Here is a 144179-nt window from a genome sequence, read left to right as displayed (position 1 = left end):
ATAGTGCAGAGTTATCTCAAAGAAAGGGGCCACGGTGTTTCTGTATCTCTATTATGTTGGTGCGGCTTCGGAACTTTTAAATATCTTGATATATCTCGAGATCTACGCATCTGATCAAAAAATATCATAGAACATAAAAAGTAGGAAACTTAATTCTCTACAAAAAAGGTCTCTCAACATTTTGCCATGGCTCGCTTCGTTTCCGAGATACTTGCCGATTTATCTCAAGGGAAGGGGCCTGACGGACATATTTCGAGATATTTCTTCTTCTTGTTGTTCTTTTTCTGCACAGCTAAGCTGGAAGTGGCATTTGCAGCTCGCAATTGTGCAGAGTTATCTCAAAGAGAGGGGCCACGGTGTTTCTGTATCTCTATTATGTTGGTGCGGCTTCGGAACTTTTAAATATCTTGATATATCTCGAGAACTACGAATCTGATCAGAAAATATCATAGAAGATAAAAAGTAGGAAACTTAATTCTCTACAAAAAAGGTCTCTTAACATTTTGCCATAGCTCGCTTCGTTTCCGAGATATTTGCAGATTTATCTCAAGGGAAGGGGCCTAACGGACATATTTCGTGATATTTCTTCTTCTTGTTGTTCTTCTTCTGCACAGCTAAGCTGGAAGTGGCATTTGCAGCTCGCATTAGTGCAGAGTTATCTCAAAGAAAGGGGCCACGGTGTTTCTGTATCTCTATTATGTTGGTGCGGCGTCGGAACTTTTAAATATCTTGATATATCTCGAGAACTACGCATCTGATCCAAAAATATCATAGACCATAAATAGTAGGAAACTTAATTCTCTACAAAAAAGGTCTCTCAACATTTTGCCATAGCTCGCTTCGTTTCCGAGATATTTGCAGATTTATCTCAAGGGAAGGGGCCTAACGGACATATTTCCAGATACTTCTTCTTCTTGTTGTTCTTCTTCTGCACAGCTAAGCTGGAAGTGGCATTTGCGGCTCGCACTAGTGCAGAGTTATCTCAAAGAAAGGGGCCACGGTGTTTCTGTATCTCTATTATGTTGGTGCAGCTTCAGAACTTTTAAATATCTTGATATATCTCGAGAACTACGCATCTGATCAAAAAATATCATGGAATATAAAAAGTAGAAAACTTAATTCTCTACAGAAAAGGTCTCTTAACATTTTGCCATAGCTCGCTTCGTTTCCGAGATATTTGCAGATTTATCTCGAGGGAAGGGGCCTGACGGACATATTTCGAGATATTTCTTCTTCTTGTTGTTCTTCTTCTGCACAGCTAAGCTGGACGTGGCATTTACAGCTCGCAATAGTGCAGAGTTATCTCAAAGAAAGGGGCCACGGTGTTTCTGTATCTCTATTATGTTGGAGCGGCTTCGGAACTTTTAAATATCTTGATATATCTCGGGAGCTACGCATCCGATCAAAAAATATCATAGAACATAAAAAGTAGGAAACTTAATTCTGTACAAAAAAGGTCTCTGCACATTTTGCCATAGCTCGCTTCGTTTCCGAGATATTTGCAGATTTATCTCGAGGGAAGGGGCCTGACGGACATATTTCGAGATATTTCTTCTTCTTGTTGTTCTTCTTCTGCACAGCTAAGCTGGACGTGGCATTTACAGCTCGCAATAGTGCAGAGTTATCTCAAAGAAAGGGGCCACGGTGTTTCTGTATCTCTATTATGTTGGTGCGGCTTTGGAACTTTTAAATATCTTGATATATCTCGAGAACTACGCATCTGATCAAAAAATATCATAGAACATAAAAAGTAGGAAACTTAATTCTCTACAAATAAGGTCTCTTAACATTTTGCCATAGCTCGCTTCGTTTCCGAGATATATGCAGATTTATCTCAAGGGAAGGGGCCTGACGGACATATTTCGAGATATTTCTTCTTCTTGTTGTTCTTCTTCTGCACAGCTAAACTGGAAGTGGCATTTCCAGCTCGCAATAGTGCAGAGTTATCTGAAAGAAAGGGGCCACGGTGTTTCTGTATCTCTATTATGTTGGTGCGGCTTCGGAACTTTTAAATATCTTGATATATCTCGAAAACTACGCTTCTGATCAAAAAATTTCATAGAACATAAATTGTAGGAAACATAATTCTCTACAAAAAAGGTCTCTTAACATTTTGCCATAGCTCGCTTCGCTTCCGAGATATATGCAGATTTATCTCAAGGGAAGGGGCCTGACGGACATATTTCGAGATGTTTCTTCTTCTTGTTGTTCTTCTTCTGCACAGCTAAGCTGGAAGTGGCATTTGCAGCTCGCAATAGTGCAGAGCTTTCTCAAAGAAAGGGGCCACGGTGTTTCTGTATCTCTATTATGTTGGTGCGGCTTCGGAACTTTTAAATATCTTGATATATCTCGAGAACTACGCATCTGATCAAATAATATCATAGAACATAAAAAGTAGGAAACTTAATTCTCCACAAATAAGGTCTCTTAACATTTTGCCATAGCTCGCTTCGTTTCCGAGATATTTGCAGATTTATCTCAAGGGAAGGGGCCTGACGGACATATTTCGAGATATTTCTTCTTCTTGTTGGTCTTCTTCTGCACAGCTAAGCTGGAAGTGGCATTGGCAGCTCGCAATAGTGCAGAGTTATCTCAAAGAAAGGAGCCACGGTGTTTCTGTATCTCTATTATGTTGGTGCGGCTTCGGAACTTTTAAATATCTTGATATATCTCGAGAGCTACGCATCCGATCAAAAAATATCATAGAACATAAAAAGTAGGAAACTTAATTCTCTACAAAAAAGGTCTCTTAACATTTTGCCATAGCTCGCTTCGTTTCCGAGATATTTGCAGATTTATCTCGAGGGAAGGGGCCTGACGGACATATTTCGAGATATTTCTTCTTCTTGTTGTTCTTCTTCTGCACAGCTAAGCTGGACGTGGCATTTACAGCTCGCAATAGTGCAGAGTTATCTCAAAGAAAGGGGCCACGGTGTTTCTGTATCTCTATTATGTTGGTGCGGCTTCGGAACTTTTAAATATCTTGATATATCTCGAGAGCTACGCATCCGATCAAAAAATATCATAGAACATAAAAAGTAGGAAACTTAATTCTCTACAAAAAAGGTCTCTGCACATTTTGCCATAGCTCGCTTCGTTTCCGAGATATTTGCAGATTTATCTCGAGGGAAGGGGCCTGACGGACATATTTCGAGATATTTCTTCTTCTTGTTGTTCTTCTTCTGCACAGCTAAGCTGGAGGTGGCATTTACAGCTCGCAATAGTGCAGAGTTATCTCAAAGAAAGGGGCCACGGTGTTTCTGTATCTCTATTATGTTGGTGCGGCTTTGGAACTTTTAAATATCTTGATATATCTCGAGAACTACGCATCTGATCAAAAAATATCATAGAACATAAAAAGTAGCAAACTTAATTCTCTACAAATAAGGTCTCTTAACATTTTGCCATAGCTCGCTTCGTTTCCGAGATATATGCAGATTTATCTCAAGGGAAGGGGCCTGACGGACATATTTCGAGATATTTCTTCTTCTTGTTGTTCTTCTTCTGCACAGCTAAACTGGAAGTGGCATTTCCAGCTCGCAATAGTGCAGAGTTATCTGAAAGAAAGGGGCCACGGTGTTTCTGCATCTCTATTATGTTGGTGCGGCTTCGGAACTTTTAAATATCTTGATATATCTCGAAAACTACGCTTCTGATCAAAAAATATCATAGAACATAAATTGTAGGAAACATAATTCTCTACAAAAAAGGTCTCTTAACATTTTGCCATAGCTCGCTTCGCTTCCGAGATATATGCAGATTTATCTCAAGGGAAGGGGCCTGACGGACATATTTCGAGATATTTCTTCTTCTTGTTGTTCTTCTTCTGCACAGCTAAGCTGGAAGTGGCATTTGCAGCTCGCAATAGTGCAGAGCTTTCTCAAAGAAAGGGGCCACGGTGTTTCTGTATCTCTATTATGTTGGTGCGGCTTCGGAACTTTTAAATATCTTGATATATCTCGAGAACTACGCATCTGATCAAATAATATCATAGAACATAAAAAGTAGGAAACTTAATTCTCCACAAATAAGGTCTCTTAACATTTTGCCATAGCTCGCTTCGTTTCCGAGATATTTGCAGATTTATCTCAAGGGAAGGGGCCTGACGGACATATTTCGAGATATTTCTTCTTCTTGTTGGTCTTCTTCTGCACAGCTAAGCTGGAAGTGGCATTGGCAGCTCGCAATAGTGCAGAGTTATCTCAAAGAAAGGGGCCACGGTGTTTCTGTATCTCTATTATGTTGGTGCGGCTTCGGAACTTTTAAATATCTTGATATATCTCGAGAGCTACGCATCCGATCAAAAAATATCATAGAACATAAAAAGTAGGAAACTTAATTCTCTACAAAAAAGGTCTCTTAACATTTTGCCATAGCTCGCTTCGTTTCCGAGATATTTGCAGATTTATCTCGAGGGAAGGGGCCTGACGGACATATTTCGAGATATTTCTTCTTCTTGTTGTTCTTCTTCTGCACAGCTAAGCTGGACGTGGCATTTACAGCTCGCAATAGTGCAGAGTTATCTCAAAGAAAGGGGCCACGGTGTTTCTGTATCTCTATTATGTTGGTGCGGCTTCGGAACTTTTAAATATCTTGATATATCTCGAGAGCTACGCATCCGATCAAAAAATATCATAGAACATAAAAAGTAGGAAACTTAATTCTCTACAAAAAAGGTCTCTGCACATTTTGCCATAGCTCGCTTCGTTTCCGAGATATTTGCAGATTTATCTCGAGGGAAGGGGCCTGACGGACATATTTCGAGATATTTCTTCTTCTTGTTGTTCTTCTTCTGCACAGCTAAGCTGGACGTGGCATTTACAGCTCGCAATAGTGCAGAGTTATCTCAAAGAAAGGGGCCACGGTGTTTCTGTATCTCTATTATGTTGGTGCGGCTTTGGAACTTTTAAATATCTTGATATATCTCGAGAACTACGCATCTGATCAAAAAATATCATAGAACCTAAAAAGTAGGAAACTTAATTCTCTACAAATAAGGTCTCTTAACATTTTGCCATAGCTCGCTTCGTTTCCGAGATATATGCAGATTTATCTCAAGGGAAGGGGCCTGACGGACATATTTCGAGATATTTCTTCTTCTTGTTGTTCTTCTTCTGCACAGCTAAACTGGAAGTGGCATTTCCAGCTCGCAATAGTGCAGAGTTATCTGAAAGAAAGGGGCCACGGTGTTTCTGTATCTCTATTATGTTGGTGCGGCTTCGGAACTTTTAAATATCTTGATATATCTCGAAAACTACGCTTCTGATCAAAAAATATCATAGAACATAAAAAGTAGGAAACTTAATTCTCTACAAAAAAAGTCTCTTAACATTTTGCCATAGCTCTCTTCGTTTCCGAGATATTTGCAGATATATCTCAAGGGAAGGGGCCTGACGGACATATTTCGAGATATTTCTTCTTCTTGTTGTTCTTCTGCACAGCTAAGCTGGAAGTGGCATTTGCAGCTCGCAATAGTGCATAGTTATCTGAAAGAAAGGGGCCACGGTGTTTCTGTATCTCTATTATGTTGGTGCGGCTTCGGAACTTTTAAATATCTCGATGTATCTCGAAAACTACGCTTCTGATCAAAAAATATCATAGAACATAAATTGTAGGAAACATAATTCTCTACAAAAAAGGTCTCTTAACATTTTGCCATAGCTCGCTTCGTTTCCAAGATACTTGCAGATTTATCTCAAGGGAAGGGGCCTGACGGACATATTTCGAGATATTTCTTCTTCTTGTTGTTCTTCTTCTGCACAGCTAAGCTGGAAGTGGCATTTGCGGCTCGCACTAGTGCAGAGTTATCTCAAAGAAAGGGGCCACGGTGTTTCTGTATCCCTATTATGTTGGTGCGGCTTCGGAACTTTTAAATATCTCGATATATCTCGAAAACTACGCTTCTGATCAAAAAATATCATAGAACATAAATTGTAGGAAACATAATTCTCTATAAAAAACGTGTCTTAACATTTTGTCATAGCTCGCTTCGTTTCCGAGATATTTGCAGATTCAGCTCAAAGGAACTGGCCTGACGGACATATTTCGAGATACTTCTTCTTCTTGTTGTTCTTCCTCTGCACAGCTAAGCTGGAAGTGGCATTTGCAGCTCGCAATAGTGCAGAGTTATCTCAAAGAAAGGGGCCACGGTGTTTCTGTATCTCTATTATGTTGGTGCGGCTTCGGAACTTTTAAATATCTTGATATATCTCGAGAACTACGCATCTGATCAAAAAATATCATAGAACATAAAAAGTAGGAAACTTAATTCTCTACAAAAAAGGTCTCTTAACATTTTGCCATAGCTCGCTTCGTTTCCGAGATATTTGCAGATTTATCTCAAGGGAAGGGGCCTGACGGACATATTTCGAGATATTTCTTCTTCTTGTTGTTCTTCTTCTGCACAGCTAAGCTGGAAGTGGCATTTGCGGCTCGCACTAGTGCAGAGTTATCTCAAAGAAAGGGGCCACGGTGTTTCTGTATCTCTATTATGTTGGTGCGGCTTCGGAACTTTTAAATATCTCGATATATCTCGAAAACTACGCTTCTGATCAAAAAATATCATAGAACATAAATTGTAGGAAACGGAATTCTCTACAAATAAAGTCGCTTAACATTTTGCCATAGCTCGCTTCGTTTCCGAGATATTTGCAGATTTATCTCAAGGGAAGGGGCCTGACGGACATATTTCGAGATATTTCTTCTTCTTGTTGTTCTTCTTCTGCACAGCTAAGCTGGAAGTGGCATTTGCAGCTCGCAATAGTGCAGAGTTATCTCAAAGAAAGGGGCCACGGTGTTTCTGTATCCCTATTATGTTGGTGCGGCTTCGGAACTTTTAAATATCTCGATATATCTCGAAAACTACGCTTCTGATCAAAAAATATCATAGAACATAAATTGTAGGAAACATAATTCTCTATAAAAAACGTCTCTTAACATTTTGCCATAGCTCGCTTCGTTTCCGAGATATTTGCAGATTCAGCTCAAAGGAACTGGCCTAACGGACATATTTCGAGATATTTCTTCTTCTTGTTGTTCTTCTTCTGCACAGCTAAGCTGGAAGTGGCATTTCCAGCTCGCAATAGTGCAGAGTTATCTCAAAGAAAGGGGCCACGGTGTTTCTGTATCTCTATTATGTTGGTGCGGCTTCGGAACTTTTAAATATCTTGATATATCTCGAGAACTACGCATCAGATCAAAAAATATCATAGAACATAAAAAGTAGGAAACTTAATTCGCTACAAAAAAAGTCTCTTAAGATTTTGCCATAGCTCTCTTCGTTTCCGAGATATTTGCAGATATATCTCAAGGGAAGGGGCCTGACGGACATATTTCGAGATATTTCTTCTTCTTGTTGTTCTTCTTCTGCACAGCTAAGCTGGAAGTGGCATTTGCGGCTCGCACTAGTGCAGAGTTATCTCAAAGAAAGGGGCCACGGTGTTTCTGTATCTCTATTATGTTGGTGCGGCTTCGGAACTTTTAAATATCTCGATATATCTCGAAAACTACGCTTCTGATCAAAAAATATCATAGAACATAAATTGTAGGAAACATAATTCTCTACAAAAAAGGTCTCTTAACATTTTGCCATAGCTCGCTTCGTTTCCGAGATATTTGCAGATTCAACTCAAAGGAACTGGCCTGACGGACATATTTCGAGATATTTCTTCTTCTTGTTGTTCTTCCTCTGCACAGCTAAGCTGGAAGTGGCATTTGCAGCTCGCAATAGTGCAGAGTTATCTCGAAGAAAGGGGCCACGGTGTTTCTGTATCTCTATTATGTTGGTGCGGCTTCGGAACTTTAAAATATCTTTATATATCTCGAGAACTACGCATCTGATTAAAAAATATCATAGAACGTAAAAAGTAGGAAACTTAATTCTCTACAAATAAAGTCGCTTAACATTTTGCCATAGCTCGCTTCGTTTCCGAGATATTTGCAGATTTATCTCAAGGGAAGGGGCCTGACGGACATATTTCGAGATATTTCTTCTTCTTGTTGTTCTTCTTCTGCACAGCTAAGCTGGAAGTGGCATTTGCAGCTCGCAATAGTGCAGAGTTATCTCAAAGAAAGGGGCCACGGTGTTTCTGTATCTCTATTATGTTGGTGCGGCTTCGGAACTTTTAAATATCTTGATATATCTCGAGAACTACGCATCTGATCAAAAAATATCATAGAACATAAAAAGTAGGAAACTTAATTCTCTACAAAAAAGGTCTCTTAACATTTTGCCATAGCTCTCTTCGTTTCCGAGATATTTGCAGATATATCTCAAGGGAAGGGGCCTGACGGACATATTTCGAGATATTTCTTCTTCTTGTTGTTCTTCTTCTGCACAGCTAAGCTGTAAGTGGCATTTGCGGCTCGCACTAGTGCACAGTTATCTCAAAGAAAGGGGCCACGGTGTTTCTGTATCTCTATTATGTTGGTGCGTCTTCGGAACTTTTAAATATCTCGATATATCTCGAAAACTACGCTTCTGATCAAAAAATATCATAGAACATAAATTGTAGGAAACATAATTCTCTACAAAAAACGTCTCTTAACATTTTGCCATAGCTCGCTTCGTTTCCGAGATATTTGCAGATATATCTCAAGAGAAGGGGCCTGACGGACATATTTCGAGATATTTCTTCTTCTTGTTGTTCTTCTTCTGCACAGCTAAGCTGGAAGTGGCATTTGCGGCTCGCACTAGTGCAGAGTTATCTCAAAGAAAGGGGCCACGGTGTTTCTGTATCTCTATTATGTTGGTGCTGCTTCGGAACTTTTAAATATCTCGATGTATCTCGAAAACTACGCTTCTGATCAAAAAATATCATAGAACATAAATTGTAGGAAACATAATTCTCTACAAAAAAGGTCTCTTAACATTTTGCCATAGCTCGCTTCGTTTCCGAGATATTTGCTGATATATCTCAAGGGAAGGGGCCTGACGGACATATTTCGAGATATTTCTTCTTCTTGTTGTTCTTCTTCTGCACAGCTAAGCTGGAAGTGGCATTTCCAGCTCGCAATAGTGCAGAGTTATCTGAAAGAAAGGGGCCACGGTGTTTCTGTATCCCTATTATGTTGGTGCGGCTTCGGAATTTTTAAATATCTCGATATATCTCGAAAACTACGCTTCCGATCAAAAAATATCATAGAACATAAATTGTAGGAAACATAATTCTCTATAAAAAACGTCTCTTAACATTTTGCCATAGCTCGCTTCGTTTCCGAGATATTTGCAGATTCACCTCAAAGGAACTGGCCTAACGGACATATTTCGAGATATTTCTTCTTCTTGTTGTTCTTCTTCTGCACAGCTAAACTGGAAGTGGCATTTCCAGCTCGCAATAGTGCAGAGTTATCTCAAAGAGAGGGGCCACGGTGTTTCTGTATCTCTATTATGTTGGTGCGGCTTCGGAACTTTTAAATATCTTGATATATCTCGAGAACTACGCATCTGATCAAAAAATATCATAGAAGATAAAAAGTAGGAAACTTAATTCTCTACACAAAAGGTCTCTTCACATTTTGCCATAGCTCGCCTCGTTTCCGAGATATGTGCAGATTTATCTCAAGGGAAGGGGCCTGACGGACATATTTCGAGATATTTCTTCTTCTTGTTGTTCTTCTTCTGCACAGCTAAGCTGGAAGTGGCATTTGCGGCTCGCACTAGTGCAGAGTTATCTCAAAGAAAGGGGCCACGGTGTTTCTGTATCTCTATTATGTTGGTGCGGCTTCGGAACTTTTAAATATCTCGATATATCTCGAAAACTACGCTTCTGATCAAAAAATATCATAGAACATAAATTGTAGGAAACATAATTCTCCACAAAAAAGGTCTCTTAACATTTTGCCATAGCTCGCTTCGTTTCCGAGATATTTGCAGATTTATCTCAAGGGAAGGGGCCTGACGGACATATTTCGAGATATTTCTTCTTCTTGTTGTTCTTCTTCTGCACAGCTAAGCTGGAAGTGGCATTTGCGGCTCGCACTAGTGCAGAGTTATCTCAAAGAAAGGGGCCACGGTGTTTCTTTATCTCTATTATGTTGGTGCGGCTTCGGAACTTTTAAATATCTCGATATATCTCGAAAACTACGCTTCTGATCAAAAAATATCATAGAACATAAATTGTAGGAAACATAATTCTCTACAAAAAAGGTCTCTTAACATTTTGCCATAGCTCGCTTCGTTTCCGAGATATTTGCAGATTCAACTCAAAGGAACTGGCCTGACGGACATATTTCGAGATATTTCTTCTTCTTGTTGTTCTTCCTCTGCACAGCTAAGCTGGAAGTGGCATTTGCAGCTCGCAATAGTGCAGAGTTATCTCAAAGAGAGGGGCCACGGTGTTTCTGTATCTCTATTATGTTGGTGCGGCTTCGGAACTTTTAAATATCTTGATATATCTCGAGAACTACGCATCTGATCAAAAAATATCATAGAAGATAAAAAGTAGGAAACTTAATTCTCTACACAAAAGGTCTCTTCACATTTTGCCATAGCTCGCCTCGTTTCCGAGATATGTGCAGATTTATCTCAAGGGAAGGGGCCTGACGGACATATTTCGAGATATTTCTTCTTCTTGTTGTTCTTCTTCTGCACAGCTAAGCTGGAAGTGGCATTTGCGGCTCGCACTAGTGCAGAGTTATCTCAAAGAAAGGGGCCACGGTGTTTCTGTATCTCTATTATGTTGGTGCGGCTTCGGAACTTTTAAATATCTCGATATATCTCGAAAACTACGCTTCTGATCAAAAAATATCATAGAACATAAATTGTAGGAAACATAATTCTCCACAAAAAAGGTCTCTTAACATTTTGCCATAGCTCGCTTCGTTTCCGAGATATTTGCAGATTCAACTCAAAGGAACTGGCCTGACGGACATATTTCGAGATATTTCTTCTTCTTGTTGTTCTTCCTCTGCACAGCTAAGCTGGAAGTGGCATTTGCAGCTCGCAATAGTGCAGAGTTATCTCAAAGAAAGGGGCCACGGTGTTTCTGTATCTCTATTATGTTGGTGCGGCTTCGGAACTTTTAAATATCTTGATATATCTCGAGAACTACGCATCTGATCAAAAAATATCATAGAACATAAAAAGTAGGAAACTTAATTCTCTACAAAAATGGTCTCTTAACATTTTGCCATAGCTCGCTTCGTTTCCGAGATATTTGCAGATTCATCTCAAGGGAAGGGGTCTGACGGACATATTTCGAGATATTTCTTCTTCTTGTTGTTCTTCTTCTGCACAGCTAAGCTCGAAGTGGCATTTGCAGCTCGCAATAGTGCAGAGTTATCTCAAAGAAAGAGGCCACGGTGTTTCTGTACCTCTATTATGTTGGTGCAGCTTCGGAACTTTTAAATATCTTGATATATCTCGAGAACTACGCATCTGATCAAAAACTATCATAGAAGATAAAAAGTAGGAAACTTAATTCTCTACACAAAAGGTCTCTTGACATTTTGCCATAGCTCGCTTCGTTTCCGAGATATGTGCAGATTTATCTCAAGGGAAGGGGCCTGACGGACATATTTCGAGATATTTCTTCTTCTTGTTGTTCTTCTTCTGCACAGCTAAGCTGGAGGTGGCATTTGCGGCTCGCACTAGTGCAGAGTTATCTCAAAGAAAGGGGCCACGGTGTTTCTGTATCTCTATTATGTTGGTGCGGCTTCGGAACTTTTAAATATCTCGATATATCTCGAAAACTACGCTTCTGATCAAAAAATATCATAGAACATAAATTGTAGGAAACATAATTCTCTACAAAAAAGGTCTCTTAACATTTTGCCATAGCTCGCTTCGTTTCCGAGATATTTGCAGATTCAACTCAAAGGAACTGGCCTGACGGACATATTTCGAGATATTTCTTCTTCTTGTTGTTCTTCCTCTGCACAGCTAAGCTGGAAGTGGCATTTGCAGCTCGCAATAGTGCAGAGTTATCTCGAAGAAAGGGGCCACGGTGTTTCTGTATCTCTATTATGTTGGTGCGGCTTCGGAACTTTTAAATATCTTGATATATCTCGAGAACTACGCATCTGATCAAAAAATATCATAGAACATAAAAAGTAGGAAACTTAATTCTCTACAAAAAAGGTCTCTTAACATTTTGCCATAGCTCGCTTCGTTTCCGAGATATTTGCAGATATATCTCAAGGGAAGGGGCCTGACGGACATATTTCGAGATATTTCTTCTTCTTGTTGTTCTTCTTCTGCACAGCTAAGCTGGAAGTGGCATTTGCGGCTCGCACTAGTGCACAGTTATCTCAAAGAAAGGGGCCACGGTGTTTCTGTATCTCTATTATGTTGGTGCGACTTCGGAACTTTTAAATATCTCGATATATCTCGAAAACTACGCTTCTGATCAAAAAATATCATAGAACATAAATTGTAGGAAACTTAATTCTCTACAAAAAAGGTCTCTTAACATTTTGCCATAGCTCTCTTCGTTTCCGAGATATTTGCAGATTTATCTCAAGGGAAGGGGCCTGACGGACATATTTCGAGATATTTCTTCTTCTTGTTGTTCTTCTTCTGCACAGCTAAGCTGGAAGTGGCATTTGCAGCTCGCAATAGTGCAGAGTTATCTCAAAGAGAGGGGCCACGGTGTTTCTGTATCTCTATTATGTTGGTGCGGCTTCGGAACTCTTAAATATCTTGATATATCTCGAGAACTACGCATCTGATCAAAAAATATCATAGAACATAAAAAGTAGGAAACTTAATTCTCTACAAAAGAGGTCTCTTAACATTTTGCCATAGCTCGCTTCGTTTCCGAGATATTTGCAGATTTATCTCACGGGAAGGGGCCTAACGGACATATTTCGAGATATTTCTTCTTCTTGTTGTTCTTCTTCTGCACAGCTAAACTGGAAGTGGCATTTCCAGCTCGCAATAGTGCAGAGTTATCTCAAAGAAAGGGGCCACGGTGTTTCTGTATCCCTATTATGTTGGTGCGGCTTCGGAACTTTTAAATATCTCGATATATCTCGAAAACTACGCTTCTGATCAAAAAATATCATAGAACATAAATTGTAGGAAACATAATTCTCTATAAAAAACGTCTCTTAACATTTTGCCATAGCTCGTTTGGTTTCCGAGATATTTGCAGATTCAGCTCAAAGGAACTGGCCTAACGGACATATTTCGAGATATTTCTTCTTCTTGTTGTTCTTCTTCTGCACAGCTAAACTGGAAGTGGCATTTCCAGCTCGCAATAGTGCAGAGTTATCTCAAAGAGAGGGGCCACGGTGTTTCTGTATCTCTATTATGTTGGTGCGGCTTCGGAACTTTTAAATATCTTGATATATCTCGAGAACTACGCATCTGATCAAAAAATATCATAGAAGATAAAAAGTAGGAAACTTAATCCTCTACACAAAAGGTCTCTTCACATTTTGCCATAGCTCGCTTCGTTTCCGAGATATGTGCAGATTTATCTCAAGGGAAGGGGCCTGACGGACATATTTCGAGATATTTCTTCTTCTTGTTGTTCTTCTTCTGCACAGCTAAGCTGGAAGTGGCATTTGCGGCTCGCACTAGTGCAGAGTTATCTCAAAGAAAGGGGCCACGGTGTTTCTGTATCTCTATTATGTTGGTGCGGCTTCGGAACTTTTAAATATCTCGATATATCTCGAAAACTACGCTTCTGATCAAAAAATATCATAGAACATAAATTGTAGGAAACATAATTCTCTACAAAAAAGGTCTCTTAACATTTTGCCATAGCTCGCTTCGTTTCCGAGATATTTGCAGATTCAACTCAAAGGAACTGGCCTGACGGACATATTTCGAGATATTTCTTCTTCTTGTTGTTCTTCCTCTGCACAGCTAAGCTGGAAGTGGCATTTGCAGCTCGCAATAGTGCAGAGTTATCTCGAAGAAAGGGGCCACGGTGTTTCTGTATCTCTATTATGTTGGTGCGGCTTCGGAACTTTAAAATATCTTTATATATCTCGAGAACTACGCATCTGATTAAAAAATATCATAGAACGTAAAAAGTAGGAAACTTAATTCTCTACAAATAAAGTCGCTTAACATTTTGCCATAGCTCGCTTCGTTTCCGAGATATTTGCAGATTTATCTCAAGGGAAGGGGCCTGACGGACATATTTCGAGATATTTCTTCTTCTTGTTGTTCTTCTTCTGCACAGCTAAGCTGGAAGTGGCATTTGCAGCTCGCAATAGTGCAGAGTTATCTCAAAGAAAGGGGCCACGGTGTTTCTGTATCTCTATTATGTTGGTGCGGCTTCGGAACTTTTAAATATCTTGATATATCTCGAGAACTACGCATCTGATCAAAAAATATCATAGAACATAAAAAGTAGGAAACTTAATTCTCTACAAAAAAGGTCTCTTAACATTTTGCCATAGCTCGCTTCGTTTCCGAGATATTTGCAGATATATCTCAAGGGAAGGGGCCTGACGGACATATTTCGAGATATTTCTTCTTCTTGTTGTTCTTCTTCTGCACAGCTAAGCTGGAAGTGGCATTTGCGGCTCGCACTAGTGCACAGTTATCTCAAAGAAAGGGGCCACGGTGTTTCTGTATCTCTATTATGTTGGTGCGACTTCGGAACTTTTAAATATCTCGATATATCTCGAAAACTACGCTTCTGATCAAAAAATATCATAGAACATAAATTGTAGGAAACTTAATTCTCTACAAAAAAGGTCTCTTAACATTTTGCCATTGCTCTCTTCGTTTCCGAGATATTTGCAGATTTATCTCAAGGGAAGGGGCCTGACGGACATATTTCGAGATATTTCTTCTTCTTGTTGTTCTTCTTCTGCACAGCTAAGCTGGAAGTGGCATTTGCAGCTCGCAATAGTGCAGAGTTATCTCAAAGAAAGGGGCCACGGTGTTTCTGTATCTCTATTATGTTGGTGCGGCTTCGGAACTCTTAAATATCTTGATATATCTCGAGAACTACGCATCTGATCAAAAAATATCATAGAACATAAAAAGTAGGAAACTTAATTCTCTACAAAAGAGGTCTCTTAACATTTTGCCATAGCTCGCTTCGTTTCCGAGATATTTGCAGATTTATCTCACGGGAAGGGGCCTAACGGACATATTTCGAGATATTTCTTCTTCTTCTTGTTCTTCTTCTGCACAGCTCAACTGGAAGTGGCATTTCCAGCTCGCAATAGTGCAGAGTTATCTCAAAGAAAGGGGCCACGGTGTTTCTGTATCCCTATTATGTTGGTGCGGCTTCGGAACTTTTAAATATCTCGATATATCTCGAAAACTACGCTTCTGATCAAAAAATATCATAGAACATAAATTGTAGGAAACATAATTCTCTATAAAAAACGTCTCTTAACATTTTGCCATAGCTCGCTTCGTTTCCGAGATATTTGCAGATTCAACTCAAAGGAACTGGCCTGACGGACATATTTCGAGATATTTCTTCTTCTTGTTGTTCTTCCTCTGCACAGCTAAGCTGGAAGTGGCATTTGCAGCTCGCAATAGTGCAGAGTTATCTCGAAGAAAGGGGCCACGGTGTTTCTGTATCTCTATTATGTTGGTGCGGCTTCGGAACTTTAAAATATCTTTATATATCTCGAGAACTACGCATCTGATTAACAAATATCATAGAACGTAAAAAGTAGGAAACTTAATTCTCTACAAATAAAGTCGCTTAACATTTTGCCATAGCTCGCTTCGTTTCCGAGATATTTGCAGATTTATCTCAAGGGAAGGGGCCTGACGGACATATTTCGAGATATTTCTTCTTCTTGTTGTTCTTCTTCTGCACAGCTAAGCTGGAAGTGGCATTTGCAGCTCGCAATAGTGCAGAGTTATCTCAAAGAAAGGGGCCACGGTGTTTCTGTATCTCTATTATGTTGGTGCGGCTTCGGAACTTTTAAATATCTTGATATATCTCGAGAACTACGCATCTGATCAAAAAATATCATAGAACATAAATTGTAGGAAACATAATTCTCTACAAAAAAGGTCTCTTAACATTTTGCCATAGCTCGCTTCGTTTCCGAGATATTTGCAGATTCAACTCAAAGGAACTGGCCTGACGGACATATTTCGAGATATTTCTTCTTCTTGTTGTTCTTCCTCTGCACAGCTAAGCTGGAAGTGGCATTTGCAGCTCGCAATAGTGCAGAGTTATCTCGAAGAAAGGGGCCACGGTGTTTCTGTATCTCTATTATGTTGGTGCGGCTTCGGAACTTTAAAATATCTTTATATATCTCGAGAACTACGCATCTGATTAAAAAATATCATAGAACGTAAAAAGTAGGAAACTTAATTCTCTACAAATAAAGTCGCTTAACATTTTGCCATAGCTCGCTTCGTTTCCGAGATATTTGCAGATTTATCTCAAGGGAAGGGGCCTGACGGACATATTTCGAGATATTTCTTCTTCTTGTTGTTCTTCTTCTGCACAGCTAAGCTGGAAGTGGCATTTGCGGCTCGCACTAGTGCACAGTTATCTCAAAGAAAGGGGCCACGGTGTTTCTGTATCTCTATTATGTTGGTGCGACTTCGGAACTTTTAAATATCTCGATATATCTCGAAAACTACGCTTCTGATCAAAAAATATCATAGAACATAAATTGTAGGAAACTTAATTCTCTACAAAAAAGGTCTCTTAACATTTTGCCATAGCTCTCTTCGTTTCCGAGATATTTGCAGATTTATCTCAAGGGAAGGGGCCTGACGGACATATTTCGAGATATTTCTTCTTCTTGTTGTTCTTCTTCTGCACAGCTAAGCTGGAAGTGGCATTTGCAGCTCGCAATAGTGCAGAGTTATCTCAAAGAAAGGGGCCACGGTGTTTCTGTATCTCTATTATGTTGGTGCGGCTTCGGAACTCTTAAATATCTTGATATATCTCGAGAACTACGCATCTGATCAAAAAATATCATAGAACATAAAAAGTAGGAAACTTAATTCTCTATAAAAGAGGTCTCTTAACATTTTGCCATAGCTCGCTTCGTTTCCGAGATATTTGCAGATTTATCTCACGGGAAGGGGCCTAACGGACATATTTCGAGATATTTCTTCTTCTTGTTGTTCTTCTTCTGCACAGCTAAACTGGAAGTGGCATTTCCAGCTCGCAATAGTGCAGAGTTATCTCAAAGAAAGGGGCCACGGTGTTTCTGTATCCCTATTATGTTGGTGCGGCTTCGGAACTTTTAAATATCTCGATATATCTCGAAAACTACGCTTCTGATCAAAAAATATCATAGAACATAAATTGTAGGAAACATAATTCTCTACAAAAAACGTCTCTTAACATTTTGCCATAGCTCGCTTCGTTTCCGAGATATTTGCAGATTCAGCTCAAAGGAACTGGCCTGACGGACATATTTCGAGATATTTCTTCTTCTTGTTGTTCTTCCTCTGCACAGCTAAGCTGGAAGTGGCATTTGCAGCTCGCAATAGTGCAGAGTTATCTCAAAGAAAGGGGCCACGGTGTTTCTGTATCTCTATTATGTTGGTGCGGCTTCGGAACTTTTAAATATCTTGATATATCTCGAGAACTACGCATCTGATCAAAAAATATCATAGAACATAAAAAGTAGGAAACTTAATTCTCTACAAAAAAGGTCTCTTAACATTTTGCCATACCTCGCTTCGTTTCCGAGATATTTGCATATTTATCTCAAGGGAAGGGGCCTGACGGACATATTTCGAGATATTTCTTCTTCTTGTTGTTCTTCTTCTGCACAGCTAAGCTGGAAGTGGCATTTGCGGCTCGCACTAGTGCAGAGTTATCTCAAAGAAAGGGGCCACGGTGTTTCTGTATCTCTATTATGTTGGTGCGGCTTCGGAACTTTTAAATATCTCGATATATCTCGAAAACTACGCTTCTGATCAAAAAATATCATAGAACCTAAATTGTAGGAAACATAATTCTCTACAAAAAAGGTCTCTTAACATTTTGCCATAGCTCGCTTCGTTTCCGAGATATTTGCAGAGATATCTCAAGGGAAGGGGCCTGACGGACATATTTCGAGATATTTCTTCTTCTTGTTGTTCTTCTTCTGCACAGCTAAGCTGGAAGTGGCATTTGCAGCTCGCAATAGTGCAGAGTTATCTCAAAGAAAGGGGCCACGGTGTTTCTGTATCTCTATTATGTTGGTGCGGCTTCGGAACTTTCAAATATCTTGATATATCTCGAGAACTACGCATCTGATCAAAAAATATCATAGAAGATAAAAAGTAGGAAACTTAATTCTCTACAAAAAAGGTCTCTTAACATTTTGCCATAGCTCGCTTCGTTTCCGAGATATTTGCAGATTTATCTCAAGGGAAGGGGCCTGACGGACATATTTCGAGATATTTCTTATTCTTGTTGTTCTTCTTCTGCACAGCTAAGCTGGAAGTGGCATTTGCAGCTCGCAATAGTGCAGAGTTATCTCAAAGAAAGGGGCCACGCTGTTTCTGTATCTCTATTATGTTGGTGCGGCTTCGGAACTTTTAAATATCTCGATATATCTCGAAAACTACGCTTCTGATCAAAAAATATCATAGAACATAAAAAGTAGGAAACTTAATTCTCTACAAAAAAGGTCTCTTAACATTTTGCCATAGCTCTCTTCGTTTCCGAGATATTTGCAGATTTATCTCAAGGGAAGGGGCCTGACGGACATATTTCGAGATATTTCTTCTTCTTGTTGTTCTTCTTCTGCACAGCTAAGCTGGAAGTGGCATTTGCGGCTCGCACTAGTGCAGAGTTATCTCAAAGAAAGGGGCCACGGTGTTTCTGTATCCCTATTATGTTGGTGCGCCTTCGGAACTTTTAAATATCTCGATGTATCTCGAAAACTACGCTTCTGATCAAAAAATATCATAGAACGTAAATTGTAGGAAACATAATTCTCTACAAAAAAGGTCTCTTAACATTTTGCCATAGCTCGCTTCGTTTCCGAGATATTTGCAGATATATCTCAAGGGAAGGGGCCTGACGGACATATTTCGAGATATTTCTTCTTCTTGTTGTTCTTCTTCTGCACAGCTAAGCTGGAAGTGGCATTTACAGCTCGCAATAGTGCAGAGTTATCTCAAAGAAAGGGGCCACGGTGTTTCTGTATCTCTATTATGTTGGTGCGGCTTCGGAACTTTTAAATATCTTGATATATCTCGAGAACTACGCATCTGATCAAAAAATATCATAGAACATAAAAAGTAGGAAACTTAATTCTCTACAAAAAAGGTCTCTCAACATTTTGCCATAGCTCGCTTCGTTTCCGAGATATTTGCAGATTTATCTCAAGGGAAGGGGCCTGACGGACATATTTCGAGATATTTCTTCTTCTTGTTGTTCTTCTTCTGCACAGCTAAGCTGGAAGTGGCATTTGCGGCTCGCACTAGTGCAGAGTTATCTCAAAGAAAGGGGCCACGGTGTTTCTGTATCCCTATTATGTTGGTGCGGCTTCGGAACTTTTAAATATCTCGATATATCTCGAAAACTACGCTTCTGATCAAAAAATATCATAGAACATAAATTGTAGGAAACATAATTCTCTATAAAAATCGTCTCTTAACATTTTGTCATAGCTCGCTTCGTTTCCGAGATATTTGCAGATTCAGCTCAAAGGAACTGGCCTGACGGACATATTTCGAGATATTTCTTCTTCTTGTTGTTCTTCCTCTGCACAGCTAAGCTGGGAGTGGCATTTGCAGCTCGCAATAGTGCAGAGTTATCTCAAAGAAAGGGGCCACGGTGTTTCTGTATCTCTATTATGTTGGTGCGGCTTCGGAACTTTTAAATATCTTGATATATCTCGAGAACTACGCATCTGATCAAAAAATATCATAGAACATAAAAAGTAGGAAACTTAATTCTCTACAAAAAAGGTCTCTGAACATTTTGCCATAGCTCGCTTCGTTTCCGAGATATTTGCAGATTTATCTCAAGGGAAGGGGCCTGACGGAGATATTTCGAGATATTTCTTCTTCTTGTTGTTCTTCTTCTGCACAGCTAAGCTGGAAGTGGCATTTGCAGCTCGCAATAGTGCAGAGTTATCTCAAAGAAAGGGGCCACGGTGTTTCTGTATCTCTATTATGTTGGTGCGGCTTCGGAACTTTTAAATATCTTGATATATCTCGAGAACTACGCATCTGATCAAAAAATATCATAGAACATAAAAAGTAAGGAACTTAATTCTCTACAAAAAAGGTCTCTTAACATTTTGCCATAGCTCGCTTCGTTTCCGAGATATTTGCAGATTTATCTCAAGGGAAGGGGCCTGACGGACATATTTCGAGATATTTCTTCTTCTTGTTGTTCTTCTTCTGCACAGCTAAGCTGGAAGTGGCATTTGCGGCTCGCACTAGTGCAGAGTTATCTCAAAGAAAGGGGCCACGGTGTTTCTGTATCTCTATTATGTTGGTGCGGCTTCGGAACTTTTAAATATCTCGATGTATCTCGAAAACTACGCTTCTGATCAAAAAATATCATAGAACATAAATTGTAGGAAACATAATTCTCTACAAAAAAGGTCTCTTAACATTTTGCCATAGCTCGCTTCGTTTCCGAGATATTTGCAGATATATCTCAAGGGAAGGGGCCTGACGGACATATTTCGAGATATTTCTTCTTCTTGTTGTTCTTCTTCTGCACAGCTAAGCTGGAAGTGGCATTTACAGCTCGCAATAGTGCAGAGTTATCTCAAAGAAAGGGGCCACGGTGTTTCTGTATCTCTATTATGTTGGTGCGGCTTCGGAACTTTTAAATATCTTGATATATCTCGAGAACTACGCATCTGATCAAAAAATATCATAGAACATAAAAAGTAGGAAACATAATTCTCTACAAAAATGGTCTCTTAACATTTTGCCATAGCTCGCTTCGTTTCCGAGATATTTGCAGATATATCTCAAGGGAAGGGGCCTGACGGACATATTTCGGGATATTTCTTCTTCTTGTTGTTCTTCTTCTGCACAGCTAAGCTGGAAGTGGCATTTGCAGCTCGGAATAGTGCAGAGTTATCTCAAAGAAAGGGGCCACGGTGTTTCTGTATCTCTATTATGTTGGTGCGGCTTCGGAACTTTTAAATATCTTGATATATCTCGAGAACTACGCATCTGATCAAAAAATATCATAGACCATAAAAAGTAATAAACTTAATTCTCTACAAAAAAGGTCTCTTAACATTTTGCCATAGCTCGCTTCGTTTCCGAGATATTTGCAGATTTATCTCAAGGGAAGGGGCCTGACGGACATATTTCGAGATACTTCTTCTTCTTGTTGTTCTTCTTCTGCACAGCTGAGCTGGAAGTGGCATTTGCAGGTCGCAATAGTGCAGAGTTATCTCAAAGAAAGGGGCCACGGTGTTTCTGTATCTCTATTATGTTGGTGCGGCTTCGGAACTTTTAAATATATCGATATATCTCGAAAACTACGCTTCTGATCAAAAAATATCATAGAACGTAAATTGTAGGAAACATTATTCTCTACAAAAAAGGTCTCTTAACATTTTGCCATAGCTCGCTTCGTTTCCGAGATATTTGCAGATTTATCTCAAGGGAAGGGTCCTGATGGACATATTTCGAGATATTTCTCCTTCTTGTTGTTCTTCTTCTGCACAGCTAAGCTGGAAGTGGCATTTGCAGCTCGCAATAGTGCAGAGTTATCGCAAAGAAAGGGGACACGGTGTTTCTGTATCTCTATTATGTTGCTGCGGCTTCGGAACTTTTAAATATCTTGATATATCTCGAGAACTACGCATCTGATCAAAAAATATCATAGAAGATAAAAAGTAGGAAACTTAGTTCTCTACAAGAAAGGTCTCTTAACATTTTGCCATAGCTCGCTTGGTTTCCGAGATATTTGCAGATTTATCTCAAGGGATGGGGCCTGACGGACATATTTCGAGATATTTCTTCTTCTTGTTGTTCTTCTTCTGCACAGCTAAGCTGGAAGTGGCATTTGCAGCTCGCAATAGTGCAGAGTTATCTCAAAGAAAGAGGCCACGGTGTTTCTGTATCTCTATTATGTTGGTGCGGCTTCGGAACTTTTAAATATCTTTATATATCTCGAGAACTACGCATCTGATCAAAAAATATCATAGAACATAAAAAGTAGGAAACTTAATTCTCTACAAAAAAGGTCTCTTAACATTTTGCCATAGCTCGCTTCGTTTCCGAGATATTTGCAGATTTATCTCAAGGGAAGGGGCCTGACGGACATATTTCGAGATATTTCTTCTTCTTGTTGTTCTTCTTCTGCATAGCTAAGCTGGAAGTGGCATTTGCGGCTCGCACTAGTGCAGAGTTATCTCAAAGAAAGGGGCCACGGTGTTTCTGTATCTCTATTATGTTGGTGCGGCTTCGGAACTTTTAAATATCTTGATATATCTCGAGAACTACGCATCTGATCAAAAAATATCATAGAACATAAAAAGTAGGAAACTTAATTCTCTACAAAAAAGGTCTCTTAACATTTTGCCATAGCTCGCTTCGTTTCCGAGATATTTGCAGATTTATCTCAAGGGAAGGGGCCTAACGGACATATTTCGAGATATTTCTTCTTCTTGTTGTTCTTCTTCTGCACAGCTAAACTGGAAGTGGCATTTCCAGCTCGCAATAGTGCAGAGTTATCTCAAAGAGAGGGGCCACGGTGTTTCTGTATCTCTATTATGTTGGTGCGGCTTCGGAACTTTTAAATATCTTGATATATCTCGAGAACTACGCATCTGATCAAAAAATATCATAGAACATAAAAAGTAGGAAACTTAATTCTCTACAAGAAAGGTCTCTTAACATTTTGCCATAGCTCGCTTCGTTTCCGAGATATTTGCAGATTTATCTCAAGTGAAGGGGCCTGACGGACATATTTCGAGATATTTCTTCTTCTTGTTGTCCTTCTTCTGCACAGCTAAGCTGGAAGTGGCATTTGCGGCTCGCACTAGTGCAGAGTTATCTCAAAGAAAGGGGCCACGTTGTTTCTGTATCTCTATTATGTTGGTGCGGCTTCGGAACTTTTAAATATCTCGATATATCTCGAAAACTACGCTTCTGATCAAAAGACATCATAGAACATAAATTGTAGGAAACATAATTCTCTACAAAAAACGTCTCTTAACATTTTGCCATAGCTCGCTTCGTTTCCGAGATATTTGCAGATTTATCTCAAGGGAAGGGGCTTGACGGACATATTTCGATATTTCTTCTTCTCGTTGTTCTTCTTCTGCACAGCTAAGCTGGGAGTGGCGTTTGCAGCTCGCAATAGTGCAGAGTTATCTCAAAGAAAGGGGCCACGGTGTTTCTGTATCTCTATTATGTTGGTGCGGCTTCGGAACTTTTAAATATCTTGATATATCTCGAGAACTACGCGTCTGATCAAAAAATATCATACAACATAAAAAGTAGGAAACATAATTCTCTACAAAAAAGGTCTCTTAACATTTTGCCATAGCTCGCTTCGTTTCCGAGATATTTGCAGATTTATCTCAAGGGAAGGGGCCTGACGGACATATTTCGAGATATTTCTTCTTCTTGTTGTTCCTCTTCTGCACAGCTAAGCTGGAAGTGGCATTTGCAGCTCGCAATAGTGCAGAGTTATCTCAAAGAAAGGGGCCACGGTGTTTCTGTATCTCTATTATGTTGGTGCGGCTTCGGAACTTTTAAATATCTTGATATATCTCGAGAACTACGCATCTGATCAAAAAATATCATAGAACATAAAAAGCAGGAAACTTAATTCTCTACAAAAAAGGTCTCTTAACATTTTGCCATAGCTCGCTTCGTTTCCGAGATATTTGCAGATTTATCTCAAGGGAAGGGGCCTGACGGACATATTTCGAGATATTTCTTCTTCTTGTTGTTCTTCTTCTGCACAGCTAAGCTGGAAGTGGCATTTGCAGCGCGCAATAGTGCAGAGTTATCTCAAAGAAAGGGGCCACGGTGTTTCTGTATCTCTATTATGTTGGTGCGGCTTCGGAACTTTTAAATATCTTGATATATCTCGAGAACTACGCATCTGATCAAAAAATATCATAGAACATGAAAAGTAGGAAACTTAATTCTCTACAAAAAAGGTATCTTAACATTTTGCCATAGCTCTCTTCGTTTCCGAGATATTTGCAGATTTATCTCGAGGGAAGGGTTCTGACGGACATATTTCGAGATATTTCTTCTTCTTGTTGTTCTTCTTCTGCACAGCTAAGCTGGAAGTGGCATTTGCAGCTCGCAATAGTGCAGAGTTATCTCAAAGAAAGGGGCCACGGTGTTTCTGTATCTCTATTATGTTGGTGCGGCTTCGGAACTTTTAAATATCTTGATATATCTCGAGAACTACGCATCTGATCAAAAAATATCATAGAACATGAAAAGTAGGAAACTTAATTCTCTACAAAAAAGGTCTCTTAACATTTTGCCATAGCTCTCTTCGTTTCCGAGATATTTGCAGATTTATCTCAAGGGAAGGGGCCTGACGGACATATTTCGAGATACTTCTTCTTCTCGTTGTTCTTCTTCTGCACAGCTAAGCTGTAAGTGGCATTTGCGGCTCGCGCTAGTGCAGAGTTATCTCAAAGAAAGGGGCCACGGTGTTTCTGTATCTCTATTATGTTGGTGCGGCTTCGGAACTTTTAAATATCTTGATATATCTCGAGAACTACGCATCTGATCAAAAAATATCATAGAACATAAAAAGTAGGAAACTTAATTCTCTACAAAAAAGGTCTCTTAACATTTTGCCATAGCTCGCTTCGTTTCCGAGATATTTGCAGATTTATCTCAAGGGAAGGGGCCTCACGGACATATTTCGAGATATTTCTTCTTCTTGTTGTTCTTCTTCTGCACAGCTAAGCTGGAAGTGGCATTTGCAGCTCGCAATAGTGCAGAGATATCTCAAAGAAAGGGGCCACGGTGTTTCTGTATCTCTATTATGTTGGTGCGGCTTCGGAACTTTTAAATATCTTGATATATCTCGAGAACTACGCGTCTGATCAAAAAATATCATAGAACATAAAAAGTAGGAAACATAATTCTGTACAAAAAAGGTCTCCTAACATTTTGCCATAGCTCGCTTCGTTTCCGAGATATTTGCAGATTTATCTCAAGGGAAGGGGCCTGACGGACATATTTCGAGATATTTCTTCTTCTTGTTGTTCTTCTTCTGCACAGCTAAGCTGGAAGTGGCATTTGCGGCTCGCACTAGTGCAGAGTTATCTCAAAGAAAGGGGCCACGGTGTTTCTGTATCTCTATTATGTTGGTGCGGCTTCGGAACTTTTAAATATCTTGATATATCTCGAGAACTACGCATCTGATCAAAAAATATCATAGAACATGAAAAGTAGGAAACTTAATTCTCTACAAAAAAGGTCTCTTAACATTTTGCCATAGCTCTCTTCGTTTCCGAGATATTTGCAGATTTATCTCGAGGGAAGGGTTCTGACGGACATATTTCGAGATATTTCTTCTTCTTGTTGTTCTTCTTCTGCACAGCTAAGCTGGAAGTGGCATTTGCAGCTCGCAATAGTGCAGAGTTATCTCAAAGAAAGGGGCCACGGTGTTTCTGTATCTCTATTATGTTGGTGCGGCTTCGGAACTTTTAAATATCTTGATATATCTCGAGAACTACGCATCTGATCAAAAAATATCATAGAACATGAAAAGTAGGAAACTTAATTCTCTACAAAAAAGGTCTCTTAACATTTTGCCATAGCTCTCTTCATTTCCGAGATATTTGCAGATTTATCTCAAGGGAAGGGGCCTGACGGACATATTTCGAGATACTTCTTCTTCTCGTTGTTCTTCTTCTGCACAGCTAAGCTGTAAGTGGCATTTGCGGCTCGCGCTAGTGCAGAGTTATCTCAAAGAAAGGGGCCACGGTGTTTCTGTATCTCTATTATGTTGGTGCGGCTTCGGAACTTTTAAATATCTTGATATATCTCGAGAACTACGCATCTGATCAAAAAATATCATAGAACATAAAAAGTAGGAAACTTAATTCTCTACAAAAAAGGTCTCTTAACATTTTGCCATAGCTCGCTTCGTTTCCGAGATATTTGCAGATTTATCTCAAGGGAAGGGGCCTCACGGACATATTTCGAGATATTTCTTCTTCTTGTTGTTCTTCTTCTGCACAGCTAAGCTGGAAGTGGCATTTGCAGCTCGCAATAGTGCAGAGATATCTCAAAGAAAGGGGCCACGGTGTTTCTGTATCTCTATTATGTTGGTGCGGCTTCGGAACTTTTAAATATCTTGATATATCTCGAGAACTACGCGTCTGATCAAAAAATATCATAGAACATAAAAAGTAGGAAACATAATTCTGTACAAAAAAGGTCTCCTAACATTTTGCCATAGCTCGCTTCGTTTCCGAGATATTTGCAGATTTATCTCAAGGGAAGGGGCCTGACGGACATATTTCGAGATATTTCTTCTTCTTGTTGTTCTTCTTCTGCACAGCTAAGCTGGAAGTGGCATTTGCGGCTCGCACTAGTGCAGAGTTATCTCAAAGAAAGGGGCCACGGTGTTTCTGTATCTCTATTATGTTGGTGCGGCTTCAGAACCTTTAAATATCTCGATATATCTCGAAAACTACGCTTCTGATCAAAAAATATCATAGAACATAAATTGTAGGAAACATAATTCTCTACAAAAAAGGTCTCTTAACATTTTGCCATAGCTCGCTTCGTTTCCGAGATATTTGCAGATATATCTCAAGGGCAGAGGCCTGACGGACATATTTCGAGATATTTCTTCTTCTTGTTGTTCTTCTTCTGCACAGCTAAGCTGGAAGTGGCATTTACAGCTCGCAATAGTGCAGCGTTATCTCAAAGAAAGGGGCCACGGTGTTTCTGTATCTCTATTATGTTGGTGCGGCTTCGGAACTTTTAAATATCTTGATATATCTCGAGAACTACGCATCTGATCAAAAAATATCATAGAACATAAAAAGTAGGAAACTTAATTCTCTACAAAAAAGGTCTCTTAATATTTTGCCATAGCTCGCTTCGTTTCCGAGATATTTGCAGATTTATCTCAAGGGAAGGGGCCTAACGGACATATTTCGAGATATTTCTTCTTCTTGTTGTTCTTCTTCTGCACAGCTAAACTGGAAGTGGCATTTCCAGCTCGCAATAGTGCAGAGTTATCTCAAAGAAAGGAGCCACGGTGTTTCTGTATCTCTATTATGTTGGTGCGGCTTCGGAACTTTTAAATATCTTGATATATCTCGAGAACTACACATCTGATCAAAAAATATCATAGAACATAAAATGTAGGAAACTTAATTCTCTACAAAAAAGGTCTCTTAACATTTTGCCATAGCTCGCTTCGTTTCCGAGATATTTGCAGATTTATCTCAAGGGAAGGGGCCTGACGGACATATTTCGAGATATTTCTTCTTCTCGTTGTTCTTCTTCTGCACAGCTAAGCTGTAAGTGGCATTTGCGGCTCGCGCTAGTGCAGAGTTATCTCAAAGAAAGGGGCCACGGTGTTTCTGTATCTCTATTATGTTGGTGCGGCTTCGGAACTTTTAAATATCTCGATATATCTCGAAAACTACGCTTCTGATCAAAAAATATCATAGAACATAAATTGTAGGAAACATAATTCTCTACAAAAAAGGTCTCTCAACATTTTGCCATAGCTCGCTTCGTTTCCGAGATATTTGCAGATATATCTCAAGGGCAGGGGCCTGACGGACATATTTCGAGATATTTCTTCTTCTTGTTGTTCTTCTTCTGCACAGCTAAACTGGAAGTGGCATTTCCAGCTCGCAATAGTGCAGAGTTATCTCAAAGAAAGGAGCCACGGTGTTTCTGTATCTCTATTATGTTGGTGCGGCTTCGGAACTTTTAAATATCTTGATATATCTCGAGAACTACGCATCTGATCAAAAAATATCATAGAACATAAATTGTAGGAAACATAATTCTCTACAAAAAAGGTCTCTTAACATTTTGCCATAGCTCGCTTCGCTTCCGAGATATTTGCAGATATATCTCAAGGGCAGGGGCCTGACGGACATATTTCGAGATATTTCTTCTTCTTGTTGTTCTTCTTCTGCACAGCTAAGCTGGAAGTGGCATTTACAGCTCGCAATAGTGCAGAGTTATCTCAAAGAAAGGGGCCACGGTGTTTCTGTATCTCTATTATGTTGGTGCGGCTTCGGAACTTTTAAATATCTTGATATATCTCGAGAACTACGCATCTGATCAAAAAATATCATAGAACATAAAAAGTAGGAAACTTAATTCTCTACAAAAAAGGTCTCTTAACATTTTGCCATAGCTCTCTTCGTTTCCGAGATATTTGCAGATTTATCTCAAGGGAAGGGGCCTGACGGACATATTTCGAGATACTTCTTCTTCTTGTTGTTCTTCTTCTGCACAGCTAAGCTGGAAGTGGCATTTGCAGCTCGCAATAGTGCAGAGTTATCTCAAAGAAAGGGGCCACGGTGTTTCTGTATCTCTGTTATGTTGGTGCGGCTTCGGAACTTTTAAATATATTAATATATCTCGAGAACTACGCATCTGATCAAAAAATATCATAGAACATAAAATGTAGGAAACTTAATTCTCTACAAAAAAGGTCTCTTAACATTTTGCCATAGCTCGCTTCGTTTCCGAGATATTTGCAGATTTATCTCAAGGGAAGGGGCATAACGGACATATTTCGAGATATTTCTTCTTCTTGTTGTTCTTCTTCTGCACAGCTAAGCTGGAAGCGGCATTTGCGGCTCGCACTAGTGCAGAGTTATCTCAAAAAAAGGAGCCACGGTGTTTCTGTATCTCTATTATGTTGGTGCGGCTTCGGAACTTTTAAATATCTTGATATATCTCGAGAACTACACATCTGATCAAAAAATATCATAGAACATAAAATGTAGGAAACTTAATTCTCTACAAAAAAGGTCTCTTAACATTTTGCCATAGCTCGCTTCGTTTCCGAGATATTTGCAGATTTATCTCAAGGGAAGGGGCCTGACGGACATATTTCGAGATATTTCTTCTTCTCGTTGTTCTTCTTCTGCACAGCTAAGCTGTAAGTGGCATTTGCGGCTCGCGCTAGTGCAGAGTTATCTCAAAGAAAGGGGCCACGGTGTTTCTGTATCTCTATTATGTTGGTGCGGCTTCGGAACTTTTAAATATCTCGATATATCTCGAAAACTACGCTTCTGATCAAAAAATATCATAGAACATAAATTGTAGGAAACATAATTCTCTACAAAAAAGGTCTCTCAACATTTTGCCATAGCTCGCTTCGTTTCCGAGATATTTGCAGATATATCTCAAGGGCAGGGGCCTGACGGACATATTTCGAGATATTTCTTCTTCTTGTTGTTCTTCTTCTGCACAGCTAAACTGGAAGTGGCATTTCCAGCTCGCAATAGTGCAGAGTTATCTCAAAGAAAGGAGCCACGGTGTTTCTGTATCTCTATTATGTTGGTGCGGCTTCGGAACTTTTAAATATCTTGATATATCTCGAGAACTACGCATCTGATCAAAAAATATCATAGAACATAAAAAGTAGGAAACTTAATTCTCTACAAAAAAGGTCTCTTAATATTTTGCCATAGCTCGCTTCGTTTCCGAGATATTTGCAGATTTATCTCAAGGGAAGGGGCCTAACGGACATATTTCGAGATATTTCTTCTTCTTGTTGTTCTTCTTCTGCACAGCTAAACTGGAAGTGGCATTTCCAGCTCGCAATAGTGCAGAGTTATCTCAAAGAAAGGAGCCACGGTGTTTCTGTATGTCTATTATGTTGGTGCGGCTTCGGAACTTTTAAATATCTTGATATATCTCGAGAACTACACATCTGATCAAAAAATATCATAGAACATAAAATGTAGGAAACTTAATTCTCTACAAAAAAGGTCTCTTAACATTTTGCCATAGCTCGCTTCGTTTCCGAGATATTTGCAGATTTATCTCAAGGGAAGGGGCCTGACGGACATATTTCGAGATATTTCTTCTTCTCGTTGTTCTTCTTCTGCACAGCTAAGCTGTAAGTGGCATTTGCGGCTCGCGCTAGTGCAGAGTTATCTCAAAGAAAGGGGCCACGGTGTTTCTGTATCTCTATTATGTTGGTGCGGCTTCGGAACTTTTAAATATCTCGATATATCTCGAAAACTACGCTTCTGATCAAAAAATATCATAGAACATAAATTGTAGGAAACATAATTCTCTACAAAAAAGGTCTCTCAACATTTTGCCATAGCTCGCTTCGTTTCCGAGATATTTGCAGATATATCTCAAGGGCAGGGGCCTGACGGACATATTTCGAGATATTTCTTCTTCTTGTTGTTCTTCTTCTGCACAGCTAAACTGGTAGTGGCATTTCCAGCTCGCAATAGTGCAGAGTTATCTCAAAGAAAGGAGCCACGGTGTTTCTGTATCTCTATTATGTTGGTGCGGCTTCGGAACTTTTAAGTATCTTGATATATCTCGAGAACTACGCATCTGATCAAAAAATATCATAGAACATAAAATGTAGGAAACTTAATTCTCTACAAAAAAGGTCTCGTAACATTTTGCCATAGCTCTCTTCGTTTCCGAGATATTTGCAGATTTATCTCAAGGGAAGGGGCCTGACGGACATATTTCGAGATACTTCTTCTTCTTGTTGTTCTTCTTCTGCACAGCTAAGCTGGAAGTGGCATTTGCAGCTCGCACTAGTGCAGAGTTATCTCAAAGAAAGGGGCCACGGTGTTTCTGTATCTCTATTATGTTGGTGCGGCTTCGGAACTTTTAAATATCTTAATATATCTCGAGAACTACGCATCTGATCAAAAAATATCATAGAACATAAAAAGTAGGAAACTTAATTCTCTACAAAAAAGGTCTCTTAACATTTTGCCATAGCTCTCTTCGTTTCCGAGATATTTGCAGATTTATCTCAAGGGAAGGGGCCTGACGGACATATTTCGAGATACTTCTTCTTCTTGTTGTTCTTCTTCTGCACAGCTAAACTGGAAGTGGCATTTCCAGCTCGCAATAGTGCAGAGTTATCTCAAAGAAAGGAGCCACGGTGTTTCTGTATCTCTATTATGTTGGTGCGGCTTCGGAACTTTTAAATATCTTGATATATCTCGAGAACTACACATCTGATCAAAAAATATCATAGAACATAAAATGTAGGAAACTTAATTCTCTACAAAAAAGGTCTCTTAACATTTTGCCATAGCTCGCTTCGTTTCCGAGATATTTGCAGATTTATCTCAAGGGAAGGGGCCTGACGGACATATTTCGAGATATTTCTTCTTCTCGTTGTTCTTCTTCTGCACAGCTAAGCTGTAAGTGGCATTTGCGGCTCGCGCTAGTGCAGAGTTATCTCAAAGAAAGGGGCCACGGTGTTTCTGTATCTCTATTATGTTGGTGCGGCTTCGGAACTTTTAAATATCTCGATATATCTCGAAAACTACGCTTCTGATCAAAAAATATCATAGAACATAAATTGTAGGAAACATAATTCTCTACAAAAAAGGTCTCTCAACAATTTGCCATAGCTCGCTTCGTTTCCGAGATATTTGCAGATATATCTCAAGGGCAGGGGCCTGACGGACATATTTCGAGATATTTCTTCTTCTTGTTGTTCTTCTTCTGCACAGCTAAACTGGAAGTGGCATTTCCAGCTCGCAATAGTGCAGAGTTATCTCAAAGAAAGGAGCCACGGTGTTTCTGTATCTCTATTATGTTGGTGCGGCTTCGGAACTTTTAAATATCTTGATATATCTCGAGAACTACGCATCTGATCAAAAAATATCATAGAACATAAAATGTAGGAAACTTAATTCTCTACAAAAAAGGTCTCTTAACATTTTGCCATAGCTCGCTTCGTTTCCGAGATATTTGCAGATTTATCTCAAGGGAAGGGGCCTGACGGACATATTTCGAGATATTTCTTCTTCTCGTTGTTCTTCTTCTGCACAGCTAAGCTGTAAGTGGCATTTGCGGCTCGCACTAGTGCAGAGTTATCTCAAAGAAAGGGGCCACGGTGTTTCTGTATCTCTATTATGTTGGTGCGGCTTCGGAACCTTTAAATATCTCGATATATCTCGAAAACTACGCTTCTGATCAAAAAATATCATAGAACATAAATTGTAGGAAACATAATTCTCTACAAAAAAGGTCTCTTAACATTTTGCCATAGCTCGCTTCGCTTCCGAGATATTTGCAGATATATCTCAAGGGCAGGGGCCTGACGGACATATTTCGAGATATTTCTTCTTCTTGTTGTTCTTCTTCTGCACAGCTAAGCTGGAAGTGGCATTTACAGCTCGCAATAGTGCAGAGTTATCTCAAAGAAAGGGGCCACGGTGTTTCTGTATCTCTATTATGTTGGTGCGGCTTCGGAACTTTTAAATATCTTGATATATCTCGAGAACTACGCATCTGATCAAAAAATATCATAGAACATAAAAAGTAGGAAACTTAATTCTCTACAAAAAAGGTCTCTTAACATTTTGCCATAGCTCTCTTCGTTTCCGAGATATTTGCAGATTTATCTCAAGGGAAGGGGCCTGACGGACATATTTCGAGATACTTCTTCTTCTTGTTGTTCTTCTTCTGCACAGCTAAGCTGGAAGTGGCATTTGCAGCTCGCAATAGTGCAGAGTTATCTCAAAGAAAGGGGCCACGGTGTTTCTGTATCTCTATTATGTTGGTGGGGCTTCGGAACTTTTAAATATCTTGATATATCTCGAGAACTACGCATCTGATCAAAAAATATCATAGAACATAAAAAGTAGGACACTTAATTCTCTACAAAAAAGGTCGCTTAACATTTTGCCATAGCTCGCTTCGTTTCCGAGATATTTGCAGATTCAGCTCAAAGGAACGGGCCTGACGGACATATTTCGAGATACTTCTTCTTCTTGTTGTTCTTCCTCTGCACAGCTAAGCTGGAAGTGGCATTTGCAGGTCGCAATAGTGCAGAGTTATCTCAAAGAAAGGGGCCACGGTGTTTCTGTATCTCTATTATGTTGGTGCGGCTTCGGAACTTTTAAATATCTTGATATATCTCGAGAACTACGCATCTGATCAAAAAATATCATAGAACATAAAAAGTAGGACACTTAATTCTCTACAAAAAAGGTCGCTTAACATTTTGCCATAGCTCGCTTCGTTTCCGAGATATTTGCATATTTATCTCAAGGGAAGGGGCCTGACGGACATATTTCGAGATATTTCTTGTTCTTGTTGTTCTTCTTCTGCACAGCTAAGCTGGAAGTGGCATTTGCGGCTCGCACTAGTGCAGAGTTATCTCAAAGAAAGGGGCCACGGTGTTTCTGTATCTCTATTATGTTGGTGCGGCTTCGGAACTTTTAAATATCTCGATATATCTCGAAAACTACGCTTCTGATCAAAAAATATCATAGAACATAAATTGTAGGAAACATAATTCTCTACAAAAAAGGTCTCTCAACATTTTGCCATAGCTCGCTTCGTTTCCGAGATATTTGCAGATATATCTCAAGGGCAGGGGCCTGACGGACATATTTCGAGATATTTCTTCTTCTTGTTGTTCTTCTTCTGCACAGCTAAACTGGTAGTGGCATTTCCAGCTCGCAATAGTGCAGAGTTATCTCAAAGAAAGGAGCCACGGTGTTTCTGTATCTCTATTATGTTGGTGCGGCTTCGGAACTTTTAAGTATCTTGATATATCTCGAGAACTACGCATCTGATCAAAAAATATCATAGAACATAAAATGTAGGAAACTTAATTCTCTACAAAAAAGGTCTCGTAACATTTTGCCATAGCTCTCTTCGTTTCCGAGATATTTGCAGATTTATCTCAAGGGAAGGGGCCTGACGGACATATTTCGAGATACTTCTTCTTCTTGTTGTTCTTCTTCTGCACAGCTAAGCTGGAAGTGGCATTTGCAGCTCGCACTAGTGCAGAGTTATCTCAAAGAAAGGGGCCACGGTGTTTCTGTATCTCTATTATGTTGGTGCGGCTTCGGAACTTTTAAATATCTTAATATATCTCGAGAACTACGCATCTGATCAAAAAATATCATAGAACATAAAAAGTAGGAAACTTAATTCTCTACAAAAAAGGTCTCTTAACATTTTGCCATAGCTCTCTTCGTTTCCGAGATATTTGCAGATTTATCTCAAGGGAAGGGGCCTGACGGACATATTTCGAGATACTTCTTCTTCTTGTTGTTCTTCTTCTGCACAGCTAAACTGGAAGTGGCATTTCCAGCTCGCAATAGTGCAGAGTTATCTCAAAGAAAGGAGCCACGGTGTTTCTGTATCTCTATTATGTTGGTGCGGCTTCGGAACTTTTAAATATCTTGATATATCTCGAGAACTACACATCTGATCAAAAAATATCATAGAACATAAAATGTAGGAAACTTAATTCTCTACAAAAAAGGTCTCTTAACATTTTGCCATAGCTCGCTTCGTTTCCGAGATATTTGCAGATTTATCTCAAGGGAAGGGGCCTGACGGACATATTTCGAGATATTTCTTCTTCTCGTTGTTCTTCTTCTGCACAGCTAAGCTGTAAGTGGCATTTGCGGCTCGCGCTAGTGCAGAGTTATCTCAAAGAAAGGGGCCACGGTGTTTCTGTATCTCTATTATGTTGGTGCGGCTTCGGAACTTTTAAATATCTCGATATATCTCGAAAACTACGCTTCTGATCAAAAAATATCATAGAACATAAATTGTAGGAAACATAATTCTCTACAAAAAAGGTCTCTCAACAATTTGCCATAGCTCGCTTCGTTTCCGAGATATTTGCAGATATATCTCAAGGGCAGGGGCCTGACGGACATATTTCGAGATATTTCTTCTTCTTGTTGTTCTTCTTCTGCACAGCTAAACTGGAAGTGGCATTTCCAGCTCGCAATAGTGCAGAGTTATCTCAAAGAAAGGAGCCACGGTGTTTCTGTATCTCTATTATGTTGGTGCGGCTTCGGAACTTTTAAATATCTTGATATATCTCGAGAACTACGCATCTGATCAAAAAATATCATAGAACATAAAATGTAGGAAACTTAATTCTCTACAAAAAAGGTCTCTTAACATTTTGCCATAGCTCGCTTCGTTTCCGAGATATTTGCAGATTTATCTCAAGGGAAGGGGCCTGACGGACATATTTCGAGATATTTCTTCTTCTCGTTGTTCTTCTTCTGCACAGCTAAGCTGTAAGTGGCATTTGCGGCTCGCACTAGTGCAGAGTTATCTCAAAGAAAGGGGCCACGGTGTTTCTGTATCTCTATTATGTTGGTGCGGCTTCGGAACCTTTAAATATCTCGATATATCTCGAAAACTACGCTTCTGATCAAAAAATATCATAGAACATAAATTGTAGGAAACATAATTCTCTACAAAAAAGGTCTCTTAACATTTTGCCATAGCTCGCTTCGCTTCCGAGATATTTGCAGATATATCTCAAGGGCAGGGGCCTGACGGACATATTTCGAGATATTTCTTCTTCTTGTTGTTCTTCTTCTGCACAGCTAAGCTGGAAGTGGCATTTACAGCTCGCAATAGTGCAGAGTTATCTCAAAGAAAGGGGCCACGGTGTTTCTGTATCTCTATTATGTTGGTGCGGCTTCGGAACTTTTAAATATCTTGATATATCTCGAGAACTACGCATCTGATCAAAAAATATCATAGAACATAAAAAGTAGGAAACTTAATTCTCTACAAAAAAGGTCTCTTAACATTTTGCCATAGCTCTCTTCGTTTCCGAGATATTTGCAGATTTATCTCAAGGGAAGGGGCCTGACGGACATATTTCGAGATACTTCTTCTTCTTGTTGTTCTTCTTCTGCACAGCTAAGCTGGAAGTGGCATTTGCAGCTCGCAATAGTGCAGAGTTATCTCAAAGAAAGGGGCCACGGTGTTTCTGTATCTCTGTTATGTTGGTGCGGCTTCGGAACTTTTAAATATCTTAATATATCTCGAGAACTACGCATCTGATCAAAAAATATCATAGAACATAAAATGTAGGAAACTTAATTCTCTACAAAAAAGGTCTCTTAACATTTTGCCATAGCTCGCTTCGTTTCCGAGATATTTGCAGATTTATCTCAAGGGAAGGGGCCTAACGGACATATTTCGAGATATTTCTTCTTCTTGTTGTTCTTCTTCTGCACAGCTAAGCTGGAAGCGGCATTTGCAGCTCGCAATAGTGCAGAGTTATCTCAAAGAAAGGGGCCACGGTGTTTCTGTATCTCTATTATGTTGGTGGGGCTTCGGAACTTTTAAATATCTTGATATATCTCGAGAACTACGCATCTGATCAAAAAATATCATAGAACATAAAAAGTAGGACACTTAATTCTCTACAAAAAAGGTCGCTTAACATTTTGCCATAGCTCGCTTCGTTTCCGAGATATTTGCAGATTCAGCTCAAAGGAACGGGCCTGACGGACATATTTCGAGATACTTCTTCTTCTTGTTGTTCTTCCTCTGCACAGCTAAGCTGGAAGTGGCATTTGCAGGTCGCAATAGTGCAGAGTTATCTCAAAGAAAGGGGCCACGGTGTTTCTGTATCTCTATTATGTTGGTGCGGCTTCGGAACTTTTAAATATCTTGATATATCTCGAGAACTACGCATCTGATCAAAAAATATCATAGAACATAAAAAGTAGGACACTTAATTCTCTACAAAAAAGGTCGCTTAACATTTTGCCATAGCTCGCTTCGTTTCCGAGATATTTGCATATTTATCTCAAGGGAAGGGGCCTGACGGACATATTTCGAGATATTTCTTGTTCTTGTTGTTCTTCTTCTGCACAGCTAAGCTGGAAGTGGCATTTGCGGCTCGCACTAGTGCAGAGTTATCTCAAAGAAAGGGGCCACGGTGTTTCTGTATCTCTATTATGTTGGTGCGGCTTCGGAACTTTTAAATATCTCGATATATCTCGAAAACTACGCTTCTGATCAAAAAATATCATAGAACATAAATTGTAGGAAACATAATTCTCTACAAAAAAGGTCTCTCAACATTTTGCCATAGCTCGCTTCGTTTCCGAGATATTTGCAGATATATCTCAAGGGCAGGGGCCTGACGGACATATTTCGAGATATTTCTTCTTCTTGTTGTTCTTCTTCTGCACAGCTAAGCTGGAAGTGGCATTTGCAGCTCGCAATAGTGCAGAGTTATCTCAAAGCAAGGGGCCACGGTGTTTCTGTATCTCTGTTATGTTGGTGCGGCTTCGGAACTTTTAAATATCTTAATATATCTCGAGAACTACGCATCTGATCAAAAAATATCATAGAACATAAAATGTAGGAAACTTAATTCTCTACAAAAAAGGTCTCTTAACATTTTGCCATAGCTCGCTTCGTTTCCGAGATATTTGCAGATTTATCTCAAGGGAAGGGGCCTAACGGACATATTTCGAGATATTTCTTCTTCCTGTTGTTCTTCTTCTGCACAGCTAAGCTGGAAGCGGCATTTGCGGCTCGCACTAGTGCAGAGTTATCTCAAAGAAAGGGGCCACGGTGTTTCTGTATCTCTGTTATGTTGGTGCGGTTTCGGAACTTTTAAATATCTTGATATATCTCGAGAACTACGCATCTGATCAAAAAATATCATAGAACATAAATTGTAGGAAACATAATTCTCTACAAAAAAGGTCTCTTAACATTTTGCCATAGCTCGCTTCGCTTCCGAGATATTTGCAGATATATCTCAAGGGCAGGGGCCTGACGGACATATTTCGAGATATTTCTTCTTCTTGTTGTTCTTCTTCTGCACAGCTAAGCTGGAAGTGGCATTTACAGCTCGCAATAGTGCAGAGTTATCTCAAAGAAAGGGGCCACGGTGTTTCTGTATCTCTATTATGTTGGTGCGGCTTCGGAACTTTTAAATATCTTGATATATCTCGAGAACTACGCATCTGATCAAAAAATATCATAGAACATAAAAAGTAGGAAACTTAATTCTCTACAAAAAAGGTCTCTTAACATTTTGCCATAGCTCTCTTCGTTTCCGAGATATTTGCAGATTTATCTCAAGGGAAGGGGCCTGACGGACATATTTCGAGATACTTCTTCTTCTTGTTGTTCTTCTTCTGCACAGCTAAGCTGGAAGTGGCATTTGCAGCTCGCAATAGTGCAGAGTTATCTCAAAGAAAGGGGCCACGGTGTTTCTGTATCTCTGTTATGTTGGTGCGGCTTCGGAACTTTTAAATATCTTAATATATCTCGAGAACTACGCATCTGATCAAAAAATATCATAGAACATAAAATGTAGGAAACTTAATTCTCTACAAAAAAGGTCTCTTAACATTTTGCCATAGCTCGCTTCGTTTCCGAGATATTTGCAGATTTATCTCAAGGGAAGGGGCCTAACGGACATATTTCGAGATATTTCTTCTTCTTGTTGTTCTTCTTCTGCACAGCTAAGCTGGAAGCGGCATTTGCAGCTCGCAATAGTGCAGAGTTATCTCAAAGAAAGGGGCCACGGTGTTTCTGTATCTCTATTATGTTGGTGGGGCTTCGGAACTTTTAAATATCTTGATATATCTCGAGAACTACGCATCTGATCAAAAAATATCATAGAACATAAAAAGTAGGACACTTAATTCTCTACAAAAAAGGTCGCTTAACATTTTGCCATAGCTCGCTTCGTTTCCGAGATATTTGCAGATTCAGCTCAAAGGAACGGGCCTGACGGACATATTTCGAGATACTTCTTCTTCTTGTTGTTCTTCCTCTGCACAGCTAAGCTGGAAGTGGCATTTGCAGGTCGCAATAGTGCAGAGTTATCTCAAAGAAAGGGGCCACGGTGTTTCTGTATCTCTATTATGTTGGTGCGGCTTCGGAACTTTTAAATATCTTGATATATCTCGAGAACTACGCATCTGATCAAAAAATATCATAGAACATAAAAAGTAGGACACTTAATTCTCTACAAAAAAGGTCGCTTAACATTTTGCCATAGCTCGCTTCGTTTCCGAGATATTTGCATATTTATCTCAAGGGAAGGGGCCTGACGGACATATTTCGAGATATTTCTTGTTCTTGTTGTTCTTCTTCTGCACAGCTAAGCTGGAAGTGGCATTTGCGGCTCGCACTAGTGCAGAGTTATCTCAAAGAAAGGGGCCACGGTGTTTCTGTATCTCTATTATGTTGGTGCGGCTTCGGAACTTTTAAATATCTCGATATATCTCGAAAACTACGCTTCTGATCAAAAAATATCATAGAACATAAATTGTAGGAAACATAATTCTCTACAAAAAAGGTCTCTTAACATTTTGCCATAGCTCGCTTCGTTTCCGAGATATTTGCAGATATATCTCAAGGGCAGGGGCCTGACGGACATATTTCGAGATATTTCTTCTTCTTGTTGTTCTTCTTCTGCACAGCTAAGCTGGAGGTGGCATTTACAGCTCGCAATAGTGCAGAGTTATCTCAAAGAAAGGGGCAACGGTGTTTCTGTATCTCTATTATGTTGGTGCGGCTTCGGAACTTTTAAATATCTTGATATATCTCGAGAACTAGGCCTCTGATCCAAAAATATCATAGAACATGAAAAGTAGGAAACTTAATTCTCTACAAAAAAGGTCTCTTAACATTTTGCCATAGCTCGCTTCGTTTCCGAGATATTTGCAGATTTATTTCAAGGGAAGGGGCCTGACGGACATATTTCGAGATATTTCTTCTTCTTGTTGTTCTTCTTCTGCACAGCTAAGCTGGAAGTGGCATTTGCAGCTCGCAATAGTGCAGAGTTATCCCAAAGAAAGGGGCCACGGTGTTTCTGTATCTCTATTATGTTGGCGCGGCTTCGGAACTTTTAAATATCTCGATATATCTCGAAAACTACGCTTCTGATCAAAAAATATCATAGAACATAAATTGTAGGAAACATAATTCTCTACAAAAAAGGTCTCTTAACATTTTGCCATAGCTCGCTTCGTTTCCGAGATATTTGCAGATTTATCTCAAGGGAAGGGGCCTAACGGACATATTTCGAGATATTTCTTCTTCTTGTTGTTCTTCTTCTGCACAGCTAAACTGGAAGTGGCATTTCCAGCTCGCCATAGTGCAGAGTTATCTCAAAGAGAGGGGCCACGGTGTTTCTGTATCTCTATTATGTTGGTGCGGCTTCGGAACTTTTAAATATCTTGATATATCTCGAGAACTACGCATCTGATCAAAAAATATCATAGAACATAAAAAGTAGGAAACTTAATTCTCTACAAAAAAGGTCTCTTAACATTTTGCCATAGCTCGCTTCGTTTCCGAGATATTTGCAGATATATCTCAAGTGAAGGGGCTTGACGGACATATTTCGAGATATTTCTTCTTCTTGTTGTCCGTCTTCTGCACAGCTAAGCTGGAAGTGGCATTTGCGGCTCGCACTAGTGCAGAGTTATCTCAAAGAAAGGGGCCACGTTGTTTCTGTATGTCTATTATGTTGGTGCGGCTTCGGAACTTTTAAATATCTCGATATATCTCGAGAACTACGCATCTGATAAAAAAATATCATAGAACATAAAATGTAGGAAACTTAATTCTCTACAAAAAAGGTCTCTTAACATTTTGCCATAGCTCGCTTCGTTTCCGAGATATTTGCAGATTTATCTCAAGGGAAGGGGCCTGACGGACATATTTCGAGATATTTCTTCTTCTCGTTGTTCTTCTTCTGCACAGCTAAGCTGTAAGTGGCATTTGCGGCTCGCACTAGTGCAGAGTTATCTCAAAGAAAGGGGCCACGGTGTTTCTGTATCTCTATTATGTTGGTGCGGCTTCGGAACCTTTAAATATCTCGATATATCTCGAAAACTACGCATCTGATCAAAAAATATCATAGAACATAAAAAGTAGGAAACTTAATTCTCTACAAAAAAGGTCTCTTAACATTTTGCCATAGCTCGCTTGGTTTCTGAGATATTTGCAGATTTATCTCAAGGGAAGGGGCCTGACGGACATATTTCGAGATATTTCTTCTTCTTGTTGTTCTTCTTCTGCATAGCTAAGCTGGAAGTGGCATTTGCGGCTCGCACTAGTGCAGAGTTATCTCAAAGAAAGGGGCCACGGTGTTTCTGTATCCCTATTATGTTGGTGCGGCTTCGGAACTTTTAAATATCTTGATATATCTCGAGAACTACGCATCTGATCAAAAAATATCATAGAACATAAATTGTAGGAAACATAATTCTCTACAAAAAAGGTCTCTTAACATTTTGCCATAGCTCGCTTCGTGTCCGAGATATTTGCAGATTCATCTCAAGGGAAGGGGTCTGACGGACATATTTCGAGATATTTCTTCTTCTTGTTGTTCTTCTTCTGCACAGCTAAGCTCGAAGCGGCATTTGCAGCTCGCAATAGTGCAGAGTTATCTCAAAGAAAGAGGCCACGGTGTTTCTGTACCTCTATTATGTTGGTGCAGCTTCGGAACTTTTAAATATCTTGATATATCTCGAGAACTACGCATCTGATCAAAAAATATCATCGAACATAAAAAGTAGGAAACTTAATTCTCTACAAAAAAGGTCTCTTAACATTTTGCCATAGCTCGCTTCGTTTCCGAGATATTTGCAGATTTATCTCAAGGGAAGTGGCCTGACGGACATATTTCGAGATATTTCTTCTTCTTGTTGTTCTTCTTTTGCACAGCTAAGCTGGAAGTGGCATTTCCAGCTCGCAATAGTGCAGAGTTATCTCAAAGAAAGGGGCCACGGTGTTTCTGTATCCCTATTATGTTGGTGCGGCTTCGGAACTTTTAAATATCTCGATATATCTCGAAAACTACGCTTCTGATCAAAAAATATCATAGAACGTAAATTGTAGGAAACATTATTCTCTACAAAAAAGGTCTCTTAACATTTTGCCATAGCTCGCTTCGTTTCCGAGATATTTGCAGATTTATCTCAAGGGAAGGGGCCTGACGGACATATTTCGAGATATTTCTTCTTCTTTTTGTTCTTCTTCTGCACAGCTAAGCTGGAAGTGGCATTTGCAGCTCGCACTAGTGCAGAGTTATCTCAAAGAAAGGGGCCACGGTGTTTCTGTATCTCTATTATGTTGGTGCGGCTTCGGAACTTTTAAATATCTCGATATATCTCGAAAACTACGCTTCTGATCAAAAAATATCTTAGAACATAAATTGTAGGAAACATAATTCTCTACAAAAAACGTCTCTTAACATTTTGCCATAGATCGCTTCGTTTCCGAGATATTTGCAGATTCAGCTCAAAGGAACTGGCCTGACGGACATATTTCGAGATATTTCTTCTTCTTGTTGTTCTTCCTCTGCACAGCTAAGCTGGAAGTGGCATTTGCAGCTCGCAATAGTGCAGAGTTATCTCAAAGAAAGGGGCCACGGTGTTTCTGTATCTCTATTATGTTGGTGCGGCTTCGGAACTTTTAAATATCTTGATATATCTCGAGAACTACGCATCTGATCAAAAAATATCATAGAACATAAAAAGTAGGAAACTTAATTCTCTACAAAAAAGGTCTCTTAACATTTTGCCATAGCTCGCTTCGTTTCCGAGACATTTGCAGATTTATCTCAAGGGAAGGGGCCTGACGGACATATTTCGAGATATTTCTTCTTCTTGTTGTTCTTCCTCTGCACAGCTAAGCTGGAAGTGGCATTTGCAGCTCGCAATAGTGCAGAGTTATCTCAAAGAAAGGGGCCACGGTGTTTCTGTATCTCTATTATGTTGGTGCGGCTTCGGAACTTTTAAATATCTTGATATATCTCGAGAACTACGCATCTGATCAAAAAATATCATCGAACATAAAAAGTAGGAAACTTAATTCTCTACAAGAAAGGTCTCTTAACATTTTGCCATAGCTCGCTTCGTTTCCGAGATATTTGCAGATTTATCTCAAGGGAAGTGGCCTGACGGACATATTTCGAGATATTTCTTCTTCTTGTTGTTCTTCTTCTGCACAGCGAAGCTGGAAGTGGCATTTCCAGCTCGCAATAGTGCAGAGTTATCTCAGTGAAAGGGGCCACGGTGTTTCTGTATCTCTATTATGTTGGTGCGGCTTCGGAACTTTTAAATATCTTGATATATCTCGAGAACTAGGCCTCTGATCCAAAAATATCATAGAACATGAAAAGTAGGAAACTTAATTCTCTACAAAAAAGGTCTCTTAACATTTTGCCATAGCTCGCTTCGTTTCCGAGATATTTGCAGATTTATTTCAAGGGAAGGGGCCTGACGGACATATTTCGAGATATTTCTTCTTCTTGTTGTTCTTCTTCTGCACAGCTAAGCTGGAAGTGGCATTTGCAGCTCGCAATAGTGCAGAGTTATCCCAAAGAAAGGGGCCACGGTGTTTCTGTATCTCTATTATGTTGGCGCGGCTTCGGAACTTTTAAATATCTCGATATATCTCGAAAACTACGCTTCTGATCAAAAAATATCATAGAACATAAATTGTAGGAAACATAATTCTCTACAAAAAAGGTCTCTTAACATTTTGCCATAGCTCGCTTCGTTTCCGAGATATTTGCAGATTTATCTCAAGGGAAGGGGCCTAACGGACATATTTCGAGATATTTCTTCTTCTTGTTGTTCTTCTTCTGCACAGCTAAACTGGAAGTGGCATTTCCAGCTCGCCATAGTGCAGAGTTATCTCAAAGAGAGGGGCCACGGTGTTTCTGTATCTCTATTATGTTGGTGCGGCTTCGGAACTTTTAAATATCTTGATATATCTCGAGAACTACGCATCTGATCAAAAAATATCATAGAACATAAAAAGTAGGAAACTTAATTCTCTACAAAAAAGGTCTCTTAACATTTTGCCATAGCTCGCTTCGTTTCCGAGATATTTGCAGATATATCTCAAGTGAAGGGGCTTGACGGACATATTTCGAGATATTTCTTCTTCTTGTTGTCCGTCTTCTGCACAGCTAAGCTGGAAGTGGCATTTGCGGCTCGCACTAGTGCAGAGTTATCTCAAAGAAAGGGGCCACGTTGTTTCTGTATGTCTATTATGTTGGTGCGGCTTCGGAACTTTTAAATATCTCGATATATCTCGAGAACTACGCATCTGATAAAAAAATATCATAGAACATAAAATGTAGGAAACTTAATTCTCTACAAAAAAGGTCTCTTAACATTTTGCCATAGCTCGCTTCGTTTCCGAGATATTTGCAGATTTATCTCAAGGGAAGGGGCCTGACGGACATATTTCGAGATATTTCTTCTTCTCGTTGTTCTTCTTCTGCACAGCTAAGCTGTAAGTGGCATTTGCGGCTCGCACTAGTGCAGAGTTATCTCAAAGAAAGGGGCCACGGTGTTTCTGTATCTCTATTATGTTGGTGCGGCTTCGGAACCTTTAAATATCTCGATATATCTCGAAAACTACGCATCTGATCAAAAAATATCATAGAACATAAAAAGTAGGAAACTTAATTCTCTACAAAAAAGGTCTCTTAACATTTTGCCATAGCTCGCTTGGTTTCTGAGATATTTGCAGATTTATCTCAAGGGAAGGGGCCTGACGGACATATTTCGAGATATTTCTTCTTCTTGTTGTTCTTCTTCTGCATAGCTAAGCTGGAAGTGGCATTTGCGGCTCGCACTAGTGCAGAGTTATCTCAAAGAAAGGGGCCACGGTGTTTCTGTATCCCTATTATGTTGGTGCGGCTTCGGAACTTTTAAATATCTTGATATATCTCGAGAACTACGCATCTGATCAAAAAATATCATAGAACATAAATTGTAGGAAACATAATTCTCTACAAAAAAGGTCTCTTAACATTTTGCCATAGCTCGCTTCGTGTCCGAGATATTTGCAGATTCATCTCAAGGGAAGGGGTCTGACGGACATATTTCGAGATATTTCTTCTTCTTGTTGTTCTTCTTCTGCACAGCTAAGCTCGAAGCGGCATTTGCAGCTCGCAATAGTGCAGAGTTATCTCAAAGAAAGGGGCCACGGTGTTTCTGTATCTCTATTATGTTGGTGCGGCTTCGGAACTTTTAAATATCTTGATATATCTCGAGAACTACGCATCTGATCAAAAAATATCATAGAACATAAAAAGTAGGAAACTTAATTCTCTACAAAAAAGGTCTCTTAACATTTTGCCATAGCTCGCTTCGTTTCCGAGACATTTGCAGATTTATCTCAAGGGAAGGGGCCTGACGGACATATTTCGAGATATTTCTTCTTCTTGTTGTTCTTCCTCTGCACAGCTAAGCTGGAAGTGGCATTTGCAGCTCGCAATAGTGCAGAGTTATCTCAAAGAAAGGGGCCACGGTGTTTCTGTATCTCTATTATGTTGGTGCGGCTTCGGAACTTTTAAATATCTTGATATATCTCGAGAACTACGCATCTGATCAAAAAATATCGTAGAACGTAAATTGTAGGAAACATTATTCTCTACAAAAAAGGTCTCTTAACATTTTGCCATAGCTCGCTTCGTTTCCGAGATATTTGCAGATTCATCTCAAGGGAAGGGGTCTGACGGACATATTTCGAGATATTTCTTCTTCTTGTTGTTCTTCTTCTGCACAGCTAAGCTCGAAGCGGCATTTGCAGCTCGCAATAGTGCAGAGTCATCTCAAAGAAAGAGGCCACGGTGTTTCTGTACCTCTATTATGTTGGTGCAGCTTCGGAACTTTTAAATATCTTGATATATCTCGAGAACTACGCATCTGATCAAAAAATATCATCGAACATAAAAAGTAGGAAACTTAATTCTCTACAAGAAAGGTCTCTTAACATTTTGCCATAGCTCGCTTCGTTTCCGAGATATTTGCAGATTTATCTCAAGGGAAGTGGCCTGACGGACATATTTCGAGATATTTCTTCTTCTTGTTGTTCTTCTTCTGCACAGCGAAGCTGGAAGTGGCATTTCCAGCTCGCAATAGTGCAGAGTTATCTCAGTGAAAGGGGCCACGGTGTTTCTGTATCTCTATTATGTTGGTGCAGCTTCGGAACTTTTAAATATCTTGATATATCTCGAGAACTACGCATCTGATCAAAAAATATCATCGAACATAAAAAGTAGGAAACTTAATTCTCTACAAGAAAGGTCTCTTAACATTTTGCCATAGCTCGCTTCGTTTCCGAGATATTTGCAGATTTATCTCAAGGGAAGTGGCCTGACGGACATATTTCGAGATATTTCTTCTTCTTGTTGTTCTTCTTCTGCACAGCGAAGCTGGAAGTGGCATTTCCAGCTCGCAATAGTGCAGAGTTATCTCAGTGAAAGGGGCCACGGTGTTTCTGTATCTCTATTATGTTGGTGCGGCTTCGGAAATTTTAAATATCTTGATATATCTCGAGAACTACGCATCTGATCAAAAAATATCATAGAACATAAAAAGTAGGAAACTTAATTCTCTACAAAAAAGGTCTCTTAACATTTTGCCATAGCTCGCTTCGTTTCCGAGATATTTGCATATTTATCTCAAGGGAAGGGGCCTGACGGACATATTTCGAGATATTTCTTCTTCTTGTTGTTCTTCTTCTGCACAGCTAAGCTGGAAGTGGCATTTGCGGCTCGCACTAGTGCAGAGTTATCTCAAAGAAAGGGGCCACGGTGTTTCTGTATCCCTATTATGTTGGTGCGGCTTCGGAACTTTTAAATATCTCGATATATCTCGAAAACTACGCTTCTGATCAAAAAATATCATAGAACATAAATTGTAGGAAACATAATTCTCTACAAAAAAGGTCTCTTAACATTTTGCCATAGCTCGCTTCGTTTCCGAGACATTTGCAGATTTATCTCAAGGGAAGGGGCCTGACGGACATATTTCGAGATATTTCTTCTTCTTGTTGTTCTTCCTCTGCACAGCTAAGCTGGAAGTGGCATTTGCAGCTCGCAATAGTGCAGAGTTATCTCAAAGAAAGGGGCCACGGTGTTTCTGTATCTCTATTATGTTGGTGCGGCTTCGGAACTTTTAAATATCTTGATATATCTCGAGAACTACGCATCTGATCAAAAAATATCATAGAACGTGAATTGTAGGAAACATTATTCTCTACAAAAAAGGTCTCTTAACATTTTGCCATAGCTCGCTTCGTTTCCGAGATATTTGCAGATTCATCTCAAGGGAAGGGGTCTGACGGACATATTTCGAGATATTTCTTCTTCTTGTTGTTCTTCTTCTGCACAGCTAAGCTCAAAGCGGCATTTGCAGGTCGCAATAGTGCAGAGTTATCTCAAAGAAAGGGGCCACGGTGTTTCTGTATCTCTATTATCTTGGTGCGCCTTCGGAACTTTTAAATATCTCGATATATCTCGAAAACTACGCTTCTGATCAAAAAATATCATAGAACGTAAATTGTAGGAAACATTATTCTCTACAAAAAAGGTCTCTTAACATTTTGCCATAGCTCGCTTCGTTTCCGAGATATTTGCAGATTCATCTCAAGGGAAGGGGTCTGACGGACATATTTCGAGATATTTCTTCTTCTTGTTGTTCTTCTTCTGCACAGCTAAGCTCGAAGCGGCATTTGCAGCTCGCAATAGTGCAGAGTTATCTCAAAGAAAGAGGCCACGGTGTTTCTGTACCTCTATTATGTTGGTGCAGCTTCGGAACTTTTAAATATCTTGATATATCTCGAGAACTACGCATCTGATCAAAAAATATCATCGAACATAAAAAGTAGGAAACTTAATTCTCTACAAAAAAGGTCTCTTAACATTTTGCCATAGCTCGCTTCGTTTCCGAGATATTTGCAGATTTATCTCAAGGGAAGTGGCCTGACGGACATATTTCGAGATATTTCTTCTTCTTGTTGTTCTTCTTCTGCACAGCTAAGCTGCAAGTGGCATTTCCAGCTCGCAATAGTGCAGAGTTATCTCAAAGAAAGGGGCCACGGTGTTTCTGTATCTCTATTATGTTGGTGCGGCTTCGGAACTTTTAAATATCTTGATATATCTCGAGAACTACGCATCGGATCAAAAAATATCATAGAACGTAAATTGTAGGAAACATTATTCTCTACAAAAAAGGTCTCTTAACATTTTGCCATAGCTCGCTTCGTTTCCGAGATATTTGCAGATTTATCTCAAGGGAAGTGGCCTGACGGACATATTTCGAGATATTTCTTCTTCTTGTTGTTCTTCTTCTGCACAGCTAAGCTGGAAGTGGCATTTCCAGCTCGCAATAGTGCAGAGTTATCTCAAAGAAAGGGGCCACGGTGTTTCTGTATCTCTAATATGTTGGTGCGGCTTCGGAACTTTTAAATATCTTGATATATCTCGAGAACTACGCATCTGATCAAAAAATATCATAGAACATAAAAAGTAGGAAACTTAATTCTCTACAAAAAAGGTCTCTTAACATTTTGCCATAGCTCGCTTCGTTTCCGAGATATTTGCAGATTTATCTCAAGGGAAGGGGCCTGACGGACATATTTCGAGATATTTCTTCTTCTTGTTGTTCTTCTTCTGCACAGCTAAGCTGGAAGTGGCATTTGCAGCTCGCACTAGTGCAGAGTTATCTCAAAGAAAGGGGCCACGGTGTTTCTGTATCTCTATTATGTTGGTGCGGCTTCGGAACTTTGAAATATCTCGATATATCTCGAAAACTACGCTTCTGATCAAAAAATATCATAGAACATAAATTGTAGGAAACATAATTCTCTACAAAAAACGTCTCTTAACATTTTGCCATAGATCGCTTCGTTTCCGAGATATTTGCAGATTCAGCTCAAAGGAACTGGCCTGACGGACATATTTCGAGATATTTCTTCTTCTTGTTGTTCTTCCTCTGCACAGCTAAGCTGGAAGTGGCATTTGCAGCTCGCAATAGTGCAGAGTTATCTCAAAGAAAGGGGCCACGGTGTTTCTGTATCTCTATTATGTTGGTGCGGCTTCGGAACTTTTAAATATCTTGATATATCTCGAGAACTACGCATCTGATCAAAAAATATCATAGAACATAAAAAGTAGGAAACTTAATTCTCTACAAAAAAGGTCTCTTAACATTTTGCCATAGCTCGCTTCGTTTCCGAGACATTTGCAGATTTATCTCAAGGGAAGGGGCCTGACGGACATATTTCGAGATATTTCTTCTTCTTGTTGTTCTTCGTCTGCACAGCTAAGCTGGAAGTGGCATTTGCAGCTCGCAATAGTGCAGAGTTATCTCAAAGAAAGGGGCCACGGTGTTTCTGTATCTCTATTATGTTGGTGCGGCTTCGGAACTTTTAAATATCTTGATATATCTCGAGAACTACGCATCTGATCAAAAAATATCATAGAACGTAAATTGTAGGAAACATTATTCTCTACAAAAAAGGTCTCTTAACATTTTGCCATAGCTCGCTTCGTTTCCGAGATATTTGCAGATTCATCTCAAGGGAAGGGGTCTGACGGACATATTTCGAGATATTTCTTCTTCTTGTTGTTCTTCTTCTGCACAGCTAAGCTCGAAGCGGCATTTGCAGCTCGCAATAGTGCAGAGTTATCTCAAAGAAAGAGGCCACGGTGTTTCTGTACCTCTATTATGTTGGTGCAGCTTCGGAACTTTTAAATATCTTGATATATCTCGAGAACTACGCATCTGATCAAAAAATATCATCGAACATAAAAAGTAGGAAACTTAATTCTCTACAAAAAAGGTCTCTTAACATTTTGCCATAGCTCGCTTCGTTTCCGAGATATTTGCAGATTTATCTCAAGGGAAGTGGCCTGACGGACATATTTCGAGATATTTCTTCTTCTTGTTGTTCTTCTTCTGCACAGCTAAGCTGGAAGTGGCATTTCCAGCTCGCAATAGTGCAGAGTTATCTCAAAGAAAGGGGCCACGGTGTTTCTGTATCTCTATTATGTTGGTGCGGCTTCGGAACTTTTAAATATCTTGATATATCTCGAGAACTACGCATCTGATCAAAAAATATCATAGAACATAAAAAGTAGGAAACTTAATTCTCTACAAAAAAGGTCTCTTAACATTTTGCCATAGCTCGCTTCGTTTCCGAGATATTTGCAGATTTATCTCAAGGGAAGGGGCCTGACGGACATATTTCGAGATATTTCTTCTTCTTGTTGTTCTTCTTCTGCACAGCTAAGCTGGAAGTGGCATTTGCAGCTCGCACTAGTGCAGAGTTATCTCAAAGAAAGGGGCCACGGTGTTTCTGTATCTCTATTATGTTGGTGCGGCTTCGGAACTTTGAAATATCTCGATATATCTCGAAAACTACGCTTCTGATCAAAAAATATCATAGAACATAAATTGTAGGAAACATAATTCTCTACAAAAAACGTCTCTTAACATTTTGCCATAGATCGCTTCGTTTCCGAGATATTTGCAGATTCAGCTCAAAGGAACTGGCCTGACGGACATATTTCGAGATATTTCTTCTTCTTGTTGTTCTTCCTCTGCACAGCTAAGCTGGAAGTGGCATTTGCAGCTCGCAATAGTGCAGAGTTATCTCAAAGAAAGGGGCCACGGTGTTTCTCTATCTCTATTATGTTGGTGCGGCTTCGGAACTTTTAAATATCTTGATATATCTCGAGAACTACGCATCTGATCAAAAAATATCATAGAACATAAAAAGTAGGAAACTTAATTCTCTACAAAAAAGGTCTCTTAACATTTTGCCATAGCTCGCTTCGTTTCCGAGACATTTGCAGATTTATCTCAAGGGAAGGGGCCTGACGGACATATTTCGAGATATTTCTTCTTCTTGTTGTTCTTCCTCTGCACAGCTAAGCTGGAAGTGGCATTTGCAGCTCGCAATAGTGCAGAGTTATCTCAAAGAAAGGGGCCACGGTGTTTCTGTATCTCTATTATGTTGGTGCGGCTTCGGAACTTTTAAATATCTTGATATATCTCGAGAACTACGCATCTGATCAAAAAATATCATAGAACGTAAATTGTAGGAAACATTATTCTCTACAAAAAAGGTCTCTTAACATTTTGCCATAGCTCGCTTCGTTTCCGAGATATTTGCAGATTCATCTCAAGGGAAGGGGTCTGACGGACATATTTCGAGATATTTCTTCTTCTTGTTGTTCTTCTTCTGCACAGCTAAGCTCGAAGCGGCATTTGCAGCTCGCAATAGTGCAGAGTTATCTCAAAGAAAGAGGCCACGGTGTTTCTGTACCTCTATTATGTTGGTGCAGCTTCGGAACTTTTAAATATCTTGATATATCTCGAGAACTACGCATCTGATCAAAAAATATCATCGAACATAAAAAGTAGGAAACTTAATTCTCTACAAAAAAGGTCTCTTAACATTTTGCCATTGCTCGCTTCGTTTCCGAGATATTTGCAGATTTATCTCAAGGGAAGTGGCCTGACGGACATATTTCGAGATATTTCTTCTTCTTGTTGTTCTTCTTCTGCACAGCTAAGCTGGAAGTGGCATTTCCAGCTCGCAATAGTGCAGAGTTATCTCAAAGAAAGGGGCCACGGTGTTTCTGTATCTCTATTATGTTGGTGCGGCTTCGGAACTTTTAAATATCTTGATATATCTCGAGAACTACGCATCTGATCAAAAAATATCATAGAACATAAAAAGTAGGAAACTTAATTCTCTACAAAAAAGGTCTCTTAACATTTTGCCATAGCTCGCTTCGTTTCCGAGACATTTGCAGATTTATCTCAAGGGAAGGGGCCTGACGGACATATTTCGAGATATTTCTTCTTCTTGTTGTTCTTCCTCTGCACAGCTAAGCTGGAAGTGGCATTTGCAGCTCGCAATAGTGCAGAGTTATCTCAAAGAAAGGGGCCACGGTGTTTCTGTATCTCTATTATGTTGGTGCGGCTTCGGAACTTTTAAATATCTTGATATATCTCGAGAACTACGCATCTGATCAAAAAATATCATAGAACGTAAATTGTAGGAAACATTATTCTCTACAAAAAAGGTCTCTTAACATTTTGCCATAGCTCGCTTCGTTTCCGAGATATTTGCAGATTCATCTCAAGGGAAGGGGTCTGACGGACATATTTCGAGATATTTCTTCTTCTTGTTGTTCTTCTTCTGCACAGCTAAGCTCGAAGCGGCATTTGCAGCTCGCAATAGTGCAGAGTTATCTCAAAGAAAGAGGCCACGGTGTTTCTGTACCTCTATTATGTTGGTGCAGCTTCGGAACTTTTAAATATCTTGATATATCTCGAGAACTACGCATCTGATCAAAAAATATCATCGAACATAAAAAGTAGGAAACTTAATTCTCTACAAAAAAGGTCTCTTAACATTTTGCCATTGCTCGCTTCGTTTCCGAGATATTTGCAGATTTATCTCAAGGGAAGTGGCCTGACGGACATATTTCGAGATATTTCTTCTTCTTGTTGTTCTTCTTCTGCACAGCTAAGCTGGAAGTGGCATTTCCAGCTCGCAATAGTGCAGAGTTATCTCAAAGAAAGGGGCCACGGTGTTTCTGTATCTCTATTATGTTGGTGCGGCTTCGGAACTTTTAAATATCTTGATATATCTCGAGAACTACGCATCTGATCAAAAAATATCATAGAACATAAAAAGTAGGAAACTTAATTCTCTACAAAAAAGGTCTCTTAACATTTTGCCATAGCTCGCTTCGTTTCCGAGATATTTGCAGATTTATCTCAAGGGAAGGGGCCTGACGGACATATTTCGAGATATTTCTTCTTCTTGTTGTTCTTCTTCTGCACAGCTAAGCTGGAAGTGGCATTTGCAGCTCGCACTAGTGCAGAGTTATCTCAAAGAAAGGGGCCACGGTGTTTCCGTATCTCTATTATGTTGGTGCGGCTTCGGAACTTTGAAATATCTCGATATATCTCGAAAACTACGCTTCTGATCAAAAAATATCATAGAACATAAATTGTAGGAAACATAATTCTCTACAAAAAACGTCTCTTAACATTTTGCCATAGATCGCTTCGTTTCCGAGATATTTGCAGATTCAGCTCAAAGGAACTGGCCTGACGGACATATTTCGAGATATTTCTTCTTCTTGTTGTTCTTCCTCTGCACAGCTAAGCTGGAAGTGGCATTTGCAGCTCGCAATAGTGCAGAGTTATCTCAAAGAAAGGGGCCACGGTGTTTCTGTATCTCTATTATGTTGGTGCGGCTTCGGAACTTTTAAATATCTTGATATATCTCGAGAACTACGCATCTGATCAAAAAATATCATAGAACATAAAAAGTAGGAAACTTAATTCTCTACAAAAAAGGTCTCTTAACATTTTGCCATAGCTCGCTTCGTTTCCGAGACATTTGCAGATTTATCTCAAGGGAAGGGGCCTGACGGACATATTTCGAGATATTTCTTCTTCTTGTTGATCTTCCTCTCCACAGCTAAGCTGGAAGTGGCATTTGCAGCTCGCAATAGTGCAGAGTTATCTCAAAGAAAGGGGCCACGGTGTTTCTGTATCTCTATTATGTTGGTGCGGCTTCGGAACTTTTAAATATCTTGATATATCTCGAGAACTACGCATCTGATCAAAAAATATCATACAACGTAAATTGTAGGAAACATTATTCTCTACAAAAAAGGTCTCTTAACATTTTGCCATAGCTCGCTTCGTTTCCGAGATATTTGCAGATTCATCTCAAGGGAAGGGGCCTGACGGACATATTTCGAGATATTTCTTCTTCTTGTTGTTCTTCTTCTGCACAGCTAAGCTGGAAGTGGCATTTGCAGCTCGCACTAGTGCAGAGTTATCTCAAAGAAAGGGGCCACGGTGTTTCTGTATCTCTATTATGTTGGTGCGGCTTCGGAACTTTGAAATATCTCGATATATCTCGAAAACTACGCTTCTGATCAAAAAATATCATAGAACATAAATTGTAGGAAACATAATTCTCTACAAAAAACGTCTCTTAACATTTTGCCATAGATCGCTTCGTTTCCGAGATATTTTCAGATTCAGCTCAAAGGAACTGGCCTGACGGACATATTTCGAGATATTTCTTCTTCTTGTTGTTCTTCCTCTGCACAGCTAAGCTGGAAGTGGCATTTGCAGCTCGCAATAGTGCAGAGTTATCTCAAAGAAAGGGGCCACGGTGTTTCTCTATCTCTATTATGTTGGTGCGGCTTCGGAACTTTTAAATATCTTGATATATCTCGAGAACTACGCATCTGATCAAAAAATATCATAGAACATAAAAAGTAGGAAACTTAATTCTCTACAAAAAAGGTCTCTTAACATTTTGCCATAGCTCGCTTCGTTTCCGAGACATTTGCAGATTTATCTCAAGGGAAGGGGCCTGACGGACATATTTCGAGATATTTCTTCTTCTTGTTGTTCTTCCTCTGCACAGCTAAGCTGGAAGTGGCATTTGCAGCTCGCAATAGTGCAGAGTTATCTCAAAGAAAGGGGCCACGGTGTTTCTGTATCTCTATTATGTTGGTGCGGCTTCGGAACTTTTAAATATCTTGATATATCTCGAGAACTACGCATCTGATCAAAAAATATCATAGAACGTAAATTGTAGGAAACATTATTCTCTACAAAAAAGGTCTCTTAACATTTTGCCATAGCTCGCTTCGTTTCCGAGATATTTGCAGATTCATCTCAAGGGAAGGGGTCTGACGGACATATTTCGAGATATTTCTTCTTCTTGTTGTTCTTCTTCTGCACAGCTAAGCTCGAAGCGGCATTTGCAGCTCGCAATAGTGCAGAGTTATCTCAAAGAAAGAGGCCACGGTGTTTCTGTACCTCTATTATGTTGGTGCAGCTTCGGAACTTTTAAATATCTTGATATATCTCGAGAACTACGCATCTGATCAAAAAATATCATCGAACATAAAAAGTAGGAAACTTAATTCTCTACAAAAAAGGTCTCTTAACATTTTGCCATAGCTCGCTTCGTTTCCGAGATATTTGCAGATTTATCTCAAGGGAAGTGGCCTGACGGACATATTTCGAGATATTTCTTCTTCTTGTTGTTCTTCTTCTGCACAGCTAAGCTGGAAGTGGCATTTCCAGCTCGCAATAGTGCAGAGTTATCTCAAAGAAAGGGGCCACGGTGTTTCTGTATCTCTATTATGTTGGTGCGGCTTCGGAACTTTTAAATATCTTGATATATCTCGAGAACTACGCATCTGATCAAAAAATATCATAGAACGTAAATTGTAGGAAACATTATTCTCTACAAAAAAGGTCTCTTAACATTTTGCCATAGCTCGCTTCGTTTCCGAGATATTTGCAGATTTATCTCAAGGGAAGGGGCCTGACGGACATATTTCGAGATATTTCTTCTTCTTGTTGTTCTTCTTCTGCACAGCTAAGCTGGAAGTGGCATTTGCAGCTCGCACTAGTGCAGAGTTATCTCAAAGAAAGGGGCCACGGTGTTTCTGTATCTCTATTATGTTGGTGCGGCTTCGGAACTTTGAAATATCTCGATATATCTCGAAAACTACGCTTCTGATCAAAAAATATCATAGAACATAAATTGTAGGAAACATAATTCTCTACAAAAAACGTCTCTTAACATTTTGCCATAGATCGCTTCGTTTCCGAGATATTTGCAGATTCAGCTCAAAGGAACTGGCCTGACGGACATATTTCGAGATATTTCTTCTTCTTGTTGTTCTTCCTCTGCACAGCTAAGCTGGAAGTGGCATTTGCAGCTCGCAATAGTGCAGAGTTATCTCAAAGAAAGGGGCCACGGTGTTTCTCTATCTCTATTATGTTGGTGCGGCTTCGGAACTTTTAAATATCTTGATATATCTCGAGAACTACGCATCTGATCAAAAAATATCATAGAACATAAAAAGTAGGAAACTTAATTCTCTACAAAAAAGGTCTCTTAACATTTTGCCATAGCTCGCTTCGTTTCCGAGACATTTGCAGATTTATCTCAAGGGAAGGGGCCTGACGGACATATTTCGAGATATTTCTTCTTCTTGTTGTTCTTCCTCTGCACAGCTAAGCTGGAAGTGGCATTTGCAGCTCGCAATAGTGCAGAGTTATCTCAAAGAAAGGGGCCACGGTGTTTCTGTATCTCTATTATGTTGGTGCGGCTTCGGAACTTTTAAATATCTTGATATATCTCGAGAACTACGCATCTGATCAAAAAATATCATAGAACGTAAATTGTAGGAAACATTATTCTCTACAAAAAAGGTCTCTTAACATTTTGCCATAGCTCGCTTCGTTTCCGAGATATTTGCAGATTCATCTCAAGGGAAGGGGTCTGACGGACATATTTCGAGATATTTCTTCTTCTTGTTGTTCTTCTTCTGCACAGCTAAGCTCGAAGCGGCATTTGCAGCTCGCAATAGTGCAGAGTTATCTCAAAGAAAGAGGCCACGGTGTTTCTGTACCTCTATTATGTTGGTGCAGCTTCGGAACTTTTAAATATCTTGATATATCTCGAGAACTACGCATCTGATCAAAAAATATCATCGAACATAAAAAGTAGGAAACTTAATTCTCTACAAAAAAGGTCTCTTAACATTTTGCCATAGCTCGCTTCGTTTCCGAGATATTTGCAGATTTATCTCAAGGGAAGTGGCCTGACGGACATATTTCGAGATATTTCTTCTTCTTGTTGTTCTTCTTCTGCACAGCTAAGCTGGAAGTGGCATTTCCAGCTCGCAATAGTGCAGAGTTATCTCAAAGAAAGGGGCCACGGTGTTTCTGTATCTCTATTATGTTGGTGCGGCTTCGGAACTTTTAAATATCTTGATATATCTCGAGAACTACGCATCTGATCAAAAAATATCATAGAACATAAAAAGTAGGAAACTTAATTCTCTACAAAAAAGGTCTCTTAATATTTTGCCATAGCTCGCTTCGTTTCCGAGATATTTGCAGATTTATCTCAAGGGAAGGGGCCTGACGGACATATTTCGAGATATTTCTTCTTCTTGTTGTTCTTCTTCTGCACAGCTAAGCTGGAAGTGGCATTTGCAGCTCGCACTAGTGCAGAGTTATCTCAAAGAAAGGGGCCACGGTGTTTCTGTATCTCTATTATGTTGGTGCGGCTTCGGAACTTTTAAATATCTTGATATATCTCGAGAACTACGCATCTGATCAAAAAATATCATACAACGTAAATTGTAGGAAACATTATTCTCTACAAAAAAGGTCTCTTAACATTTTGCCATAGCTCGCTTCGTTTCCGAGATATTTGCAGATTCATCTCAAGGGAAGGGGTCTGACGGACATATTTCGAGATATTTCTTCTTCTTGTTGTTCTTCTTCAGCACAGCTAAGCTCGAAGCGGCATTTGCAGCTCGCAATAGTGCAGAGTTATCTCAAAGAAAGAGGCCACGGTGTTTCTGTACCTCTATTATGTTGGTGCAGCTTCGGAACTTTTAAATATCTTGATATATCTCGAGAACTACGCATCTGATCAAAAAATATCATCGAACATAAAAAGTAGGAAACTTAATTCTCTACAAAAAAGGTTTCTTAACATTTTGCCATAGCTCGCTTCGTTTCCGAGATATTTGCAGATTTATCTCAAGGGAAGTGGCCTGACGGACATATTTCGAGATATTTCTTCTTCTTGTTGTTCTTCTTCTGCACAGCTAAGCTGGAAGTGGCATTTCCAGCTCGCAATAGTGCAGAGTTATCTCAATGAAAGGGGCCACGGTGTTTCTGTATCTCTATTATGTTGGTGCGGCTTCGGAACTTTTAAATATCTTGATATATCTCGAGAACTACGCATCTGATCAAAAAATATCATAGAACATAAAAAGTAGGAAACTTAATTCTCTACAAAAAAGGTCTCTTAACATTTTGCCATAGCTCGCTTCGTTTCCGAGATATTTGCAGATTTATCTCAAGGGAAGGGGCCTGACGGACATATTTCGAGATATTTCTTCTTCTCGTTGTTCTTCTTCTGCACAGCTAAGCTGGAAGTGGCATTTGCAGCTCGCACTAGTGCAGAGTTATCTCAAAGAAAGGGGCCACGGTGTTTCTGTATCTCTATTATGTTGGTGCGGCTTCGGAACTTTTAAATATCTCGATATATCTCGAAAACTACGCTTCTGATCAAAAAATATCATAGAACATAAATTGTAGGAAACATAATTCTCTACAAAAAACGTCTCTTAACATTTTGCCATAGATCGCTTCGTTTCCGAGATATTTGCAGATTCAGCTCAAAGGAACTGGCCTGACGGACATATTTCGAGATATTTCTTCTTCTTGTTGTTCTTCCTCTGCACAGCTAAGCTGGAAGTGGCATTTGCAGCTCGCAATAGTGCAGAGTTATCTCAAAGAAAGGGGCCACGGTGTTTCTGTATCTCTATTATGTTGGTGCGGCTTCGGAACTTTTAAATATCTTGATATATCTCGAGAACTACGCATCTGATCAAAAAATATCATAGAACGTAAATTGTAGGAAACATTATTCTCTACAAAAAAGGTCTCTTAACATTTTGCCATAGCTCGCTTCGTTTCCGAGATATTTGCAGATTTATCTCAAGGGAAGGGGCCTGACGGACATATTTCGAGATATTTCTTCTTCTTGTTGTTCTTCTTCTGCACAGCTAAGCTGGAAGTGGCATTTGCAGCTCGCACTAGTGCAGAGTTATCTCAAAGAAAGGGGCCACGGTGTTTCTGTATCTCTATTATGTTGGTGCGGCTTCGGAACTTTGAAATATCTCGATATATCTCGAAAACTACGCTTCTGATCAAAAAATATCATAGAACATAAATTGTAGGAAACATAATTCTCTACAAAAAACGTCTCTTAACATTTTGCCATAGATCGCTTCGTTTCCGAGATATTTGCAGATTCAGCTCAAAGGAACTGGCCTGACGGACATATTTCGAGATATTTCTTCTTCTTGTTGTTCTTCCTCTGCACAGCTAAGCTGGAAGTGGCATTTGCAGCTCGCAATAGTGCAGAGTTATCTCAAAGAAAGGGGCCACGGTGTTTCTCTATCTCTATTATGTTGGTGCGGCTTCGGAACTTTTAAATATCTTGATATATCTCGAGAACTACGCATCTGATCAAAAAATATCATAGAACATAAAAAGTAGGAAACTTAATTCTCTACAAAAAAGGTCTCTTAACATTTTGCCATAGCTCGCTTCGTTTCCGAGACATTTGCAGATTTATCTCAAGGGAAGGGGCCTGACGGACATATTTCGAGATATTTCTTCTTCTTGTTGTTCTTCCTCTGCACAGCTAAGCTGGAAGTGGCATTTGCAGCTCGCAATAGTGCAGAGTTATCTCAAAGAAAGGGGCCACGGTGTTTCTGTATCTCTATTATGTTGGTGCGGCTTCGGAACTTTTAAATATCTTGATATATCTCGAGAACTACGCATCTGATCAAAAAATATCATAGAACGTAAATTGTAGGAAACATTATTCTCTACAAAAAAGGTCTCTTAACATTTTGCCATAGCTCGCTTCGTTTCCGAGATATTTGCAGATTCATCTCAAGGGAAGGGGTCTGACGGACATATTTCGAGATATTTCTTCTTCTTGTTGTTCTTCTTCTGCACAGCTAAGCTCGAAGCGGCATTTGCAGCTCGCAATAGTGCAGAGTTATCTCAAAGAAAGAGGCCACGGTGTTTCTGTACCTCTATTATGTTGGTGCAGCTTCGGAACTTTTAAATATCTTGATATATCTCGAGAACTACGCATCTGATCAAAAAATATCATCGAACATAAAAAGTAGGAAACTTAATTCTCTACAAAAAAGGTCTCTTAACATTTTGCCATAGCTCGCTTCGTTTCCGAGATATTTGCAGATTTATCTCAAGGGAAGTGGCCTGACGGACATATTTCGAGATATTTCTTCTTCTTGTTGTTCTTCTTCTGCACAGCTAAGCTGGAAGTGGCATTTCCAGCTCGCAATAGTGCAGAGTTATCTCAAAGAAAGGGGCCACGGTGTTTCTGTATCTCTATTATGTTGGTGCGGCTTCGGAACTTTTAAATATCTTGATATATCTCGAGAACTACGCATCTGATCAAAAAATATCATAGAACGTAAATTGTAGGAAACATTATTCTCTACAAAAAAGGTCTCTTAACATTTTGCCATAGCTCGCTTCGTTTCCGAGATATTTGCAGATTTATCTCAAGGGAAGGGGCCTGACGGACATATTTCGAGATATTTCTTCTTCTTGTTGTTCTTCTTCTGCACAGCTAAGCTGGAAGTGGCATTTGCAGCTCGCACTAGTGCAGAGTTATCTCAAAGAAAGGGGCCACGGTGTTTCTGTATCTCTATTATGTTGGTGCGGCTTCGGAACTTTGAAATATCTCGATATATCTCGAAAACTACGCTTCTGATCAAAAAATATCATAGAACATAAATTGTAGGAAACATAATTCTCTACAAAAAAGGTCTCTTAACATTTTGCCATAGCTCGCTTCGTTTCCGAGACATTTGCAGATTTATCTCAAGGGAAGGGGCCTGACGGACATATTTCGAGATATTTCTTCTTCTTGTTGTTCTTCCTCTGCACAGCTAAGCTGGAAGTGGCATTTGCAGCTCGCAATAGTGCAGAGTTATCTCAAAGAAAGGGGCCACGGTGTTTCTGTATCTCTATTATGTTGGTGCGGCTTCGGAACTTTTAAATATCTTGATATATCTCGAGAACTACGCATCTGATCAAAAAATATCATAGAACGTAAATTGTAGGAAACATTATTCTCTACAAAAAAGGTCTCTTAACATTTTGCCATAGCTCGCTTCGTTTCCGAGATATTTGCAGATTCATCTCAAGGGAAGGGGTCTGACGGACATATTTCGAGATATTTCTTCTTCTTGTTGTTCTTCTTCTGCACAGCTAAGCTCGAAGCGGCATTTGCAGCTCGCAATAGTGCAGAGTTATCTCAAAGAAAGAGGCCACGGTGTTTCTGTACCTCTATTATGTTGGTGCAGCTTCGGAACTTTTAAATATCTTGATATATCTCGAGAACTACGCATCTGATCAAAAAATATCATCGAACATAAAAAGTAGGAAACTTAATTCTCTACAAAAAAGGTCTCTTAACATTTTGCCATAGCTCGCTTCGTTTCCGAGATATTTGCAGATTTATCTCAAGGGAAGTGGCCTGACGGACATATTTCGAGATATTTCTTCTTCTTGTTGTTCTTCTTCTGCACAGCTAAGCTGGAAGTGGCATTTCCAGCTCGCAATAGTGCAGAGTTATCTCAAAGAAAGGGGCCACGGTGTTTCTGTATCTCTATTATGTTGGTGCGGCTTCGGAACTTTTAAATATCTTGATATATCTCGAGAACTACGCATCTGATCAAAAAATATCATAGAACATAAAAAGTAGGAAACTTAATTCTCTACAAAAAAGGTCTCTTAACATTTTGCCATAGCTCGCTTCGTTTCCGAGATATTTGCAGATTTATCTCAAGGGAAGGGGCCTGACGGACATATTTCGAGATATTTCTTCTTCTTGTTGTTCTTCTTCTGCACAGCTAAGCTGGAAGTGGCATTTGCAGCTCGCACTAGTGCAGAGTTATCTCAAAGAAAGGGGCCACGGTGTTTCTGTATCTCTATTATGTTGGTGCGGCTTCGGAACTTTGAAATATCTCGATATATCTCGAAAACTACGCTTCTGATCAAAAAATATCATCGAACATAAATTGTAGGAAACATAATTCTCTACAAAAAACGTCTCTTAACATTTTGCCATAGATCGCTTCGTTTCCGAGATATTTGCAGATTCAGCTCAAAGGAACTGGCCTGACGGACATATTTCGAGATATTTCTTCTTCTTGTTGTTCTTCCTCTGCACAGCTAAGCTGGAAGTGGCATTTGCAGCTCGCAATAGTGCAGAGTTATCTCAAAGAAAGGGGCCACGGTGTTTCTGTATCTCTATTATGTTGGTGCGGCTTCGGAACTTTTAAATATCTTGATATATCTCGAGAACTACGCATCTGATCAAAAAATATCATAGAACATAAAAAGTAGGAAACTTAATTCTCTACAAAAAAGGTCTCTTAACATTTTGCCATAGCTCGCTTCGTTTCCGAGACATTTGCAGATTTATCTCAAGGGAAGGGGCCTGACGGACATATTTCGAGATATTTCTTCTTCTTGTTGTTCTTCCTCTCCACAGCTAAGCTGGAAGTGGCATTTGCAGCTCGCAATAGTGCAGAGTTATCTCAAAGAAAGGGGCCACGGTGTTTCTGTATCTCTATTATGTTGGTGCGGCTTCGGAACTTTTAAATATCTTGATATATCTCGAGAACTACGCATCTGATCAAAAAATATCATACAACGTAAATTGTAGGAAACATTATTCTCTACAAAAAAGGTCTCTTAACATTTTGCCATAGCTCGCTTCGTTTCCGAGATATTTGCAGATTCATCTCAAGGGAAGGGGTCTGACGGACATATTTCGAGATATTTCTTCTTCTTGTTGTTCTTCTTCTGCACAGCTAAGCTCGAAGCGGCATTTGCAGCTCGCAATAGTGCAGAGTTATCTCAAAGAAAGAGGCCACGGTGTTTCTGTACCTCTATTATGTTGGTGCAGCTTCGGAACTTTTAAATATCTTGATATATCTCGAGAACTACGCATCTGATCAAAAAATATCATCGAACATAAAAAGTAGGAAACTTAATTCTCTACAAAAAAGGTTTCTTAACATTTTGCCATAGCTCGCTTCGTTTCCGAGATATTTGCAGATTTATCTCAAGGGAAGTGGCCTGACGGACATATTTCGAGATATTTCTTCTTCTTGTTGTTCTTCTTCTGCATAGCTAAGCTGGAAGTGGCATTTCCAGCTCGCAATAGTGCAGAGTTATCTCAATGAAAGGGGCCACGGTGTTTCTGTATCTCTATTATGTTGGTGCGGCTTCGGAACTTTTAAATATCTTGATATATCTCGAGAACTACGCATCTGATCAAAAAATATCATAGAACATAAAAAGTAGGAAACTTAATTCTCTACAAAAAAGGTCTCTTAACATTTTGCCATAGCTCGCTTCGTTTCCGAGATATTTGCAGATTTATCTCAAGGGAAGGGGCCTGACGGACATATTTCGAGATATTTCTTCTTCTTGTTGTTCTTCTTCTGCACAGCTAAGCTGGAAGTGGCATTTGCAGCTCGCACTAGTGCAGAGTTATCTCAAAGAAAGGGGCCACGGTGTTTCTGTATCTCTATTATGTTGGTGCGGCTTCAGAACTTTTAAATATCTCGATATATCTCGAAAACTACGCTTCTGATCAAAAAATATCATAGAACATAAATTGTAGGAAACATAATTCTCTACAAAAAACGTCTCTTAACATTTTGCCATAGATCGCTTCGTTTCCGAGATATTTGCAGATTCAGCTCAAAGGAACTGGCCTGACGGACATATTTCGAGATATTTCTTCTTCTTGTTGTTCTTCCTCTGCACAGCTAAGCTGGAAGTGGCATTTGCAGCTCGCAATAGTGCAGAGTTATCTCAAAGAAAGGGGCCACGGTGTTTCTGTATCTCTATTATGTTGGTGCGGCTTCGGAACTTTTAAATATCTTGATATATCTCGAGAACTACGCATCTGATCAAAAAATATCATACAACGTAAATTGTAGGAAACATTATTCTCTACAAAAAAGGTCTCTTAACATTTTGCCATAGCTCGCTTCGTTTCCGAGATATTTGCAGATTTATCTCAAGGGAAGTGGCCTGACGGACATATTTCGAGATATTTCTTCTTCTTGTTGTTCTTCTTCTGCACAGCTAAGCTGGAAGTGGCATTTCCAGCTCGCAATAGTGCAGAGTTATCTCAAAGAAAGGGGCCACGGTGTTTCTGTATCTCTATTATGTTGGTGCGGCTTCGGAACTTTTAAATATCTTGATATATCTCGAGAACTACGCATCTGATCAAAAAATATCATAGAACATAAAAAGTAGGAAACTTAATTCTCTACAAAACAGGTCTCTTAACATTTTGCCATTGCTCGCTTCGTTTCCGAGACATTTGCAGATTTATCTCAAGGGAAGGGGCCTGACGGACATATTTCGAGATATTTCTTCTTCTTGTTGTTCTTCCTCTGCACAGCTAAGCTGGAAGTGGCATTTGCAGCTCGCAATAGTGCAGAGTTATCTCAAAGAAAGGGGCCACGGTGTTTCTGTATCTCTATTATGTTGGTGCGGCTTCGGAACTTTTAAATATCTCGATATATCTCGAAAACTACGCTTCTGATCAAAAAATATCATACAACATAAATTGTAGGAGACATAATTCTCTACAAAAAAGGTCTCTTAACATTTTGCCATAGCTCGCTTCGTTTCCGAGATATTTGCAGATTCAGCTCAAAGGAACTGGCCTGACGGACATATTTCGAGATATTTCTTCTTCTTGTTGTTCTTCCTCTGCACAGCTAAGCTGGAAGTGGCATTTGCAGCTCGCATTAGTGCAGAGTTATCTCAAAGAAAGGGGCCACGGTCTTTCTGTATCTCTGTTATGTTGGTGCGGCTTCGGAACTTTTAAATATCTCGATATATCTCGAGAACTACGCATCTGATCAAAAAATACCATAGAACGTGAAAAGTAGGAAACTTAATTCTCTACAAAAAAGGTCTCTTAACATTTTGCCATAGCTCTCTTCGTTTCCGAGATATTTGCAGATTTATCTCAAGGGAAGGGGCCTGACGGACATATTTCGAGATATTTCTTCTTCTTGTTGTTCTTCTTCTGCACAGCTAAGCTGGAAGTGGCATTTGCGGCTCGCACTGGTGCACAGTTATCTCAAAGAAAGGGGCCACGGTGTTTCTGTATCTCTATTATGTTGGTGCGTCTTCGGAACTTTTAAATATCGCGATATATCTCGAAAACTACGCTTCTGATCAAAAAATATCATAGAACATAAATTGTAGGAAACATAATTCTCTACAAAAAACATCTCTTAACATTTTGCCATAGCTCGCTTCGTTTCCGAGATATTTGCAGATTCAGCTCAAAGGAACTGGCCTGACGGACATATTTCGAGATATTTCTTCTTCTTGTTGTTCTTCCTCTGCACAGCTAAGCTGGAAGTGGCATTTGCAGCTCGCATTAGTGCAGAGTTATCTCAAAGAAAGGGGCCACGGTGTTTCTGTATCTCTATTATGTTGGTGCGGCTTCGGAACTTTTAAATATCTCGATATATCTCGAAAACTACGCTTCTGATCAAAAAATATCATAGAACATAAATTGTAGGAAACATAATTCTCTACAAAAAAGGTCTCTTAACATTTTGCCATAGCTCGCTTCGTTTCCGAGATATTTGCAGATTTATCTCAAGGGAAGGGGCCTGACGGACATATTTCGAGATATTTCTTCTTCTTGTTGTACTTCTTCTGCACAGCTAAGCTGGAAGTGGCATTTGCAGCTCGCATTAGTGCAGAGTTATCTCAAAGAAAGGGGCCACGGTGTTTCTGTATCTCTATTATGTTGGTGCGGCTTCGGAACTTTTAAATATCTTGATATATCTCGAGAACTACGCATCTGATCAAAAAATATCATAGAACATAAAAAGTAGGAAACTTAATTCTCTACAAAAAAGGTCTCTTAACATTTTGCCATAGCTCGCTTCGTTTCCGAGATATTTGCAGATTTATCTCAAGGGAAGGGGCCTGACGGACATATTTCGAGATATTTCTTCTTCTTGTTGTTCTTCTTCTGCACAGCTAAGCTGGAAGTGGCATTTGCAGCTCGCAATAGTGCAGAGTTATCTTAAAGAAAGGGGCCACGGTGTTTCTGTATCTCTATTATGCTGGTGCGGCTTCGGAACTTTTAAATATCTTGATATATCTCGAGAACTACGCATCTGATTAAAAAATGTCATAGAACATAAAAAGTAGGAAACTTAATTCTCTACAAAAAAGGTCTCTTAACATTTTGCCATAGCTCGCTTCGTTTCCGAGATATTTGCATATTTATCTCAAGGGAAGGGGCCTGACGGACATATTTCGAGATATTTCTTCTTCTTGTTGTTCTTCTTCTGCACAGCTAAGCTGGAAGTGGCATTTGCGGCTCGCACTAGTGCAGAGTTATCTCAAAGAAAGGGGCCACGGTGTTTCTGTATCTCTATTATGTTGGTGCGGCTTCGGAACTTTTAAATATCTCGATATATCTCGAAAACTACGCTTCTGATCAAAAAATATCATAGAACATAAAAAGTAGGAAACTTAATTCTCTACAAAAAAGGTCTCTTAACATTTTGCCATAGCTCGCTTTGTTTCCGAGATATTTGCAGATTTATCTCAAGGGAAGGGGCCTAACGGACATATTTCGAGATATTTCTTCTTCTTGTTGTTCTTCTTCTGCACAGCTAAACTGGAAGTGGCATTTCCAGCTCGCAATAGTGCAGAGTTATCTCAAAGAAAGGGGCCACGGTGTTTCTGTATCTCTATTATGTTGGTGCGGTTTCGGAACTTTTAAATATCTTGATATATCTCGAGAACTACGCATCTGATCAAAAAATATCATAGAACATAAAAAGTAGGAAACTTAATTCTCTACAAAAAAGGTCTCTTAACATTTTGCCATAGCTCGCTTCGTTTCCGAGATATTTGCAGATTTATCTCAAGGGAAGGGGCCTGACGGACGTATTTCGAGATATTTCTTCTTCTTGTTGTTCTTCTTCTGCACAGCTGAGCTGGAAGTGGCATTTGCAGCTCGCAATAGTGCAGAGTTATCTCAAAGAAAGGGGCCACGGTGTTTCTGTATCTCTATTATGTTGGTGCGGCTTCGGAACTTTTAAATATCTCGATATATCTCGAAAACTACGCTTCTGATCAAAAAATATCATAGAACGTAAATTGTAGGAAACATTATTCTCTACAAAAAAGGTCTCTTAACATTTTGCCATAGCTCGCTTCGTTTCCGAGATATTTGCAGATTCATCTCAAGGGAAGGGGTCTGACGGACATATTTCGAGATATTTCTTCTTCTTGTTGTTCTTCTTCTGCACAGCTAAGCTCGAAGCGGCATTTGCAGCTCGCAATAGTGCAGAGTTATCTCAAAGAAAGAGGCCACGGTGTTTCTGTACATCTATTATGTTGGTGCAGCTTCGGAACTTTTAAATATCTTGATATATCTCGAGAACTACGCATCTGATCAAAAAATATCACACTACATAAAAAGTAGGAAACTTAATTCTCTACAAGAAAGGTCTCTAAACATTTTGCCATAGCTCGCTTCGTTTCCGAGATATTTGCAGATTTATCTCAAGGGAAGGGGCCTGACGGACATATTTCGAGATATTTCTTCTTCTTGTTGTTCTTCTTCTGCACAGCTAAGCTGGAAGTGGCATTTGCAGCTCGCAATAGTGCAGAGTTATCTCAAAGAGAGGGGCCACGGTGTTTCTGTATCTCTATTATGTTGGTGCGGCTTCGGAACTTTTAAATATCTTGATATATCTCGAGAACTACGCATCTGATAAAAAAATATCATAGTAGATAAAAAGTAGGAAACTTAATTCTCTACAAAAAAGGTCTCTTAACATTTCGCCATAGCTCGCTTCGTTTCCGAGATATTTGCAGATATATCTCAAGGGAAGGGGCCTGACGGACATATTTCGAGATATTTCTTCTTCTTGTTGTTCTTCTTCTGCACAGCTAAGCTGGAAGTGGCATTTGCGGCTCGCACTAGTGCACAGTTATCTCAAAGAAAGGGGCCACGGTGTTTCTGTATCTCTATTATGTTGGTGCGTCTTCGGAACTATTAAATATCTCGATGTATCTCGAAAACTACGCTTCTGATCAAAAAATATCATAGAACATAAATTGTAGGAAACATAATTCTCTACAAAAAACGTCTCTTAACATTTTGCCATAGCTCGCTTCGTTTCCGAGATATTTGCAGATTCAGCTCAAAGGAACTGGCCTGACGGACATATTTCGAGATATTTCTTCTTCTTGTTGTTCTTCCTCTGCACAGCTAAGCTGGAAGTGGCATTTGCAGCTCGCAATAGTGCAGAGTTATCTCAAAGAAAGGGGCCACGGTGTTTCTGTATCTCTATTATGTTGGTGCGGCTTCGGAACTTTTAAATATCTTGATATATCTCGAGAACTACGCATCTGATCAAAAAATATCATAGAACATAAAAAGTAGGAAACTTAATTCTCTACAAAAAAGGTCTCTTAACATTTTGCCATAGCTCGCTTCGTTTCAGAGATATTTGCAGATTTATCTCAAGGGAAGGGGCCTGACGGACATATTTCGAGATATTTCTTCTTCTTGTTGTTCTTCTTCTGCACAGCTAAGCTGGAAGTAGCATTTGCAGCTCGCACTAGTGCAGAGTTATCTCAAAGAAAGGGGCCACGGTGTTTCTGTATCTCTATTATGTTGGTGCGGCTTCGGAACTTTTAAATATCTCGATATATCTCGAAAACTACGCTTCTGATCAAAAAATATCATAGAACATAAATTGTAGGAAACATAATTCTCTACAAAAAAGGTCTCTTAACATTTTGCGATAGCTCGCTTCGTTTCCGAGATATTTGCAGATTTATCTCAAGGGAAGGGGCCTGACGGACATATTTCGAGATATTTCTTCTTCTTGTTGTTCTTCTTCTGCACAGCTAAGCTGGAAGTGGCATTTGCGGCTCGCACTAGTGCAGAGTTATCTCAAAGAAAGGGGCCACGGTGTTTCTGTATCTCTATTATGTTGGTGCGGCTTCGGAACTTTTAAATATCTCGATATATCTCGAAAACTACGCTTCTGATCAAAAAATATCATAGAACATAAATTGTAGGAAACATAATTCTCTACAAAAAAGGTCTCTTAACATTTTGCCATAGCTCGCTTCGTTTCCGAGATATTTGCAGATATATCTCAAGGGAAGGGGCCTGACGGACATATTTCGAGATATTTCTTCTTCTTGTTGTTCTTCTTCTGCACAGCTAAGCTGGAAGTGGCATTTACAGCTCGCAATAGTGCAGAGTTATCTCAAAGAAAGGGGCCACGGTGTTTCTGTATCTCTATTATGTTGGTGCGGCTTCGGAACTTTTAAATATGTTGATATATCTCGAGAACTACGCATCTGGTCAAAAAATACCATAGAACATGAAAAGTAGGAAACTTAATTCTCTACAAAAAAGGTCTCTTAACATTTTGCCATAGCTCTCTTCGTTTCCGAGATATTTGCAGATTTATCTCAAGGGAAGGGGCCTGACGGACATATTTCGAGATATTTCTTCTTCTTGTTGTTCTTCTTCTGCACAGCTAAGCTGGAAGTGGCATTTGCAGCTCGCAATAGTGCAGAGTTATCTCAAAGAAAGGGGCCACGGTGTTTCTGTATCTCTATTATGTTGATGCGGCTTCGGAACTTTTAAATATCTTGATATATCTCGAGAACTACGCGTCTGATCAAAAAATATCATAGAACATAAAAAGTAGGAAACATAATTCTCTACAAAAACGGTCTCTTAACATTTTGCCATAGCTCGCTTCGTTTCCGAGATATTTGCAGATTCAGCTCAAAGGAACTGGCCTGACGGACATATTTCGAGATATTTCTTCTTCTTGTTGTTCTTCCTCTGCACAGCTAAGCTGGAAGTGGCATTTGCAGCTCGCATTAGTGCAGAGTTATCTCAAAGAAAGGGGCCACGGTGTTTCTGTATCTCTATTATGTTGGTGCGGTTTCGGAACTTTTAAATATCTTGATATATCTCGAGAACTACGCATCTGATCAAAAAATATCATAGAACATAAAAAGTAGGAAACTTAATTCTCTACAAAAAAGGTCTCTTAACATTTTGCCATAGCTCGCTTCGTTTCCGAGATATTTGCAGATTTATCTCAAGGGAAGGGGCCTGACGGACGTATTTCGAGATATTTCTTCTTCTTGTTGTTCTTCTTCTGCACAGCTGAGCTGGAAGTGGCATTTGCAGGTCGCAATAGTGCAGAGTTATCTCAAAGAAAGGGGCCACGGTGTTTCTGTATCTCTATTATGTTGGTGCGGCTTCGGAACTTTTAAATATCTTGATATATCTCGAGAACTACGCATCTGATAAAAAAATATCATAGTAGATAAAAAGTAGGAAACTTAATTCTCTACAAAAAAGGTCTCTTAACATTTCGCCATAGCTCGCTTCGTTTCCGAGATATTTGCAGATATATCTCAAGGGAAGGGGCCTGACGGACATATTTCGAGATATTTCTTCTTCTTGTTGTTCTTCTTCTGCACAGCTAAGCTGGAAGTGGCATTTGCGGCTCGCACTAGTGCACAGTTATCTCAAAGAAAGGGGCCACGGTGTTTCTGTATCTCTATTATGTTGGTGCGTCTTCGGAACTATTAAATATCTCGATGTATCTCGAAAACTACGCTTCTGATCAAAAAATATCATAGAACATAAATTGTAGGAAACATAATTCTCTACAAAAAACGTCTCTTAACATTTTGCCATAGCTCGCTTCGTTTCCGAGATATTTGCAGATTCAGCTCAAAGGAACTGGCCTGACGGACATATTTCGAGATATTTCTTCTTCTTGTTGTTCTTCCTCTGCACAGCTAAGCTGGAAGTGGCATTTGCAGCTCGCAATAGTGCAGAGTTATCTCAAAGAAAGGGGCCACGGTGTTTCTGTATCTCTATTATGTTGGTGCGGCTTCGGAACTTTTAAATATCTTGATATATCTCGAGAACTACGCATCTGATCAAAAAATATCATAGAACATAAAAAGTAGGAAACTTAATTCTCTACGAAAAAGGTCTCTTAACATTTTGCTATAGCTCGCTTCGTTTCAGATATATTTGCAGATTTATCTCAAGGGAAGGGGCCTGACGGACATATTTCGAGATATTTCTTCTTCTTGTTGTTCTTCTTCTGCACAGCTAAGCTGGAAGTGGCATTTGCAGCTCGCACTAGTGCAGAGTTATCTCAAAGAAAGGGGCCACGGTGTTTCTGTATCTCTATTATGTTGGTGCGGCTTCGGAACTTTTAAATATCTCGATATATCTCGAAAACTACGCTTCTGATCTAAAAATATCATAGAACATAAATTGTAGGAAACATAATTCTCTACAAAAAAGGTCTCTTAACATTTTGCGATAGCTCGCTTCGTTTCCGAGATATTTGCAGATTTATCTCAAGGGAAGGGGCCTGACGGACATATTTCGAGATATTTCTTCTTCTTGTTGTTCTTCTTCTGCACAGCTAAGCTGGAAGTGGCATTTGCGGCTCGCACTAGTGCAGAGTTATCTCAAAGAAAGGGGCCACGGTGTGTCTGTATCTCTATTATGTTGGTGCGGCTTCGGAACTTTTAAATATCTCAATATATCTCGAAAACTACGCTTCTGATCAAAAAATATCATAGAACATAAAAAGTAGGAAACTTAATTCTCTACAAAAAAGGTCTCTTAACATTTTGCCATAGCTCGCTTCGTTTCCGAGATATTTGCAGATTTATCTCAAGGGAAGGGGCCTGACGGACGTATTTCGAGATATTTCTTCTTCTTGTTGTTCTTCTTCTGCACAGCTGAGCTTGAAGTGGCATTTGCAGGTCGCAATAGTGCAGAGTTATCTCAAAGAAAGGGGCCACGGTGTTTCTGTATCTCTATTATGTTGGTGCGGCTTCGGAACTTTTAAATATCTCGATATATCTCGAAAACTACGCTTCTGATCAAAAAATATCATAGAACGTAAATTATAGGAAACATTATTCTCTACAAAAAAGGTCTCTTAACATTTTGCCATAGCTCGCTTCGTTTCCGAGATATTTGCAGATTTATCTCAAGGGAAGGGGCCTGACGGACATATTTCGAGATATTTCTTCTTCTTGTTGTTCTTCTTCTGCACAGCTAAGCTGGAAGTGGCATTTGCGGCTCGCACTAGTGCACAGTTATCTCAAAGAAAGGGGCCACGGTGTTTCTGTATCTCTATTATGTTGGTGCGTCTTCGGAACTATTAAATATCTCGATGTATCTCGAAAACTACGCTTCTGATCAAAAAATATCATAGAACATAAATTGTAGGAAACATAATTCTCTACAAAAAACGTCTCTTAACATTTTGCCATAGCTCGCTTCGTTTCCGAGATATTTGCAGATTCAGCTCAAAGGAACTGGCCTGACGGACATATTTCGAGATATTTCTTCTTCTTGTTGTTCTTCCTCTGCACAGCTAAGCTGGAAGTGGCATTTGCAGCTCGCAATAGTGCAGAGTTATCTCAAAGAAAGGGGCCACGGTGTTTCTGTATCTCTATTATGTTGGTGCGGCTTCGGAACTTTTAAATATCTTGATATATCTCGAGAACTACGCATCTGATCAAAAAATATCATAGAACATAAAAAGTAGGAAGCTTAATTCTCTACAAAAAAGGTCTCTTAACATTTTGCCATAGCTCGCTTCGTTTCCGAGATATTTGCAGATTTATCTCAAGGGAAGGGGCCTGACGGACATATTTCGAGATATTTCTTCTTCTTGTTGTTCTTCTTCTGCACAGCTAAGCTGGAAGTGGCATTTGCAGCTCGCACTAGTGCAGAGTTATCTCAAAGAAAGGGGCCACGGTGTTTCTGTATCTCTATTATGTTGGTGCGGCTTCGGAACTTTTAAATATCTCGATATATCTCGAAAACTACGCTTCTGATCAAAAAATATCATAGAACATAAATTGTAGGAAACATAATTCTCTACAAAAAAGGTGTCTTAACATTTTGCGATAGCTCGCTTCGTTTCCGAGATATTTGCAGATTTATCTCAAGGGAAGGGGCCTGACGGACATATTTCGAGATATTTCTTCTTCTTGTTGTTCTTCTTCTGCACAGCTAAGCTGGAAGAGGCATTTGCGGCTCGCACTAGTGCACAGTTATCTCAAAGAAAGGGGCCACGGTGTTTCTGTATCCCTATTATGTTGGTGCGGCTTCGGAACTTTTAAATATCTTGATATATCTCGAGAACTACGCATCTGGTCAAAAAATACCATAGAACATGAAAAGTAGGAAACTTAATTCTCTACAAAAAAGGTCTCTTAACATTTTGCCATAGCTCTCTTCGTTTCCGAGATATTTGCAGATTTATATCAAGGGAAGGGGCCTGACGGACATATTTCGAGATATTTCTTCTTCTTGTTGTTCTTCTTCTGCACAGCTAAGCTGGAAGTGGCATTTGCAGCTCGCAATAGTGCAGAGTTATCTCAAAGAAAGGGGCCACGGTGTTTCTGTATCTCTATTATGTTGGTGCGGCTTCGGAACTTTTAAATATCTTGATATATCTCGAGAACTACGCGTCTGATCAAAAAATATCATAGAACATAAAAAGTAGGAAACATAATTGTCTACAAAAACGGTGTCTTAACATTTTGCCATAGCTCGCTTCGTTTCCGAGATATTTGCAGATATATCTCAAGGGAAGGGGCCTGACGGACATATTTCGAGATATTTCTTCTTCTTGTTGTTCTTCTTCTGCACAGCTAAGCTGGAAGTGGCATTTGCGGCTCGCACTGGTGCACAGTTATCTCAAAGAAAGGGGCCACGGTGTTTCTGTATCTCTATTATGTTGGTGCGTCTTCGGAACTTTTAAATATCTCGATATATCTCGAAAACTACGCTTCTGATCAAAAAATATCATAGAACATAAATTGTAGGAAACATAATTCTCTACAAAAAACATCTCTTAACATTTTGCCATAGCTCGCTTCGTTTCCGAGATATTTGCAGATTCAGCTCAAAGGAACTGGCCTGACGGACATATTTCGAGATATTTCTTCTTCTTGTTGTTCTTCCTCTGCACAGCTAAGCTGGAAGTGGCATTTGCAGCTCGCATTAGTGCAGAGTTATCTCAAAGAAAGGGGCCACGGTGTTTCTGTATCTCTATTATGTTGGTGCGGCTTCGGAACTTTTAAATATCTTGATATATCTCGAGAACTACGCATCTCATCAAAAAATATCATAGAACATAAAAAGTAGGAAACTTAATTCTCTACAAAAAAGGTCTCTTAACATTTTGCCATAGCTCGCTTCGTTTCCGAGATATTTGCAGATTCAGCTCAAAGGAACTGGCCTGACGGACATATTTCGAGATATTTCTTCTTCTTGTTGTTCTTCCTCTGCACAGCTAAGCTGGAAGTGGCATTTGCAGCTCGCAATAGTGCAGAGTTATCTTAAAGAAAGGGGCCACGGTGTTTCTGTATCTCTATTATGCTGGTGCGGCTTCGGAACTTTTAAATATCTTGATATATCTCGAGAACTACGCATCTGATTAAAAAATGTCATAGAACATAAAAAGTAGGAAACTTAATTCTCTACAAAAAAGGTCTCTTAACATTTTGCCATAGCTCGCTTCGTTTCCGAGATATTTGCATATTTATCTCAAGGGAAGGGGCCTGACGGACATATTTCGAGATATTTCTTCTTCTTGTTGTTCTTCTTCTGCACAGCTAAGCTGGAAGTGGCATTTGCGGCTCGCACTAGTGCAGAGTTATCTCAAAGAAAGGGGCCACGGTGTTTCTGTATCTCTATTATGTTGGTGCGGCTTCGGAACTTTTAAATATCTCGATATATCTCGAAAACTACGCTTCTGATCAAAAAATATCATAGAACATAAAAAGTAGGAAACTTAATTCTCTACAAAAAAGGTCTCTTAACATTTTGCCATAGCTCGCTTTGTTTCCGAGATATTTGCAGATTTATCTCAAGGGAAGGGGCCTAACGGACATATTTCGAGATATTTCTTCTTCTTGTTGTTCTTCTTCTGCACAGCTAAACTGGAAGTGGCATTTCCAGCTCGCAATAGTGCAGAGTTATCTCAAAGAAAGGGGCCACGGTGTTTCTGTATCTCTATTATGTTGGTGCGGTTTCGGAACTTTTAAATATCTTGATATATCTCGAGAACTACGCATCTGATCAAAAAATATCATAGAACATAAAAAGTAGGAAACTTAATTCTCTACAAGAAAGGTCTCTAAACATTTTGCCATAGCTCGCTTCGTTTCCGAGATATTTGCAGATTTATCTCAAGGGAAGGGGCCTGACGGACATATTTCGAGATATTTCTTCTTCTTGTTGTTCTTCTTCTGCACAGCTAAGCTGGAAGTGGCATTTGCAGCTCGCAATAGTGCAGAGTTATCTCAAAGAGAGGGGCCACGGTGTTTCTGTATCTCTATTATGTTGGTGCGGCTTCGGAACTTTTAAATATCTTGATATATCTCGAGAACTACGCATCTGATAAAAAAATATCATAGTAGACAAAAAGTAGGAAACTTAATTCTCTACAAAAAAGGTCTCTTAACATTTCGCCATAGCTCGCTTCGTTTCCGAGATATTTGCAGATATATCTCAAGGGAAGGGGCCTGACGGACATATTTCGAGATATTTCTTCTTCTTGTTGTTCTTCTTCTGCACAGCTAAGCTGGAAGTGGCATTTGCGGCTCGCACTAGTGCACAGTTATCTCAAAGAAAGGGGCCACGGTGTTTCTGTATCTCTATTATGTTGGTGCGTCTTCGGAACTATTAAATATCTCGATGTATCTCGAAAACTACGCTTCTGATCAAAAAATATCATAGAACATAAATTGTAGGAAACATAATTCTCTACAAAAAACGTCTCTTAACATTTTGCCATAGCTCGCTTCGTTTCCGAGATATTTGCAGATTCAGCTCAAAGGAACTGGCCTGACGGACATATTTCGAGATATTTCTTCTTCTTGTTGTTCTTCCTCTGCACAGCTAAGCTGGAAGTGGCATTTGCAGCTCGCAATAGTGCAGAGTTATCTCAAAGAAAGGGGCCACGGTGTTTCTGTATCTCTATTATGTTGGTGCGGCTTCGGAACTTTTAAATATCTTGATATATCTCGAGAACTACGCATCTGATCAAAAAATATCATAGAACATAAAAAGTAGGAAACTTAATTCTCTACAAAAAAGGTCTCTTAACATTTTGCCATAGCTCGCTTCGTTTCAGAGATATTTGCAGATTTATCTCAAGGGAAGGGGCCTGACGGACATATTTCGAGATATTTCTTCTTCTTGTTGTTCTTCTTCTGCACAGCTAAGCTGGAAGTAGCATTTGCAGCTCGCACTAGTGCAGAGTTATCTCAAAGAAAGGGGCCACGGTGTTTCTGTATCTCTATTATGTTGGTGCGGCTTCGGAACTTTTAAATATCTCGATATATCTCGAAAACTACGCTTCTGATCAAAAAATATCATAGAACATAAATTGTAGGAAACATAATTCTCTACAAAAAAGGTCTCTTAACATTTTGCGATAGCTCGCTTCGTTTCCGAGATATTTGCAGATTTATCTCAAGGGAAGGGGCCTGACGGACATATTTCGAGATATTTCTTCTTCTTGTTGTTCTTCTTCTGCACAGCTAAGCTGGAAGTGGCATTTGCGGCTCGCACTAGTGCAGAGTTATCTCAAAGAAAGGGGCCACGGTGTTTCTGTATCTCTATTATGTTGGTGCGGCTTCGGAACTTTTAAATATCTCGATATATCTCGAAAACTACGCTTCTGATCAAAAAATATCATAGAACATAAATTGTAGGAAACATAATTCTCTACAAAAAAGGTCTCTTAACATTTTGCCATAGCTCGCTTCGTTTCCGAGATATTTGCAGATATATCTCAAGGGAAGGGGCCTGACGGACATATTTCGAGATATTTCTTCTTCTTGTTGTTCTTCTTCTGCACAGCTAAGCTGGAAGTGGCATTTACAGCTCGCAATAGTGCAGAGTTATCTCAAAGAAAGGGGCCACGGTGTTTCTGTATCTCTATTATGTTGGTGCGGCTTCGGAACTTTTAAATATCTTGATATATCTCGAGAACTACGCATCTGGTCAAAAAATACCATAGAACATGAAAAGTAGGAAACTTAATTCTCTACAAAAAAGGTCTCTTAACATTTTGCCATAGCTCTCTTCGTTTCCGAGATATTTGCAGATTTATCTCAAGGGAAGGGGCCTGACGGACATATTTCGAGATATTTCTTCTTCTTGTTGTTCTTCTTCTGCACAGCTAAGCTGGAAGTGGCATTTGCAGCTCGCAATAGTGCAGAGTTATCTCAAAGAAAGGGGCCACGGTGTTTCTGTATCTCTATTATGTTGATGCGGCTTCGGAACTTTTAAATATCTTGATATATCTCGAGAACTACGCGTCTGATCAAAAAATATTATAGAACATAAAAAGTAGGAAACATAATTCTCTACAAAAACGGTCTCTTAACATTTTGCCATAGCTCGCTTCGTTTCCGAGATATTTGCAGATATATCTCAAGGGAAGGGGCCTGACGGACATATTTCGAGATATTTCTTCTTCTTGTTGTTCTTCTTCTGCACAGCTAAGCTGGAAGTGGCATTTGCGGCTCGCACTGGTGCACAGTTATCTCAAAGAAAGGGGCCACGGTGTTTCTGTATCTCTATTATGTTGGTGCGTCTTCGGAACTTTTAAATATCTCGATATATCTCGAAAACTACGCTTCTGATCAAAAAATATCATAGAACATAAATTGTAGGAAACATAATTCTCTACAAAAAAGGTCTCTTAACATTTTGCCATAGCTCGCTTCGTTTCCGAGATATTTGCAGATTCAGCTCAAAGGAACTGGCCTGACGGACATATTTCGAGATATTTCTTCTTCTTGTTGTTCTTCCTCTGCACAGCTAAGCTGGAAGTGGCATTTGCAGCTCGCATTAGTGCAGAGTTATCTCAAAGAAAGGGGCCACGGTGTTTCTGTATCTCTATTATGTTGGTGCGGTTTCGGAACTTTTAAATATCTTGATATATCTCGAGAACTACGCATCTGATCAAAAAATATCATAGAACATAAAAAGTAGGAAACTTAATTCTCTACAAAAAAGGTCTCTTAACATTTTGCCATAGCTCGCTTCGTTTCCGAGATATTTGCAGATTTATCTCAAGGGAAGGGGCCTGACGGACGTATTTCGAGATATTTCTTCTTCTTGTTGTTCTTCTTCTGCACAGCTGAGCTGGAAGTGGCATTTGCAGGTCGCAATAGTGCAGAGTTATCTCAAAGAAAGGGGCCACGGTGTTTCTGTATCTCTATTATGTTGGTGCGGCTTCGGAACTTTTAAATATCTTGATATATCTCGAGAACTACGCATCTGATAAAAAAATATCATAGTAGATAAAAAGTAGGAAACTTAATTCTCTACAAAAAAGGTCTCTTAACATTTCGCCATAGCTCGCTTCGTTTCCGAGATATTTGCAGATATATCTCAAGGGAAGGGGCCTGACGGACATATTTCGACATATTTCTTCTTCTTGTTGTTCTTCTTCTGCACAGCTAAGCTGGAAGTGGCATTTGCGGCTCGCACTAGTGCACAGTTATCTCAAAGAAAGGGGCCACGGTGTTTCTGTATCTCTATTATGTTGGTGCGTCTTCGGAACTATTAAATATCTCGATGTATCTCGAAAACTACGCTTCTGATCAAAAAATATCATAGAACATAAATTGTAGGAAACATAATTCTCTACAAAAAACGTCTCTTAACATTTTGCCATAGCTCGCTTCGTTTCCGAGATATTTGCAGATTCAGCTCAAAGGAACTGGCCTGACGGACATATTTCGAGATATTTCTTCTTGTTGTTGTTCTTCCTCTGCACAGCTAAGCTGGAAGTGGCATTTGCAGCTCGCAATAGTGCAGAGTTATCTCAAAGAAAGGGGCCACGGTGTTTCTGTATCTCTATTATGTTGGTGCGGCTTCGGAACTTTTAAATATCTTGATATATCTCGAGAACTACGCATCTGATCAAAAAATATCATAGAACATAAAAAGTAGGAAACTTAATTCTCTACAAAAAAGGTCTCTTAACATTTTGCTATAGCTCGCTTCGTTTCAGATATATTTGCAGATTTATCTCAAGGGAAGGGGCCTGACGGACATATTTCGAGATATTTCTTCTTCTTGTTGTTCTTCTTCTGCACAGCTAAGCTGGAAGTGGCATTTGCAGCTCGCACTAGTGCAGAGTTATCTCAAAGAAAGGGGCCACGGTGTTTCTGTATCTCTATTATGTTGGTGCGGCTTCGGAACTTTTAAATATCTCGATATATCTCGAAAACTACGCTTCTGATCAAAAAATATCATAGAACATAAATTGTAGGAAACATAATTCTCTACAAAAAAGGTCTCTTAACATTTTGCGATAGCTCGCTTCGTTTCCGAGATATTTGCAGATTTATCTCAAGGGAAGGGGCCTGACGGACATATTTCGAGATATTTCTTCTTCTTGTTGTTCTTCTTCTGCACAGCTAAGCTGGAAGTGGCATTTGCGGCTCGCACTAGTGCAGAGTTATCTCAAAGAAAGGGGCCACGGTGTGTCTGTATCTCTATTATGTTGGTGCGGCTTCGGAACTTTTAAATATCTCAATATATCTCGAAAACTACGCTTCTGATCAAAAAATATCATAGAACATAAAAAGTAGGAAACTTAATTCTCTACAAAAAAGGTCTCTTAACATTTTGCCATAGCTCGCTTCGTTTCCGAGATATTTGCAGATTTATCTCAAGGGAAGGGGCCTAACGGACATATTTCGAGATATTTCTTCTTCTTGTTGTTCTTCTTCTGCACAGCTAAACTGGAAGTGGCATTTCCAGCTCGCAATAGTGCAGAGTTATCTCAAAGAAAGGGGCCACGGTGTTTCTGTATCTCTATTATGTTGGTGCGGTTTCGGAACTTTTAAATATCTTGATATATCTCGGGAACTACGCATCTGATCAAAAAATATCATAGAACATAAAAAGTAGGAAACTTAATTCTCTACAAAAAAGGTCTCTTAACATTTTGCCATAGCTCGCTTCGTTTCCGAGATATTTGCAGATTTATCTCAAGGGAAGGGGCCTGACGGACGTATTTCGAGATATTTCTTCTTCTTGTTGTTCTTCTTCTGCACAGCTGAGCTTGAAGTGGCATTTGCAGGTCGCAATAGTGCAGAGTTATCTCAAAGAAAGGGGCCACGGTGTTTCTGTATCTCTATTATGTTGGTGCGGCTTCGGAACTTTTAAATATCTCGATATATCTCGAAAACTACGCTTCTGATCAAAAAATATCATAGAACGTAAATTGTAGGAAACATTATTCTCTACAAAAAAGGTCTCTTAACATTTTGCCATAGCTCGCTTCGTTTCCGAGATATTTGCAGATTTATCTCAAGGGAAGGGGCCTGACGGACATATTTCGAGATATTTCTTCTTCTTGTTGTTCTTCTTCTGCACAGCTAAGCTGGAAGTGGCATTTGCGGCTCGCACTAGTGCACAGTTATCTCAAAGAAAGGGGCCACGGTGTTTCTGTATCTCTATTATGTTGGTGCGTCTTCGGAACTATTAAATATCTCGATGTATCTCGAAAACTACGCTTCTGATCAAAAAATATCATAGAACATAAATTGTAGGAAACATAATTCTCTACAAAAAACGTCTCTTAACATTTTGCCATAGCTCGCTTCGTTTCCGAGATATTTGCAGATTCAGCTCAAAGGAACTGGCCTGACGGACATATTTCGAGATATTTCTTCTTCTTGTTGTTCTTCCTCTGCACAGCTAAGCTGGAAGTGGCATTTGCAGCTCGCAATAGTGCAGAGTTATCTCAAAGAAAGGGGCCACGGTGTTTCTGTATCTCTATTATGTTGGTGCGGCTTCGGAACTTTTAAATATCTTGATATATCTCGAGAACTACGCATCTGATCAAAAAATATCATAGAACATAAAAAGTAGGAAACTTAATTCTCTACAAAAAAGGTCTCTTAACATTTTGCCATAGCTCGCTTCGTTTCCGAGATATTTGCAGATTTATCTCAAGGGAAGGGGCCTGACGGACATATTTCGAGATATTTCTTCTTCTTGTTGTTCTTCTTCTGCACAGCTAAGCTGGAAGTGGCATTTGCAGCTCGCACTAGTGCAGAGTTATCTCAAAGAAAGGGGCCACGGTGTTTCTGTATCTCTATTATGTTGGTGCGGCTTCGGAACTTTTAAATATCTCGATATATCTCGAAAACTACGCTTCTGATCAAAAAATATCATAGAACATAAATTGTAGGAAACATAATTCTCTACAAAAAAGGTCTCTTAACATTTTGCGATAGCTCGCTTCGTTTCCGAGATATTTGCAGATTTATCTCAAGGGAAGGGGCCTGACGGACATATTTCGAGATATTTCTTCTTCTTGTTGTTCTTCTTCTGCACAGCTAAGCTGGAAGTGGCATTTGCGGCTCGCACTAGTGCACAGTTATCTCAAAGAAAGGGGCCACGGTGTTTCTGTATCCCTATTATGTTGGTGCGGCTTCGGAACTTTTAAATATCTTGATATATCTCGAGAACTACGCATCTGGTCAAAAAATACCATAGAACATGAAAAGTAGGAAACTTAATTCTCTACAAAAAAGGTCTCTTAACATTTTGCCATAGCTCTCTTCGTTTCCGAGATATTTGCAGATTTATATCAAGGGAAGGGGCCTGACGGACATATTTCGAGATATTTCTTCTTCTTGTTGTTCTTCTTCTGCACAGCTAAGCTGGAAGTGGCATTTGCAGCTCGCAATAGTGCAGAGTTATCTCAAAGAAAGGGGCCACGGTGTTTCTGTATCTCTATTATGTTGGTGCGGCTTCGGAACTTTTAAATATCTTGATATATCTCGAGAACTACGCGTCTGATCAAAAAATATCATAGAACATAAAAAGTAGGAAACATAATTCTCTACAAAAACGGTGTCTTAACATTTTGCCATAGCTCGCTTCGTTTCCGAGATATTTGCAGATATATCTCAAGGGAAGGGGCCTGACGGACATATTTCGAGATATTTCTTCTTCTTGTTGTTCTTCTTCTGCACAGCTAAGCTGGAAGTGGCATTTGCGGCTCGCACTGGTGCACAGTTATCTCAAAGAAAGGGGCCACGGTGTTTCTGTATCTCTATTATGTTGGTGCGTCTTCGGAACTTTTAAATATCTCGATATATCTCGAAAACTACGCTTCTGATCAAAAAATATCATAGAACATAAATTGTAGGAAACATAATTCTCTACAAAAAACATCTCTTAACATTTTGCCATAGCTCGCTTCGTTTCCGAGATATTTGCAGATTCAGCTCAAAGGAACTGGCCTGACGGACATATTTCGAGATATTTCTTCTTCTTGTTGTTCTTCCTCTGCACAGCTAAGCTGGAAGTGGCATTTGCAGCTCGCATTAGTGCAGAGTTATCTCAAAGAAAGGGGCCACGGTGTTTCTGTATCTCTATTATGTTGGTGCGGCTTCGGAACTTTTAAATATCTTGATATATCTCGAGAACTACGCATCTCATCAAAAAATATCATAGAACATAAAAAGTAGGAAACTTAATTCTCTACAAAAAAGGTCTCTTAACATTTTGCCATAGCTCGCTTCGTTTCCGAGATATTTGCATATTTATCTCAAGGGAAGGGGCCTGACGGACATATTTCGAGATATTTCTTCTTCTTGTTGTTCTTCTTCTGCACAGCTAAGCTGGAAGTGGCATTTGCGGCTCGCACTAGTGCAGAGTTATCTCAAAGAAAGGGGCCACGGTGTTTCTGTATCTCTATTATGTTGGTGCGGCTTCGGAACTTTTAAATATCTTGATATATCTCGAGAACTACGCATCTGATCAAAAAATATCATAGAACATAAAAAGTAGGAAACTTAATTCTCTACAAAAAAGGTCTCTTAACATTTTGCCATAGCTCGCTTCGTTTCCGAGATATTTGCAGATTCATCTCAAGAGAAGGGGTCTGACGGACATATTTCGAGATATTTCTTCTTCTTGTTGTTCTTCTTCTGCACAGCTAAGCTCGAAGTGGCATTTGCAGCTCGCAATAGTGCAGAGTTATCGCAAAGAAAGAGGCGACGGTGTTTCTGTACCTCTATTATGTTGGTGCAGCTTCGGAACTTTTAAATATCTTGATATATCTCGAGAACTACGCATCTGATCAAAAAATATCATCGAACATAAAAAGTAGGAAACTTAATTCTCTACAAAAAAGGTCTCTTAACATTTTGCCATAGCTCGCTTCGTTTCCGAGATATTTGCAGATTCATCTCAAGGGAAGGGGTCTGACGGACATATTTCGAGATATTTCTTCTTCTTGTTGTTCTTCTTCTGCACAGCTAAACTGGAAGTGGCATTTCCAGCTCGCAATAGTGCAGAGTTATCCCAAAGAAAGGGGCCACGATGTTTCTGTATCTCTATTATGTTGGTGCGGCTTCGGAACTTTTAAATATCTCGATATATCTCGAGAACTACCCATCTGATCAAAAAATATCATGGAACATAAAAAGTAGGAAACATAATTCTCTACAAAAACGGTCTCTTAACATTTTGCCATAGCTCGCTTCGTTTCCGAGATATTTGCAGATTTATCTCAAGGGAAGGGGCCTGACGGACATATTTCGAGATATTTCTTCTTCTTGTTGTTCTTCTTCTGCGCAGCTAAGCTGGAAGTGGCATTTGCAGCTCGCAATAGTGCAGAGATATCTCAAAGAAAGGGGCCACGGTGTTTCTGTATCTCTATTATGTTGGTGCGGCTTCGGAACTTTTAAATATCTCGATATATCTCGAAAACTACGCTTCTGATCAAAAAATATCATAGAACATAAAAAGTAGGAAACTTAATTCTCAACAAAAAAGGTCTCTTAACATTTTGCCATAGCTCGCTTCGTTTCCGAGATATTTGCAGATTTATCTCAAGGGAAGGGGCCTGACGGACATATTTCGAGATATTTCTTCTTCTTGTTGTTCTTCTTCTGCACAGCTAAGCTGGAAGTGGCATTTGCGGCTCGCACTAGTGCAGAGTTATCTCAAAGAAAGGGGCCACGGTGTTTCTGTATCCCTATTATGTTGGTGCGGCTTCGGAACTTTTAAATATCTCGATATATCTCGAAAACTACGCTTCTGATCAAAAAATATCATATAACATAAATTGTAGGAAACATAATTCTCTATAAAAAACGTCTCTTAACATTTTGCCATAGCTCGCTTCGTTTCCGAGATATTTGCAGATTCAGCTCAAAGGAACTGGCCTGACGGACATATTTCGAGATATTTCTTCTTCTTGTTGTTCTTCCTCTGCACAGCTAAGCTGGAAGTGGCATTTGCAGCTCGCAATAGTGCAGAGTTATCTCAAAGAAAGGGGCCACGGTGTTTCTGTATCTCTATTATGTTGGTGCGGGTTCGGAACTTTTAAATATCTTGATATATCTCGAGAACTACGCATCTGATCAAAAAATATCATAGAACATAAAAAGTAGGAAACTTAATTCTCTACAAAAAAGGTCTCTTAACATTTTGCCATAACTCGCTTCGTTTCCGAGATATTTGCAGATTTATCTCAAGGGAAGGGGCCTGACGGACATATTTCGAGATATTTCTTCTTCTTGTTGTTCTTCTTCTGCACAGCTAAGCTGGAAGTGGCATTTGCGGCTCGCACTAGTGCAGAGTTATCTCAAAGAAAGGGGCCACGGTGTTTCTGTATCTCTATTATGTTGGTGCGGCTTCGGAACTTTTAAATATCTCGATACATCTCGAAAACTACGCTTCTGATCAAAAAATATCATAGAACCTAAATTGTAGGAAACATAATTCTCTACAAAAAAGGTCTCTTAACATTTTGCCATAGCTCGCTTCGTTTCCGAGATATTTGCAGATATATCTCAAGGGAAGGGGCCTGACGGACATATTTCGAGATATTTCTTCTTCTTGTTATTCTTCTTCTGCACAGCTAAGCTGGAAGTGGCATTTACAGCTCGCAACAGTGCAGAGTTATCTCAAAGAAAGGGGCCACGGTGTTTCTGTATCTCTATTATGTTGGTGCGGCTTCGGAACTTTTAAATATCTCGATATATCTCGAAAACTACGCTTCTGATCAAAAAATATCATAGAACATAAATTGTAGGAAACATAATTCTCTACAAAAAAGGTCTCTTAAGATTTTGCCATAGCTCGCTTCGTTTCCGAGATATTTGCAGATATATCTCAAGGGAAGGGGCCTGACGGACATATTTCGAGATATTTCTTCTTCTTGTTGTTCTTCTTCTGCACAGCTAAGCTGGAAGTGGCATTTGCAGCTCGCCATAGTGCAGAGTTATCTCAAAGAGAGGGCCCACGGGGTTTCTGTATCTCTATTATGTTGGTGCGGCTTCGGAACTTTTAAATATCTCGATATATCTCGAAAACTACGCTTCTGATCAAAAAATATCATAGAACATAAATTGTAGGAAACATAATTCTCTACAAAAAAGGTCTCTTAACATTTTGCCATAGCTCGCTTCGTTTCCGAGATATTTGCAGATTTATCTCAAGGGAAGGGGCCTAACGGACATATTTCGAGATATTTCTTCTTCTTGTTGTTCTTCTTCTGCACAGCTAAACTGGAAGTGGCATTTCCAGCTCGCAATAGTGCAGAGTTATCTCAAAGAGAGGGGCCACGGTGTTTCTGTATCTCTATTATGTTGGTGCGGCTTCGGAACTTTTAAATATCTTGATATATCTCGAGAGCTACGCGTCTGATCAAAAAATATCATAGAACATAAAAAGTAGGAAACATAATTCTCTACAAAAAAGGTCTCTTAACATTTTGCCATAGCTCGCTTCGTTTCCGAGATATTTGCAGATTTATCTCAAGGGAAGTGGCCTGACGGACATATTTCGAGATATTTCTTCTTCTTGTTGTTCTTCTTCTGCACAGCTAAGCTGGAAGTGGCATTTGCGGCTCGCACTAGTGCACAGTTATCTCAAAGAAAGGGGCCACGGTGTTTCTGTATCTCTATTATGTTGGTGCGTCTTCGGAACTATTAAATATCTCGATGTATCTCGAAAACTACGCTTCTGATCAAAAAATATCATAGAACATAAATTGTAGGAAACATAATTCTCTATAAAAAACGTCTCTTAACATTTTGCCATAGCTCGCTTCGTTTCCGAGATATTTGCAGATTCAGCTCAAAGGAACTGGCCTGACGGACATATTTCGAGATATTTCTTCTTCTTGTTGTTCTTCCTCTGCACAGCTAAGCTGGAAGTGGCATTTGCAGCTCGCAATAGTGCAGAGTTATCTCAAAGAAAGGGGCCACGGTGTTTCTGTATCTCTATTATGTTGGTGCGGCTTCGGAACTTTTAAATATCTTGATATATCTCGAGAACTACGCATCTGATCAAAAAATATCATAGAACATAAAAAGTAGGAAACTTAATTCTCTACAAAAAAGGTCTCTTAACATTTTGCCATAGCTCGCTTCGTTTCCGAGATATTTGCAGATTTATCTCAAGGGAAGGGGCCTGACGGACATATTTCGAGATATTTCTTCTTCTTGTTGTTCTTCTTCTGCACAGCTAAGCTGGAAGTGGCATTTGCAGCTCGCACTAGTGCAGAGTTATCTCAAAGAAAGGGGCCACGGTGTTTCTGTATCTCTATTATGTTAGTGCGGCTTCGGAACTTTTAAATATCTCGATATATCTCGAAAACTACGCTTCTGATCAAAAAATATCATAGAACATAAATTGTAGGAAACATAATTCTCTACAAAAAAGGTCTCTTAACATTTTGCGATAGCTCGCTTCGTTTCCGAGATATTTGCAGATTTATCTCAAGGGAAGGGGCCTGACGGACATATTTCGAGATATTTCTTCTTCTTGTTGTTCTTCTTCTGCACAGCTAAGCTGGAAGTGGCATTTGCGGCTCGCACTAGTGCACAGTTATCTCAAAGAAAGGGGCCACGGTGTTTCTGTATCTCTATTATGTTGGTGCGGCTTCGGAACTTTTAAATATCTTGATATATCTCGAGAACTACGCATCTCATCAAAAAATATCATAGAACATAAAAAGTAGGAAACTTAATTCTCTACAAAAAAGGTCTCTTAACATTTTGCCATAGCTCGCTTCGTTTCCGAGATATTTGCAGATTCATCTCAAGGGAAGGGGTCTGACGGACATATTTCGAGATATTTCTTCTTCTTGTTGTTCTTCTTCTGCACAGCTAATCTGGAAGTGGCATTTCCAGCTCGCAATAGTGCAGAGTTATCCCAAAGAAAGGGGCCACGATGTTTCTGTATCTCTATTATGTTGGTGCGGCTTCGGAACTTTTAAATATCTCGATATATCTCGAGAACTACCCATCTGATCAAAAAATATCATGGAACATAAAAAGTAGGAAACATAATTCTCTACAAAAACGGTCTCTTAACATTTTGCCATAGCTCGCTTCGTTTCCGAGATATTTGCAGATTTATCTCAAGGGAAGGGGCCTGACGGACATATTTCGAGATATTTCTTCTTCTTGTTGTTCTTCTTCTGCGCAGCTAAGCTGGAAGTGGCATTTGCAGCTCGCAATAGTGCAGAGATATCTCAAAGAAAGGGGCCACGGTGTTTCTGTATCTCTATTATGTTGGTGCGGCTTCGGAACTTTTAAATATCTCGATATATCTCGAAAACTACGCTTCTGATCAAAAAATATCATAGAACATAAAAAGTAGGAAACTTAATTCTCTACAAAAAAGATCTCTTAACATTTTGCCATAGCTCGCTTCGTTTCCGAGATATTTGCAGATTTATCTCAAGGGAAGGGGCCTGACGGACATATTTCGAGATATTTCTTCTTCTTGTTGTTCTTCTTCTGCACAGCTAAGCTGGAAGTGGCATTTGCGGCTCGCACTAGTGCAGAGTTATCTCAAAGAAAGGGGCCACGGTGTTTCTGTATCCCTATTATGTTGGTGCGGCTTCGGAACTTTTAAATATCTCGATATATCTCGAGAACTACGCTTCTGATCAAAAAATATCATAGAACATAAAAAGTAGGAAACTTAATTCTCTACAAAAAAGGTCTCTTAACGTTTTGCCATAGCTCGCTTCGTTTCCGAGATATTTGCAGATTTATCTCAAGGGAAGGGGCCTGACGGACGTATTTCGAGATATTTCTTCTTCTTGTTGTTCTTCTTCTGCACAGCTGAGCTGGAAGTGGCATTTGCAGGTCGCAATAGTGCAGAGTTATCTCAAAGAAAGGGGCCACGGTGTTTCTGTATCTCTATTATGTTGGTGCGGCTTCGGAACTTTTAAATATCTCGATATATCTCGAAAACGACGCTTCTGATCAAAAAATATCATAGAACGTAAATTGTAGGAAACATTATTCTCTACAAAAAAGGTCTCTTAACATTTTGCCATAGCTCGCTTCGTTTCCGAGATATTTGCAGATTTATCTCAAGGGAAGGGGCCTGACGGACATATTTCGAGATATTTCTTCTTCTTGTTGTTCTTCTTCTGCACAGCTAAGCTGGAAGTGGCATTTGCGGCTCGCACTAGTGCACAGTTATCTCAAAGAAAGGGGCCACGGTGTTTCTGTATCTCTATTATGTTGGTGCGTCTTCGGAACTATTAAATATCTCGATGTATCTCGAAAACTACGCTTCTGATCAAAAAATATCATAGAACATAAATTGTAGGAAACATAATTCTCTATAAAAAACGTCTCTTAACATTTTGCCATAGCTCGCTTCGTTTCCGAGATATTTGCAGATTCAGCTCAAAGGAACTGGCCTGACGGACATATTTCGAGATATTTCTTCTTCTTGTTGTTCTTCCTCTGCACAGCTAAGCTGGAAGTGGCATTTGCAGCTCGCAATAGTGCAGAGTTATCTCAAAGAAAGGGGCCACGGTGTTTCTGTATCTCTATTATGTTGGTGCGGCTTCGGAACTTTTAAATATCTTGATATATCTCGAGAACTACGCATCTGATCAAAAAATATCATAGAACATAAAAAGTAGGAAACTTAATTCTCTACAAAAAAGGTCTCTTAACATTTTGCCATAGCTCGCTTCGTTTCCGAGATATTTGCAGATTTATCTCAAGGGAAGGGGCCTGACGGACATATTTCGAGATATTTCTTCTTCTTGTTGTTCTTCTTCTGCACAGCTAAGCTGGAAGTGGCATTTGCAGCTCGCACTAGTGCAGAGTTATCTCAAAGAAAGGGGCCACGGTGTTTCTGTATCTCTATTATGTTAGTGCGGCTTCGGAACTTTTAAATATCTCGATATATCTCGAAAACTACGCTTCTGATCAAAAAATATCATAGAACATAAATTGTAGGAAACATAATTCTCTACAAAAAAGGTCTCTTAACATTTTGCGATAGCTCGCTTCGTTTCCGAGATATTTGCAGATTTATCTCAAGGGAAGGGGCCTGACGGACATATTTCGAGATATTTCTTCTTCTTGTTGTTCTTCTTCTGCACAGCTAAGCTGGAAGTGGCATTTGCGGCTCGCACTAGTGCACAGTTATCTCAAAGAAAGGGGCCACGGTGTTTCTGTATCTCTATTATGTTGGTGCGGCTTCGGAACTTTTAAATATCTTGATATATCTCGAGAACTACGCATCTCATCAAAAAATATCATAGAACATAAAAAGTAGGAAACTTAATTCTCTACAAAAAAGGTCTCTTAACATTTTGCCATAGCTCGCTTCGTTTCCGAGATATTTGCAGATTCATCTCAAGGGAAGGGGTCTGACGGACATATTTCGAGATATTTCTTCTTCTTGTTGTTCTTCTTCTGCACAGCTAATCTGGAAGTGGCATTTCCAGCTCGCAATAGTGCAGAGTTATCCCAAAGAAAGGGGCCACGATGTTTCTGTATCTCTATTATGTTGGTGCGGCTTCGGAACTTTTAAATATCTCGATATATCTCGAGAACTACCCATCTGATCAAAAAATATCATGGAACATAAAAAGTAGGAAACATAATTCTCTACAAAAACGGTCTCTTAACATTTTGCCATAGCTCGCTTCGTTTCCGAGATATTTGCAGATTTATCTCAAGGGAAGGGGCCTGACGGACATATTTCGAGATATTTCTTCTTCTTGTTGTTCTTCTTCTGCGCAGCTAAGCTGGAAGTGGCATTTGCAGCTCGCAATAGTGCAGAGATATCTCAAAGAAAGGGGCCACGGTGTTTCTGTATCTCTATTATGTTGGTGCGGCTTCGGAACTTTTAAATATCTCGATATATCTCGAAAACTACGCTTCTGATCAAAAAATATCATAGAACATAAAAAGTAGGAAACTTAATTCTCTACAAAAAAGATCTCTTAACATTTTGCCATAGCTCGCTTCGTTTCCGAGATATTTGCAGATTTATCTCAAGGGAAGGGGCCTGACGGACATATTTCGAGATATTTCTTCTTCTTGTTGTTCTTCTTCTGCACAGCTAAGCTGGAAGTGGCATTTGCGGCTCGCACTAGTGCAGAGTTATCTCAAAGAAAGGGGCCACGGTGTTTCTGTATCCCTATTATGTTGGTGCGGCTTCGGAACTTTTAAATATCTCGATATATCTCGAGAACTACGCTTCTGATCAAAAAATATCATAGAACATAAAAAGTAGGAAACTTAATTCTCTACAAAAAAGGTCTCTTAACGTTTTGCCATAGCTCGCTTCGTTTCCGAGATATTTGCAGATTCATCTCAAGGGAAGGGGTCTGACGGACATATTTCGAGATATTTCTTCTTCTTGTTGTTCTTCTTCTGCACAGCTAAGCTCGAAGTGGCATTTGCAGCTCGCAATAGTGCAGAGTTATCTCAAAGAAAGAGGCCACGGTGATTCTGTACCTCTATTATGTTGGTGCAGCTTCGGAACTTTTAAATATCTTGATATATCTCGAAAACTACGCTTCTGATCAAAAAATATCATAGAACATAAATTGTAGGAAACATAATTCTCTACAAAAAAGGTCTCTTAACATTTTGCCATAGCTCGCTTCGTTTCCGAGATATTTGCAGATTTATCTCAAGGGAAGGGGCCTGACGGACATATTTCGAGATATTTCTTCTTCTTGTTGTTCTTCTTCTGCACAGCTAAGCTGGAAGTGGCATTTGCGGCTGGCACTAGTGCAGAGTTATCTCAAAGAAAGGGGCCACGGTGTTTCTGTATCTCTATTATGTTGGTGCGGCTTCGGAACTTTTAAATATCTCGATATATCTCGAAAACTACGCTTCTGATCAAAAAATATCATAGAACATAAAAAGTAGGAAACTTAATTATCTACAAAAAAGGTCTCTTAACATTTTGCCATAGCTCGCTTCGTTTCCGAGATATTTGCAGATTTATCTCAAGGGAAGGGGCCTGACGGACATATTTCGAGATATTTCTTCTTCTTGTTGTTCTTCTTCTGCACAGCTAAGCTGGAAGTGGCATTTGCGGCTCGCACTAGTGCAGAGTTATCTCAAAGAAAGGGGCCACGGTGTTTCTGTATCCCTATTATGTTGGTGCGGCTTCGGAACTTTTAAATATCTCGATATATCTCGAAAACTACGCTTCTGATCAAAAAATATCATATAACATAAATTGTAGGAAACATAATTCTCTATAAAAAACGTCTCTTAACATTTTGCCATAGCTCGCTTCGTTTCCGAGATATTTGCAGATTCAGCTCAAAGGAACTGGCCTGACGGACATATTTCGAGATATTTCTTCTTCTTGTTGTTCTTCCTCTGTACAGCTAAGCTGGAAGTGGCATTTGCAGCTCGCAATAGTGCAGAATTATCTCAAAGAAAGGGGCCACGGTGTTTCTGTATCTCTATTATGTTGGTGCGTCTTCGGAACTTTTAAATATCTCGATATATCTCGAAAACTACGCTTCTGATCAAAAAATATCATAGAACATAAATTATAGGAAACATAATTCTCTACAAAAAACGTCTCTTAACATTTTGCCATAGCTCGCTTCGTTTCCGAGATATTTGCAGATTCAGCTCAAAGGAACTGGCCTGACGGACATATTTCGAGATATTTCTTCTTCTTGTTGTTCTTCCTCTGCACAGCTAAGCTGGAAGTGGCATTTGCAGCTCGCAATAGTGCAGAGTTATCTCAAAGAAAGGGGCCACGGTGTTTCTGTATCTCTATTATGTTGGTGCGGGTTCGGAACTTTTAAATATCTTGATATATCTCGAGAACTACGCATCTGATCAAAAAATATCATAGAACATAAAAAGTAGGAAACTTAATTCTCTACAAAAAAGGTCTCTTAACATTTTGCCATAACTCGCTTCGTTTCCGAGATATTTGCAGATTTATCTCAAGGGAAGGGGCCTGACGGACATATTTCGAGATATTTCTTCTTCTTGTTGTTCTTCTTCTGCACAGCTAAGCTGGAAGTGGCATTTGCGGCTCGCACTAGTGCAGAGTTATCTCAAAGAAAGGGGCCACGGTGTTTCTGTATCTCTATTATGTTGGTGCGGCTTCGGAACTTTTAAATATCTCGATACATCTCGCAAACTACGCTTCTGATCAAAAAATATCATAGAACCTAAATTGTAGGAAACATAATTCTCTACAAAAAAGGTCTCTTAACATTTTGCCATAGCTCGCTTCGTTTCCGAGATATTTGCAGATATATCTCAAGGGAAGGGGCCTGACGGACATATTTCGAGATATTTCTTCTTCTTGTTATTCTTCTTCTGCACAGCTAAGCTGGAAGTGGCATTTACAGCTCGCAACAGTGCAGAGTTATCTCAAAGAAAGGGGCCACGGTGTTTCTGTATCTCTATTATGTTGGTGCGGCTTCGGAACTTTTAAATATCTCGATATATCTCGAAAACTACGCTTCTGATCAAAAAATATCATAGAACATAAATTGTAGGAAACATAATTCTCTACAAAAAAGGTCTCTTAAGATTTTGCCATAGCTCGCTTCGTTTCCGAGATATTTGCAGATATATCTCAAGGGAAGGGGCCTGACGGACATATTTCGAGATATTTCTTCTTCTTGTTGTTCTTCTTCTGCACAGCTAAGCTGGAAGTGGCATTTGCAGCTCGCCATAGTGCAGAGTTATCTCAAAGAGACGGCCCACGGTGTTTCTGTATCTCTATTATGTTGGTGCGGCTTCGGAACTTTTAAATATCTCGATATATCTCGAAAACTACGCTTCTGATCAAAAAATATCATAGAACATAAATTGTAGGAAACATAATTCTCTACAAAAAAGGTCTCTTAACATTTTGCCATAGCTCGCTTCGTTTCCGAGATATTTGCAGATTTATCTCAAGGGAAGGGGCCTAACGGACATATTTCGAGATATTTCTTCTTCTTGTTGTTCTTCTTCTGCACAGCTAAACTGGAAGTGGCATTTCCAGCTCGCAATAGTGCAGAGTTATCTCAAAGAGAGGGGCCACGGTGTTTCTGTATCTCTATTATGTTGGTGCGGCTTCGGAACTTTTAAATATCGTGATATATCTCGAGAGCTACGCGTCTGATCAAAAAATATCATAGAACATAAAAAGTAGGAAACATAATTCTCTACAAAAAAGGTCTCTTAACATTTTGCCATAGCTCGCTTCGTTTCCGAGATATTTGCAGATTTATCTCAAGGGAAGTGGCCTGACGGACATATTTCGAGATATTTCTTCTTCTTGTTGTTCTTCTTCTGCACAGCTAAGCTGGAAGTGGCATTTGCGGCTCGCACTAGTGCAGAGTTATCTCAAAGAAAGGGGCCACGGTGTTTCTGTATCTCTATTATGTTGGTGCGGCTTCGGAACTTTTAAATATCTTGATATATCTCGAGAACTACGCGTCTGATCAAAAAATATCATAGAACATAAAAAGTAGGAAACATAATTCTCTACAAAAAAGGTCTCTTAACATTTTGCCATAGCTCGCTTCGTTTCCGAGATATTTGCAGATTTATCTCAAGGGAAGGGGCCTGACGGACATATTTCGAGATATTTCTTCTTCTTGTTGTACTTCTTCTGCACAGCTAAGCTGGAAGTGGCATTTGCGGCTCGCACTAGTGCAGAGTTATCTCAAAGAAAGGGGCCACGGTGTTTCTGTATCCCTATTATGTTGGTGCGGCTTCGGAACTTTTAAATATCTTGATATATCTCGAGAGCTACGCGTCTGATCAAAAAATATCATAGAACATAAAAAGTAGGAAACATAATTCTCTACAAAAAAGGTCTCTTAACATTTTGCCATAGCTCGCTTCGTTTCCGAGAGATTTGCAGATTTATCTCAAGGGAAGTGGCCTGACGGACATATTTCGAGATATTTCTTCTTCTTGTTGTTCTTCTGCTGCACAGCTAAGCTGGAAGTGGCATTTGCGGCTCGCACTAGTGCAGAGTTATCTCAAAGAAAGGGGCCACGGTGTTTCTGTATCTCTATTATGTTGGTGCGGCTTCGGAACTTTTAAATATCTTGATATATCTCGAGAGCTACGCGTCTGATCAAAAAATATCATAGAACATAAAAAGTAGGAAACATAATTCTCTACAAAAAAGGTCTCTTAACATTTTGCCATAGCTCGCTTCGTTTCCGAGATATTTGCAGATTTATCTCAAAGGAACTGGCCTGACGGACATATTTCGAGATATTTCTTCTTCTTGTTGTTCTTCCTCTGCACAGCTAAGCTGGAAGTGGCATTTGCGGCTCGCACTAGTGCAGAGTTATCTCAAAGAAAGGGGCCACGGTGTTTCTGTATCTCTATTATGTTGGTGCGGCTTCGGAACTTTTAAATATCTCGATACATCTCGCAAACTACGCTTCTGATCAAAAAATATCATAGAACCTAAATTGTAGGAAACATAATTCTCTACAAAAAAGGTCTCTTAACATTTTGCCATAGCTCGCTTCGTTTCCGAGATATTTGCAGATATATCTCAAGGGAAGGGGCCTGACGGACATATTTCGAGATATTTCTTCTTCTTGTTATTCTTCTTCTGCACAGCTAAGCTGGAAGTGGCATTTACAGCTCGCAACAGTGCAGAGTTATCTCAAAGAAAGGGGCCACGGTGTTTCTGTATCTCTATTATGTTGGTGCGGCTTCGGAACTTTTAAATATCTCGATATATCTCGAAAACTACGCTTCTGATCAAAAAATATCATAGAACATAAATTGTAGGAAACATAATTCTCTACAAAAAAGGTCTCTTAAGATTTTGCCATAGCTCGCTTCGTTTCCGAGATATTTGCAGATATATCTCAAGGGAAGGGGCCTGACGGACATATTTCGAGATATTTCTTCTTCTTGTTGTTCTTCTTCTGCACAGCTAAGCTGGAAGTGGCATTTGCAGCTCGCCATAGTGCAGAGTTATCTCAAAGAGACGGCCCACGGTGTTTCTGTATCTCTATTATGTTGGTGCGGCTTCGGAACTTTTAAATATCTCGATATATCTCGAAAACTACGCTTCTGATCAAAAAATATCATAGAACATAAATTGTAGGAAACATAATTCTCTACAAAAAAGGTCTCTTAACATTTTGCCATAGCTCGCTTCGTTTCCGAGATATTTGCAGATTTATCTCAAGGGAAGGGGCCTAACGGACATATTTCGAGATATTTCTTCTTCTTGTTGTTCTTCTTCTGCACAGCTAAACTGGAAGTGGCATTTCCAGCTCGCAATAGTGCAGAGTTATCTCAAAGAGAGGGGCCACGGTGTTTCTGTATCTCTATTATGTTGGTGCGGCTTCGGAACTTTTAAATATCGTGATATATCTCGAGAGCTACGCGTCTGATCAAAAAATATCATAGAACATAAAAAGTAGGAAACATAATTCTCTACAAAAAAGGTCTCTTAACATTTTGCCATAGCTCGCTTCGTTTCCGAGATATTTGCAGATTTATCTCAAGGGAAGTGGCCTGACGGACATATTTCGAGATATTTCTTCTTCTTGTTGTTCTTCTTCTGCACAGCTAAGCTGGAAGTGGCATTTGCGGCTCGCACTAGTGCAGAGTTATCTCAAAGAAAGGGGCCACGGTGTTTCTGTATCTCTATTATGTTGGTGCGGCTTCGGAACTTTTAAATATCTTGATATATCTCGAGAACTACGCGTCTGATCAAAAAATATCATAGAACATAAAAAGTAGGAAACATAATTCTCTACAAAAAAGGTCTCTTAACATTTTGCCATAGCTCGCTTCGTTTCCGAGATATTTGCAGATTTATCTCAAGGGAAGGGGCCTGACGGACATATTTCGAGATATTTCTTCTTCTTGTTGTACTTCTTCTGCACAGCTAAGCTGGAAGTGGCATTTGCGGCTCGCACTAGTGCAGAGTTATCTCAAAGAAAGGGGCCACGGTGTTTCTGTATCCCTATTATGTTGGTGCGGCTTCGGAACTTTTAAATATCTTGATATATCTCGAGAGCTACGCGTCTGATCAAAAAATATCATAGAACATAAAAAGTAGGAAACATAATTCTCTACAAAAAAGGTCTCTTAACATTTTGCCATAGCTCGCTTCGTTTCCGAGAGATTTGCAGATTTATCTCAAGGGAAGTGGCCTGACGGACATATTTCGAGATATTTCTTCTTCTTGTTGTTCTTCTGCTGCACAGCTAAGCTGGAAGTGGCATTTGCGGCTCGCACTAGTGCAGAGTTATCTCAAAGAAAGGGGCCACGGTGTTTCTGTATCTCTATTATGTTGGTGCGGCTTCGGAACTTTTAAATATCTTGATATATCTCGAGAGCTACGCGTCTGATCAAAAAATATCATAGAACATAAAAAGTAGGAAACATAATTCTCTACAAAAAAGGTCTCTTAACATTTTGCCATAGCTCGCTTCGTTTCCGAGATATTTGCAGATTTATCTCAAGGGAAGGGGCCTGACGGACATATTTCGAGATATTTCTTCTTCTTGTTGTTCTTCTTCTGCACAGCTAAGCTGGAAGTGGCATTTGCAGCGCGCAATAGTGCAGAGTTATCTCAAAGAAAGGGGCCACGGTGTTTCTGTATCTCTATTATGTTGGTGCGTCTTCGGAACTTTTAAATATCTCGATATATCTCGAAAACTACGCTTCTGATCAAAAAATATCATAGAACATAAATTGTAGGAAACATAATTCTCTACAAAAAACGTCTCTTAACATTTTGCCATAGCTCGCTTCGTTTCCGAGATATTTGCAGATTCAGCTCAAAGGAACTGGCCTGACGGACATATTTCGAGATATTTCTTCTTCTTGTTGTTCTTCCTCTGCACAGCTAAGCTGGAAGTGGCATTTGCAGCTCGCAATAGTGCAGAGTTATCTCAAAGAAAGGGGCCACGGTGTTTCTGTATCTCTATTATGTTGGTGCGGGTTCGGAACTTTTAAATATCTTGATATATCTCGAGAACTACGCATCTGATCAAAAAATATCATAGAACATAAAAAGTAGGAAACTTAATTCTCTACAAAAAAGGTCTCTTAACATTTTGCCATAACTCGCTTCGTTTCCGAGATATTTGCAGATTTATCTCAAGGGAAGGGGCCTGACGGACATATTTCGAGATATTTCTTCTTCTTGTTGTTCTTCTTCTGCACAGCTAAGCTGGAAGTGGCATTTGCGGCTCGCACTAGTGCAGAGTTATCTCAAAGAAAGGGGCCACGGTGTTTCTGTATCTCTATTATGTTGGTGCGGCTTCGGAACTTTTAAATATCTCGATATATCTCGAAAACTACGCTTCTGATCAAAAAATATCATAGAACATAAATTGTAGTAAACAGAATTCTCTACAAAAAAGGTCTCTTAACATTTTGCCATAGCTCGCTTCGTTTCCGAGATACTTGCAGATATATCTCAAGGGAAGGGGCCTGACGGACATATTTCGAGATATTTCTTCTTCTTGTTGTTCTTCTTCTGCACAGCTAAGCTGGAAGTGGCATTTGCGGCTCGCACTAGTGCAGAGTTATCTCAAAGAAAGGGGCCACGGTGTTTCTGTATCTCTATTATGTTGGTGCGGCTTCGGAACTTTTAAATATCTTGATATATCTCGAGAACTACGCATCTGATCAAAAAATATCATAGAACATAAAAAGTAGGAAACCTAATTCTCTACAAAAAAGGTCTCTTAACATTTTGCCATAGCTCGCTTCGTTACCGAGATATTTGCAGATTTATCTCAAGGGAAGGGGCCTGACGGACATATTTCGAGATATTTCTTCTTCTTGTTGTTCTTCTTCTGCACAGCTAAGCTGGAAGTGGCATTTGCGCTCGCAATAGTGCAGAGTTATCTCAAAGAAAGGGGCCACGGTGTTTCTGTATCTCTATTATGTTGGTGCGGCTTCGGAACTTTTAAATATCTTGATATATCTCGAGAACTACGCATCTGATCAAAAAATATCATAGAACATAAAAAGTAGGAAACTTAATTCTCTACAAAAAAGGTCTCTTAACATTTTGCCATAGCTCGCTTCGTTTCCGAGATATTTGCAGATTTATCTCAAGGGAAGGGGCCTGACGGACATATTTCGAGATATTTCTTCTTCTTGTTGTTCTTCTTCTGCACAGCTAAGCTAAGGGGCCACGGTGTTTCTGTATCTCTATTATGTTGGTGCGGCTTCGGAACTTTTAAATATCTCGATATATCTCGAAAACTACGCTTCTGATCAAAAAATATCATAGAACATAAAAAGTAGGAAACTTAATTATCTACAAAAAAGGTCTCTTAACATTTTGCCATAGCTCGCTTCGTTTCCGAGATATTTGCAGATTTATCTCAAGGGAAGGGGCCTGACGGACATATTTCGAGATATTTCTGCTTCTTGTTGTTCTTCTTCTGCACAGCTAAGCTGGAAGTGGCATTTGCGGCTCGCACTAGTGCAGAGTTATCTCAAAGAAAGGGGCCACGGTGTTTCTGTATCCCTATTATGTTGGTGCGGCTTCGGAACTTTTAAATATCTCGATATATCTCGAAAACTACGCTTCTGATCAAAAAATATCATAGAACATAAATTGTAGGAAACATAATTCTCTATAAAAAACGTCTCTTAACATTTTGCCATAGCTCGCTTCGTTTCCGAGATATTTGCAGATTCAGCTCAAAGGAACTGGCCTGACGGACATATTTCGAGATATTTCTTCTTCTTGTTGTTCTTCCTCTGCACAGCTAAGCTGGAAGTGGCATTTGCAGCTCGCAATAGTGCAGAGTTATCTCAAAGAAAGGGGCCACGGTGTTTCTGTATCTCTATTATGTTGGTGCGGCTTCGGAACTTTTAAATATCTTGATATATCTCGAGAACTACGCATCTGATCAAAAAATATCATAGAACATAAAAAGTAGGAAACTTAATTCTCTACAAAAAAGGTCTCTTAACATTTTGCCATAGCTCGCTTCGTTTCCGAGATATTTGCAGATTTATCTCAAGGGAAGGGGCCTGACGGACATATTTCGAGATATTTCTTCTTCTTGTTGTTCTTCTTCTGCACAGCTAAGCTAAGGGGCCACGGTGTTTCTGTATCTCTATTATGTTGGTGCGGCTTCGGAACTTTTAAATATCTCGATATATCTCGAAAACTACGCTTCTGATCAAAAAATATCATAGAACATAAAAAGTAGGAAACTTAATTATCTACAAAAAAGGTCTCTTAACATTTTGCCATAGCTCGCTTCGTTTCCGAGATATTTGCAGATTTATCTCAAGGGAAGGGGCCTGACGGACATATTTCGAGATATTTCTGCTTCTTGTTGTTCTTCTTCTGCACAGCTAAGCTGGAAGTGGCATTTGCGGCTCGCACTAGTGCAGAGTTATCTCAAAGAAAGGGGCCACGGTGTTTCTGTATCCCTATTATGTTGGTGCGGCTTCGGAACTTTTAAATATCTCGATATATCTCGAAAACTACGCTTCTGATCAAAAAATATCATAGAACATAAATTGTAGGAAACATAATTCTCTATAAAAAACGTCTCTTAACATTTTGCCATAGCTCGCTTCGTTTCCGAGATATTTGCAGATTCAGCTCAAAGGAACTGGCCTGACGGACATATTTCGAGATATTTCTTCTTCTTGTTGTTCTTCCTCTGCACAGCTAAGCTGGAAGTGGCATTTGCAGCTCGCAATAGTGCAGAGTTATCTCAAAGAAAGGGGCCACGGTGTTTCTGTATCTCTATTATGTTGGTGCGGCTTCGGAACTTTTAAATATCTTGATATATCTCGAGAGCTACGCGTCTGATCAAAAAATGTCATAGAACATAAAAAGTAGGAAACATAATTCTCTACAAAAAAGGTCTCTTAACATTTTGCCATAGCTCGCTTCGTTTCCGAGATATTTGCAGATTTATCTCAAGGGAAGTGGCCTGACGGACATATTTCGAGATATTTCTTCTTCTTGTTGTTCTTCTTCTGCACAGCTAAGCTGGAAGTGGCATTTGCGGCTCGCACTAGTGCAGAGTTATCTCAAAGAAAGGGGCCACGGTGTTTCTGTATCTCTATTATGTTGGTGCGGCTTCGGAACTTTTAAATATCTTGATATATCTCGAGAACTACGCATCTGATCAGAAAATATCATAGAAGATAAAAAGTAGGAAACTTAATTCTCTACAAAAAACGTCTCTTAACATTTTGCCATAGCTCGCTTCGTTTACGAGATATTTGCAGATTTATCTCAAGGGAAGGGGCCTAACGGACATATTTCGAGATATTTCTTCTTCTTGTTGTTCTTCTTCTGCACAGCTAAACTGGAAGTGGCATTTCCAGCTCGCAATAGTACAGAGTTATCTCAAAGAAAGGGGCCACGGTGTTTCTGTATCTCTATTATGTTGGTGCGGCTTCGGAACTTTTAAATATCTTGATATATCTCGAGAACTACGCGTCTGATCAAAAAATATCATAGAACATAAAAAGTAGGAAACATAATTCTCTACAAAAAAGGTCTCTTAACATTTTGCCATAGCTCGCTTCGTTTCCGAGATATTTGCAGATTTATCTCAAGGGAAGGGGCCTGACGGACATATTTCGAGATATTTCTTCTTCTTGTTGTACTTCTTCTGCACAGCTAAGCTGGAAGTGGCATTTGCGGCTCGCACTAGTGCAGAGTTATCTCAAAGAAAGGGGCCACGGTGTTTCTGTATCCCTATTATGTTGGTGCGGCTTCGGAACTTTTAAATATCTTGATATATCTCGAGAGCTACGCGTCTGATCAAAAAATATCATAGAACATAAAAAGTAGGAAACATAATTCTCTACAAAAAAGGTCTCTTAACATTTTGCCATAGCTCGCTTCGTTTCCGAGAGATTTGCAGATTTATCTCAAGGGAAGGGGCCTGACGGACATATTTCGAGATATTTCTTCTTCTTGTTGTTCTTCTTCTGCACAGCTAAGCTGGAAGTGGCATTTGCGGCTCGCAATAGTGCAGAGTTATCTCAAAGAAAGGGGCCACGGTGTTTCTGTATCTCTATTATGTTGGTGCGGCTTCGGAACTTTTAAATATCTTGATATATTTCGAGAACTACGCATCTGATCAAAAAATATCATAGAACATAAAAAGTAGGAAACTTAATTCTCTACAAAAAAGGTCTCTTAACATTTTGCCATAGCTCGCTTCGTTTCCGAGATATTTGCAGATTTATCTCAAGGGAAGGGGCCTGACGGACATATTTCGAGATATTTCTTCTTCTTGTTGTTCTTCTTCTGCACAGCTAAGCTAAGGGGCCACGGTGTTTCTGTATCTCTATTATGTTGGTGCGGCTTCGGAACTTTTAAATATCTCGATATATCTCGAAAACTACGCTTCTGATCAAAAAATATCATAGAACATAAAAAGTAGGAAACTTAATTATCTACAAAAAAGGTCTCTTAACATTTTGCCATAGCTCGCTTCGTTTCCGAGATATTTGCAGATTTATCTCAAGGGAAGGGGCCTGACGGACATATTTCGAGATATTTCTGCTTCTTGTTGTTCTTCTTCTGCACAGCTAAGCTGGAAGTGGCATTTGCGGCACGCACTAGTGCAGAGTTATCTCAAAGAAAGGGGCCACGGTGTTTCTGTATCCCTATTATGTTGGTGCGGCTTCGGAACTTTTAAATATCTCGATATATCTCGAAAACTACGCTTCTGATCAAAAAATATCATAGAACATAAATTGTAGGAAACATAATTCTCTATAAAAAACGTCTCTTAACATTTTGCCATAGCTCGCTTCGTTTCCGAGATATTTGCAGATTCAGCTCAAAGGAACTGGCCTGACGGACATATTTCGAGATATTTCTTCTTCTTGTTGTTCTTCCTCTGCACAGCTAAGCTGGAAGTGGCATTTGCGGCTCGCACTAGTGCAGAGTTATCTCAAAGAAAGGGGCCACGGTGTTTCTGTATCCCTATTATGTTGGTGCGGCTTCGGAACTTTTAAATATCTTGATATATCTCGAGAGCTACGCGTCTGATCAAAAAATATCATAGAACATAAAAAGTAGGAAACATAATTCTCTACAAAAAAGGTCTCTTAACATTTTGCCATAGCTCGCTTCGTTTCCGAGAGATTTGCAGATTTATCTCAAGGGAAGTGGCCTGACGGACATATTTCGAGATATTTCTTCTTCTTGTTGTTCTTCTGCTGCACAGCTAAGCTGGAAGTGGCATTTGCGGCTCGCACTAGTGCAGAGTTATCTCAAAGAAAGGGGCCACGGTGTTTCTGTATCTCTATTATGTTGGTGCTGCTTCGGAACTTTTAAATATCTTGATATATCTCGAGAGCTACGCGTCTGATCAAAAAATATCATAGAACATAAAAAGTAGGAAACATAATTCTCTACAAAAAAGGTCTCTTAACATTTTGCCATAGCTCGCTTCGTTTCCGAGATATTTGCAGATTTATCTCAAGGGAAGGGGCCTGACGGACATATTTCGAGATATTTCTTCTTCTTGTTGTTCTTCTTCTGCACAGCTAAGCTGGAAGTGGCATTTGCAGCGCGCAATAGTGCAGAGTTATCTCAAAGAAAGGGGCCACGGTGTTTCTGTATCTCTATTATGTTGGTGCGTCTTCGGAACTTTTAAATATCTCGATATATCTCGAAAACTACGCTTCTGATCAAAAAATATCATAGAACATAAATTGTAGGAAACATAATTCTCTACAAAAAACGTCTCTTAGCATTTTGCCATAGCTCGCTTCGTTTCCGAGATATTTGCAGATTCAGCTCAAAGGAACTGGCCTGACGGACATATTTCGAGATATTTCTTCTTCTTGTTGTTCTTCCTCTGCACAGCTAAGCTGGAAGTGGCATTTGCAGCTCGCAATAGTGCAGAGTTATCTCAAAGAAAGGGGCCACGGTGTTTCTGTATCTCTATTATGTTGGTGCGGGTTCGGAACTTTTAAATATCTTGATATATCTCGAGAACTACGCATCTGATCAAAAAATATCATAGAACATAAAAAGTAGGAAACTTAATTCTCTACAAAAAAGGTCTCTTAACATTTTGCCATAACTCGCTTCGTTTCCGAGATATTTGCAGATTTATCTCAAGGGAAGGGGCCTGACGGACATATTTCGAGATATTTCTTCTTCTTGTTGTTCTTCTTCTGCACAGCTAAGCTGGAAGTGGCATTTGCGGCTCGCACTAGTGCAGAGTTATCTCAAAGAAAGGGGCCACGGTGTTTCTGTATCTCTATTATGTTGGTGCGGCTTCGGAACTTTTAAATATCTCGATATATCTCGAAAACTACGCTTCTGATCAAAAAATATCATAGAACATAAATTGTAGTAAACAGAATTCTCTACAAAAAAGGTCTCTTAACATTTTGCCATAGCTCGCTTCGTTTCCGAGATACTTGCAGATATATCTCAAGGGAAGGGGCCTGACGGACATATTTCGAGATATTTCTTCTTCTTGTTGTTCTTCTTCTGCACAGCTAAGCTGGAAGTGGCATTTGCGGCTCGCACTAGTGCAGAGTTATCTCAAAGAAAGGGGCCACGGTGTTTCTGTATCTCTATTATGTTGGTGCGGCTTCGGAACTTTTAAATATCTTGATATATCTCGAGAACTACGCATCTGATCAAAAAATATCATAGAACATAAAAAGTAGGAAACTTAATTCTCTACAAAAAAGGTCTCTTAACATTTTGCCATAGCTCGCTTCGTTACCGAGATATTTGCAGATTTATCTCAAGGGAAGGGGCCTGACGGACATATTTCGAGATATTTCTTCTTCTTGTTGTTCTTCTTCTGCACAGCTAAGCTGGAAGTGGCATTTGCGCTCGCAATAGTGCAGAGTTATCTCAAAGAAAGGGGCCACGGTGTTTCTGTATCTCTATTATGTTGGTGCGGCTTCGGAACTTTTAAATATCTTGATATATTTCGAGAACTACGCATCTGATCAAAAAATATCATAGAACATAAAAAGTAGGAAACTTAATTCTCTACAAAAAAGGTCTCTTAACATTTTGCCATAGCTCGCTTCGTTTCCGAGATATTTGCAGATTTATCTCAAGGGAAGGGGCCTGACGGACATATTTCGAGATATTTCTTCTTCTTGTTGTTCTTCTTCTGCACAGCTAAGCTAAGGGGCCACGGTGTTTCTGTATCTCTATTATGTTGGTGCGGCTTCGGAACTTTTAAATATCTCGATATATCTCGAAAACTACGCTTCTGATCAAAAAATATCATAGAACATAAAAAGTAGGAAACTTAATTATCTACAAAAAAGGTCTCTTAACATTTTGCCATAGCTCGCTTCGTTTCCGAGATATTTGCAGATTTATCTCAAGGGAAGGGGCCTGACGGACATATTTCGAGATATTTCTGCTTCTTGTTGTTCTTCTTCTGCACAGCTAAGCTGGAAGTGGCATTTGCGGCTCGCACTAGTGCAGAGTTATCTCAAAGAAAGGGGCCACGGTGTTTCTGTATCCCTATTATGTTGGTGCGGCTTCGGAACTTTTAAATATCTCGATATATCTCGAAAACTACGCTTCTGATCAAAAAATATCATAGAACATAAATTGTAGGAAACATAATTCTCTATAAAAAACGTCTCTTAACATTTTGCCATAGCTCGCTTCGTTTCCGAGATATTTGCAGATTCAGCTCAAAGGAACTGGCCTGACGGACATATTTCGAGATATTTCTTCTTCTTGTTGTTCTTCCTCTGCACAGCTAAGCTGGAAGTGGCATTTGCAGCTCGCAATAGTGCAGAGTTATCTCAAAGAAAGGGGCCACGGTGTTTCTGTATCTCTATTATGTTGGTGCGGCTTCGGAACTTTTAAATATCTTGATATATCTCGAGAGCTACGCGTCTGATCAAAAAATATCATAGAACATAAAAAGTAGGAAACATAATTCTCTACAAAAAAGGTCTCTTAACATTTTGCCATAGCTCGCTTCGTTTCCGAGATATTTGCAGATTTATCTCAAGGGAAGTGGCCTGACGGACATATTTCGAGATATTTCTTCTTCTTGTTGTTCTTCTTCTGCACAGCTAAGCTGGAAGTGGCATTTGCGGCTCGCACTAGTGCAGAGTTATCTCAAAGAAAGGGGCCACGGTGTTTCTGTATCTCTATTATGTTGGTGCGGCTTCGGAACTTTTAAATATCTTGATATATCTCGAGAACTACGCATCTGATCAGAAAATATCATAGAAGATAAAAAGTAGGAAACTTAATTCTCTACAAAAAACGTCTCTTAACATTTTGCCATAGCTCGCTTCGTTTACGAGATATTTGCAGATTTATCTCAAGGGAAGGGGCCTAACGGACATATTTCGAGATATTTCTTCTTCTTGTTGTTCTTCTTCTGCACAGCTAAACTGGAAGTGGCATTTCCAGCTCGCAATAGTACAGAGTTATCTCAAAGAAAGGGGCCACGGTGTTTCTGTATCTCTATTATGTTGGTGCGGCTTCGGAACTTTTAAATATCTTGATATATCTCGAGAACTACGCGTCTGATCAAAAAATATCATAGAACATAAAAAGTAGGAAACATAATTCTCTACAAAAAAGGTCTCTTAACATTTTGCCATAGCTCGCTTCGTTTCCGAGATATTTGCAGATTTATCTCAAGGGAAGGGGCCTGACGGACATATTTCGAGATATTTCTTCTTCTTGTTGTACTTCTTCTGCACAGCTAAGCTGGAAGTGGCATTTGCGGCTCGCACTAGTGCAGAGTTATCTCAAAGAAAGGGGCCACGGTGTTTCTGTATCCCTATTATGTTGGTGCGGCTTCGGAACTTTTAAATATCTTCATATATCTCGAGAGCTACGCGTCTGATCAAAAAATATCATAGAACATAAAAAGTAGGAAACATAATTCTCTACAAAAAAGGTCTCTTAACATTTTGCCATAGCTCGCTTCGTTTCCGAGAGATTTGCAGATTTATCTCAAGGGAAGTGGCCTGACGGACATATTTCGAGATATTTCTTCTTCTTGTTGTTCTTCTTCTGCACAGCTAAGCTGGAAGTGGCATTTGCGGCTCGCACTAGTGCAGAGTTATCTCAAAGAAAGGGGCCACGGTGTTTCTGTATCTCTATTATGTTGGTGCGGCTTCGGAACTTTTAAATATCTCGATATATCTCGAAAACTACGCTTCTGATCAAAAAATATCATAGAACATAAATTGTAGTAAACAGAATTCTCTACAAAAAAGGTCTCTTAACATTTTGCCATAGCTCGCTTCGTTTCCGAGATACTTGCAGATATATCTCAAGGGAAGGGGCCTGACGGACATATTTCGAGATATTTCTTCTTCTTGTTGTTCTTCTTCTGCACAGCTAAGCTGGAAGTGGCATTTGCGGCTCGCACTAGTGCAGAGTTATCTCAAAGAAAGGGGCCACGGTGTTTCTGTATCTCTATTATGTTGGTGCGGCTTCGGAACTTTTAAATATCTTGATATATCTCGAGAACTACGCATCTGATCAAAAAATATCATAGAACATAAAAAGTAGGAAACTTAATTCTCTACAAAAAAGGTCTCTTAACATTTTGCCATAGCTCGCTTCGTTACCGAGATATTTGCAGATTTATCTCAAGGGAAGGGGCCTGACGGACATATTTCGAGATATTTCTTCTTCTTGTTGTTCTTCTTCTGCACAGCTAAGCTGGAAGTGGCATTTGCGCTCGCAATAGTGCAGAGTTATCTCAAAGAAAGGGGCCACGGTGTTTCTGTATCTCTATTATGTTGGTGCGGCTTCGGAACTTTTAAATATCTTGATATATTTCGAGAACTACGCATCTGATCAAAAAATATCATAGAACATAAAAAGTAGGAAACTTAATTCTCTACAAAAAAGGTCTCTTAACATTTTGCCATAGCTCGCTTCGTTTCCGAGATATTTGCAGATTTATCTCAAGGGAAGGGGCCTGACGGACATATTTCGAGATATTTCTTCTTCTTGTTGTTCTTCTTCTGCACAGCTAAGCTAAGGGGCCACGGTGTTTCTGTATCTCTATTATGTTGGTGCGGCTTCGGAACTTTTAAATATCTCGATATATCTCGAAAACTACGCTTCTGATCAAAAAATATCATAGAACATAAAAAGTAGGAAACTTAATTATCTACAAAAAAGGTCTCTTAACATTTTGCCATAGCTCGCTTCGTTTCCGAGATATTTGCAGATTTATCTCAAGGGAAGGGGCCTGACGGACATATTTCGAGATATTTCTGCTTCTTGTTGTTCTTCTTCTGCACAGCTAAGCTGGAAGTGGCATTTGCGGCTCGCACTAGTGCAGAGTTATCTCAAAGAAAGGGGCCACGGTGTTTCTGTATCCCTATTATGTTGGTGCGGCTTCGGAACTTTTAAATATCTCGATATATCTCGAAAACTACGCTTCTGATCAAAAAATATCATAGAACATAAATTGTAGGAAACATAATTCTCTATAAAAAACGTCTCTTAACATTTTGCCATAGCTCGCTTCGTTTCCGAGATATTTGCAGATTCAGCTCAAAGGAACTGGCCTGACGGACATATTTCGAGATATTTCTTCTTCTTGTTGTTCTTCCTCTGCACAGCTAAGCTGGAAGTGGCATTTGCAGCTCGCAATAGTGCAGAGTTATCTCAAAGAAAGGGGCCACGGTGTTTCTGTATCTCTATTATGTTGGTGCGGCTTCGGAACTTTTAAATATCTTGATATATCTCGAGAGCTACGCGTCTGATCAAAAAATATCATAGAACATAAAAAGTAGGAAACATAATTCTCTACAAAAAAGGTCTCTTAACATTTTGCCATAGCTCGCTTCGTTTCCGAGATATTTGCAGATTTATCTCAAGGGAAGTGGCCTGACGGACATATTTCGAGATATTTCTTCTTCTTGTTGTTCTTCTTCTGCACAGCTAAGCTGGAAGTGGCATTTGCGGCTCGCACTAGTGCAGAGTTATCTCAAAGAAAGGGGCCACGGTGTTTCTGTATCTCTATTATGTTGGTGCGGCTTCGGAACTTTTAAATATCTTGATATATCTCGAGAACTACGCATCTGATCAGAAAATATCATAGAAGATAAAAAGTAGGAAACTTAATTCTCTACAAAAAACGTCTCTTAACATTTTGCCATAGCTCGCTTCGTTTACGAGATATTTGCAGATTTATCTCAAGGGAAGGGGCCTAACGGACATATTTCGAGATATTTCTTCTTCTTGTTGTTCTTCTTCTGCACAGCTAAACTGGAAGTGGCATTTCCAGCTCGCAATAGTACAGAGTTATCTCAAAGAAAGGGGCCACGGTGTTTCTGTATCTCTATTATGTTGGTGCGGCTTCGGAACTTTTAAATATCTTGATATATCTCGAGAACTACGCGTCTGATCAAAAAATATCATAGAACATAAAAAGTAGGAAACATAATTCTCTACAAAAAAGGTCTCTTAACATTTTGCCATAGCTCGCTTCGTTTCCGAGATATTTGCAGATTTATCTCAAGGGAAGGGGCCTGACGGACATATTTCGAGATATTTCTTCTTCTTGTTGTACTTCTTCTGCACAGCTAAGCTGGAAGTGGCATTTGCGGCTCGCACTAGTGCAGAGTTATCTCAAAGAAAGGGGCCACGGTGTTTCTGTATCCCTATTATGTTGGTGCGGCTTCGGAACTTTTAAATATCTTCATATATCTCGAGAGCTACGCGTCTGATCAAAAAATATCATAGAACATAAAAAGTAGGAAACATAATTCTCTACAAAAAAGGTCTCTTAACATTTTGCCATAGCTCGCTTCGTTTCCGAGAGATTTGCAGATTTATCTCAAGGGAAGTGGCCTGACGGACATATTTCGAGATATTTCTTCTTCTTGTTGTTCTTCTGCTGCACAGCTAAGCTGGAAGTGGCATTTGCGGCTCGCACTAGTGCAGAGTTATCTCAAAGAAAGGGGCCACGGTGTTTCTGTATCTCTATTATGTTGGTGCTGCTTCGGAACTTTTAAATATCTTGATATATCTCGAGAGCTACGCGTCTGATCAAAAAATATCATAGAACATAAAAAGTAGGAAACATAATTCTCTACAAAAAAGGTCTCTTAACATTTTGCCATAGCTCGCTTCGTTTCCGAGATATTTGCAGATTTATCTCAAGGGAAGGGGCCTGACGGACATATTTCGAGATATTTCTTCTTCTTGTTGTTCTTCTTCTGCACAGCTAAGCTGGAAGTGGCATTTGCAGCGCGCAATAGTGCAGAGTTATCTCAAAGAAAGGGGCCACGGTGTTTCTGTATCTCTATTATGTTGGTGCGTCTTCGGAACTTTTAAATATCTCGATATATCTCGAAAACTACGCTTCTGATCAAAAAATATCATAGAACATAAATTGTAGGAAACATAATTCTCTACAAAAAACGTCTCTTAACATTTTGCCATAGCTCGCTTCGTTTCCGAGATATTTGCAGATTCAGCTCAAAGGAACTGGCCTGACGGACATATTTCGAGATATTTCTTCTTCTTGTTGTTCTTCCTCTGCACAGCTAAGCTGGAAGTGGCATTTGCAGCTCGCAATAGTGCAGAGTTATCTCAAAGAAAGGGGCCACGGTGTTTCTGTATCCCTATTATGTTGGTGCGGCTTCGGAACTTTTAAATATCTCGATATATCTCGAAAACTACGCTTCTGATCAAAAAATATCATAGAACATAAATTGTAGGAAACATAATTCTCTATAAAAAACGTCTCTTAACATTTTGCCATAGCTCGCTTCGTTTCCGAGATATTTGCAGATTCAGCTCAAAGGAACTGGCCTGACGGACATATTTCGAGATATTTCTTCTTCTTGTTGTTCTTCCTCTGCACAGCTAAGCTGGAAGTGGCATTTGCAGCTCGCAATAGTGCAGAGTTATCTCAAAGAAAGGGGCCACGGTGTTTCTGTATCTCTATTATGTTGGTGCGGGTTCGGAACTTTTAAATATCTTGATATATCTCGAGAACTACGCATCTGATCAAAAAATATCATAGAACATAAAAAGTAGGAAACTTAATTCTCTACAAAAAAGGTCTCTTAACATTTTGCCATAACTCGCTTCGTTTCCGAGATATTTGCAGATTTATCTCAAGGGAAGGGGCCTGACGGACATATTTCGAGATATTTCTTCTTCTTGTTGTTCTTCTTCTGCACAGCTAAGCTGGAAGTGGCATTTGCGGCTCGCACTAGTGCAGAGTTATCTCAAAGAAAGGGGCCACGGTGTTTCTGTATCTCTATTATGTTGGTGCGGCTTCGGAACTTTTAAATATCTCGATATATCTCGAAAACTACGCTTCTGATCAAAAAATATCATAGAACATAAATTGTAGTAAACAGAATTCTCTACAAAAAAGGTCTCTTAACATTTTGCCATAGCTCGCTTCGTTTCCGAGATACTTGCAGATATATCTCAAGGGAAGGGGCCTGACGGACATATTTCGAGATATTTCTTCTTCTTGTTGTTCTTCTTCTGCACAGCTAAGCTGGAAGTGGCATTTGCGGCTCGCACTAGTGCAGAGTTATCTCAAAGAAAGGGGCCACGGTGTTTCTGTATCTCTATTATGTTGGTGCGGCTTCGGAACTTTTAAATATCTCGATATATCTCGAAAACTACGCTTCTGATCAAAAAATATCATAGAACATAAAAAGTAGGAAACTTAATTATCTACAAAAAAGGTCTCTTAACATTTTGCCATAGCTCGCTTCGTTTCCGAGATATTTGCAGATTTATCTCAAGGGAAGGGGCCTGACGGACATATTTCGAGATATTTCTGCTTCTTGTTGTTCTTCTTCTGCACAGCTAAGCTGGAAGTGGCATTTGCGGCTCGCACTAGTGCAGAGTTATCTCAAAGAAAGGGGCCACGGTGTTTCTGTATCTCTATTATGTTGGTGCGGCTTCGGAGCTTTTAAATATCTTGATATATCTCGAGAACTACGCATCTGATCAGAAAATATCATAGAAGATAAAAAGTAGGAAACTTAATTCTCTACAAAAAAGGTCTCCTAACATTTTACCATAGCTCGCTTCGTTTCCGAGATATTTGCAGATTCAGCTCAAAGGTACTGGCCTGACGGACATATTTCGAGATATTTCTTCTTCTTGTTGTTCTTCCTCTGCACAGCTAAGCTGGAAGTGGCATTTGCAGCTCGCAATAGTGCAGAGTTATCTCAAAGAAAGGGGCCACGGTGTTTCTGTATCTCTATTATGTTGGTGCGGCTTCGGAACTTTTAAATATCTCGATATATCTCGAAAACTACGCTTCTGATCAAAAAATATCATAGAACATAAATTGTAGGAAACATAATTCTCTACAAAGAAGGTCTCTTAACATTTTGCCATAGCTCGCTTGGTTTCCGAGATATTTGCAGATTTATCTCAAGGGAAGGGGCCTAACGGACATATTTCGAGATATTTCTTCTTCTTGTTGTTCTTCTTCTGCACAGCTAAACTGGAAGTGGCATTTCCAGCTCGCAATAGTGCAGAGTTATCTCAAAGAGAGGGGCCACGGTGTTTCTGTGTCTCTATTATGTTGGTGCGGCTTCGGAACTTTTAAATATCTTGATATATCTCGAGAGCTACGCGTCTGATCAAAAAATATCATAGAACATAAAAAGTAGGAAACATAATTCTCTACAAAAAAGGTCTCTTAACGTTTTGCCATAGCTCGCTTCGTTTCAGAGATATTTGCAGATTTATCTCAAGGGAAGTGGCCTGACGGACATATTTCGAGATATTTCTTCTTCTTGTTGTTCTTCTGCTGCACAGCTAAGCTGGAAGTGGCATTTGCGGCTCGCACTAGTGCAGAGTTATCTCAAAGAAAGGGGCCACGGTGTTTCTGTATCTCTATTATGTTGGTGCGGCTTCGGAACTTTTAAATATCTTGATATATCTCGAGAACTACGCATCTGATCAAAAAATATCATAGAACATAAAAAGTAGGAAACTTAATTCTCTACAAAAAAGGTCTCTTAACATTTTGCCATAGCTCGCTTCGTTTCCGAGATATTTGCAGATTTATCTGAAGGTAAGGGGCCTGACGGACATATTTCGAGATATTTCTTCTTCTTGTTGTTCTTCTTCTGCACAGCTAAACTGGAAGTGGCATTTCCAGCTCGCAATAGTACAGAGTTATCTGAAAGAAAGGGGCCACGGTGTTTCTGTATCTCTATTATGTTGGTGCGGCTTCGGAACTTTTAAATATCTCGATATATCTCGAAAACTACGCTTCTGATCAAAAACTATCATAGAACATAAATTGTAGGAAACATAATTCTCTACAAAAAAGGTCTCTTAACATTTTGCCATAGCTCGCTTCGTTTCCGAGATATTTGCAGATTTATCTCAAGGGAAGGGGCCTAACGGACATATTTCGAGATATTTCTTCTTCTTGTTGTTCTTCTTCTGCACAGCTAAACTGGAAGTGGCATTTCCAGCTCGCAATAGTGCAGAGTTATCTCAAAGAGACGGGCCACGGTGTTTCTGTATCTCTATTATGTTGGTGCGGCTTCGGAACTTTTAAATATCTTGATATATCTCGAAAACTACGCTTCTGATCAAAAAATATCATAGAACCTAAATTGTAGGAAACATAATTCTCTACAAAAAACATCTCTTAACATTTTGCCATAGCTCGCTTCGTTTCCGAGATATTTGCAGATTCATCTCAAGGGAAGGGGCCTAACGGACATATTTCGAGATATTTCTTCTTCTTGTTGTTCTTCTTCTGCACAGCTAAACTGGAAGTGGCATTTCCAGCTCGCAATAGTACAGAGTTATCTCAAAGAAAGGGGCCACGGTGTTTCTGTATCTCTATTATGTTGGTGCGGCTTCGGAACTTTTAAATATCTTGATATATCTCGAGAACTACGCATCTGATCAAAAAATATCATAGAACATAAAAAGTAGGAAACTTAATTCTCTACAAAAAAGTCTCGTAAGATTTTGCCATAGCTCGCTTCGTTTCCGAGATATTTGCAGATTTATCTCAAGGTAAGGGGCCTGACGGACATATTTCGAGATATTGCTTCTTCTTGTTGTTCTTCTTCTGCACAGCTAAGCTGGAAGTGGCATTTACACCTCGCAATAGTGCATAGTTATCTGAAAGAAAGGGGCCACGGTGTTTCTGTATCTCTATTATGTTGGTGCGGCTTCGGAACTTTTAAATATCTTGATATATCTCGAGAACTACGCATCTGATCAAAAAATATCATAGAACATAAAAAGTAGGAAACTCAATTCTCTACAAAAAAGGTCTCTTAACATTTTGCAATAGCTCGCTTCGTTTCCGAGATATTTGCAGATTTATCTCAAGGGAAGGGGCCTAACGGACATATTTCGAGATATTTCTTCTTCTTGTTGTTCTTCTTCTGCACAGCTAAACTGGAAGTGGCATTTCCAGCTCGCAATAGTACAGAGTTATCTGAAAGAACGGGGCCACGGTGTTTCTGTATCTCTATTATGTTGGTGCGGCTTCGGAACTTTTAAATATCTCGATATATCTCGAAAACTACGCTTCTGATCAAAAACTATCATAGAACATAAATTGTAGGAAACATAATTCTCTACAAAAAAGGTCTCTTAACATTTTGCCATAGCTCGCTTCGTTTCCGAGATATTTGCAGATTTATCTCAAGGGAAGGGGCCTAACGGACATATTTCGAGATATTTCTTCTTCTTGTTGTTCTTCTTCTGCACAGCTAAACTGGAAGTGGCATTTCCAGCTCGCAATAGTGCAGAGTTATCTCAAAGAGACGGGCCACGGTGTTTCTGTATCTCTATTATGTTGGTGCGGCTTCGGAACTTTTAAATATCTTGATATATCTCGAAAACTACGCTTCTGATCAAAAAATATCATAGAACCTAAATTGTAGGAAACATAATTCTCTACAAAAAACGTCTCTTAACATTTTGCCATAGCTCGCTTCGTTTCCGAGATATTTGCAGATTCATCTCAAGGGAAGGGGCCTAACGGACATATTTCGAGATATTGCTTCTTCTTGTTGTTCTTCTTCTGCACAGCTAAGCTGGAAGTGGCATTTACACCTCGCAATAGTGCATAGTTATCTGAAAGAAAGGGGCCACGGTGTTTCTGTATCTCTATTATGTTGGTGCGGCTTCGGAACTTTTACATATCTTGATATATCTCGAGAACTACGCATCTGATCAAAAAATATCATAGAACATAAAAAGTAGGAAACTTAATTCTCTACAAAAAAGTCTGGTAAGATTTTGCCATAGCTCGCTTCGTTTCCGAGATATTTGCAGATTTATCTCAAGGTAAGGGGCCTGACGGACATATTTCGAGATAAATCTTCTTCTTGTTCTTCTTCTGCACAGCTAAGCTGGAAGTGGCATTTACACCTCGCAATAGTGCATAGTTATCTGAAAGAAAGGGGCCACGGTGTTTCTGTATCTCTATTATGTTGGTGCGGCTTCGGAACTTTTAAATATCTTGATATATCTCGAGAACTACGCATCTGATCAAAAAATATCATAGAACATAAAAAGTAGGAAACTCAATTCTCTACAAAAAAGGTATCTTAACATTTTGCAATGGCTCGCTTCGTTTCCGAGATATTTGCAGATTTATCTCAAGGGAAGGGGCCTGACGGACATATTTCGAGATATTTCTTCTTCTTGTTGTTCTTCTTCTGCACAGCTAAGCTGGAAGTGGCATTTGCGGCTCGCACTAGTGCAGAGTTATCTCAAAGAAAGGGGCCACGGTGTTTCTGTATCTCTATTATGTTGGTGCTGCTTCGGAACTTTTAAATATCTCGATATATCTCGAAAACTACGCTTCTGATCAAAAAATATCATAGAACATAAATTGTAGGAAACATAATTCTCTACAAAAAACGTCTCTTAACATTTTGCCATAGCTCGCTTCGTTTCCGAGATATTTGCAGATTTATCTCAAGGGAAGGGGTCTGACGGACATATTTCGAGATATTTCTTCTTCTTGTTGTTCTTCTTCTGCACAGCTAAGCTGGAAGTGGCATTTGCAGCTCGCAATAGTGCAGAGTTATCGCAAAGAAAGGGGCCACGGTGTTTCTGTATCTCTATTATGTTGGTGCGGCTTCGGAACTTTTAAATATCTTGATATATCTCGAGAACTACGCATCTGATCAAAAAATATCATAGAACATAAAAAGTAGGAAACTCAATTCTCTACAAAAAAGGTCTCTTAACATTTTGCAATAGCTCGCTTCGTTTCCGAGATATTTGCAGATTTATCTCAAGGGAAGGGGCCTAACGGACATATTTCGAGATATTTCTTCTTCTTGTTGTTCTTCTTCTGCACAGCTAAACTGGAAGTGGCATTTCCAGCTCGCAATAGTACAGAGTTATCTGAAAGAAAGGGGCCACGGTGTTTCTGTATCTCTATTATGTTGGTGCGGCTTCGGAACTTTTAAATATCTCGATATATCTCGAAAACTACGCTTCTGATCAAAAACTATCATAGAACATAAATTGTAGGAAACATAATTCTCTACAAAAAAGGTCTCTAAACATTTTGCCATAGCTCGCTTCGTTTCCGAGATATTTGCAGATTTATCTCAAGGGAAGGGGCCTAACGGACATATTTCGAGATATTTCTTCTTCTTGTTGTTCTTCTTCTGCACAGCTAAACTGGAAGTGGCATTTCCAGCTCGCAATAGTGCAGAGTTATCTCAAAGAGACGGGCCACGGTGTTTCTGTATCTCTATTATGTTGGTGCGGCTTCGGAACTTTTAAATATCTTGATATATCTCGAAAACTACGCTTCTGATCAAAAAATATCATAGAACCTAAATTGTAGGAAACATAATTCTCTACAAAAAACGTCTCTTAACATTTTGCCATAGCTCGCTTCGTTTCCGAGATATTTGCAGATTCATCTCAAGGGAAGGGGCCTAACGGACATATTTCGAGATATTTCTTCTTCTTGTTGTTCTTCTTCTGCACAGCTAAACTGGAAGTGGCATTTCCAGCTCGCAATAGTACAGAGTTATCTCAAAGAAAGGGGCCACGGTGTTTCTGTATCTCTATTATGTTGGTGCGGCTTCGGAACTTTTAAATATCTTGATATATCTCGAGAACTACGCATCTGATCAAAAAATATCATAGAACATAAAAAGTAGGAAACTTAATTCTCTACAAAAAAGTCTCGTAAGATTTTGCCATAGCTCGCTTCGTTTCCGAGATATTTGCAGATTTATCTCAAGGTAAGGGGCCTGACGGACATATTTCGAGATATTTCTTCTTCTTGTTCTTCTTCTGCACAGCTAAGCTGGAAGTGGCATTTACACCTCGCAATAGTGCATAGTTATCTGAAAGAAAGGGGCCACGGTGTTTCTGTATCTCTATTATGTTGGTGCGGCTTCGGAACTTTTAAATATCTTGATATATCTCGAGAACTACGCATCTGATCAAAAAATATCATAGAACATAAAAAGTAGGAAACTCAATTCTCTACAAAAAAGGTCTCTTAACATTTTGCAATGGCTCGCTTCGTTTCCGAGATATTTGCAGATTTATCTCAAGGGAAGGGGCCTGACGGACATATTTCGAGATATTTCTTCTTCTTGTTGTTCTTCTTCTGCACAGCTAAGCTGGAAGTGGCATTTGCGGCTCGCACTAGTGCAGAGTTATCTCAAAGAAAGGGGCCACGGTGTTTCTGTATCTCTATTATGTTGGTGCTGCTTCGGAACTTTTAAATATCTCGATATATCTCGAAAACTACGCTTCTGATCAAAAAATATCATAGAACATAAATTGTAGGAAACATAATTCTCTACAAAAAACGTCTCTTAACATTTTGCCATAGCTCGCTTCGTTTCCGAGATATTTGCAGATTTATCTCAAGGGAAGGGGTCTGACGGACATATTTCGAGATATTTCTTCTTCTTGTTGTTCTTCTTCTGCACAGCTAAGCTGGAAGTGGCATTTGCAGCTCGCAATAGTGCAGAGTTATCTCAAAGAAAGGGGCCACGGTGTTTCTGTATCTCTATTATGTTGGTGCGGCTTCGGAACTTTTAAATATCTTGATATATCTCGAGAGCTACGCATCCGATCAAAAAATATCATAGAACATAAAAAGTAGGAAACTTAATTCTCTACAAAAAAGGTCTCTTAACATTTTGCCATAGCTCGCTTCGTTTCCGAGATATTTGCAGATTTATCTCGAGGGAAGGGGCCTGACGGACATATTTCGAGATATTTCTTCTTCTTGTTGTTCTTCTTCTGCACAGCTAAACTGGAAGTGGCATTTCCAGCTCGCAGTAGTGCCGAGTTATCTCAAAGAAAGGGGCCACGGTGTTTCTGTATCTCTATTATGTTGGTGCGGCTTCGGAACTTTTAAATATCTTGATATATCTCGAGAACTACGCATCTGATCAAAAAATATCATAGAACATAAAAAGTAGGAAACCTAATTCTCTACAAAAAAGGTCTCTTAACATTTTGCCATAGCTCGCTTCGTTTCCGAGATATTTGCAGATTTATCTCAAGGGAAGGGGCCTGACGGACATATTTCGAGATATTTCTTCTTCTTGTTGTTCTTCTTCTGCACAGCTAAGCTGGAAGTGGCATTTGCAGCACGCAATAGTGCAGAGTTATCTCAAAGAAAGGGGCCACGGTGTTTCTGTATCTCTATTATGTTGGTGCGGCTTCGGAACTTTTAAATATCTTGATATATCTCGAGAACTACGCATCTGATCGAAAAATATCATAGAACATAAAAAGTAGGAAACTTAATTCTCTACAAAACAGGTCTCTTAACATTTTGCCATAGCTCGCTTCGTTTCCGAGATATTTGCAGATTTATCTCAAGGGAAGGGGCCTGACGGACATATTTCGAGATATTTCTTCTTCTTGTTGTTCTTCTTCTGCACAGCTAAGCTGGAAGTGGCATTTGCAGCTCGCAATAGTGCAGAGTTATCTCAAAGAAAGGGGCCACGGTGTGTCTGTATCTTTATTATGTTGGTGCGGCTTCGGAACTTTTAAATATCTTGATATATCTCGAGAACTACGCATCTGATCGAAAAATATCATAGAACATAAAAAGTAGGAAACTTAATTCTCTACAAAAGAGGTCTCTTAACATTTTGCCATAGCTCGCTTCGTTTCCGAGATATTTGCAGATTTATCTCAAGGGAAGGGGCCTGACGGACATATTTCGAGATATTTCTTCTTCTTGTTGTTCTTCTTCTGCACAGCTAAGCTGGAAGTGGCATTTGCGGCTCGCACTAGTGCAGAGTTATCTCAAAGAAAGGGGCCACGGTGTTTCTGTATCTCTATTATGTTGGTGCTGCTTCGGAACTTTTAAATATCTCGATATATCTCGAAAACTACGCTTCTGATCAAAAAATATCATAGAACATAAATTGTAGGAAACATAATTCTCTACAAAAAAGGTCTCTTAACATTTTGCCATAGCTCGTTTCGTTTCCGAGATATTTGCAGATATATCTCAAGGGAAGGGGCCTGACGGACATATTTCGAGATATTTCCTCTTCTTGTTGTTCTTCTTCTGCACAGCTAAACTGGAAGTGGCATTTCCAGCTCGCAATAGCGCAGAGTTATCTCAAAGAAAGGGGCCACGGTGTTTCTGTATCTCTATTATGTTGGTGCGGCTTCGGAACTTTTAAATATCTTGATATATCTCGAGAACTACGCATCTGATCAAAAAATATCATAGAACATAAAAAGTAGGAAACTTAATTCTCTACAAAAGAGGTCTCTTAACATTTTGCCATAGCTCGCTTCGTTTCCGAGATATTTGCAGATTTATCTCAAGGGAAGGGGCCTGACGGACATATTTCGAGATATTTCTTCTTTTTGTTGTTCTTCTTCTGCACAGCTAAGCTGGAAGTGGCATTTGCAGCTCGCAATAGTGCAGAGTTATCTCAAAGAAAGGGGCCACGGTGTTTCTGTATCTCTATTATGTTGGTGCGGCTTCGGAACTTTTAAATATCTTGATATATCTCGAGAACTACGCATCTGATCAAAAAATATCATAGAACATAAAAAGTAGGAAACTTAATTCTCTACAAATAAGGTCTCTTAACATTTTGCCATAGCTCGCTTCGTTTCCGAGATATTTGCAGATTTATCTCAAGGGAAGGGGCCTGACGGACATTTTTCGAGATATTTCTTCTTCTTGTTGTTCTTCTTCTGCACAGCTAAGCTGGAAGTGGCATTTGCAGCTCGCAATAGTGCAGAGTTATCTCAAAGAAAGGGGCCACGGTGTTTCTGTATCTCTATTATGTTGGTGCGGCTTCGGAACTTTTAAATATCTTGATATATCTCGAGAACTACGCATCTGATCAAATAATATCATAGAACATAAAAAGTAGGAAACTTAATTCTCCACAAATAAGGTCTCTTAACATTTTGCCATAGCTCGCTTCGTTTCCGAGATATTTGCAGATTTATCTCAAGGGAAGGGGCCTGACGGACATATTTCGAGATATTTCTTCTTCTTGTTGGTCTTCTTCTGCACAGCTAAGCTGGAAGTGGCATTTGCAGCTCGCAATAGTGCAGAGTTATCTCGAAGAAAGGGGCCACGGTGTTTCTGTATCTCTATTATGTTGGTGCGGCTTCGGATCTTTTAAATATCTCGATATATCTCGAAAACTACGCTTCTGATCAAAAAATATTATAGAACGTAAATTGTGGGAAACATAATTCTCTACAAAAAAGGTCTCTTAACATTTTGCCATAGCTCGCTTCGTTTCCGAGATATTTGCAGATATATCTCAAGGGAAGGGGTCTGACGGACATATTTCGAGATATTTCTTCTTCTTGTTGTTCTTCTTCTGCACAGCTAAGCTGGAAGTGGCATTTGCAGCTCGCAATAGTGCAGAGTTATCTCAAAGAAAGGGGCCACGGTGTTTCTGTATCTCTATTATGTTGGTGCGGCTTCGGAACTTTTAAATATCTTGATATATCTCGAGAACTACGCATCTGATCAAATAATATCATAGAACATAAAAAGTAGGAAACTTAATTCTCCACAAATAAGGTCTCTTAACATTTTGCCATAGCTCGCTTCGTTTCCGAGATATTTGCAGATTTATCTCAAGGGAAGGGGCCTGACGGACATATTTCGAGATATTTCTTCTTCTTGTTGGTCTTCTTCTGCACAGCTAAGCTGGAAGTGGCATTTGCAGCTCGCAATAGTGCAGAGTTATCTCGAAGAAAGGGGCCACGGTGTTTCTGTATCTCTATTATGTTGGTGCGGCTTCGGATCTTTTAAATATCTCGATATATCTCGAAAACTACGCTTCTGATCAAAAAATATCATAGAACGTAAATTGTGGGAAACATAATTCTCTACAAAAAAGGTCTCTTAACATTTTGCCATAGCTCGCTTCGTTTCCGAGATATTTGCAGATTTATCTCAAGGGAAGGGGTCTGACGGACATATTTCGAGATATTTCTTCTTCTTGTTGTTCTTCTTCTGCACAGCTAAGCTGGAAGTGGCATTTGCAGCTCGCAATAGTGCAGAGTTATCTCAAAGAAAGGGGCCACGGTGTTTCTGTATCTCTATTATGTTGGTGCGGCTTCGGAACTTTTAAATATCTTGATATATCTCGAGAGCTACGCATCCGATCAAAAAATATCATAGAACATAAAAAGTAGGAAACTTAATTCTCTACAAAAAAGGTCTCTTAACATTTTGCCATAGCTCGCTTCGTTTCCGAGATATTTGCAGATTTATCTCGAGGGAAGGGGCCTGACGGACATATTTCGAGATATTTCTTCTTCTTGTTGTTCTTCTTCTGCACAGCTAAGCTGGACGTGGCATTTCCAGCTCGCAATAGTGCAGAGTTATCTCAAAGAAAGGGGCCACGGTGTTTCTGTATCTCTATTATGTTGGTGCGGCTTCGGAACTTTTAAATATCTTGATATATCTCGAGAACTACGCATCTGATCAAAAAATATCATAGAACATAAAAAGTAGGAAACTTAATTCTCTACAAAAGAGGTCTCTTAACATTTTGCCATAGCTCGCTTCGTTTCCGAGATATTTGCAGATTTATCTCAAGGGAAGGGGCCTGACGGACATATTTCGAGATATTTCTTTTTTTGTTGTTCTTCTTCTGCACAGCTAAGCTGGAAGTGGCATTTGCAGCTCGCAATAGTGCAGAGTTATCTCAAAGAAAGGGGCCACGGTGTTTCTGTATCTCTATTATGTTGGTGCGGCTTCGGAACTTTTAAATATCTCGATATATCTCGAAAACTACGCTTCTGATCAAAAAATATCATAGAACATAAATTGTAGGAAACATAATTCTCTACAAAAAAGGTCTCTTAACATTTTGCCATAGCTCGTTTCGTTTCCGAGATATTTGCAGATATATCTCAAGGGAAGGGGCCTGACGGACATATTTCGAGATATTTCCTCTTCTTGTTGTTCTTCTTCTGCACAGCTAAACTGGAAGTGGCATTTCCAGCTCGCAATAGCGCAGAGTTATCTCAAAGAAAGGGGCCACGGTGTTTCTGTATCTCTATTATGTTGGTGCGGCTTCGGAACTTTTAAATATCTTGATATATCTCGAGAACTACGCATCTGATCAAAAAATATCATAGAACATAAAAAGTAGGAAACTTAATTCTCTACAAAAGAGGTCTCTTAACATTTTGCCATAGCTCGCTTCGTTTCCGAGATATTTGCAGATTTATCTCAAGGGAAGGGGCCTGACGGACATATTTCGAGATATTTCTTCTTTTTGTTGTTCTTCTTCTGCACAGCTAAGCTGGAAGTGGCATTTGCAGCTCGCAATAGTGCAGAGTTATCTCAAAGAAAGGGGCCACGGTGTTTCTGTATCTCTATTATGTTGGTGCGGCTTCGGAACTTTTAAATATCTTGATATATCTCGAGAACTACGCATCTGATCAAAAAATATCATAGAACATAAAAAGTAGGAAACTTAATTCTCTACAAATAAGGTCTCTTAACATTTTGCCATAGCTCGCTTCGTTTCCGAGATATTTGCAGATTTATCTCAAGGGAAAGGGCCTGACGGACATTTTTCGAGATATTTCTTCTTCTTGTTGTTCTTCTTCTGCACAGCTAAGCTGGAAGTGGCATTTGCAGCTCGCAATAGTGCAGAGTTATCTCAAAGAAAGGGGCCACGGTGTTTCTGTATCTCTATTATGTTGGTGCGGCTTCGGAACTTTTAAATATCTTGATATATCTCGAGAACTACGCATCTGATCAAATAATATCATAGAACATAAAAAGTAGGAAACTTAATTCTCCACAAATAAGGTCTCTTAACATTTTGCCATAGCTCGCTTCGTTTCCGAGATATTTGCAGATTTATCTCAAGGGAAGGGGCCTGACGGACATATTTCGAGATATTTCTTCTTCTTGTTGGTCTTCTTCTGCACAGCTAAGCTGGAAGTGGCATTTGCAGCTCGCAATAGTGCAGAGTTATCTCGAAGAAAGGGGCCACGGTGTTTCTGTATCTCTATTATGTTGGTGCGGCTTCGGATCTTTTAAATATCTCGATATATCTCGAAAACCACGCTTCTGATCAAAAAATATTATAGAACGTAAATTGTGGGAAACATAATTCTCTACAAAAAAGGTCTCTTAACATTTTGCCATAGCTCGCTTCGTTTCCGAGATATTTGCAGATATATCTCAAGGGAAGGGGTCTGACGGACATATTTCGAGATATTTCTTCTTCTTGTTGTTCTTCTTCTGCACAGCTAAGCTGGAAGTGGCATTTGCAGCTCGCAATAGTGCAGAGTTATCTCAAAGAAAGGGGCCACGGTGTTTCTGTATCTCTATTATGTTGGTGCGGCTTCGGAACTTTTAAATATCTTGATATATCTCGAGAACTACGCATCTGATCAAATAATATCATAGAACATAAAAAGTAGGAAACTTAATTCTCCACAAATAAGGTCTCTTAACATTTTGCCATAGCTCGCTTCGTTTCCGAGATATTTGCAGATTTATCTCAAGGGAAGGGGCCTGACGGACATATTTCGAGATATTTCTTCTTCTTGTTGGTCTTCTTCTGCACAGCTAAGCTGGAAGTGGCATTTGCAGCTCGCAATAGTGCAGAGTTATCTCGAAGAAAGGGGCCACGGTGTTTCTGTATCTCTATTATGTTGGTGCGGCTTCGGATCTTTTAAATATCTCGATATATCTCGAAAACTACGCTTCTGATCAAAAAATATCATAGAACGTAAATTGTGGGAAACATAATTCTCTACAAAAAAGGTCTCTTAACATTTTGCCATAGCTCGCTTCGTTTCCGAGATATTTGCAGATTTATCTCAAGGGAAGGGGTCTGACGGACATATTTCGAGATATTTCTTCTTCTTGTTGTTCTTCTTCTGCACAGCTAAGCTGGAAGTGGCATTTGCAGCTCGCAATAGTGCAGAGTTATCTCAAAGAAAGGGGCCACGGTGTTTCTGTATCTCTATTATGTTGGTGCGGCTTCGGAACTTTTAAATATCTTGATATATCTCGAGAACTACGCATCTGATCAAAAAATATCATAGAACATAAAAAGTAGGAAACTTAATTCTCTACAAAAGAGGTCTCTTAACATTTTGCCATAGCTCGCTTCGTTTCCGAGATATTTGCCGATTTATCTCAAGGGAAGGGGCCTGACGGACATATTTCGAGATATTTCTTCTTTTTGTTGTTCTTCTTCTGCACAGCTAAGCTGGAAGTGGCATTTGCAGCTCGCAATAGTGCAGAGTTATCTCAAAGAAAGGGGCCACGGTGTTTCTGTATCTCTATTATGTTGGTGCGGCTTCGGAACTTTTAAATATCTTGATATATCTCGAGAACTACGCATCTGATCAAAAAATATCATAGAACATAAAAAGTAGGAAACTTAATTCTCTACAAATAAGGTCTCTTAACATTTTGCCATAGCTCGCTTCGTTTCCGAGATATTTGCAGATTTATCTCAAGGGAAGGGGCCTGACGGACATTTTTCGAGATATTTCTTCTTCTTGTTGTTCTTCTTCTGCACAGCTAAGCTGGAAGTGGCATTTGCAGCTCGCAATAGTGCAGAGTTATCTCAAAGAAAGGGGCCACGGTGTTTCTGTGTCTCTATTATGTTGGTGCGGCTTCGGAACTTTTAAATATCTTGATATATCTCGAGAACTACGCATCTGATCAAATAATATCATAGAACATAAAAAGTAGGAAACTTAATTCTCCACAAATAAGGTCTCTTAACATTTTGCCATAGCTCGCTTCGTTTCCGAGATATTTGCAGATTTATCTCAAGGGAAGGGGCCTGACGGACATATTTCGAGATATTTCTTCTTCTTGTTGGTCTTCTTCTGCACAGCTAAGCTGGAAGTGGCATTTGCAGCTCGCAATAGTGCAGAGTTATCTCGAAGAAAGGGGCCACGGTGTTTCTGTATCTCTATTATGTTGGTGCGGCTTCGGATCTTTTAAATATCTCGATATATCTCGAAAACTACGCTTCTGATCAAAAAATATCATAGAACGTAAATTGTGGGAAACATAATTCTCTACAAAAAAGGTCTCTTAACATTTTGCCATAGCTCGCTTCGTTTCCGAGATATTTGCAGATATATCTCAAGGGAAGGGGTCTGACGGACATATTTCGAGATATTTCTTCTTCTTGTTGTTCTTCTTCTGCACAGCTAAGCTGGAAGTGGCATTTGCAGCTCGCAATAGTGCAGAGTTATCTCAAAGAAAGGGGCCACGGTGTTTCTGTATCTCTATTATGTTGGTGCGGCTTCGGAACTTTTAAATATCTTGATATATCTCGAGAGCTACGCATCCGATCAAAAAATATCATAGAACATAAAAAGTAGGAAACTTAATTCTCTACAAAAAAGGTCTCTTAACATTTTGCCATAGCTCGCTTCGTTTCCGAGATATTTGCAGATTTATCTCGAGGGAAGGGGCCTGACGGACATATTTCGAGATATTTCTTCTTCTTGTTGTTCTTCTTCTGCACAGCTAAGCTGGACGTGGCATTTACAGCTCGCAATAGTGCAGAGTTATCTCAAAGAAAGGGGCCACGGTGTTTCTGTATCTCTATTATGTTGGTGCGGCTTCGGAACTTTTAAATATCTTGATATATCTCGAGAACTACGCATCTGATCAAAAAATATCATAGAACATAAAAAGTAGGAAACTTAATTCTCTACAAATAAGGTCTCTTAACATTTTGCCATAGCTCGCTTCGTTTCCGAGATATTTGCAGATTTATCTCAAGGGAAGGGGCCTGACGGACATTTTTCGAGATATTTCTTCTTCTTGTTGTTCTTCTTCTGCACAGCTAAGCTGGAAGTGGCATTTGCAGCTCGCAATAGTGCAGAGTTATCTCGAAGAAAGGGGCCACGGTGTTTCTGTATCTCTATTATGGTGGTGCGGCTTCGGAACTTCAAAATATCTTTATATATCTCGAGAACTACGCATCTGATTAAAAAATATCATAGAACGTAAAAAGTAGGAAACTTAATTCTCTACAAATAAAGTCGCTTAAGATTTTGCCATAGCTCGCTTCGTTTCCGAGATATTTGCAGATTTATCTCAAGGGAAGGGGCCTGACGGACATATTTCGAGATATTTCTTCTTCTTGTTGTTCTTCTTCTGCACAGCTAAGCTGGAAGTGGCATTTGCAGCTCGCAATAGTGCAGAGTTATCTCAAAGAAAGGGGCCACGGTGTTTCTGTATCTCTATTATGTTGGTGCGGCTTCGGAACTTTTAAATATCTTGATATATCTCGAGAACTACGCATCTGATCAAAAAATATCATAGAACATAAAAAGTAGGAAACTTAATCCTCTACAAAAAAGGTCTCTTAACATTTTGCCATAGCTCGCTTCGTTTCCAAGATACTTGCAGATTTATCTCAAGGGAAGGGGCCTGACGGACATATTTCGAGATATTTCTTCTTCTTGTTGTTCTTCTTCTGCACAGCTAAGCTGGACGTGGCATTTACAGCTCGCAATAGTGCAGAGTTATCTCAAAGAAAGGGGCCACGGTGTTTCTGTATCTCTATTATGTTGGTGCGGCTTCGGAACTTTTAAATATCTTGATATATCTCGAGAACTACGCATCTGATCAAAAAATATCATAGACCATAAAAAGTAGGAAACTTAATTCTCTACAAAAGAGGTCTCTTAACATTTTGCCATAGCTTGCTTCGTTTCCGAGATATTTGCAGATTTATCTCAAGGGAAGGGGCCTGACGGACATATTTCGAGATATTTCTTCGTCTTGTTGGTCTTCTTCTGCACAGCTAAGCTGGAAGTGGCATTTGCAGCTCGCAATTGTGCAGAGTTATCTCAAGGAAAGGGGCCACGGTGTTTCTGTATCTCTATTATGTTGGTGCGGCTTCGGAACTTTTAAATAACTTGATATATCTCGAGAGCTACGCATCCGATCAAAAAATATCATAGAACATCAAAAGTAGGAAACTTAATTCTCTACAAAAAAGGTCTCTTAACATTTTGCCATAGCTCGCTTCGTTTCCGAGATATTTGCAGATTTATCTCGAGGGAAGGGGCCTGACGGACATTTTTCGAGATATTTCTTCTTCTTGTTGTTCTTCTTCTGCACAGCTAAGCTGGAAGTGGCATTTGCAGCTCGCAATAGTGCAGAGTTATCTCAAAGAAAGGGGCCACGGTGTTTCTGTATCTCTATTATGTTGGTGCGGCTTCGGAACTTTTAAATATCTTGATATATCTCGAGAGCTACGCATCCGATCAAAAAATATCATAGAACATAAAAAGTAGGAAACTTAATTCTCTACAAAAAAGGTCTCTTAACATTTTGCCATAGCTCGCTTCGTTTCCGAGATATTTGCAGATTTATCTCGAGGGAAGGGGCCTGACGGACATATTTCGAGATATTTCTTCTTCTTGTTGTTCTTCTTCTGCACAGCTAAGCTGGACGTGGCATTTACAGCTCGCAATAGTGCAGAGTTATCTCAAAGAAAGGGGCCACGGTGTTTTTGTATCTCTATTATGTTGGTGCGGCTTCGGAACTTTTAAATATCTTGATATATCTCGAGAACTACGCATCCGATCAAAAAATATCATAGAACATAAAAAGTAGGAAACTTAATTCTCTACAAAAAAGGTCTCTTAACATTTTGCCATAGCTCGCTTCGTTTCCGAGATATTTGCAGATTTATCTCGAGGGAAGGGGCCTGACGGACATATTTCGAGATATTTCTTCTTCTTGTTGTTCTTCTTCTGCACAGCTAAGCTGGACGTGGCATTTACAGCTCGCAATAGTGCAGAGTTATCTCAAAGAAAGGGGCCACGGTGTTTCTGTATCTCTATTATGTTGGTGCGGCTTCGGAACTTTTAAATATCTTGATATATCTCGAGAACTACGCATCTGATCAAAAAATATCATAGAACATAAAAAGTAGGAAACTTAATTCTCTACAAATAAGGTCTCTTAACATTTTGCCATAGCTCGCTTCGTTTCCGAGATATTTGCAGATTTATCTCAAGGGAAGGGGCCTGACGGACATTTTTCGAGATATTTCTTCTTCTTGTTGTTCTTCTTCTGCACAGCTAAGCTGGAAGTGGCATTTGCAGCTCGCAATAGTGCAGAGTTATCTCGAAGAAAGGGGCCACGGTGTTTCTGTATCTCTATTATGGTGGTGCGGCTTCGGAACTTCAAAATATCTTTATATATCTCGAGAACTACGCATCTGATTAAAAAATATCATAGAACGTAAAAAGTAGGAAACTTAATTCTCTACAAATAAAGTCGCTTAAGATTTTGCCATAGCTCGCTTCGTTTCCGAGATATTTGCAGATTTATCTCAAGGGAAGGGGCCTGACGGACATATTTCGAGATATTTCTTCTTCTTGTTGTTCTTCTTCTGCACAGCTAAGCTGGAAGTGGCATTTGCAGCTCGCAATAGTGCAGAGTTATCTCAAAGAAAGGGGCCACGGTGTTTCTGTATCTCTATTATGTTGGTGCGGCTTCGGAACTTTTAAATATGTTGATATATCTCGAGAACTACGCATCTGATCAAAAAATATCATAGAACATAAAAAGTAGGAAACTTAATCCTCTACAAAAAAGGTCTCTTAACATTTTGCCATAGCTCGCTTCGTTTCCAAGATACTTGCAGATTTATCTCAAGGGAAGGGGCCTGACGGACATATTTCGAGATATTTCTTCTTCTTGTTGTTCTTCTTCTGCACAGCTAAGCTGGACGTGGCATTTACAGCTCGCAATAGTGCAGAGTTATCTCAAAGAAAGGGGCCACGGTGTTTCTGTATCTCTATTATGTTGGTGCGGCTTCGGAACTTTTAAATATCTTGATATATCTCGAGAACTACGCATCTGATCAAAAAATATCATAGACCATAAAAAGTAGGAAACTTAATTCTCTACAAAAGAGGTCTCTTAACATTTTGCCATAGCTTGCTTCGTTTCCGAGATATTTGCAGATTTATCTCAAGGGAAGGGGCCTGACGGACATATTTCGAGATATTTCTTCTTCTTGTTGGTCTTCTTCTGCACAGCTAAGCTGGAAGTGGCATTTGCAGCTCGCAATTGTGCAGAGTTATCTCAAGGAAAGGGGCCACGGTGTTTCTGTATCTCTATTATGTTGGTGCGGCTTCGGAACTTTTAAATAACTTGATATATCTCGAGAGCTACGCATCCGATCAAAAAATATCATAGAACATCAAAAGTAGGAAACTTAATTCTCTACAAAAAAGGTCTCTTAACATTTTGCCATAGCTCGCTTCGTTTCCGAGATATTTGCAGATTTATCTCGAGGGAAGGGGCCTGACGGACATTTTTCGAGATATTTCTTCTTCTTGTTGTTCTTCTTCTGCACAGCTAAGCTGGAAGTGGCATTTGCAGCTCGCAATAGTGCAGAGTTATCTCAAAGAAAGGGGCCACGGTGTTTCTGTATCTCTATTATGTTGGTGCGGCTTCGGAACTTTTAAATATCTTGATATATCTCCAGAACTACGCATCTGATCAAAAAATATCGTAGAACATAAAAAGTAGGAAACTTCATTCTCTACCAAAAAGGTCTCTTAACATTTTGCCATAGCTCGCTTCGTTTCCGAGATATATGCAGATTTATCTCAAGGGAAGGGGCCTGACGGACATATTTCGGGATATTTCTTCTTCTTGTTGTTCTTCTTCTGCACAGCTAAACAGGAAGTGGCATTTCCAGCTCGCAATAGTGCAGAGTTATCTCAAAGAAAGGGGCCACGGTGTTTCTGTATCTCTATTATGTTGGTGCGGCTTCGGAACTTTAAAATATCTTGATATATCTCGAGAACTACGCATCTGATCAAAAAATATCATAGAACGTAAAAAGTAGGAAACTTAATTCTCTACAAATAAAGTCGCTTAACATTTTGCCATAGCTCGCTTCGTTTCCGAGATATTTGCAGATTTATCACAAGGGAAGGGGCCTGACGGACATATTTCGAGATATTTCTTCTTCTTGTTGTTCTTCTTCTGCACAGCTAAGCTGGAAGTGGCATTTGCAGCTCGCAATAGTGCAGAGTTATCTCAAAGAAAGGGGCCACGGTGTTTCTGTATCTCTATTATGTTGGTGCGGCTTCGGAACTTTTAAATATCTTGATATATCTCGAGAACTACGCATCTGATCAAAAAATATTATAGAACATAAAAAGTAGGAAACTTCATTCTCTACCAAAAAGGTCTCTTAACATTTTGCCATAGCTCGCTTCGTTTCCGAGATATATGCAGATTTATCTCAAGGGAAGGGGCCTGACGGACATATTTCGGGATATTTCTTCTTCTTGTTGTTCTTCTTCTGCACAGCTAAACAGGAAGTGGCATTTCCAGCTCGCAATAGTGCAGAGTTATCTCAAAGAAAGGGGCCACGGTGTTTCTGTATCTCTATTATGTTGGTGCGGCTTCGGAACTTTTAAATATCTTGATATATCTCGAGAACTACGCATCTGATCAAAAAATATCATAGACCATAAAAAGTAGGAAACTTAATTCTCTACAAAAGAGGTCTCTTAACATTTTGCCATAGCTTGCTTCGTTTCCGAGATATTTGCAGATTTATCTCAAGGGAAGGGGCCTGACGGACATATTTCGAGATATTTCTTCTTCTTGTTGGTCTTCTTCTGCACAGCTAAGCTGGAAGTGGCATTTGCAGCTCGCAATTGTGCAGAGTTATCTCAAGGAAAGGGGCCACGGTGTTTCTGTATCTCTATTATGTTGGTGCGGCTTCGGAACTTTTAAATAACTTGATATATCTCGAGAGCTACGCATCCGATCAAAAAATATCATAGAACATCAAAAGTAGGAAACTTAATTCTCTACAAAAAAGGTCTCTTAACATTTTGCCATAGCTCGCTTCGTTTCCGAGATATTTGCAGATTTATCTCGAGGGAAGGGGCCTGACGGACATTTTTCGAGATATTTCTTCTTCTTGTTGTTCTTCTTCTGCACAGCTAAGCTGGAAGTGGCATTTGCAGCTCGCAATAGTGCAGAGTTATCTCAAAGAAAGGGGCCACGGTGTTTCTGTATCTCTATTATGTTGGTGCGGCTTCGGAACTTTTAAATATCTTGATATAACTCGAGAGCTACGCATCCGATCAAAAAATATCATAGAACATAAAAAGTAGGAAACTTAATTCTCTACAAAAAAGGTCTCTTAACATTTTGCCATAGCTCGCTTCGTTTCCGAGATATTTGCAGATTTATCTCGAGGGAAGGGGCCTGACGGACATATTTCGAGATATTTCTTCTTCTTGTTGTTCTTCTTCTGCACAGCTAAGCTGGACGTGGCATTTACAGCTCGCAATAGTGCAGAGTTATCTCAAAGAAAGGGGCCACGGTGTTTTTGTATCTCTATTATGTTGGTGCGGCTTCGGAACTTTTAAATATCTTGATATATCTCGAGAACTACGCATCTGATCAAATAATATCATAGAACATAAAAAGTAGGAAACTTAATTCTCCACAAATAAGGTCTCTTAACATTTTGCCATAGCTCGCTTCGTTTCCGAGATATTTGCAGATTTATCTCAAGGGAAGGGGTCTGACGGACATATTTCGAGATATTTCTTCTTCTTGTTGTTCTTCTTCTGCACAGCTAAGCTGGAAGTGGCATTTGCAGCTCGCAATAGTGCAGAGTTATCTCAAAGAAAGGGGCCACGATGTTTCTGTATCTCTATTATGTTGGTGCGGCTTCGGAACTTTTAAATATCTTGATATATCTCGAGAACTACGCATCTGATCAAATAATATCATAGAACATAAAAAGTAGGAAACTTAATTCTCCACAAATAAGGTCTCTTAACATTTTGCCATAGCTCGCTTCGTTTCCGAGATATTTGCAGATTTATCTCAAGGGAAGGGGCCTGACGGACATATTTCGAGATATTTCTTCTTCTTGTTGTTCTTCTTCTGCACAGCTAAGCTGGAAGTGGCATTTGCAGCTCGCAATAGTGCAGAGTTATCTCAAAGAAAGGGGCCACGGTGTTTCTGTATCTTTATTATGTTGGTGCGGCTTCGGAACTTTTAAATATCTTGATATATCTCGAGAACTACGCATCCGATCAAAAAATATCATAGAACATAAAAAGTAGGAAACTTAATTCTCTACAAAAAAGGTCTCTTAACATTTTGCCATAGCTCGCTTCGTTCCCGAGATATTTGCAGATTTATCTCGAGGGAAGGGGCCTGACGGACATATTTCGAGATATTTCTTCTTCTTGTTGTTCTTCTTCGGCACAGCTAAGCTGGACGTGGCATTTACAGCTCGCAATAGTGCAGAGTTATCTCAAAGAAAGGGGCCACGGTGTTTCTGTATCTCTATTATGTTGGTGCGGCTTCGGAACTTTTAAATATCTTGATATATCTCGAGAACTACGCATCTGATCAAAAAATATCATGGAACATAAAAAGTAGGAAACTTAATTGTCAACAAAAAAGGTCTCTTAACATTTTGCCATAGCTCGCTTCGTTTCCGAGATATTTGCAGATTTATCTCAAGGGAAGGGGCCTGACGGACATATTTCGAGATATTTCTTCTTCTTGTTGTTCTTCTTCTGCACAGCTAAACTGGAAGTGGCATTTCCAGCTCGCAGTAGTGCAGAGTTATCTCAAAGAAAGGGGCCACGGTGTTTCTGTATCTCTATTATGTTGGTGCGGCTTCGGAACTTTAAAATATCTTGATATATCTCGAGAACTACGCATCTGATCAAAAAATATCATAGAACGTAAAAAGTAGGAAACTTAATTCTCTACAAATAAAGTCGCTTAACATTTTGCCATAGCTCGCTTCGTTTCCGAGATATTTGCAGATTTATCACAAGGGAAGGGGCCTGACGGACATATTTCGAGATATTTCTTCTTCTTGTTGTTCTTCTTCTGCACAGCTAAGCTGGAAGTGGCATTTGCAGCTCGCAATAGTGCAGAGTTATCTCAAAGAAAGGGGCCACGGTGTTTCTGTATCTCTATTATGTTGGTGCGGCTTCGGAACTTTTAAATATCTTGATATATCTCGAGAACTACGCATCTGATCAAAAAATATTATAGAACATAAAAAGTAGGAAACTTCATTCTCTACCAAAAAGGTCTCTTAACATTTTGCCATAGCTCGCTTCGTTTCCGAGATATATGCAGATTTATCTCAAGGGAAGGGGCCTGACGGACATATTTCGGGATATTTCTTCTTCTTGTTGTTCTTCTTCTGCACAGCTAAACAGGAAGTGGCATTTCCAGCTCGCAATAGTGCAGAGTTATCTGAAAGAAAGGGGCCACGGTGTTTCTGTATCTCTATTATGTTGGTGCGGCTTCGGAACTTTTAAATATCTTGATATATCTCGAGAACTACGCATCTGATCAAATAATATCATAGAACATAAAAAGTAGGAAACTTAATTCTCTACAAATAAGGTCTCTTAACATTTTGCCATAGCTCGCTTCGTTTCCGAGATATTTGCAGATTTATCTCAAGGGAAGGGGCCTGACGGACATATTTCGAGATATTTCTTCTTCTTGTTGGTCTTCTTCTGCACAGCTAAGCTGGAAGTGGCATTTGCAGCTCGCAATAGTGCAGAGTTATCTCAAAGAAAGGGGCCACGGTGTTTCTGTATCTCTATTATGTTGGTGCGGCTTCGGAACTTTTAAATATCTTGATATATCTCCAGAACTACGCATCTGATCAAAAAATATCGTAGAACATAAAAAGTAGGAAACTTCATTCTCTACCAAAAAGGTCTCTTAACATTTTGCAATAGCTCGCTTCGTTTCCGAGATATATGCAGATTTATCTCAAGGGAAGGGGCCTGACGGACATATTTCGGGATATTTCTTCTTCTTGTTGTTCTTCTTCTGCACAGCTAAACAGGAAGTGGCATTTCCAGCTCGCAATAGTGCAGAGTTATCTCAAAGAAAGGGGCCACGGTGTTTCTGTATCTCTATTATGTTGGTGCGGCTTCGGAACTTTTAAATATCTTGATATATCTCGAGAACTACGCATCTGATCAAATAATATCATAGAACATAAAAAGTAGGAAACTTAATTCTCTACAAATAAGGTCTCTTAACATTTTGCCATAGCTCGCTTCGTTTCCGAGATATATGCAGATTTATCTCAAGGGAAGGGGCCTGACGGACATATTTCGGGATATTTCTTCTTCTTGTTGTTCTTCTTCTGCACAGCTAAACGGGAAGTGGCATTTCCAGCTCGCAATAGTGCAGAGTTATCTGAAAGAAAGGGGCCACGGTGTTTCTGTATCTCTATTATGTTGGTGCGGCTTCGGAACTTTTAAATATCTTGATATATCTCGAGAACTACGCATCTGATCAAATAATATCATAGAACATAAAAAGTAGGAAACTTAATTCTCTACAAATAAGGTCTCTTAACATTTTGCCATAGCTCGCTTCGTTTCCGAGATATTTGCAGATTTATCTCAAGCGAAGGGGCCTGACGGACATATTTCGAGATATTTCTTCTTCTTGTTGGTCTTCTTCTGCACAGCTAAGCTGGAAGTGGCATTTGCAGCTCGCAATAGTGCAGAGTTATCTCAAAGAAAGGGGCCACGGTGTTTCTGTATCTCTATTATGTTGGTGCGGCTTCGGAACTTTTAAATATCTTGATATATCTCGAGAACTACGCATCTGATCAAAAAATATCGTAGAACATAAAAAGTAGGAAACTTCATTCTCTACCAAAAAGGTCTCTTAACATTTTGCCATAGCTCGCTTCGTATCCGAGATATATGCAGATTTATCTCAAGGGAAGGGGCCTGACGGACATATTTCGGGATATTTCTTCTTCTTGTTGTTCTTCTTCTGCACAGCTAAACAGGAAGTGGCATTTCCAGCTCGCAATAGTGCAGAGTTATCTCAAAGAAAGGGGCCACGGTGTTTCTGTATCTCTATTATGTTGGTGCGGCTTCGGAACTTTTAAATATCTTGATATATCTCGAGAACTACGCATCTGATCAAATAATATCATAGAACATAAAAAGTAGGAAACTTAATTCTCTACAAATAAGGTCTCTTAACATTTTGCCATAGCTCGCTTCGTTTCCGAGATATTTGCAGATTTATCTCAAGGGAAGGGGCCTGACGGACATATTTCGAGATATTTCTTCTTCTTGTTGGTCTTCTTCTGCACAGCTAAGCTGGAAGTGGCATGTGCAGCTCGCAATGGTGCAGAGTTATCTCAAAGAAAGGGGCCACGGTGTTTCTGTATCTCTATTATGTTGGTGCGGCTTCGGATCTTTTAAATATCTCGATATATCTCGAAAACTACGCTTCTGATCAAAAAATATCATAGAGCCTAAATTGTGGGAAACTTAATTCTATACAAAAAAGGTCTCTTAACATTTTGCCATAGCTCGCTTCGTTTCCGAGATATTTGCAGATTTATCTCAAGGGAAGGGGTCTGACGGACATATTTCGAGATATTTCTTCTTCTTGTTGTTCTTCTTCTGCACAGCTAAGCTGGAAGTGGCATTTGCAGCTCGCAATAGTGCAGAGTTATCTCAAAGAAAGGGGCCACGGTGTTTCTGTATCTCTATTATGTTGGTGCGGCTTCGGAACTTTTAAATATCTTGATATATCTCGAGAACTACGGATCCGATCAAAAAATATCATAGAACATAAAAAGTAGGAAACTTAATTCTCTACAAAAAAGGTCTCTTAACATTTTGCCATAGCTCGCTTCGTTTCCGAGATATTTGCAGATTTATCTCGAGGGAAGGGGCCTGACGGACATATTTCGAGATATTTCTCCTTCTTGTTGTTCTTCTTCTGCACAGCTAAACAGGAAGTGGCATTTCCAGCTCGCAATAGTGCAGAGTTATCTGAAAGAAAGGGGCCACGGTGTTTCTGTATCTCTATTATGTTGGTGCGGCTTCGGAACTTTTAAATATCTTGATATATCTCGAGAACTACGCATCGGATCAAATAATATCATAGAACATAAAAAGTAGGAAACTTAATTCTCTACAAATAAGGTCTCTTAACATTTTGCCATAGCTCGCTTCGTTGCCGAGATATTTGCAGATTTATCTCAAGGGAAGGGGCCTGACGGACATATTTCGAGATATTTCTTCTTCTTGTTGGTCTTCTTCTGCACAGCCAAGCTGGAAGTGGCATTTGCAGCTCGCAATAGTGCAGAGTTATCTCAAAGAAAGGGGCCACGGTGTTTCTGTATCTCTATTATGTTGGTGCGGCTTCGGAACTTTTAAATATCTTGATATATCTCGAGAACTACGCATCTGATCAAAAAATATCATAGAACATAAAAAGTAGGAAACTTCATTCTCTACCAAAAAGGTCTCTTAACATTTTGCCATAGCTCGCTTCGTTTCCGAGATATATGCAGATTTATCTCAAGGGAAGGGGCCTGACGGACATATTTCGGGATATTTCTTCTTCTTGTTGTTCTTCTTCTGCACAGCTAAACAGGAAGTGGCATTTCCAGCTCGCAATAGTGCAGAGTTATCTGAAAGAAAGGGGCCACGGTGTTTCTGTATCTCTATTATGTTGGTGCGGCTTCGGAACTTTTAAATATCTTGATATATCTCGAGAACTACGCATCTGATCAAATAATATCATAGAACATAAAAAGTAGGAAACTTAATTCTCTACAAATAAGGTCTCTTAACATTTTGCCATAGCTCGCTTCGTTTCCGAGATATTTGCAGATTTATCTCAAGGGAAGGGGCCTGACGGACATATTTCGAGATATTTCTTCTTCTTGTTGGTCTTCTTCTGCACAGCTAAGCTGGAAGTGGCATGTGCAGCTCGCAATGGTGCAGAGTTATCTCAAAGAAAGGGGCCACGGTGTTTCTGTATCTCTATTATGTTGGTGCGGCTTCGGATCTTTTAAATATCTCGATATATCTCGAAAACTACGCTTCTGATCAAAAAATATCATAGAGCCTAAATTGTGGTAAACTTAATTCTATACAAAAAAGGTCTCTTAACATTTTGCCATAGCTCGCTTCGTTTCCGAGATATTTGCAGATTTATCTCAAGGGAAGGGGTCTGACGGACATATTTCGAGATATTTCTTCTTCTTGTTGTTCTTCTTCTGCACAGCTAAGCTGGAAGTGGCATTTGCAGCTCGCAATAGTGCAGAGTTATCTCAAAGAAAGGGGCCACGATGTTTCTGTATCTCTATTATGTTGGTGCGGCTTCGGAACTTTTAAATATCTTGATATATCTCGAGAACTACGGATCCGATCAAAAAATATCATAGAACATAAAAAGTAGGAAACTTAATTCTCTACAAAAAAGGTCTCTTAACATTTTGCCATAGCTCGCTTCGTTTCTGAGATATTTGCAGATTTATCTCGAGGGAAGGGGCCTGACGGACATATTTCGAGATATTTCTCCTTCTTGTTGTTCTTCTTCTGCACAGCTAAGCTGGACGTGGCATTTACAGCTCGCAATAGTGCAGAGTTATCTCAAAGAAAGGGGCCACGGTGTTTCTGTATCTCTATTATGTTGGTGCGGCTTCGGATCGTTTAAATATCTCGATATATCTCGAAAACTACGCTTCTGATCAAAAAATATCATAGAACCTAAATTGTGGGAAACTTAATTCTATACAAAAAAGGTCTCTTAACATTTTGCCATAGCTCGCTTCGTTTCCGAGATATTTGCAGATTTATCTCAAGGGAAGGGGCCTGACGGACATATTTCGAGATATTTCTTCTTCTTGTTGTTCTTCTTCTGCACAGCTAAGCTGGAAGCGGCATTTGCGGCTCGCACTAGTGCAGAGTTATCTCAAAGAAAGGGGCCACGGTGTTTCTGTATCTCTATTATGTTGGTGCAGCTTCGGATCTTTTAAATATCTCGATATATCTCGAAAACTACGGTTCTGATCGAAAAATATCATAGAACATAAATTGTAGGAAACATAATTCTCTACAAAAAAGGTCTCTTAACATTTTGCCATAGCTCGCTTCGTTTCCGAGATATTTGCAGATATATCTCAAGGGAAGGGGCCTGACGGACATATTTCGAGATATTTCTTCTTCTTGTTGTTCTTCTTCTGCACAGCTAAGCTGGAAGTGGCATTTGCGGCTCGCACTAGTGCAGAGTTATCTCAAAGAAAGGAGCCACGGTGTTTCTGTATCTCTATTATGTTGGTGCGGCTTCGGAACTTTTAAATATCTCGATATATCTCGAAAACTACGCTTCTGATCAAAAAATATCATAGAACATAAAAAGTAGGAAACTTAATTCTCTACAAAAAAGGTCTCTTAACATTTTGCCATAGCTCGCTTCGTTTCCGAGATATTTGCAGATATATCTCAAGGGAAGGGGCCTGACGGACATATTTCGAGATATTTCTTCTTCTTGTTGTTCTTCTTCTGCACAGCTAAGCTGGAAGTGGCATTTGCGGCTCGCACTAGTGCAGAGTTATCTCAAAGAAAGGGGCCACGGTGTTTCTGTATCTCTATTATGTTGGTGCGGCTTCGGAACTTTTAAATATCTTGATATATCTCGAGAACTACGCATCTGATCAAAAAATATCATAGAACATAAAAAGTAGGAAACTTAATTCTCTACAAAAAAGGTCTCTTAACATTTTGCCATAGCTCGCTTCGTTTCCGAGATATTTGCAGATTTATCTCAAGGGAAGGGGCCTGACGGACATATTTCGAGATATTTCTTCTTCTTGTTGTTCTTCTTCTGCACAGCTAAACTGGAAGTGGCATTTCCAGCTCGCAATAGTGCAGAGTTATCTCAAAGAAAGGGGCCACGGTGTTTCTGTATCTCTATTATGTTGGTGCGGCTTTGGAACTTTTAAATATCTTGATATATCTCGAGAACTACGCATCTGATCAAAAAATATCATAGAACATAAAAAGTAGGAAACTTAATTCTCTACAAAAAAGGTCTCTTAACATTTTGCCATAGCTCGCTTCGTTTCCGAGATATTTGCAGATTTATCTCAAGGGAAGGGGCCTAACGGACATATTTCGAGATATTTCTTCTTCTTGTTGTTCTTCTTCTGCACAGCTAAACTGGAAGTGGCATTTCCAGCTCGCAATAGTGCAGAGTTATCTCAAAGAAAGGGGCCACGGTGTTTCTGTATCTCTATTATGTTGGTGCGGCTTCGGAACTTTTAAATATCTTGATATATCTCGAGAACTACGCATCTGATCAAAAAATATCATAGAATATAAAAAGTAGGAAACTTAATTCTCTACAAAAAAGGTCTCTTAACATTTTGCCATAGCTCGCTTCGTTTCCGAGATATTTGCATATTTATCTCAAGGGAAGGGGCCTGACGGACATATTTCGAGATATTTCTTCTTCTTGTTGTTCTTCTTCTGCACAGCTAAGCTGGAAGTGGCATTTGCGGCTCGCACTAGTGCAGAGTTATCTCTAAGAAAGGGGCCACGGTGTTTCTGTATCTCTATTATGTTGGTGCGGCTTCGGAACTTTTAAATATCTCGATATATCTCGAAAACTACGCTTCTGATCAAAAAATATCATAGAACATAAATTGTAGGAAACATAATTCTCTACAAAAAAGGTCTCTTAACATTTTGCCATAGCTCGCTTCGTTTCCGAGATATTTGCAGATTTATCTCAAGGGAAGGGGTCTGACGGACATATTTCGAGATATTTCTTCTTCTTGTTGTTCTTCTTCTGCACAGCTAAGCTGGAAGTGGCATTTGCAGCTCGCAATAGTGCAGAGTTATCTCAAAGAAAGGGGCCACGATGTTTCTGTATCTCTATTATGTTGGTGCGGCTTCGGAACTTTTAAATATCTTGATATATCTCGAGAACTACGGATCCGATCAAAAAATATCATAGAACATAAAAAGTAGGAAACTTAATTCTCTACAAAAAAGGTCTCTTAACATTTTGCCATAGCTCGCTTCGTTTCTGAGATATTTGCAGATTTATCTCGAGGGAAGGGGCCTGACGGACATATTTCGAGATATTTCTCCTTCTTGTTGTTCTTCTTCTGCACAGCTAAGCTGGACGTGGCATTTACAGCTCGCAATAGTGCAGAGTTATCTCAAAGAAAGGGGCCACGGTGTTTCTGTATCTCTATTATGTTGGTGCGGCTTCGGATCGTTTAAATATCTCGATATATCTCGAAAACTACGCTTCTGATCAAAAAATATCATAGAACCTAAATTGTGGGAAACTTAATTCTATACAAAAAAGGTCTCTTAACATTTTGCCATAGCTCGCTTCGTTTCCGAGATATTTGCAGATTTATCTCAAGGGAAGGGGCCTGACGGACATATTTCGAGATATTTCTTCTTCTTGTTGTTCTTCTTCTGCACAGCTAAGCTGGAAGCGGCATTTGCGGCTCGCACTAGTGCAGAGTTATCTCAAAGAAAGGGGCCACGGTGTTTCTGTATCTCTATTATGTTGGTGCAGCTTCGGATCTTTTAAATATCTCGATATATCTCGAAAACTACGGTTCTGATCGAAAAATATCATAGAACATAAATTGTAGGAAACATAATTCTCTACAAAAAAGGTCTCTTAACATTTTGCCATAGCTCGCTTCGTTTCCGAGATATTTGCAGATATATCTCAAGGGAAGGGGCCTGACGGACATATTTCGAGATATTTCTTCTTCTTGTTGTTCTTCTTCTGCACAGCTAAGCTGGAAGTGGCATTTGCGGCTCGCACTAGTGCAGAGTTATCTCAAAGAAAGGAGCCACGGTGTTTCTGTATCTCTATTATGTTGGTGCGGCTTCGGAACTTTTAAATATCTCGATATATCTCGAAAACTACGCTTCTGATCAAAAAATATCATAGAACATAAAAAGTAGGAAACTTAATTCTCTACAAAAAAGGTCTCTTAACATTTTGCCATAGCTCGCTTCGTTTCCGAGATATTTGCAGATATATCTCAAGGGAAGGGGCCTGACGGACATATTTCGAGATATTTCTTCTTCTTGTTGTTCTTCTTCTGCACAGCTAAGCTGGAAGTGGCATTTGCGGCTCGCACTAGTGCAGAGTTATCTCAAAGAAAGGGGCCACGGTGTTTCTGTATCTCTATTATGTTGGTGCGGCTTCGGAACTTTTAAATATCTTGATATATCTCGAGAACTACGCATCTGATCAAAAAATATCATAGAACATAAAAAGTAGGAAACTTAATTCTCTACAAAAAAGGTCTCTTAACATTTTGCCATAGCTCGCTTCGTTTCCGAGATATTTGCAGATTTATCTCAAGGGAAGGGGCCTGACGGACATATTTCGAGATATTTCTTCTTCTTGTTGTTCTTCTTCTGCACAGCTAAACTGGAAGTGGCATTTCCAGCTCGCAATAGTGCAGAGTTATCTCAAAGAAAGGGGCCACGGTGTTTCTGTATCTCTATTATGTTGGTGCGGCTTTGGAACTTTTAAATATCTTGATATATCTCGAGAACTACGCATCTGATCAAAAAATATCATAGAACATAAAAAGTAGGAAACTTAATTCTCTACAAAAAAGGTCTCTTAACATTTTGCCATAGCTCGCTTCGTTTCCGAGATATTTGCATATTTATCTCAAGGGAAGGGGCCTGACGGACATATTTCGAGATATTTCTTCTTCTTGTTGTTCTTCTTCTGCACAGCTAAGCTGGAAGTGGCATTTGCGGCTCGCACTAGTGCAGAGTTATCTCTAAGAAAGGGGCCACGGTGTTTCTGTATCTCTATTATGTTGGTGCGGCTTCGGAACTTTTAAATATCTCGATATATCTCGAAAACTACGCTTCTGATCAAAAAATATCATAGAACATAAATTGTAGGAAACATAATTCTCTACAAAAAAGGTCTCTTAACATTTTGCCATAGCTCGCTTCGTTTCCGAGATATTTGCAGATTTATCTCAAGGGAAGGGGCCTAACGGACATATTTCGAGATATTTCTTCTTCTTGTTGTTCTTCTTCTGCACAGCTAAACTGGAAGTGGCATTTCCAGCTCGCAATAGTGCAGAGTTATCTCAAAGAAAGGGGCCACGGTGTTTCTGTATCTCTATTATGTTGGTGCGGCTTTGGAACTTTTAAATATCTTGATATATCTCGAGAACTACGCATCTGATCAAAAAATATCATAGAACATAAAAAGTAGGAAACTTAATTCTCTACAAAAAAGGTCTCTTAACATTTTGCCATAGCTCGCTTCGTTTCCGAGATATTTGCAGATTTATCTCAAGGGAAGGGGCCTGACGGACATATTTCGAGATATTTCTTCTTCTTGTTGTTCTTCTTCTGCACAGCTAAGCTGGAAGTGGCATTTGCGGCTCGCACTAGTGCAGAGTTATCTCAAAGAAAGGGGCCACGGTGTTTCTGTATCTCTATTATGTTGGTGCGGCTTCGGAACTTTTAAATATCTCGATATATCTCGAAAACTACGCTTCTGATCAAAAAATATCATAGAACATAAATTACAGGAAAGATAATTCTCTACAAAAAAGTTCTCTTAACATTTTGCCATAGCTCGCTTCGTTTCCGAGATATTTGCAGATTTATCTCAAGGGAAGGGGCCTAACGGACATATTTCGAGATATTTCTTCTTCTTGTTGTTCTTCTTCTGCACAGCTAAACTGGAAGTGGCATTTGCGGCTCGCACTAGTGCAGAGTTATCTCAAAGAAAGGGGCCACGGTGTTTCTGTATCTCTATTATGTTGGTGCGGCTTCGGAACTTTTAAATATCTTGATATATCTCGAGAACTACGCATCTGATCAAAAAATATCATAGAACATAAAAAGTAGGAAACTTAATTCTCTACAAAAAAGGTCTCTTAACATTTTGCCATAGCTCGCTTCGTTTCCGAGATATTTGCATATTTATCTCAAGGGAAGGGGCCTGACGGACATATTTCGAGATATTTCTTCTTCTTGTTGTTCTTCTTCTGCACAGCTAAGCTGGAAGTGGCATTTGCGGCTCGCACTAGTGCAGAGTTATCTCAAAGAAAGGGGCCACGGTGTTTCTGCATCTCTATTATGTTGGTGCGGCTTCGGAACTTTTAAATATCTCGATATATCTCGAAAACTACGCTTCTGATCAAAAAATATCATAGAACATAAATTATAGGAAACATAATTCTCTACAAAAAAGGTCTCTTAATATTTTGCCATAGCTCGCTTCGTTTCCGAGATATTTGCAGATTTATCTCAAGGGAAGGGGCCTGACGGACATATTTCGAGATATTTCTTCTTCTTGTTGTTCTTCTTCTGCACAGCTAAGCTGGAAGTGGCATTTGCGGCTCGCACTAGTGCAGAGTTATCTCAAAGAAAGGGGCCACGGTGTTTCTGTATCTCTATTATGTTGGTGCGGCTTCGGAACTTTTAAATATCTCGATATATCTCGAAAACTACGCTTCTGATCAAAAAATATCATACAACATAAATTGTAGGAAACATAATTCTCTACAAAAAAGGTCTCTTAACATTTTGCCATAGCTCGCTTCGTTTCCGAGATATTTGCAGATTTATCTCAAGGGAAGGGGCCTGACGGACATATTTCGAGATATTTCTTCTTCTTGTTGTTCTTCTTCTGCACAGCTAAGCTGGAAGTGGCATTTGCAGCTCGCAATAGTGCAGAGTTATCTCAAAGAAAGGGGCCACGGTGTTTCTGTATCTCTATTATGTTGGTGCGGCTTCGGAACTTTTAAATATCTTGATATATCTCGAGAACTACGCATCCGATCAAAAAATATCATAGAACATAAAAAGTAGGAAACTTAATTCTCTACAAAAAAGGTCTCTTAACATTTTGCCATAGCTCGCTTCGTTCCCGAGATATTTGCAGATTTATCTCGAGGGAAGGGGCCTGACGGACATATTTCGAGATATTTCTTCTTCTTGTTGTTCTTCTTCTGCACAGCTAAGCTGGACGTGGCATTTACAGCTCGCAATAGTGCAGAGTTATCTCAAAGAAAGGGGCCACGGTGTTTCTGTATCTCTATTATGTTGGTGCGGCTTCGGAACTTTTAAATATCTTGATATATCTCGAGAACTACGCATCTGATCAAAAAATATCATGGAACATAAAAAGTAGGAAACTTAATTCTCAACAAAAAAGGTCTCTTAACATTTTGCCATAGCTCGCTTCGTTTCCGAGATATTTGCAGATTTATCTCAAGGGAAGGGGCCTGACGGACATATTTCGAGATATTTCTTCTTCTTGTTGGTCTTCTTCTGCACAGCTAAGCTGGAAGTGGCATTTGCAGCTCGCAATAGTGCAGAGTTATCTCAAAGAAAGGGGCCACGGTGTTTCTGTATCTCTATTATGTTGGTGCGGCTTCGGAACTTTTAAATATCTTGATATATCTCGAGAACTACGCATCCGATCAAAAAATATCATAGAACATAAAAAGTAGGAAACTTAATTCTCTACAAAAAAGGTCTCTTAACATTTTGCCATAGCTCGCTTCGTTCCCGAGATATTTGCAGATTTATCTCGAGGGAAGGGGCCTGACGGACATATTTCGAGATATTTCTTCTTCTTGTTGTTCTTCTTCTGCACAGCTAAGCTGGACGTGGCATTTACAGCTCGCAATAGTGCAGAGTTATCTCAAAGAAAGGGGCCACGGTGTTTCTGTATCTCTATTATGTTGGTGCGGCTTCGGAACTTTTAAATATCTTGATATATCTCGAGAACTACGCATCTGATCAAAAAATATCATGGAACATAAAAAGTAGGAAACTTAATTCTCAACAAAAAAGGTCTCTTAACATTTTGCCATAGCTCGCTTCGTTTCCGAGATATTTGCAGATTTATCTCAAGGGAAGGGGCCTGACGGACATATTTCGAGATATTTCTTCTTCTTGTTGTTCTTCTTCTGCACAGCTAAACTGGAAGTGGCATTTCCAGCTCGCAGTAGTGCAGAGTTATCTCAAAGAAAGGGGCCACGGTGTTTCTGTATCTCTATTATGTTGGTGCGGCTTCGGAACTTTAAAATATCTTGATATATCTCGAGAACTACGCATCTGATCAAAAAATATCATAGAACGTAAAAAGTAGGAAACTTAATTCTCTACAAATAAAGTC

Source organism: Osmia lignaria, unplaced genomic scaffold (assembly GCF_051020975.1).
Source record: "Osmia lignaria lignaria isolate PbOS001 unplaced genomic scaffold, iyOsmLign1 scaffold0005, whole genome shotgun sequence".
NCBI classification, from domain to species: domain Eukaryota; kingdom Metazoa; phylum Arthropoda; class Insecta; order Hymenoptera; family Megachilidae; genus Osmia; species Osmia lignaria.
Note: the sequence above shows the minus strand (reverse complement) of the source record.